General features: G+C 38.9%; 2 protein-coding genes across 4 annotated transcripts; both read right to left on the bottom strand.

The window, feature by feature from the left end:
* Positions 1-13,537: 13,537 nt before the first annotated feature.
* On the bottom strand, positions 13,538-35,276 carry ALDH8A1 (aldehyde dehydrogenase 8 family member A1). The gene is made up of 7 exons (XM_036097446.2): positions 35,075-35,276; positions 30,830-30,977; positions 29,366-29,521; positions 27,654-27,803; positions 23,279-23,535; positions 19,672-19,833; positions 13,538-14,603 (listed from the first exon to the last, which is right to left on the bottom strand). Exons 1-7 carry the CDS (start codon positions 35,210-35,212, stop codon positions 14,151-14,153), a joined length of 1,464 nt encoding a protein of 487 aa, XP_035953339.2. The 5' UTR covers positions 35,213-35,276; the 3' UTR covers positions 13,538-14,150.
* Positions 35,277-45,341: 10,065 nt separating this feature from the next.
* On the bottom strand, positions 45,342-130,894 carry HBS1L (HBS1 like translational GTPase). 3 transcript variants are annotated; one of them, XM_036097443.2, is made up of 18 exons: positions 130,682-130,883; positions 126,718-126,783; positions 118,569-118,697; positions 117,869-118,063; positions 80,931-81,039; positions 76,186-76,445; positions 75,561-75,726; positions 72,535-72,652; positions 67,943-68,089; positions 65,987-66,061; positions 65,313-65,430; positions 64,611-64,679; positions 61,723-61,827; positions 57,439-57,529; positions 56,911-57,019; positions 49,904-50,004; positions 47,127-47,271; positions 45,342-46,035 (listed from the first exon to the last, which is right to left on the bottom strand). In XM_036097443.2, exons 1-18 carry the CDS (start codon positions 130,722-130,724, stop codon positions 46,024-46,026), a joined length of 2,058 nt encoding a protein of 685 aa, XP_035953336.1. In that variant the 5' UTR covers positions 130,725-130,883; the 3' UTR covers positions 45,342-46,023. The 3 variants fall into 3 exon arrangements, with proteins under 3 accessions (XP_035953336.1, XP_077910819.1, XP_077910820.1); XM_078054693.1 differs by lacking the exon at positions 61,723-61,827 and having other exon boundaries at positions 130,682-130,884; XM_078054694.1 differs by lacking the exons at positions 45,342-46,035; positions 47,127-47,271; positions 49,904-50,004; ... (9 more) ...; positions 76,186-76,445; positions 80,931-81,039 and adding an exon at positions 112,077-116,635 and having other exon boundaries at positions 130,682-130,894.
* Positions 130,895-144,179: the final 13,285 nt, after the last annotated feature.

Here is a 144,179-nt window from a genome sequence, read left to right as displayed (position 1 = left end):
TTTTTTCCTACCTCCCTGTTGGGAATCAGAGGCCTTCTTGGGAATTCCAGGAGGCCCTCTCTGTCTATAACAACATGCCCTGAGGCCACTCCCTGCTCGCCAGAGTTTGGGAACTTCTACTCTGCATTTCCAAAGATAACAGGTGAGCCCAGGTGGGACAGGTGCCTTTCGGCTTCCAGGTGCTTGCAGTGACTTCCCCCTGGTGGTCATTGCCACACCGTGCTCTCACTTCCTGGCCCAGTGGTCCTGGGAATCTGGCCCTTCAGCACTAGCCCCACTCCTTTTGGGGACATGCAGTGCAGGGTCCTGGCTCTCTCTAGTCTCCTGCAGTTAACCAGGCCATGCCCCAGTCATACCAGACCGCAGACTGAACCACAGCTGGGCCACCACCCCGCCCTCTAATCCAGAGCTCTTCATACTCCATCCACATCCTATAACTAGTAAATAAAACTATCTATGTTAACTTGGACTTGTGAACTCTGACTCATATGTAAAAACTAACCTGTGATTAGACAAGGATTTTCTTTTCATTACTTGCGGAGCACTGTTATCATCACTATGCATTTCCTTGGCTGGTCAAGAAGCATTTGTAACGACGCCATCTTTAGCCTGTCATTCACACTGTCTACAGACTGACGGAGACCATGAGCCATAAACCAAGAGGCCAGGATCCATGATGATTAGATCAGTGTGTACAAACAGATCCCAAATCGCGCGCACGCACGTCCCCTCCCTGAGGTGGGGCCAGGATTCCAGTGGGGAAGGTTATAGATTGCTGTAGTTCTTCACTCAGCACTCAGGGCACGGGTCTCCTGCCCCGGGCTCTCCCACCCCAGGACACTCAAGGCGGCAGGGAGGGAAACAGCATCAAGTCTTCCCAGCACGGAGCAGCCCTGTGGAAGGAAAACCCTAGCTCACAAGGAGCTCCTATTTCCACCCTGCCCCCCATTTTAGCAATCCTTGTTCCCAGAGAGCACGTCAGTGTGTGTTAGCTCATACACAGGGTTGACACTAAGGATGACTAGCCAAGCTGGACTTTTCCCCTGTCCCTGCTCCCTGGCACAACTTGAAGAGGAGATGAGTGTTTCCTAGCATGTCCCCCTTCCCTGCCACCTGACCAGAACAACCATTTCCTTGAAAACTGCACAGGTTGCAGGGAGGCCAAGCTCTGAAAATGCGCCTGGGAACATTAACCGTCACCCCACCTCGCATGATGTCTCAGAATCTGTAACCTAATACACATCCCCATAATCTTAACACTTCATCTTGCTTAGCAATCCTCGGTGACAGAGATGCCTGCACAGATCGCCAGGGAGCCCATGATAGGAGCTCTGAGGACAGGCTGCTCTGACCGTATCTGAGAAACACCTAAGGATGGGGGAGGTGGAGGGAGGTGAGGTGGGGAATGTTTGATGATGCAGATATATTAAAAAAAAAAAAAAAATCCAGAGTTAGCACATTAATAAAACATACCCAAAAATAAAAAGAAGGAGGGGGAAGGATAAGGAGGAAGAGGAGGCGAGAAAGGAATGCCAATGAGACCAAAGGAGGAGCCCCCTCCTCCACCCTCCGGGGTGAAGGGCTCACGTGGGCCTTACACTCACCATGACAGTTGTCATTGCAAGTCCTCAACCTGGTTCCACAGAGTTTAATAATGTTTTCTTTTTAAATGATCAACCCCCATCTGCTCCACTTTGGCCAGCAGATGTCACCAGGATGGGCAAAGCTCCGGACACAAATAAAGATGGGAGCTGTGGTCCTGGTTCCCCCCACGGAGACCGAATGCATTTCATGAATGTCATTCTGACTGGGGAGGATTGGGGGCTGGGGATAGCTAGTCTAAATTCCGGTTTCCCTTTAGCTTAAAGCTGCTTGCCTGTTGCTTCAGCAGTGCCCAGACCTTGGTGAAGGGCTCCCTCTGAGCCACCGAGGGTGCCATCAGTCTCTCCAAGGCAGCATTTCCATCCACCAGAAGGCACACAGCACTGACAGCCCAGTGTGTCTGCAAAGGCCCAAATAGGATCAAACAGGATTTAGGCACCGTGTGCCCCCAGATCTGGCCGGTTCAAATATGTGCAGCGTTTCAGCACTCAAACAGTGGGCGGTAGCTTTAGAAATATTTGCACTTTGAAATTCCAGGCTGACATTTTTAAGGTAAACCCTGCTGGAGAAATGTAACAGTTTGCCAAGTAGGCTCTAAAGGATTGAAGACATTGTTAAAAGAAAGGAAGTGTTTCTTACAAAACATTTGCTTTCAGGGATGTGATTATTTAATCCAGGAAAGCTATGCTCCATTAAAGTCAAGCCAAGAATACATACCTGAATGGGGAAACTCCATGCTATAAAATAAAAATCTAAGACGGCAACCAAAGGTTAACAGGAGATCAGAAATTCCTGGAAGAAAGAAAGTAAAGCTGTGAAATTCATCGTGAACCATAGCTCCACCGAAGAGAGTGAGTGATACCAAATTAAACAGAGATTAGCAGGACCAGGATGCATTGCTTCTGTTATCCTCCCTAATGCACTTGGCTTCTTTAACGCACTGGACGCGGCTCACTCACAACAACCTCATGCTCCACAGAGACACAAGATGTATCCATTTAGAAGCAATTCTCTTTTGTAAGTGCTAGAAAGCTCACCTATGCCTGAAGAATGGAGTCATCCTCCAGAAAAGGGCAACATCATCACAATAATGTTTTATTAAAAGTGTCTCCATGCTCAAAAATACATTTCCTTTCCTAGATTCCAGTCTGCCTCTTTCCCACCAGTCAATGGAACTCTGTGCTCTTTCGGACCGACATTTTCCCACGAGGAAAATACCAACTCGTGATAATTTCCACCTTGCGTTATATGTTATTTATTTATCTGAGTTTGTGTTATGTAATTTTCCTTCCATTCTTCAGTTGTTCTTCTCTCATGCTCCCTCACTTGGAAGCTCTGGGAAGGGACACGCTAAGAATCTGCTTTTCTTTTGTGCTCCATTGTATTATCCTACAAATATTATGGGCATTTGAAATACTCATTGGATATTCTACGTATCACACATTAAAAATGAAATGCTTTAGGAAATCTTTGCTCTGAGTTATTATTGAGCAGATTCCTTTCAGATACAATACTTTGAGGAAAATACAAAAAATGTCCATTTCCATTCTACACTCATGACCTGAACTTCCTGTCCACTTTATCATGACAGACTAATAAGAGTTGGTAGAGTCCTGGTGGGTTAGTGCCATCCTTCTCTATAGACCTTCTTAATATGATAACACCACCCACTGGAACTCGCCTTTTTCATTTCTTCTCTAGAATAAGCCTGGAACCCCAAAGTGGGGAATTTATCCTAGCACTTCCATTTATCCCCATTCATACACTGCTCTGTGAGTACATAGAGTCTTGAGGATCCTCCTGGGGCTTAGAAACCCCAGTTACCCACAGTATCTCATCACTTTTCCTCCAACTGGGCATGTTTTTCTCCCCAATTTTTTCTCACTCAAGCACAACATCCAAATACTCACTTAGACTGTCATGGTTATTTTTTTCTTTCTTTAAGAGGTGGGAAACATATGAAATAAAGGGGATCAGGATATGCCACCCTCCTGCCATAGTCACAGGCGTGTGTAGATTCAAGGAAGGAAGCATAGACTTCGAGGTGGGCAGGATTCTGAGATGATCCCACTTAGTCAATCAAACATGAACCTAGGTACTGCCATGAAGGGACTTTGGAGAAGTAATTAAGGTTTCTAATGTGTTGACCTTAAGATAGGGAGATTATGATTATGGTGGACCTGACATAATCACATAAGCTCTTTAAAAGCAGTTTTTTCGGGCTGGTCATAGAGGAGGAAGTCAGAGATCTGAAGCACAAGAAGATTTTGACATGCCATTGCGGCTTGAAGATGAGGGGCATGTGGCCAGGACTGTCAGTGGCCACTAGGAGACGAGAGCCACCAAGAAAAAGGGGACCTCTGTCCTCCAGCTGCAAAGAAGTGAATTTTTCCAAGAACAAAGAAAAAAAAATGTAAACAGATTCCCCCCAGAGTCTCCAGATTAGAAGTCAGCTGGCTGACACCTTGATCTCAGCCTTTCGAGACACTTCCTAGAGACCCCAGTCACACGTGCAGAGCTGTGAGCTAATAAAGGGGTGCTGTTTTAAGCTTCAAAAAACAAAAAATACCACTTTGGTATAATGATTATTTTGGACTGAATGCACTTGAGAAAAAGCAGACACAGGAAGTGTTCTCTGCCCTCCTCCTATCCACCTAAAAGCGGACCATAAATTCCCCTTTTGAAGGTGTCCCCTGCCCTTGCCCATCCCAGGAAGACAAGAGCAATCCTTATCACTGGAAACGGACACAGGACCTAGGCAAGTCTCCATAAATGAACTTTACTAAATACCCCTCATCTGACATTAGTTTTCCCCGTTTGTTTACCTTCCCACAATTTATCACCCCTTGAAGCCCAAACCCCCTTTCCTGCATTTAGTCTCTTCTTCACAAGGTGTTACCCTTTATTTGAATGGTATATAATTCCCCAACCCCAAGTCTAACAGCTATTTTGGGTTTTCATTTGGGGGGGCAGGGGAGCCCCCATGCATGTAAAATTAAAAATAAAATCTGTAGGGGCGCCTGGGTGGCTCAGTCATTAAGCATCTGCCTTCGGCTCAGGTCATGGTCCCAGGGTCCTGGGATCGAGCCCCGCATCGGGCTCCCTGCTCTGCGGGGAGTCTGCTTCTCCCTCTCCCACTCCCCCTTCTTGTGTTCCCGCTCTCGCTACGTCTCTCTGTCAAATAAATAAACAAAATCTTTAAAAAATAAATAAATAAAATCTGTATGCTTTTTGTCTTGTTAATCTGTCCTTTGTAAGTTTAATTTACAGGCCACAGGGACAGAACATAAAAAGGTAGAGGAAATATTTTCCTGCCTTACAGAAATAAGATGAAAAACATGTTCACCTAATTTTTGTTTCTTGGGAGTGGATCAAATTCAAAACTTTATACCTGCCATAATAACAGAACTACCGCAGGAATAAAATTAAAAAAGGGGGGGATGGCTTCAGGGTTTTTAAGAACTAAAGGTAGAAGTTGTAGATGACATGTCCAAGCAGTGGCCCCAGAGACTTTTCTGGCCTATCATGTCATCTCCTCGTTAAATGGCCAAATCATCCTACTAGAAGGCTTCATTTTATAAGATATGAACTCATTGCTTTAGTGAGTTTAATCCAAAACACTCAAGTCAGTACATTTCTGATTTTAAATTCCTATAAAAATGTTCGTTCTTGTTCCCACCTGACTTTTTTCTTATTAGATTGATTTATTGGCACCTACTGTACTCTCAAGTTTTCAACTGTGTTTTCTACTCTTTCAGATCCCAGGCACACACTTTGGAGAGCATTTAGAAAAGTCTAGAATTTATTCCAGAAGTTATAAGGCAGCAACACAGCATTGCCTTCCAGTCATACTTGTAGCCTAGATTTCTGGGGAGTGGTGCTCAAGGGGTCACATTTAATGACCTCTGAATACACCAGAACAGTGGACTGGGCCAGGCCACACCTGTCCAGTGGTACCTGAGGGCCCCGGTTCCATTCCTCACCGCCTGAGCCACAGCCCTCAGCCAAGAAACAAGAACCCAGCATCAGAGTCTGTGCTGTCTGATGAGCCAGGACACCTGGCTTTTGTACTCTTTCTTTTTTTTTTCATTTTTAAGTTTTTATTTAAATTCCAGTGAACATACGATGTAATATTAAATTCAGGTGCATATTGTATTTTTGTTTGTGGGATGAATGTGCTACTCAGAAATCAGTAAAGACTAGCATGATTTTTACCACTTGGCTTCAGCCTCATCATAAACAAGTGTGTTATTTCCCTAGGACGCAAGACAGTTCAAATTAAGATTGGTACAGCAAACGCGTATTCACTCTCCACTCTGTCTAAGGCACCGATCTGCCATAGGGATCAAAGAAATCTTGGCATGACTAATATGAGAATCCAACCCCTGATTTCCAGGAGCTGGCACTTTCTGGAGAATGGAAGAGGGTTGGAACTTATTTTCAGAGCACTTTATGTGAAACATGGAGATGATGTTTATATCGGTTTCAAAATATGTCAATCACTAAAAAAGAAAAAGAAGACTGGGCCACCCAAAGCCCTTCAGAGCTTAAAAATTAGATGTTGCTCACTGTGTGATTGACCTCAATCAAAATAGGATGTAAAAAGCTATCTATTGCTGCCAAGATTTAAATCACTTTTCCAAAATGGGTTTGCCAAAACAAAAGGAGGTGTTTTCTACAGCAATGTGCTGAACAATCCCAAGTAATCATGGTATTTTTTTTTTTTTTTTAGGTCTCTGCAGCTATCTGCTTCTCTGCTTATGATAGCAAAGCATAATGAACAGTCCAAAGGCAGAAATAGCAACACTCACCTTATCATGCCAAGGGATGTCATATTCTTTCTATAAACAATACGGTGCAAAGGTTCAGGAAGAGTGCGAAATCTGACCTGCAGCGATTTTTCCACGACTCATCATTTTGGATAGTTACAAGAAATCAAGAGAAGGGATTTTCTTGCCTAATTATTTCTAACCTTAAGTTCAGGGATTTAGTCTTTCTCAAGATTAGAAGGCACGAAACACATCCTGAGGAAAGGGTGCAGTACATTTTCTGCGAATACTGTCCAGGCGCTGTGAACTCTCTCCCTTTATTTAGGATATCAGAGGAAGGAGCAGGACAGGGGAGGAGGCTCAGTCCGCTCAGCTCAGAGTAGGTGCTTCCAAAAGCACTTTTATGTCGCTGCCGTGGGGACCAGTACGATAGCCATTCCGATGATGGAGCTCAGTCTGACTGCAGACCACAAACAGCCCAAGTCTCAGCCAGTGGCCTCGGGATCCCAGAGAGTTATAAATAATCCCTCAGAACTGCTTTCTGGTGATTTATTACTACAAACTGAGAGAGTGCCTTTCCCCGAAGACCGAAAATTAATGCAAAAAGGACACGAGAAGTGTGTATTTTGGTGCACTTCACACATCAGAGAAATAGTTCCAAAACCTCCAGAAGGGATAAATAGGCTGATCGTCAAGTTTTTACCTATGAAAATCTGATTTCTCCTATTTAGGATTTTGTGCACTCTGGGAGCTTATTTCCCAGCGGCAGAGCCTGTGATCTGATATGTGGACACCTTGATGAGATGCCCGCCCAGAGATCGGCTCCCACTCAGACAGGTGGCACGTGGCACAGGAGAGCCCCCAACAAAAGTGACACAGAATCAGTGCTCCCCCACCCCTCACCCCGCACCGCCTCGCAGGGGCACCACCTGTGCTTGGAGTCCTCCGGCAAAGGGGTTTCCACCCTCTCCCACCATCCACTACTTCTGAGCTTGAAACGTTAAAATAAAGTACTTCTAATTTTATGTATAAACTCAAATGGTAATTAAGGCCCTTTTCTCCCCTGTATCTTGTCCTCAGTGGATATAGAGGCCAGCTGCTTACTATCTGTGGGAGGGAAGTCCAAAATAGTTACTAGAATTTGCAATTATCTTTCATTGTCCTCAGAATACCCCTCTCTCTCTGATGCTTGTCTATTTCTGTACTTCCAGTTCCCCTCGGAGGGAGTGTTTGCTGTAAGATCTTTGGCAATCCATTTAACCTCTTTGTGCCTCAGTGGTCCATCAGGAAATGGGGAGTTGCACAGGGTGATCTCAGGATCCCTGGTAATGCTACCTTGCTATGATTCAGTGACCTCACCGGTCCTTCATATTCTGAGGAGTATTTTTCAGTGCATTATTGGAAATCGTTGAGTCACACTGGAATGGCAATTACAAGATGAAGTTGGAGTATGATGATACCTCCTGAAAAAAGATTGGTCTGAGGGCGCCTGGGTGGCTCAGTTGGTTAAGCGACTGCCTTCGGCTCAGGTCATGATCCTGGAGTCCCGGGATCGAGTCCCGCATCGGGCTCCCTGCTCGGCAGGGAGTCTGCTTCTCCCTCTGACCCTCCTCCCTCTCATGCTCTCTGTCTCTCATTCTCTCTCTCAAATAAATAAATAAAATCTTTAAAAAAAAAAAAAAAAAAAAAAAAAAAAAAGATTGGTCTGAGGAATGTGGATGAGGAATGCAATGAGGTGTGGGAAGGGAAAGTGTAATCCGAATGAGGACATGACATATCCTTTGCTAACGGGCAACATTAGGCAAATTCCCGATGCTTGATGAATGTCCGCGTGCAATCAGAAATAGGACTCTTCCCAGAAAAGGCTGCCTATCATATCTTTGGCAGAAGCCTCAGAATAGTGAGTGTGATGCTTTGCACAGGCCCTGGGGTGAGTCAGCACTGATTGGGGTCCTGACAAGCATGGCAGCCGAGATTGATGACGTGAATGCTTGGACCTGTTAGGCTAATGACCACGAGGACACATTCCAGAAGGCTTGCTTTAGACACCCATGAACAAAATGTCTTCCTAAAGCTACACCCTGAAACCCTCATTGGAAAAGCCTGAAGTGAGGGTCTTGTCCGTGCAACATCCTAGGGGTGGGTCCCCCCACCCTTAATGTAGGTCACAGGAGCCGCAGTCGTTGCCGGGAAAAGGACACAGGCAATTCCCAGCAGATAAGCAAATCCAAAGCAAAAAAGGACTACAGCCTTTGACATTTTCTTTTAAAAGTCTCAGCTTAGGCTTAGGGGAAATACAGTATGGATGGCCTGAGGCAGGTGAATTATCCTGGACTGCCCCTCACCCTCCATGCACAAGCAATGGGAAGGAGGTTCTCCTGGGGTCTGCCTCTCTGGAATGCCCTGCTGAGCAGACTGGCCACACCAGGGGCACGGGAGGAGTCTTATTCCCTTGACCTGACCTGGGGCAGGTTTCCCAGGTTCTCCGCAATCAGGCTGAGCCTCCAGGACACCAGGGGAATCTCAGATCTCTCAAGGCAACCAGGGCTCAGGGGGGCTCAGAGGGCCAGGGGCTTAGAATACCCTGGACAGTGTAGAGCACATTCTCCCAATTCCCACATGTATAAAAAAGCATCACTCGCTAGAAGAGCTTTTAAATATATATGCTATTATTTACAAAAGGCTGTTCATAACATGTTAAAAAAAAAAACCCTAAAGGTCCCTCGTGATTTAAATGAAACTCTCTCGTTATGCTAAATACCCCTTTGCCTGGCCATAGTTCTACTTCTCAGAAGCAACCTTTTTTTTTTTTTTTTTAGGTCAGAGAGAGAGCACAAGCAGGGGGAGGGGCAGAGGGAGAAGCAGACTCCCCGCTGAGCAGGGAGCCCAATGCGGGACTCAATCCCAGCACCCTGGGTCATGACCTGAGCTGAAAGCAGACACTTAACCGACTGAGCCACCCAGTTGTTCCAGAAGCAACCATTTTTAAACAGTTTTGGTTTGAGGTCTTCTATACCACAGAACTAATCCGTATGTGTGTGCCTGTGTTTCTGGTCTTATCAACATCAAATAATACATATCCGCTTCCTATGAGGAAAGGTGTGTGCATTTAACACACTTTATACTCTGAGCTCACCTGCATTTCACCTGTTAATGTCACTAATTTTTGTTAGTGACATTAACATTTTGAGATCTTGAATGGGTACATGCATCACTTTAAATAATCTGCCTCAATCCTTGCTTCTTGATTCATTGCCTTCTGGCATCATGGACCCACTCCCGTGCTGTAAGATGAGGAAAGTAGATCCCCGCAGGGTAGCCTCTGGCTCACCCTTTCCTCTTCCTGACTTGTCAGCTGATTAATATCATCATCTGGGCTTGAACCTCTGTACTGTTCTGTCCTTTTAAGTTAGTTTTCTGTACTTTGTAGCTCAACTTTAAAAACTGAAAGCCAGTGAGAGACATTCATAATATTAAGATTATATAAATACTAATTGCAGAACCAAGTAGCATGGGGATGCCTGGGTGGCTCAGTGGGTTAAGCATCTGCCTTAGGCTCAGGTCATGATCCCAGAGTCCTGGGATCAAGTCCCACATTGGCCTCCTTGCTCAGAGGGGAGCCTGCTTCTCCCTCTGCCTGCCACTCCCCCATCTTGTGTGCTCTCTCTCTCTCTCTGGCAAATCAATCAATAATTTTTTTTTTTTTTAAAGAACCAAGTGGTATGTAAGGCCCATAAAGATAGAAATGTGACTTTATGTCACCAAAAATATCCATCCAAAAAATAATGGAAAAATGCATTCCCTTTATTTACACCCTTTCTCTTTTTCCAAGTCATGTCACACTTCAGTTCATTTCATCTTATCAACACTTCTGAATAGTTTTAGTTCCCTTTATTCAAATGGAGAGGATAAACATAGGTGGACCTTTTGACAGATTGAAGATCTTCCAGACTGTTACACATTTTATTAATCAGTGTTCATCCATCACCACCCCCTGTCTACTGTGTTCTACTTTGGGCCAACTGCTTTCTAGGTCCATTTGCTGCTGATAATTTGAAATTTCTTTTCATTTTGTTCCTCAGCAGTTCTGCTGTTTGTTGGATTCGTTTTTCCTTCTCCTGAGGTATATCCCAAGTCACCCAGGGAAGAGTAAACAGGAGAAACTTCCTGAGTCATTGGCTCATTTTGCCTGGATCCTTGAGTAACAGGCTAGCTGGTTATAACATTTAGGTTCAAAATAATGTTTCCTGAGAACTTTGAAATCTTGCTCTCCTGTCTTCCAAAATCAGTATTATTAATGGAAAATGTATGATGACAACCTTAGGCTCGTATTTGTGGTTTTTGGGGGGTTGGGGGGCGGAGCTTGCAGGTATCCTGGTAATTCTCTCTGCAAGCTTTATGTTAGGAATTTTTAAATTTCAGCAGAATAGTTCCAGGCACATGGTGAGTGTTTTTCATCGGAAAGTTTTTTAGTTCAGAGATACTCATTTTTATCATTTATTTGCTTCTCTACCTCTGTTCTCTCATCTCAGATGAATTACATTATCATCAGCTTTCTGGATCTATCCTCCATCTCGACTTCTTTCTTATATTTTCCCTTTCTGTCATTCTCTGCATCCTGAGCTACTCTCTCAACTTGACCTTCCAGATTAGTACGTTAGCTGTCAGCCAAACCAATGATTCAATTCTTTTGATTTTTCATTTTATTTGGGGAGCCAATGTTTAATTTTCAAGGCCTCTCTCATGTCCCTGGCTCCTTCCTTCTGCATAGCCGCGCGCTGTGGTGACTAACATGCTGGGCGCTCAAATCTCTGGGACGAATTCAATGTTCAACATCTTCTTTTATCTTTTTCTCCCCGGGTGAGTTGCTCTTTCACCAAATTGTTCATGATCCTTGATTGACCAGTAATAATGTTGAATAAAAAGCGTACTGGTTGATTATTATAGGTAGTCGGCAAAGTTATTTTCTGTGGTTTGGAAGAGCAGTTTACCTGTACCACCCCTCCCTGGATGGGGGGCTAACCCTACATTTCCGTGTGGGCAGGTCAGAGACAGGCTTCTTTTGAGGCAGCGTGCACGGCTCAGTGTGCACCCTCCCAAGGAGCAATGGAAGGAGGACTTTCTTTACCTGAGCGGCGAAATGCTTTAGGGGATGTCTCTCCTGGGCGGAGCTGCCTTTCCTTCTACCTCCTCCGAGCTGCAAGTGAGGGTCTTCTAATTCCTTGACACTCCAAGTACCAGCAGGCCCGCCCAGACCTACTGGATCTCAATCTGCATGTGAACCAGAGACCTCGGGGACTGCGCAGCACCGCTAGGCACGCTCCGAAGCTCGGCTCCCCGAAGTCCCCGAAGTCGCCAAAGTCCCCGAAGTCCCCGTCCCCGCCCCCTCAGCGCCGGCTCTCGCTCGGGGGGCCCCCTACGCGCTCTCAGCTTCTCCCGCGCGGGCGCCAGGCTGTCCGTCACTACGAGCCACTTTCCCTTCTTGGTAGGTAGTTCCTACGCGTGAAAGACCATAGCAAACACCCGAGCGCCCATCACCCAGCTCAGAAATAAAACTCAACAGATATGATTGAAGCCGTCGTGCATCCCCTCTGAGTGTTTTCCTGAGCAGCCCTGAGTCCGGCAGGCAGGGGACCCGGGGCCTTGCAGCCACCCAGGCCCTGCTCTGCGGGACCCTGTCGTCGCGCCGGCACAGACCCACAGGGCACCCTAAGCTGACGCGGGGCCTGAGACCGTGTGGGACGGCCTGGGAGGGGAAGGTCTTGGAACTAACCCCCCCACCCCCAAGCCGGGTAGACTAGAACAAAAAAAAAAAGGCCCCGTGGGGTGCTAAGACGTCAAAGCCGCTGGTGTTCACAACTGAGAACTGGGCCGGTGTTGGCGTGAGGAAGAACGGCATCTGGTCAAACAGACGTTAATGAGACTGCCTCATGTGCCCGGGAGAAGCTTCTGAAGATCCAAAGAGGCACAGACGGGGGAAATGGCATCCAGAATGTCTGTCTGTCAGTAGGAAGCAGTCCCCTCCACAGACAGGATCCAGAGCCCAGACAAGAAGGGACAGGAGCAGGGCCAGCTCCATGTCCTAGAGAACAGTCTTGGAGGCAGAACACAAGGCGGGGGGGGGGGGGGGGGGGGGGGGGGGGGGGCTCGAGGGGGGTATTGAGGCACAGGGAGCAAAGACCTTCAGTCACCAGAATGTGGAATCAAGACGTGGCTTAGGTCTCAGAAATAAGGATGAGCTTGGGCTAGACCACGTACAAGAACAAAGATGTGGGTTCTTAGACACTAGGAGCTGCTCAAATTCCTCCTACTGACTCTTGGAATTGATCCTAGATTTAACGAATGAAGACTCCAGGACCTGAGCTGAAGAACAGGGCAGGTGAGAAAAGGAGAGGGGAGGGGAGGGAGAAGCTAAGAACCAGATACGATCCAATACCATTGCTTGACCTCAAAAGGGCTTATGTTTTTCAGCATTTGTGAACAAGCCAACATATCCAAAAACCTACACAAACGGTGAAGACTATTTTGTCCCCCCTCCGACCCAACCCCTGTCCCCATACACCATGCTACAAATACCCCAGAGCACCGGGAAGACTTCATTCCATTCCTGGAAATTGTTTTGCGCACCTTCTGTGTGCCAGGCACTGTGCTGGGAATGGAGACTTTGGGGGGATTAGCACCTGCCTGGGCCTTCAGGCAATTCCTGTCCAGCTGGGCAGTCAGCCATGCAAACAGATGGTTTCAGCTGGTGTAGGAAGGGCTGTGCCTGAGGAGTTCCTGGCTTGCATGGATGAGTGGGGCAGGGGAGAGGGGGAGAGGGAGGGAGACATGGAGAGGAGACCCAACACGATGTGTTCCATGAACCAGAAGTATGTGGCTGCTTCTGGAGCAGAACCCAAGGCAAGTGTGCGGTAGTCAGAGATCGTGGTTTTGGGTACTGAGAGCCAGCCCTGGGTTCAAATCCTTCCTCTGCCCCATACCATTCGTGTGACCTTGAGCATGCTACTTTAATCTCTGTAAACCTCGCTTTTCTCCTCTGATCATTAGGGGGATCCAGAAAAAAGCCATGAGAAATACCTTTATTACTTTGCATAAAGTCCATACCCCTAAGAGGATAGGGATAAAGAGGAATAAAGGATAATTGAAGAAGAAGACATATGTCATACTGGCTACTAAAATTGCTTAACATTTATTCTTTTAGGATTAGTGGGTTGTAAGCCTCATGAGAGACAGACACGAAGAATTGGAATTGATTAGACTCCAAAGTAGAAATGGATCAAACTATTCCCACTTCTTGTTTCAAGTTTCCTCCAAAAGTAGTCATTATTTTAATTTTCTTTGTCCTTGTACAGATGTATTTAGTGGGACCTACCATATAGGCCTGCTTTGACAAATTCCATGTATATTTATCATTTACATTCATATATATATATATATATATATATTTAAAAATGAAAAAAAAATGATTATCTGTAAATTCCCAAGAATTCAATCAAAATGATGAAAAAATCTAGAGTGAAGACAACAACAGAGAAGGAGCCTTACAATTATTTGGCTTCCTTTTTGTGCCTTCCTGCTCAGAAGTCTCTTCTTTGACTTCACAGTGAAAATAGACATCCTCTCTGACAATGAATAAAAGTACGAACTACTGAGGATAAGGTAGAGAAAACCCGCGGAGCCAAGATATGGCTGGATTTTATGCCGGCACATCTGCTCACTGCATTGGACTGATTCTCTGCAGCCAGGAATGGACCATAACAGCTTCTCCACCGGCCAAGGTCAGTGTTTAATGGTGATGGTTTTGATTTCAGTGAAAAATTCATAAGAGTCCTTGGCTCCTTCTCGACCTACCCCAGAACTCTTCATCCCCCCAAAAGGCAGGTTGAGCTCTCTGATGAGCCAGCAGTTGGTCCAGACCAAGCCTGACTGCAACTTCTTAGCCACCCGGTGGATACGGCCCACGTTGCTGGACCACACTGTGGCTGCCAGTCCGTATTTAACGCTGTTGGCTCTTTGAATCACTTCCTCTTCACTATCAAAGGGGACAACACATGTCACTGGCCCAAATATCTCTTCCTTCATGCAGCAAGATTCATCCTTAATGTCTGTTATCACTGTGGGAAGCATAAAGTATCCTGCTTGATTCCTGCGGGGGAGGCTCAATGTGTCCACCCCCTCACCACACAGAATCTGGGCCCCTTCCATCCGGGCTTTTTTGATGTAACTTCTGACCTGGGTGGGTGAAAACCATGATTAGCAACATCTTACCATTTGACTTGACACAAAGCAGCAGAAAATTCAATATTTTTGAATCATCTAGGAAATATGTAGAAAGCCTTTGTGAAGAAATCTAAAGTTGATTATCTTATTGCTCAACTGCTAAGCCTGAGGGCAGAAGTGCTCTGACCATCATTTGGGCATCCAGCCCTCATACGGAAGAGGAGAGTAATTTCTTTACTATCTAAGTTCCAGGCACATAGATAAATGCTTTTCATACATTCTCATTTAATTCTCTCAAAACTGTATTAGCTACATATTATTATCCCCTATTTGCTGATGATAAAATTGAGCCTCAAGGGGCGCCTGGGTGGCTCAGTCGTTAAGCGTCTGCCTTCGGCTCAGGTCATGATTCCAGGTCCTGGGATCGAGCCCCGCATCGGGCTCCCTGCTCAGCGGGAGGCCTGCTTCTCCCTCTCCCACTCCCCCTGCTTGTATTCCCTCTCTCGCTGTGTCTCTCTCTGTCAAATAAATAAATAAAATCTTTAAAAAAAAAAAAATTGAGCCTCAAAAAGGGTAGATGGTTCATACAATGAATAAACAGGAAAGCTAGAATTCACACTCAGGTATATTCAGTGGTTAAATACACAAAAGAATAGTTCCTCACTTTTGGGGGGGCTCTGTCCCTTGCAGAACATGGGAAGTTGAATGGTGCATAAGATTTCATGAAAGGCCAAGATGCCCTTCAATAGCTAGGCTTTCAGAACAAATCATTTCTAACTTCTAGTCTCATTACTGATTATGTTCTGAAAATACATCTAGTTAATATAGAATAGCTAACTATAATGGGAAATAAATTATGTAAAAAGTAAACCCAGTAACTCGGAGACAGTGACAGATGTTTATTAACAATGGTTGTAGAAATGACCTATTATAAAATGATACGTACGTTTATATATGGAAATTTTGTTGCAGTCACAATGATACCTTATCCTACCCCTGAGGGGTATTATAAGTATAGGAGAAGTAGAAAAGTCATCCCAAAAATTAAAAGTATAGAACAACAGTTAAGCAGTACATCAAAGGCAGGGTAAATTTTGAAGTCATACTTTGGATCCCTGCTTATCAAATATTTATCTGAGCATTCTGCCCCAGGATTAGATAAGTACTCCATTGTAGAACTATATTCAATGTAGAGCTATGTGTTTTCCATGTAAAAATAAAAAAGTAATGTCGTTTTATTATTGATTTTGCGCTAATTTATAGAACACTTAATAAGCCATGAAGTCAAAGACTTCTAAAAAATATATTATTTGGAACAGCTTCGTATTCTGCTCTGTTATACATTTTCCCCCAACATGCCCAATGATCTCAAAGCTCTCCCAGAAAAGCCCGAGTCTAGTTTGTGGGTAGAGACTAAATTAGGTCTGGACTTCTCTTTCCCCTATGCTCTTACTCCTCTTGAAACAACCCACTCAGATTAATTAAAAGATGCCAAAGGCAGCATAGCACGTGAACAGGGCAAGTCGAGGCAAAGATCTCCAGGGGCGCCTGCTGAACACAGGACCAGAACTTTTTTCCATGATTCAAACACGGAGTGGCTTTAGATGATCTCATCTATATGGAATCTCATGATTATCTCTTAGAGACTCTTGGATAATAAAATATGAAGGAAGTGTCAGTTTTCAAATTGTGAACTTTTCAAAATTTTTAACGTATAAGATGACTCACACTAAACTAAATTTATTTTCTGGATGATAGAATGATATCTATACTAGCAGCTCAGGAACTGAGATTTTCAGGAAAATATGGAAAAAAGAAAATGTTATGACTGGTAATATGCCCTAAAATGTAATAAATTATTACTACAGAACTTTCTCTGAGAGCCGAGAGCAGTTAGTACTTCATAGCTTTGCCCATAAAATCTGAGCACAGAGGACAGATGGGCGGGCGGGGGAGCCCGAGTGTTCAAATCCCAGAGCCTCCACTTGCTCACTGAGGGATTTTCGATGCTCAGTTTCCCCTCTGAAAAATGGGATTAACATTCCCACCTATTCATAAGCTTAGATAAAATGTATGTAAAATATTTAGCGTAATGCCTGGCTTGCAGTAAGTCTTTTGAATGCCAGTCACCAACTGGTGCTGTTGATGAAGAAGGTGATGGTGTAACACACCATCTGACGCTTACGAGCTGGGAGACTTCAGAGATGAGCCCACCCGACAAAAGAAGATGGCAACCTGCCAAAGCGGACCTTTGCTAATGGCCTGCAGCCTGCCCCATTGGGGATGCACCTGTGAACGTGCCCTGCGCTCTGCCAGCCTCACTGTAAACACTCAGAATTCCATCTCCGATTTCCTGCATCTTGGGACAGGCTGGCATCTAGCCCGAGCTCTGGACAGCCACGTGGAAAAGCATCCGAGGAGGTAAGAAGAAGAACTAAAGCAAAGACAAAAAGCAACCTGTGAAACAGGCAGAGAGCCTTTTCTCACTCCTTGAGGACAGAGTCACCTGTATCACTGGGAGGCGGGCGAGTCTCTCTCCCCCACGTAGGAGCAAGCTGCGTCTCTGCGAGGTTCTGCGCCCTTCGCCATGACGGAACAGCTTCTACATATTCTAACTGGACTCTTCTGGCACTGCCTCGCCATCTATCGTGACAACCACACAGTAGTAAGATGGACACAAAGACCCCAGACTCTGCAGGGCTAGTTTGCTTCAAAGAAGACACAGACAAACTGCAGAGGAGAAGTGGAATACAAAGATGGCCGCCAGGCCTCCTTGGACGCAGCTTTCTGAGAGGCGAGGAAAGATGACTACCAGTGGAACGTGTCCACTCCCTCCTTGATCTCCGAAGCATCACAGCAAACTGAAAAGAGTCCCACTGGAAAGGCCACACTTATAGGGCCCTAGCTGCTTCCATTAGCTCTCTCTCTCTCAAGGGCCGAGATACCCAGGGCCTCCCCACAAGAATGGATCTGCAAGCCACCCATCGTGGGTCCACTTGGTGGGAGACTCAGAGGGGGAAGCCGTGACTCCCTGCATCTGGGCACTCATGCTCAGGGTGGAACAGTGAGGATGGCAGATGTTGAGGAACCCTCGGAGCCTCAGCAGGACAGCCCTGGGGCTTCACATGGGGGAGGCAATGTAAGCCCACCTGAGGGGCGCTCTACTCTAGCGGGGAGAGATCCAGTCTGTAGGACCACAAAACAAGAGAGCTGCATTGATCGCAGCAAGTTTATACGTGGTGGAGTAATGGGAATACATCTTTAGTGTTCTTCCCTAGAAAAAGAAAAAGAAAATACATTGGCCAATGATAAACTATTTTGAAAATTTTAACTGTGTGTACAAAATCTTTCTCCTTAAAAGCAGTGGAGCCATGGAGCTTTGTGAGATGAGTACAGAGTAATTAATTGTACTTTATTTTAATAAGCAAGTGGCTGAAAAATTATTTTCTATAAGGATCAAGAAGAAAGTCAAGAGAAGTTGATTGAAAAGTCTGCAGTTTGGCTCATAGTCATGTGCTACCGTTGGTTTCTTAGTGCGGACAATTGTATCCTGGACACAGAAGATGTTAGTAAAAGGGAAAGCTGCGTGAGTGGATATAGAAACTCTCTGCCTTATCTTTGAGATTTTTCTATAAATCTTAAGTTATTCCAAAATAGAAAGTTTATTTCTTTTCTTAGTTATCTGACCGAGATGGAAAACATATGATGGTAAAAATACATGGGAGTTTTAAAAAAACTTCTGTTTGAAAGATAAATCTGGGCTTATGTTTGAATGTGGTCAGAAAAAAAACCTGCTAACTGTAAGCATCACCATTTTCAGAGTTATTCATGGCACGTAAGTATACTACATTGAAATGACAGTAAGCAAACAAAATCCAACCAACATGTGAAATAAACGCTTGTCTTTCCAGCATAATTTGGTTTCATAAAAGATGGCATTTCTGGGCTAAGATATGTGAGGGAGAGGATGACACCAGGCCTAAAACCTTGTCAATGTTTCAAGTCTTAAAAAAAATCCAATATAATTTGTGGTTTAGATCTATTAGGATTCTTGGCTTTTTTTTTTTTTTAATATTTTATTTATTTGAGAGAGAGAGAGCATGAGGGGGGGAGGGTCAAAAGGAGAAGCAGACTCCCCGCTGAGCAGGGAGCCCAGACACGGGACTCGATCCCAGGACCCCAGGATCATGACCTGAGCTGAAGTCAGTGACTTAACCAACTGAGCCACCAGGCACCCAGGATTCTTGGCTTTTGTCCACAGCCTGCAGGAGTGTTTCACACCCTCTCCTCCCTACTGAACCCTCCGCACCTTCTCCCCTCCTCACCCTGCTTCCTAGTTCACTGAGAAAACAGAAGAAATAGACCCCCAAAAAAGTGTTAAAGTTAAAATGTAGTAAATCTCCCAAATCTGTGCAGTGTCAAAGATTTCTACAGACTTAAGTAAAGGCTCTGTCCCTCACTGGCCAACTGATGGGGGCATATTTTCCATGGTGGGTCTCAGTTACCATGGCTAAAAACAAGGTCCTCCAGCTCCAACATTCTATGACTTATCTTAGGAGTCACATCAGGTAATCCATTAAGATGACCTTAAAGGCCTAATTCCATAAACCAGCCAGAGGCCATCAATGGCTTCTCCCACGTAGACCACCACTAACCCTACCCACTAAGGACCATGTAATTGGATCGTGCCTGTTGGCACGTCCAGAATTCCATCTGCTCTAAGCCACAGGCAGAAAACCCTTTCCACTGGGAACTTTTATCAATGGAAATCCCTGCTGCCCTTGGTCCACATCATTCTTATCAGCTGACCCTTATGTTTTGAAATTTGTCTTCCTCGCTCTTGATGGGATCTCCATGCTGACTTCTCACATTCATTCATTCCATGTAGATGCTGCTTTAACCTGGGTTACATTTGTGTATTCATATCTAACATTTGTAGACTCTGTATCCAGAGGCCATTTCCTACAGGTCGGAATTTTTTTAAGAATAGGGTAGTAATTAACAACATTTCAAAGCATGACTGTGTGCTATGCTCTACACTGAGCTTCTCCCCAAACTTCCTTCGCGGAGATTTACTTACTTTCTCCAAATGAGCTTTACTTATTAGAGCTCCCATGCTGGCCGACGGATCCGAGGGAATGCCAACTTTCCACATTCTGGTAGCTTCTACGAACTTCTCCAGAAATTCACTATAGATGCTCTTCTGGACAAAGATTCTGCTGGTACAGAGGCAGATTTCACCCTGCCAAGAATGACGCGTGAGGACAACGACAAGACACACTCCTTCATGGGCAGGTCACCCTGCATTTCTGAGCACCTACCTGCCCGTAGCATGGGTCTCAGCCATGGGAGACACTGATCAACAAAACAAAGTCCCACCACGGGGAACACACAGTCTTGTGGGGAAGTCAGACAACAGCACAAGTAAATGTGCTCAATCAATAATATAATTTCAGGTCATGAGCAAAGTGATACAAGAAAATTAAGCAGAGGATGGGAATAGAAATCAATGGAAAAGTGCCACTTTTAGTCCCTTTTAGTAGAGGGAGTTCCAGAAGGCCCTTGTGAAGAGGGGGTATTTGAATTGACACTCGATTGATGGGGAGGGGCTAGCTGAGCTCCAGGCGACACGGAGGGAGGCAATGCTCAGCAGGCGGGTAGAGCGGCTTCTTGGAGCATGCTTGCTGTGGTGCGGTGTGTGAGGCGAGGCAAGAAGGCGAGCAGGGCTGAGGCCAGGAGTGGAGGCAGGAATGCGGGTAGGGAGGGTAGGAAAGGAGGGCAGGAGGTGAGGAGCAAAGCCACACCACGCCGAGTCCCACAGGCTCACAAGGAGTTTGCATCTTGCTCCCAGTATCATGAAAAGTCCACGGAAGGCTTTAAGCTGCAGCATGATATGATCAGATTTCCATTGTTAAATGATCGTTCCGGCAGCTGTGTGGAGAATAGAATGGAAGGGAACGAGAGTGGGATCTACAAGAGTAGAGTTCAGAGAGTATTCCAGAAGTCCAGGTAAGTGGAGGTAGCTTGGACCAGGGCGGGACCAGCGGAGATGAGCAAAGTGATAGGTGTCCACCGACGTCACCAGATTCGTAAAGGGACTCGGGAGCCCAAGGTGCAAGAAGACTGGTATCAATGCTCTCGGAAGTGAGGGGTTCCAGGATATATTAGAATAATTGAGCCAACAAGATGGGTTGATGGATTAGTGAGACAGAAGGTTGGGGTAAGAACAAGGTTGAGTCCCAGGTTTTTGATGGAGCCGCAGAGCAGATGGTAGTGCTCTGCCCCCGAAAAGCAAGCCCAAGGGAGAGGAGTGGTATTGCAGGGAAAGGAGAGAGAGGGAAATCAACAGTTCTGCTTTGCACAGGTTAAGGTTCCGATGCCTAATAGACATCCGAATAGAGATACTGTAGGTTCTGGGCAGAGGTGCTAACAGGAGCCTGAGTGAAAAATGATCCTTACTATCGTTTAATATAACATGCGATCATTTACAAACCACAGTCTAGACATCTCAAAGCATTATGTATGTATGGTAAGTATATATCTACGTAAATAACAGTTTTCACCACATTTATATTTGATCTTCACAACCATCCTAAGGATGGAATATTTCTAATTATTTTGACAGTTGGGCAAAAGTGTATTGTCCAAATTAAATCATCATTGTTTTGAAACAAAAAATTCTCTTTGCAACCCAAGATCACTGTAAGAACCATCTGCATATCTGGCTTGGGAAATCTCTAGACATAAGTGCCCTCTGCCGTGTGGGAAGGGAGGGTGTGGTAAAGAGAGTTGAGGGGTTACCCAGTCAGGGTTTTCCGGATTACTTGGTGCCAGGAAAGCATAGGTAATGCTAGGGTCTCTAGTGGCATGACTTTCAAGGAAATGAGAAAAGGGAAATTATTTATTGCGTGCCAGGCACCGTGCAGGGTGCTCTTCTCATAATAATTCTGTGGTCCAGTAGTTTTCCCAGCTTACAATGAGGAAATGGAGCTTTGAACAAACACAAGCCCAAGGCCACCGGGCACAGGAAGTTTCAGCTTCAGTCTGAGTGATGTGCAAGTCCACATTCATCTCTTCTGTGTCCCACAGCGTGTCGGAGTGTGAGTGTGCCCCCAGCCAAAGGAGACTACGCGTGACAGAGATGTTTCAAAGTGGCCCATTATGTTCAACTGAGGAAGAAGTGTTCACCACATGGGACTCATCTCTCGGTTAAGGAAAAAGAAACGAGCCCCTCTAGTTTGCCTAAAGTCTGTTTGTTGTCTTGAATTAGTAGTTGGGTTCCTGTCCTCTTCCCCACTGACATTTAAAATACCCCCAAGAGGAAGGTTCTTTCAGCAATTTCAAGTTCTGGCACAGTCCTGGTAGCCAAGAAGCTATAGCCCATCTCCACGCTCAGAGTGCGTTTTCTCTCATGCAGAGTTCACCCGGTGTCCTCTCAGCTGATTCTCAGTCCACAGCTTGTCCCCACTCCCCATGCTGTCACTATAAGCCGCCCAAATGCTTGACTTAACTGTTCATTTTGATACTTGATACTTGTTTATTTTGATGATTAAAATAGCTGTATCATAAAATTACAAATCTATTTTCTAAAATCTAAAATTTAAGTCTATTGATCCAGAAAAACTCTCTTTATAGATACAGACATACCTGTATATAGAGATGTAGAGAGAGGTACAGAGCAAAGCCGCTTTCTCTAAGAATTACTGCGAGAGAAATAATTACAATTATAATGATCACGAAAATAACCACTGTCAGGAATGGTTTTCATTCTACAGCTCACAAAATCGCTAATGGAAAGCATCATTATTACTTTCATGATTTCACAGGTAAAGAAATGAAGGTTCAAAAGGTTATGGCAACTTGGGCAAGTTAAAGATATATCTCATTTCACTCATCTTTCTTTCTATGGTGGTTCTAACTCTTTAGTTAATTCTTTTTTCGCTGCTAAAATTTTTAAAAAGCAGACCCTTTGGAGAAAATCATTCAGTATTTGTGCACACCTGCTCTACCCTAAGCCTGATCCTGGGCATTGAAGATCAAATGCGGCCCCAAGGCAGACACAGGTACCCTTTTTGTGAGGCTTACAGTTTGGTCTGTCTGGGTCAGTGTTCCTAACCCTTTGGGGTACCGTGGCCTCAAAGAATCCGCTGAGAACTGAGGCCTCCAGAAAAACACCTGTCACATAATTTCAGGAGATGCAAAGTTGCCCGTGACTCCGTGACATCCATGACTCCAACATCAGAAACGTTCTCTAGACTGGTTTAGGCATTTATTTCTAAATGTGTGCTGCATTTGGGATGCTTTTGGGGGAGCACAAGGTTTACTGGAGATAGGACATTTAGACAGCAAGAAGAGAATGGGGGTGACTCTATGAATAAAGGGATGAAAAAGCTTGGAGAAGCAAACAATCAATCATTTTGCCCATGGCTGGTACCTGATAAAGCTCAAGAACTGGAGCTTGCCCAACAGAAGCTATGATTCTACAAGAACCACAGGTGGACACTGAGACAAAACAGAGTCAGTGGAATAACACAATGTCACAATCTCCTTTCCCTGAAATAGCACCAGATTAACCCACTCACTCCTGGCTTGGCACTGTGATGAAACAGATCCAGCCTAACTGGGTCACAGAGTTTAAAAACAAACAAACAAACTCAAAACAAAACAAACCAATACAGAGGACACACCTGGTTGGCGAAGCTGGACTTGACAGTCGTTGGAATGCACTCTTCCAGGTTGGCGTCCTCAAAGATGATAGCGGGATTCTTGCCCCCCAGCTCCAGGGAGAGCTTCTTGCAGTGGGGAGCACTCAGCTGTGTGATCCGCTCGGCTGTGGGCTGGCTCCCCGTGAAGGAAATGAGGGGTACCTCCGGATGGGACACCAGGGCCTCGCCGACCCTGGGCCCTGTCCCAAACACAATATTTACCACACCTGGTGGGACACCTGGACAGGAAACAGAACGGTCTCCAGGTCTGTATCCGGATGGGATACAGACACAGTAACAGAAATTACAACAGTAATTCTTCTCAGTATGTTGAGAACTTTGGGTGACATTGAGGTTTTCCTTGAAAGTGCAGTAGCTTGAATGGGGGGGAGTAGACTTTTATGGCTGCCTCTAGTTTAATAACGAAGCAAAGACTATGGCGCCACGTCCACCTCCAGGGCACCCTACGTGGGATTTCTCCAGGTGCTTTGCCTTAGAAAAATGAAGAGTGGAACATTCTAATTAATTCATTCCATAATATTAACTAGGCATCAGAGGCTGAGAGCATAGAGATATCCTCAGGCAGGTCAAGCCCTGTAAGGTAGGAGAGCCCTGCTCCAAGTTGGCATTCAGGAGTCACAATTCAGTGTGAAAATGTGAAGTGGAGGGAAGAAGAGATTGACTGTCTGGGCCCAGGGAAGGGAGGGAGGGCTCCTCCGGGAAGGTGAGCATTGAGTTAAAGGTCCCTGTGTCCCATGATATGGACATACACTCTAGGACTGACTTAAAGTGCCAAGTACACCCTAAAACAGGTGCCCCCATCTTTCTAGCATGAGACCCTACTGCCTTACGTTTGCGTGTATTTTTTTATGTGTTTATGGCTTTACTTGTTTATTACCTAGCCAACACTGGCAGGTGTGCGATCCAAGGGCAAAAATGGTGTCTGTGTTCTGCTCCTCACAGTCCCCACTGTGCCTTGGCCCTAGTTTGCCAGATAGATCAATACCAGTAAATGCTCACATTCACTGTAGGCCAATCATTCCTGGAAGCGATTTAGATCTCCCAGCAACTGGATGAGGTAGGGAGGATTAATATCCTCACCTTATCCAAACTGAGGCAAAGTGAAGTCAAGTAGCAGCCACTAGGAGGCAAAACCCAGTGTAGATGGTTAACAAATAATTAAGTGAATGAATGAATAAAGGCTTCGTGTACATTATCCAAATCAGAAATGGTCCTTGACTCTGGAAAGCTTTACATGTCCAGAAAGAAAATCTGCGTGCCATTGTGTTGTGTCCAGGAAGCTCTTAGGGTTTGTCTGGAGGTTAGCTGAGTTTATTCCCCATATTTCTTCAGCCTCGAAGTACAGCAAATGCAGAAAACCTCCAACGTGTAAGGTTTTTGAACTACCTTCCCTGCTCCCGCTATCTTTCCCTGTCCAGGTTGGACATTCTGTCCTGAATAGAAACACACTCTGTTGGATTAAAACCATCTCTTCCAGAATATGCTTTTAAAGTATAAATAACAAGTTCTCATTGATGATCCACTATCATCCAGAACACCTTCCCATTGAGCCAGAACCTTAGCCTGATCACTTGAGGGGACAAACGAGGCCCTCTTCAGCTGAGCCTTGGAGACAGGTGTGGAGATCAGTGACTCATGGTGGTATCTGGCAGAGCTTCACCTCCAATGGCCCCGCCTTTACACACATGTGCAGACTTCTTAAAATCTAGCTTGGGTCAGTCCTGTATCACAGGTCACTGCCATGGAGGGGAGGTCCAAGGCCAGGCACCATGTGACAGCAGCTGAGCCCTGCATTGGGGCAAAGAGGAGGCTCAGGAGAGGGGTCCTCACAGTGGTCGATGGGGGAGAAACAAGGACAAGTTTCCCACCATTTGCAGGGTGGGGTCCTGCATCTCCATCAGACAGTGGGCATGTGAATATTTGCCCGATATTTTCTGATTGGGGTTTGGGGGCAAGAGAAGGTGGACTATTGGGCTTTATAAATCCTGAAGGCAAAAATGGATCAAATCGCTTCTAATGTATATAACAGCATTTTAACAAAGAGTGAAGAAAACTTAGAAACACCACAAAAGTATCACCCCGGGAAAATGAGTTCATTTCAGCAGGCCAATTGCCTTCTACACAATGACATTAATGCTTTACATTTCCTTGAACTTCGGTGTTAATATGTTAAGAGCTACCTACTGGCCATTATTTCTCAGTACCACTTTGCCATTTGATGGAGACAGTAATGAAATTTTTCTAGAGACATCTGCCCTCTGCCCTTAAGATATGCCAGTTATCAGAGAAAGAAGGCACTACCTTGGCAAATAACAATTTGGTAAAACTCAGAGTAAATGGCTAACAGACATCACAGGGCATAAAGTCCCTCCACCAGCGACAAAGATGTGCAGAGTGGCAGCAAGCTTCCATTGGGCAAAACAAAACTAGGAAGGGCCAGAAATCTGCTTTCAGTGGACACTTCAGGAATGAGGCATACATATGGTACCCCCAAGAAGAAATGAATACTCTAGAATTATAAAAGAGGTACTCACTGTATACTTTTTTAAATGATTTTACTACACAGGAAGGTCATCTGTCAAGTCTGTTTGAATGCTCAGGACTCAAGGATTGGCTCTTTAAATATCAAGAATGCACCAGCAGGTCATGTTAGCTTTCTTTTTCTTACACTATTAAACGTTTCGCGTACAGATTCTCAATCCAAATGGAGAAACTGAGGGCTTAAGACAGGTGCAATTTGAGCCTTACACTCTCCGTGGTGGCCAGAGGAAGAAAGTTTAGCAAAGCCAGCAGCAGCAGGGAAGGAGGGAAGAACTGTCTTGGTATAACAAGCTTATTCATTCACAAGAAATAAGATCAATGCTGTGTAAATACATGGAAATGTAAAACTCTTGTGTACACCAGGTGCTGGGTGTATGGAAGGGGAGAGTGCTTAGGGAAGAGGAATCATCATAGATCAAGATGTGGTTGACTTCAAGAGAGAGTGGTTCTGGGAACACAGCTCTGTGGCACCACCCCACCTGCATGGCTGCCCTCCCCAACATAGATCACAGCAGAGCATTGGCCCCACTTCTGTCCACTCCAGGGAATCTATAGTCAACAGACAGGGAAGAAAGGTCTTGCACCTCTGTAGACACTAGCCACTTAATTTTGCAAAGAATGGCATTAGAATGTGATCCCTCATGTAAAGAAGGAATGACACCTGTGGGACATGGGAGAGGTAGGCACATTTCTATCATAACCCTCCAGAAGCCTAGGGCATCCATAAATGTCACCCAAAGGCTGAAGCTGGGAGGCCTCATTCCTCTGTACAATACAAGGGAAATGGGAAGCTAGACTAGGGTCATAAGGCCACACAGTTCAACCTGCCATCTAAATCCTAGAGTAAAGAACTGGCCCAACTTTCTTGGAAGCCAAAATGTATGTTTTTGCTTAGAGAGATAAGGTATCCAGAAGAGGGAGATATGGGTTCTTTCCAACCACCTACCTTATGGATTGGGTGAGCCCAGTACTACCTTTTCTGTGGGCTTTAAGGAAGTACAAACAGCAGAGACTGACAGACAGAAAGACAGCCACCCATCATCCCAACCCAGGGTGTGTATGGAGACCTGAGCTCAGGGACCTAATAGCAAGGGGCTTTCTTGTGGGTTGCAAGTTAGGGTCCCCTGACACCCTCCAACCCTGGTGCGGTGTCTGTGCCCATGCTGAGTTATACCCTAGAACATACCCAGGAACATACCTTGAATGTGGCCATGACACTGTTGACATAAAGAGGACATGGAGCCATATTGTATCAGCTTCCACACATTGGCTCCAAATGCAGGGAAAACTGAGGGAGGTGTATTCAAATCTCTTGAAAATGGCTATTTCTAGCAGGTATCGTATAACCATACAAACCAGAGAAGTCCCTAACAGTAGTCTTATTTGCATCAAGATTAACATGTGGTTCAAATATAAGATTTAAATTGACCACTGAAGACAATCCCAGGAGCAGACTGGTATCTGAGTTGACTGAGTTCTTTAAGCCTGCTGTCACTTCACAGTTGTGCAATCACATCACTGCCTGCCAACCCCCCTGCTGGGGGAACTATTCCTGCAGTGGCACAGACAGGGGTGAAGAGAGGAAGCAGTGTGATCCAACCCTGTGCATGAAGGGGATTTCTCAGAAAAGGATCAGAGAGAGGAAAACCAAAGATGTCGATGGAATCAATTTTGCTCTGAGCAGATTTCTATCCAAAACAACTTCTCAAATGTCAGGATGCTGAGGTGGCTGAAGCCCATAAAATGTGCAGCCCCAAAGCCAATCCTGTGCCTCTCCAGACCCAACGCTCATTACCTGCTCTCTCCAGGAGTTTGCACATCATCCACGCAGTCACGGAAGTCAGCTCGCTGGGCTTGGCTATCACAGTATTGCCAGCAGCAATGGCTGGTGCCACCTTCCAAGTCAGCAAGTAGAGTGGCAAATTCCAGGGGCTGATCAGACCGGCTACAAGAGGAGAACAGAAACACTGCCACCAATGGCAGGCCCCTCAAACTAGACTGGCCAAACTGGGTTTATTAACGTGGAACTCCTTCACCCTGCATAAAGCTTTGGCTTACTTGTAGCCAACTTCGGGGAAATAACTCTAAAATGTATTACAAGCAACTGTGCCTTTGAAAACTATAAATCAATACAATTTACTCTTTTCTTGACGATGTACCAATTGTATTTATGAACAAGGGCAATGTAAGCTCCAGGGCCAAGAGGCTGTCACCTGTTACTAAACAGTTTCTGAATGTGATGAGTTTTGAGATTTATAGACCGACCTTCACATTTTTTTTTTAAACTTCTCTCTCCTTCTTCATCATCAAATTGTCTAGCTACTATTTCTTTTAAGTTTTTCCATCACTGTTTCTAACCTGTTGTGGATTAAGACATAAAATCTCAAGCTTTTTAGAATTATTGGTAAAATAAGAGCAAATGGGTTCTGAGTCTGTCCTGTGGAAGCCTTCCGATTAGTAAAGCCAATGAATTTTGATGCATAGACTATGAGATCCATTTTGGTTAGCCAGAGGACTTTTTAATAAAAAATTCTCTCTAGATTCTCACCTCTTTCATGACCAGATAGGATTGCTAAATAAGTAACAGAACCAGCATCTAGAACGTGTCCCCATGCAATATTCTGAAACCAACCAGGTTTCCAACCATAAAGCATGCCAAAAAAAAAAAAAAAATCTACCTTATGAATTTGTAAATGGATTCATCTTATTTTATACTCCTCCCTTAAAATCTATGCTGTGAAAGTAAACATATATTCTATATGATTATATTTCTCGTTAGAAAATCTTTTCTTTAGAGGATAACAGAATATTTTTTCAGCATTATTCATTCAAGAGGGAGGTTTGAGCTTTTACAATTCCTTCAAAATATGATTTCCAAAGGGTTCAAATAACCAAAGTGGTAATATGTCCCATTTTCGTTCCTTTTAATTTATTTATCCTGTCATAAAAATGTAACTAATAAATACGGGTATTTGGTGGTTGGAGGAACAGTGACCTCTAGTGGATATTTTGAGTCATTGCTCATGTTTACATGTCCTCCAAAAGAAAGCAGGAAGCAGCTAATTTCAGAGTGCCCTACACTTACTAATTTATTTAATTCTCACTAAAATATATAAATATAAAATTAAACTATGCTCCCAGTTTTTCAGATAAGAATCCTGAAGTATACAAATATTATGAAACTGGCCCTGCACATATCCAAAATCTCTGGAAATAAACTTTTTTTTTTTTTAATTGTGGGGGGCGGGGGAATCTTCGCATGTGAATCTCCTCCCAGCATTATTCTTTTCCTGGTAATTTCCTGAGAACAATGTTCTAGGAATATGCAGGTAATGTGACAAAAGGAAAATAAACCAGAAATCGATTTTTGAGGCCCATTAATTTTCGGTCAAAGCAGAAGTCCGCTCTTTCCTTTCTCTTGGTCTGTTCCTTTGGATGAGCTCTACAGAATTGAGGGAGCATCCCTACGCACCCCCGCAGACCAGGCTTTCCCTGAGCAGCACCTACCGATCCCCACAGGGGCCCGCACCGTGTAGTGCAGACAGCCCACGTGGTCCATCTGCGTGCACTCGGATGTGTGGTGCAGGATGGAGGAGGCGAAGAACCGGAAGTTCTGCACAGACCGGGGAATGTCCATGGTTCTTGCCAGTGTTATGGTTTTCCCTGTAAGAAGTCAACAACAGAAAGCACGGTCGGCATACTTCACCAGGGACAGTGGAGACACGATCTCGCGTGTATCCCAGTTCACGCTCACGGAGCCTTGGTTCTTTCCAGCCTGAGACTTCATTCCCTGACGACACAGACAGCTGATTGTGGTTTCACAGAACCATGAAATAATTAGGTGTGACGTTATCAGATAAAATCGAGTGAAATAATCTATGCTTTATGGGCTGAACAGTTCAGGGCTATCATGAATCCACCAGATGCTACCACTCTGCTCACATCAGCTCTTTCAATTCAAAATCACCAAGCTTTGTACATGCTACAAAGGGGTTGGAGTAATGGGTGTTAAGACAGCGGGATCTGCATGACACAATAAAACCACTTTGACAAACAGATGATGATTACTAAATGTCTCCCCAACACATGGTGGAGTCCTTAAGATGGGCACGTGGCAGAACGGCTGAGGGGACCCCGAGGACGCTGTGTGGCACTCGCTTACTCACCACGTGCCCCATGCACGCCCTAGCTCCTGGATTGAACAAAAGGAGAAACATAGCTTTTCTGGATTGTTCCTTAGTTGTCTTTGGTGATTCAGGGGGACTCCCAGTGTCAGCAGCACCAACAGGAAACATCTTCTTCTTAAGGGTTTGGACTCAGGCTGCTTCCTAACTTTAAGCTGATTTATAGCATGTATATGACTTTAAAAGATCTCGGGTTTTCCTAACAGATATTACTGCAAGGATTTATGGACATTTACTACATTACCCATGCCTCTGGGAAGGAGATAAAAATTGGGAAGCTGTGTGAGGACTGCAGTACTGACATATCCAATTCTTTCTAAATAACGTGACTGTAATGGCTCTTCAATTGCTTTTGCTTTGAAACGATCTGCCTAGAATTGGTGGAGAATTGCACGATCGGCCCTCCTCTTCCTCTCTCCCCACATCCACGCCCTTTGCCAAAAACCTTGGCAATGCCTTCCACCAAGTGGACAAAGTGTATTTATGTCCTTGACCCTGGAACTTGGACTCAACTGTGACCTGCTTGGACCATCAGAGTGCGGGAGTCGGCCAGATGCAAGCCTCCTGGGTGGTTTTTCTTTCCAACTCCACCTCTGCCATGAGAATCTCAGGCGCGGGCCAGCCTGATGGGGCCGGGGGGGGGGGGGGGGGGGCGCTAATATGGAGGAAGTACCCGAGTCCCAGCCATTGTGGTTAAGAGGCAAGAGGTCTGCAAGAGGTCACCTGACCAGCTGGAAGGAGGGTACGTCTCCCTGGCGCTGCACTTTGCATTGAGCCCCGCACTCACCTTGGTCCCTGGATTCCGCCTGCGCCAATTCCTCCAGGGACTGCTCCAGCAGATCGGCCAGCCGGTGCAGCACCTGCGAGCGCTCCTGCGGGCTCCGGGCCGCCCAGCCGGGGAACGCTGCCCTGGCCGCCTCCACCGCGGCGTCAATCTTTGAGGACCAAGAGGAGGAGGGTCACCTTAAGACTATTGCTCCTGGGGCGCCTGGGTGGCTTAGTCATTGAGTGTCTGCCTTCGGCTCAGGTCATGATCCCAGGGTCCTGGGATCGAGCCCCGCATCGGGCTCCCTGCTCGGCGGGAAGCCTGCTCCTCCCTCTCCCACTCCCCCTGCTTGTGTTCCCTCTCTCGCTGTGTCTCTCTCTGTCAAATAAATAAATAAAATCTTAAAAAAAAAAAAAAAAAAAAGACTATTGCTCCTGAGGTTGGATGAATCCAGAATCCACAGGTCCACCCACACTTAATTTTTTTCTGACTGGTTTCAAATATTCAATACTTCCTCCTGCCAAGTTACCTGCAAAATCAGTGAATCAGGGGCCCCACAAAAACAAAGAAGAATGCTCCATTTCGACCAGGGTATTCAGATGTGGCCATCAGAAAGAAGCTATTTGAATTTTAATAGACGCACATTTTCAATCATGTCAAAATACAAAAATTTTTTTGAATAGCCTAAGAGAGCTCACTTCATGTAGATGTGTAGAATCTCTCAGCTTTTAATCCAGATCCAACATATCTGATAAAGTCTAAATTTTTTTTTTTAAGATTTTATTTATTTGACAGAGAGACACAGTGAGAGCAGGAACACAAGCAGGGGGAGTGGGAGAGGGAGAAGCAGGCTTCCCACAGAGCAGGGAGCCCAACTCAGGGCTGGATCCCAGGACCCTGGGATCATGACCCGAGCTGAAGGCAGACGCTTAATGACTGAGCCACCCAGGTGCCCCAAGTCTAAAATTTTGTTTGAAATCGTATCCTCAGATTGTCATTTCCACTCAGAATGACTAATCATAATAGTCATTGACTAATTTTTGTATATAAAGGAATATGCTAAACACACAAATTATGTCATTGAACCTGTTTTAAAATTCTGTACCATGACTTTGCTATGCCCATTTTGCGGATGAGGAAACTGAGGCACGGAGAACTCAAGTAACCTGGCAGAGGTCACACAGCTAGTAAGTGGCAGCATCAGGATTCAAGCCCGGCTCTCTGTGGCTCCAAGACCACAGCTGGCCTGCTACGGCAGAGCCACGGTCCCCGTGCCCCGCCTGGCTCTGCCCAGTGACAGAGGCCTCTGTGGGGATGGAGGCCATCTGTGTCGGAACAGATAGCTTGCAGACCTGGTTTTGGAGCAAATCCAAAAGGAAACAATATATGGAAAGGTTCGGGCAAGGCCAATTCCTGCAAGACAAAATGGGTCTTCGGATCTTCAGCAAAGTCGAAGCAATGTCTTTCCCAGAGATAACAAATCCCTAGCCTGTGTCTCAGCCCTCTCCCCTCACACGCATGACAAGACTTTATAATCACTCACAGCTTTCAGCCCCCTCCCCTCACCCCGGGCCCAGGCCCAGCCTCAGAATCCTTTTCCACAGGCTTTAGGCAACCACGAGCATCTTTCTCGCCATCGTGGGACCTGATAATTCAGCCGCCTCTCCCCCAAAATCTGATCCACACTCCTCCTCTGTTTTCTTTATAAACAGAGTCACTTCCAGCTGAGCTGAATAAAGGATGAAACGATTCTCATCTTAATTATAAATTTCTGGAAAGGTGGTGTTTTCGGTTGGAAAGCCGAATCTCCACTGTGGACCCACAGACAGGATGAAGGAAGAGCGTGGGCTGTGGTGTTCTCCACCAGAAGTTGCAGCCTCCCCGAGGCCTGGCGGCCAGCCAACAAGAGAAGGGCTCCTTCCTCCCGTGCTCAGAATAAAATCTCATCTTCCTGAGGTTGTCGATGTAAAATCTAAGCTTTTTGCTATGCAGAAAACTCAAGTCCAGTCATCCTAAGTTGGCTTATGTCTGTGTAATATAGAATACGTATTAATGTATATGAGCAAAAGCTAATACCTAGAAAGCTTTTACTATATGCCAAACACTAAAGGCTTCACATCTATCAGTCTGTTTCATCCTCAGAACCACACTAGAAGACAGGTATTACTGTTATTCCCATTTGATAGGTAAGGAGACTGAGGCACAAGGAAGTTCAGCTCTAAGTCAAGACAGTAGATACTAAGGGATGCAGCTGGTCTTTGAAGACAGGCGATCTGACTCTGGTCTGTGCTTATGGACTGCAAAGCTACCATGTAAATGCCACCACAAATGTGTGTGTGTGTGTGTGTGTGTGTGGCCAATGATCTAGGCATCAGAGATGAGAATGTTAGCTCACTGTCGTCTGTGGAATAAGGATGATGAGAGAGTCTTATTTGTAGGTTGTTATGACTCACATTGGGGGTAATTTGTGTTAGACGGCTTAGTGAACGCAGAGCACAGAGCAAAACCTGTTAGCAGCACCAGCAACACTTTCTGTAAGAGACTTTCTGCAAAATTGGGCATGCAGCTTGTATGTTGACGATATTTTTCAAGCCAGCAAAAACTGGGACTTGTGGGATCAGAGAGCATATTTGCAATTTAAATTGCTGGGAAATACAAAATATTTATTTCTCTACTAGCAGATGCAGCCATACCAAATTCTATCTTCTGAAAAGGCATGAGCCATTAGCCACAGAACTAAATTTGTCATATTTGTCATTTTTTACTGCACTTTGGGAAAACACTTCGAGACCAGGAGGATTGGATAACACAAAGCTGGATTTCCCACATCTGTCCCAGGTCATTTGAAACAAACAAAATTGTGGGTTACAGTTTAACCAACAGATTAGCCAATGTTTGCAAATTTTTGTGCACAAGTCTAAAGGTTTTTTTAATGCAAGACAGGTTTAAAATATAGTTAACAAAAGAGAATAGCTTAGTATATATGAAGGCTTATTTACATATACTTATTTGTATATGAAGGCTACAGTTATCTTTTAAATAATCTAGTTCTTTGTGCCTTAAAAAATAAAATCCATTAGGCTTTAGATGAGCATACATACATCAGCCACATTCATCACCCCAGACACATTTACATTGTCAATGCAATAAACTGATAACTAATTAAATATATCTCCAACATCTTATAGAACTTCTCAAATAAAATTCTAATGTTTGTGCCATTAAGCACTTTGAGTAAGAAAAAGGATGGTCTTAAATCTCATTGCAAAAATATATGGGAATTTGATTTTGCATTTCATCATTCAAGTGATCAGTTTTACTTCACTAGATATTTTAAAGACATAAGGCATTTTTAGAGGATAATATAAAATAAATCCCTGGGTTTTTCACTTTTGCTCGTTTTAGTGGAGTAACAAGTTGGTTTTTTTTTTAGAAATCCATGAATATACTGGCAAAGTTAGGCAGCACTTGGTAAAGAAAAGGAAACAGAAACACTGATCATTCTTAACAAATAATACTTTTTACTAGACACCTAATAAGGAATGGCTGAGAAATGCAGCTGTGTGTTAAGTTGCCTGATTAATTGCTTGCTTCTGCACAAAGTCATGGGCTTTGTTCCAGGCATAGGTATCCCCTTTTGAAAGTTCACAGGAGGTCACTTCGCTTTTATATTAGCACCTGTTTTCGCTAACCGCAAGAAATACGAAGAGGATTTTCACTTCTGTGAAAAAAAGCCATTTCCAGACTTAGTATTTCTTTCCCAAATGCAAAGTGGCATAATGTGAACTTTCTGAAAATGGGGGATACCCTTCACTTTATGCCATTTCAAAAGATGTCCTAACAACACTCTCCTTTTGGATAGCGGGGGAATCCTGCATCCTAAAAGTCCCATTACAAAGCAAACCTTCCCAGAACTCAAATCTTCCTCCTGCCAGCATTTAACAATTCTACACCTTTTCCCCAACTCCCTTTGCTCCTAGAAAAGTAAGTGACATGAAATCCATCAACACAGGAAGTACATTTCCATCTTCCCTAGGTGAATATACTCACCTCTTCTTTTTTTTTTTTTTTTAAGATTTATTTATTTATTTGAGAGAAAGAAAGGGAGGGGGAGGCGCCGAGGGGAAGGGAGAAAGAGCCTTTAAGCAGACTCCGCACCGAGCACAAGCCCAGTGCGGGGCTCGATTCCATGCCCCTGAGATCAGCAGGACCTGAGCGAAACCAAGGGATGCTCAACGCGCTGCCCCAGCCAGGCGCACCACTCACCTCTTCTTTTCCACTGTCTGGCACTCTGCAGTATACAGCCCCCGTAGACGGATCATGAGAATCGATATAGGAGTCACAAGGTACAAACTTTCCATTAATGAAGTTTTCCAGTGTCAGAAGTGCCTTTGTTCCAGCCATGGTGGAGACAGCTTCTGCCTTTCTCCTTTCGGTTCCCCCACACAGTTCCCTACCCTGAGTGAGCCCTGTCCTCACCTCCAGCCCCAAAGTCCTCATTTGCCAATCAGTGGAAGTGGGAGGTGGCCTGACACTCAGGACTATGTTCCAGTCTCCAAACTCTGAGCAAAGAGTATTCGGGAGTATTTCACAGACTTCCAGTACATTATGAGAAAGGGATAATAAGATGGTAAGCTAACATCAGCTTGCGTCCATGGCCCTTTGAAATGTCAGAAGGCACCTGTGTGTCTCCTTTTATTGGGTTCACACTATAAACTGTTTACTGCTCAAACATGGAGGGCCAGACCCTGAAGCAAGTCCTTGACATGAATTTGCTCATTTATTCCACACAACAATCCTATATAAAGTGAATGTCATTAAATCCCCTGTACAGTACAAGGAACTGAGCCTCAAGAAGTTAATTTGTCCAAAATCGCAGTTAGTAAGGAATGAACTTTAATCCGTTTATCTCCAAATCATGTGATTTCCCTCAACACATCACAGCCCTCACCCCACAGAGGTGATTGAAGACAGACTCCCTCTTTCCATCTCTCGTCTGTTTCTCTTGACCGTGGCTGCCTTCTCCGTGAACAGTCCCTCCATCCCGAAACCAGCAGCTCACATTCTCCCAGCTGTGCCACTCCAGTAAGGACACAAGCCAGTCTACGCATGGATATAGGAAACACACGGGGACGCATAGCCACGATGCATGTGAGAACTTCTATAAATTGGTAAGGGAAATGGACAATCCAATTGAAAAAAAATAAGCAAAGGCTATAAAAAAAGCAATTCATAGCAAAAGAGATGCAATTGGCTAATGAAGGCATGAGGGGTACTCCGCCTCATTGTTAATCAAGGGAACGTGAAATACAAAGAGGTGCCCTGATTCCCCAAACTAGAAAACATTTTAAACGATCTCTACTCTCTGCTCTGTGTGCAGATGTGGAAAAGCAAGTGCTCTCCTACTCCGCTGACGGTAGGCTTCACAGAACCCGGCTTAGGGCAGTCTGGCCGTGTCAGCATTTTAAATGTGCCCACGTTGAGGCTAGTAATTCTTCTTCTCAGAACCTCTCCCACTGAATTTCTTGCTCCAGTGCAAGTAGGTAAGTCACAAGGCACCGCTTTTTATGGTAATTTCAAAATCGGAAACAAGAGAAATGCATACCAACTGACAATTATTATAATGAGTCGTGATACCCAGAATAAGGAATGTTATTTAGCCATTGGAAGGATGTACTGTTAAGTGAAAAAAGAAAGTTAGTGGATAACATACACAACAGGATCTCCTTGGACGCCTGCTTGAGGGGGATGGAAGGGGGGAAATGAGGGTTTCTTCCTTTTTTTACTCCATGTGGTTTTAAATTTCTTGAATACGATATGGTGATCCTATATCAATATGTAACTTTTGTAGTTAAAATTTAGTCAAATGTGAGATATCGATATTCTAAATTCATTGGTCATTTGGGACACTTGCTGGTTGCCCACGTCCTCAGGCCCTCCCCACTCCCGCCTTAATTGGTATCTCTCTAAAGAATCTCCAAAATTCTTGCAGATCACCGATGCAAAGCAAGAGACTCTCTGTTGCCCGAGCAATGAAGCTTCAGGCCTCTCTGCAAATCTAAAACTGACCTATGATGGCCTGCTGAACAAAGGACCAACCCCCCTGGTCTTTTCTCCTCTGCAACTCAAAGCCTCTGCAGAAACTTTGGCATTAGAACTCATTTTATTTAACAGGGCCAAATTCTTGAGGCTCCTTCTCCCTACCCAGTAAGAAGCAGGGAAGAAGTTTAAAGACGAAAATTTTTTTCTCAGCCTAAAATTCTTAAGCTTTCCTTTTCCAGGTGACTTTTCTTTTTCCTTTCTCTTGTGTTAGTGATTTGGGGTCATTTGGATGTGCCTCTGTTAAATACCTGGTTACACATAAATAAAAAGATACATACATGGACAAATACAACACTGCACACAGCTAAGGGTCTGTTCCAGAACACAGAAACTATGTGGGTGTTTCAGAGTCTCATAGGAGGAAATGGTTACATTGGGTTAGAAGGCTGAGAGAGGGGCGGGTCCAGCTGAGGGACCCAGGCAACAGTAACACCTAGTAAGAGGGAGGAGAGGCCTCCATGTCTGAGACGGGGCGGGCGCACAGAGGAGCGGTGGGTAACAGCAGCTCCGGCAGGCCTGTGCAGATGCCGCTACTGGCAGGGCGGGGAAGGGGTGGGGGGCTGCCGCAGGAGCTATCCGCTGTGGCTGCACAGATGCTGACAGGGACTGGAGACAGAAGGTAGCCTCTCCACCCCCCACCCCCAGGCTCTTCCTAGTGCCTCCCATTGGCAGAAAGCCCGCTCACAAGAGATGTGAGCAATACGGTTTGCAGACCCCAGCCCTGGCTCCACAGAACAAAGTAGCGGGCAGCCTAGAGCAGAGAGATCTCGGGGAAATACCCAGCCCAGACAGACAGACTTTCCCCAGCTTGTGTCCCTGGTTCTCTCACTCTCAGCTTCTAGTGTCTTCTTTGCTCCTTCTGAATCTCCCAGAAGCCCGCTCTTATCCCAAGCACCCATGCTCAGAGATAAGCATCACCCTCTCTTCCCCTCACCCACTTCACTGAGATTTCTCTCACCCAAGCTATTGAGAAAGAAAATCTGATTATGTGACAGAAGCAACTGAGACTAATGCGGGTTGATTAATCAGATTTCTTTGTCTTTTTGTATAGTTCATAATAATCCAAAAGATTCCAAGTAGAGGAGTCCCTAAGGGAGAGTTTTTTAAAGAAAGGGACTTTCTAAGGACACCATGGCGGTGGAGTTCTCTGCCACATAATAGCAGAATAGTGTGAGAAACTGGACCAAGTACTTTTTTTTTTTTAAAGGTTTTATTTATTTGAAAGAGAGAAAGACAGCCAGAGAGAGAACACAAGCAGGGGGAGTGGGAGAGGGAGAAGCAGGTTTCCTGCTGAGCAGGGAGCCTGATGCGGGGCTCGATCCCAGGACCCTGGGATCATGACCTGAGCCGAAGGCAGACGCTTAACGACTGAGCCACCCAAGCGCCCCTGGACCTAGTACTTCTAAAAAGTGTTTCGTGCTTCTCAAAACTTCCCCACACAGGAATAGGCCCAGCCTCTGAGCTGACATGGGTATTAGTCATAGTTGCATCTTTGTGCCACTTGCCGTTCAAGCTTGACCTGGTCCATTTTGGCGTAATTCAATGGCCCTTCACCTTCCTTCTCCCTCTGTCCTCCCAGGCCTTTTCTGTCCATACTGCAACCACTGACCCCCGCATGCAGGCCAACCACAGATCTTACTCTGGAACCAGAGCTCAAATGAAGTGGGAGACACTTCCTGAGGACATAGCATCCAGCCTCACTTTGACCTGAGCCCTAACCTGCCTTCACGCCCTTCCCTCGAAACGTGGGACCAGTCATCTCTTGCCTTGTTTCCCTTAAGGAGACATAAAATCCTATATCCAGGCCTCAGAATAGAGACCCTACTCCCTTGTGGTTCCACCTGCCTCACTGTACCTTTGGATGAATTCTCTGGACTGGTTCACCTGCTCTCCAGGGCGTGTTCCGCCGAGCACTGATCTCTTCTTGTCATGCCCCTGGAGTAGCATTTAAGTGTGTTTCCATTAGCAGCAACCACATCTGCCCCCACCACACATACACCCCAGTGGATGGATTAGTGCCAGTCCTGCACAGTGAGAATAGAGGACTCAAGACTGTAAGCTCAACTGACAAAAATTATAAACATGATAAACGGAGCATACTCATATTCTGAAGAACTAATAGTTCTGGAATATTTCGGAAGAGGATAGGGTGTTTTCACCTCATTGACAAAAATTATTCCTTTTGGAAGGGGTAGCATTCGCTGATTTAGAGATCTCTCACGTGTTTTTGGAGCTCTGAACTACCCAGGGCAGCTGCAGTACCAGGAAGCACAGGGTGTTTGTCACGTGAGCACCTGCCATATGCCAGAAGCCACAGCCAAACATAGAGGCACTCGATGCCAGGAGAAGTCACCTTCAACTCAGGGAGACAGCGCGCTAAACAAGCCACAGTGTAGTAGCCTGTGGGCACCCCGGGGGTGTGCACTATGCTCAGCAGAAACCCAAGAGAGGGAATGGAGAGCTCCGCCCGAGTTCACTGAAGGAATCAGAGGATGGAACTTGGGAGATGGATAAGGAAGGATGGGAGGAAGTTACCAGGCAGACAAGAAGTGGGTAATTCCAGGCAGAGAGAATACCTATTCAGGACCCCACCTCCCTTCTGTCTCCACAAGAACCTTGACCAGCAGACTATCTCCTACCTGACCCTTTGTCCTCCACTCTCCTGGTTCTGCAGCCTTTCAATGAGCCCGTCTGTCCACCGTAATATCGGATCATGTGACCAGTGTGGAGGAAAGCAGAAGCCTGGCAGTGAAGGCGTGTACCTTCTCCAACAGGAGAACATTGCTCCGACAATCACAAAATTAAACCCAGTTAATGGGGTGCTGAATTGATATTAGAAAGGCCACAAGCTATTTTGTGTCCCCATATATAGGTATGATTTAATTGACCTATTTATGTTGTTTAACACTATTATTTCTACCTATTTAAGTGATTTCTGTGTGAGAAAAAGTTGCTTCTGAGAGCTAGAAGCTGGCCTGGCCCTCACAGGCAGGCCACGGTGTTCTTCTATCAAACATTAACAATTCCTAAGTCTCTGACATCAGACCAGGTCGCGCTCTGTGATCCCGATGAAGTGGGATCCTATAATCACACCTGAATGAAAACCCAAGTACTGTGTAAACCTTAAAAATGATGAAACTACCCCCTCTTGTGGCTAACTTGGGTGACTGCCACCACTCTGCCTTGTTCCATTGCCCCCTACCTCTTAAACGTGGGTCCCCCAGCTGCAGAATTACTCCCTGAGAGCACCCAATCTGGAAGAAACCCTTGCTCACTTGAGCCCTTCTCAAAATTACTTCCCTCCACATGCCAAATCCTTGAACAAGCTCTCCTTACACCTTCTTACTGAGCACCGAGTCCTCTATGGTGTGTGGTCTCTCTTGCTGCAGCAAGCGTCAATAGAAATATGTGCCCTGGTGGTCTTTGATGACATCCACAAATGATGGGCACCAACATATGCTTGCTGCAGAATATTCTACCATGACTTCCCTAATCTTAAAGGTTTGAACTACTTCCATGATCTGAGCATTTTGTATCCTGCCTCCCCACTTCCTTACCCCTCTCCCACGAGGACATCTTACCCTCACCTGTGAACAACACACAGCTGAATAATGAGTTCATGGGTTGCAATCCCTCTTAAAGTTTTATATATTTAGCTCCTGTGTCCCCGTCTTTTAAAATTCAGTGCTGCAGGGAAGCCTGGGTGGCTCAGTCAGTGAGCGTCAGCCTTCAGCTCAGGTCATGATCCCAGGGTCCTGGGATCGAGTCCCGCATTGGACTCCTTTCTCAGCGGGAAGTCTGCTTCTCCCTCTGCCTGCCACTCCCCCCACCCCGATAAACGAGTAAATAAAATCTATAAATAATAAAGAAAATAAAATTTAGTTCTGCAGAAAAGACTGGGGTTCATTTTTTGTTTGAAGATGACTTTTTGGGGAACTTTGTTTTGTTCCCAAGATTTGTTTTAATCTTAGAATGTAAAAGCTTTAACAGAAAAAATGTCGTTGTAATCCCTCTGTAATGTGTTGCATAAAAACGTTATACTCTCTTCATGTGCAATCTTGGGGTCTGTTTATCATTTTCATCTATCTGTACTCTAGGAGTGGAGTCCAAGCACAACTTCCAGATCATCAATTCACTGTCTGCAATTAGTATCTATTTTTACAGGCTTCGGTGAGCATGTGGATGTTGCTATTATGATTTGGGTTCCCGTGCCATCTCGTCTAACCTATCCTGATTCTCTTCTCAACCCAGCCAATCTCCTATATCTCACAGATACCATGCGCAGTTAAAGAAAACTTCTGTTACCTACAACGCACAGGGAAGAAAGGTTTTTGCCTCCACCTGCTCAGAACCCTACGTGTACTTCCGATTTTTCCACAGGTCTGTTACCACGTTTCATAGTCACTTTAAAAGAATTCTGTGTAAGCCCAGTGCCGGCGAGCAAGAATGCATCAAGTTCCCTCGGCCATCTCACAGCCACATGGGTGCTGCTAGAATCCCTGGCAGCCAGGTGATTTCTTGCCCCGATTCTGAAATGTAAGCACCTCTGAATCATGAGGCTCACAAGGCTTGCCCCAGCTCAGGAAAGACTCCAAAGTGGGGCTGTAGTTTCACAGACAAGAGGACAGACAGAAGCAGTGCTAAAGTTTGCTTCCCTAAGTTTTCTTTTTCCTTCACTATATAAACAGCCCCTGCACATACAGCATTAGAATACAAATAAAAACTTGTAATTTTCGGACAATGCAGGCATCGGGAAATTAAAATCATTCATATTGCTACCACCAGCATTAATTTTTTCACTCATTGAACAATCGTTATGTGCTAGGGACTAATACCGATAATGAAATAATAAACACAAAAGGTCTCTTCCCTCATGGGGCCTACATTTCAGTAGGAGAAAATAGTGAATTGTACAAATAAATGTGAAATTGCAGGCCTGAAAGTGTTCCAGGGAGAGGAAAGGGGTTCTCTGAAAGCACACGGTAACCCATCCTCTGTGACTGCGAGCAGAGCCCAGGGGCTCCCTGGGAAAGTGAGGAAGAACTGGTACACAAGAGCTGAGCCTCACGCTTCACCTGGTATTCCAATTAATCCTTATATGCAGTTATATGCTTCATCTCATCCCCAGGGTTTTCTAAAATCTTGAATAGCTTTGGCATTTTCAAAGAACCAGACTGTAAATTATTCAGCCATTCTACTTCTTCTAAGAACTCTGATATAGAAGGGCTTTCGACAGCTCAAACAAGGGTTACCGTTGGGCTCACCTTGCCACTTGGACCCATCCCTCATGTCAGCGGGACGCTGCTGGCTTGTGTCAGCTCTGGTCCTACTGCGAAGCTTCTCATTCGTGTGCCTCTTCTTCCTGGAGGCGGGTGGCTTCTTAAGAATGGTTCTCACTGTTGGTGGGATTTTAAATGTTGCTAGTTTGGAGGCCTTTAAAAGCTGCCCTCTTGGATGATTTTGCCAAAGCAAAACCTGCCTCCCCTCTTCCCCCACTAATTTCTAAATGAGCAGGAGGGAGACTGTGATTTACAGGCTGAATTACTTTGACTCAAGAGAATTTTTTATGGGAAGTAAAATTTTACTTGAGCACTAATGGCTCTCCCTCCTCATCTAGACTCCTCTGCGTTGTCCTTAGGGTACATTCTTGCTGGATGCCTTCATAGTAAAATTTTACTTGAGCACTAATGGCTCTCTCCCTCCTCATCTAGACTCCTCTGCGTTGTCCTTAGGGTACATTCTTGCTGGATGCTTTCTTATCATTAATTGTCCTTCGTAGTTTATGGTACTGAGAACCCCACCCCCACCCCCGGCTGGGATGTCAGCCCAATGAAGCTCCCTTCTGTGCCTAAGAACATGGCAAGCTCATGTTGAGGAAGGAAGAAATGTTTTTCCATTAATATATCTCTGTGGATATTTTAGAGGAAAACTAGAAAGTGACGACCCAGTAATTTTTATTGGGTCTTCTTCTGGAAGGGGTTGTGTGTGTGTGTGTATGTGTGTGTTTCAGCTGTATGATCTTGATGAACTCCTATAGATCAGGAATGTGCTAGGGACATTCAAATAATTTCGTATTTTAACATCATTTTTTAAAAGCTACTAATATTTTTTTGAAAAATCTTGTTACGTTACAAAATAAAAAGATCACAGAGGGGCCCAAATACTGTATAAATAATGAACATGTGGAAAAAAAATACTAACAAGAAAAAACATGGATCTATGTTTTTTAAGCCCAGTTACTCTAGAGGCAACTGAGCAGTAGAGACTTACAAAGACTTGAAATCAGAGAACAGAGCCACTCGTGTGAACAAACAGTAACACCACACATAGGAAGAAGAAACACAGTATGGGCAGCAAAGTAACCCCAAATGGACGCACTATTATTAGTATGGGTGGAAGTTTCAAGGGGAGGATTTCCACCAAAGCCAACCCTGGGCATGCTTGCTGTATGTCTTGTCCCTTAACCCCAATCTCCCACTGCCAGCACACCTGTCTCACAGGTGGTCCCCTTAATGTCACCACCCCCTTCAGCAACAACCAGTTGTAAACATAACGTAAATAAAAAGACCGCACTTTATCACAATTTAAGAAGGAAGAAATAAACTCATTTCTACTACTGCTACTACCATTTGTTTTATGCTATATTCTTTTTTTTTTTTTAAAGATTTTATTTATTTATTTGACAGAGACAGACACAGCGAGAGAGGGAACACAAGCAGGGGGAGTTGGAGAGGGAGAAGCAGGCTTCCCGCGGAGCAGGGAGCCCGATGCGGGGCTCGATCTCAGGACCCTGGGATCATGACCTGAGCCGAAGGCAGACGCTTAACGACTGAGCCACCCAGGCGCCCCTGTTTTATGCTATATTCTTATTTAAAGTTAATTCTATCATGACCTTGTACACACGGTGGAGGTTTCTTGTTCTTGCCCCCAGCCCTACCAGGTCTCAATCCATTTCCCCTTCCTAAAAACACCCTGAATTTCCTTCCCAGGAATCTCAGCTATGTGCTGTGGGTGATTCACTTCACACTCAACTACAAGGATGCCCCAAGCAAAGAAATTAAACTCAATTATAGTCAATGATAAGATGTTTCTAAAACTTCTCGAAAACACATGTTCTTTAAACCTGCCCTTGACCCTTGATGAAGGCTCTGAAGATCTAGGTGTGGAACTGCAGGGGGTTTTATACGGAGTCTGAGGGGCGAAACCAACACCGGGGAAGGCAAAGTAGAGATGAGTCTTTGCTCACACTGTGAGCTGCTCAATCTAGGCAGAGTCAAAGCAAGTCTACTGCTAGTCTTTCTTTTTTGCTTAAGTCACTTTAAGTTTTGTCAGACTTACCAGTTAAATTCCTGATTAACATAATACATAAATAAAACACCTTCTTACCTTAGCAAGTTTACTCTGAAGTAACAACTACTCAAATACTTTTCAGTAAAGAAATGTATTATAGGGGTGTGTTCCCTTTGTGATCATTCACCAAGCAGCACATTTACGCTCTGTGTGTTTTAGCATATGGATGTATATTGTTCCACAGAATAATAAAAGAAATGCTGTTGTATATGGTAAGTCATCAACATACAAATCACACCATTTCCCAACAAAAAAAAGCTTATCATACAGTCTATCAGATCAGAGTCCCAGGCTCAGCTGAGCACGAATTCTACTCTAAAGCAACTTGTACTCAGGAGGCAGCTCAACGAGTACCTGTTAACTAAGCACACCTTGGAGTTTGCTGTTGAAACTTCAAAGAAAAACATGACTTTTACTCACAGGGGACTTGCAGTCCATAAGGTATGCAAGATGAAGTCATCCCACATGTAACAGGAGGGGCGCCTGACTGGCTCAGTCGGTTAAGCGTCCGACTCTTGACTTCGACTCAGATCATCATCTCAGGCTGATGAGATCGAGCCCTGTGCTGGGCTCCATGCTGGCCATGGAGTCTGCTTAAGATTCTCTCTCCCTCCGCCCTTCCCCTCCTCTAAATAAATAAATAAATAAGAGAATAAGAGAAATAAAATTATGATTAGAAATGGAGGAGATGGGGTCGCCTGGGTGGCTCAGTTGTTAAGCGTCTGCCCTCGGCTCAGGTCATGATGCCAGGGTCCTGGGATCGAGCCCCGCATCGGGCTCCCTGCTCAGCGGGGAGTCTGCTTCTCCCTCTCCCACACCCCTGCTTGTGTTCCTGCTCTCGCTGTCTCTCTCTCTCTGTCAAATAAATAAATAAAAAATCTTAAAAAAAAAAAAGAAAGAAATGGAGGAGGTGAAATTTGATCTGCTACTAGGGGAAAAAAAAAAAAAAAAAAACAAGAATTCATGTGAAAGAGCCGAGAAACTTAGGTGAAACAGATCCCATAAAATCCCCAAGTCATTCTTAGCAATAGTGGTAGAGAATCTCATAAACAGAATCTAAGAAACAAAACACAGTCTGCTGTTATGCTCAAACTAAGGCATTTTATTAGCTGGCTTTACACACCTTAAATAATATCTTGGTTACCAAAAGGACAGTTTCCACTAATTCCAAATTAAGTTTTCAAAAGTTCATTTGTTGGAGGAAGAATATTCTTATGCTCAACACAAAATACTTTTCCTATAACCTTCAGGAAATCTTTTTTTTTTTTTTTTTTTTTTTCAGGAAATCTTTTCTTAGTTAACTAAAAAAAAAAAAATTGCTCAGGTTAAATATTAACTGCCTCAACAACCCAATTTAGTTACTTTTCCTTAAAATGTGTGCAGTAGAGTTGAACACTGTAAACATTTTGTGGTTTGGCTGGAAGTAGAGTTCATTTCATGATGACCGAATGTCTTCTAATACATATTTCTGATAGTTTCCATAAACCTCAGCAAAGTAAATCCATTCACTAACATTTCAAAGGGAAAGCCGGTTTTTTAAATGAAAGTGTAATATTAGCCTTTCTTTGCCATTTGGCAACTTGAAATTTTTGCAGGAGTGATGATTAATACTTCTTTGCAGCTGATTATATCGTTTTAAGTTTCTCTCTCATTTAAAAAAATAACCAATTGCACATTGTTCCTTTAACTGAACAACTGGATTCTTTAAAAACAGAGGTTAGCTATTTCATTGCATTTGGAAACATGGTAGAAATTCTGACTCATCATTCTTTTATCTGTAAAAGAAAAAAAAGAAAAGGTGCTATAACTTAATCTGTCACATTTTAAGAAAAACAAAAAGGAAAATGACAGCGATATAATCATTATGTCAAGATGAAACTTTTCTTTTTTCCCGTTACTTTTCCCCTTCCCCAGCCATGCCATTTCTGAGATTTACTACAATCTCTCCATTATTTTCCACAAGAAACTCTATCTTATTTCTAGAATGCTCTTTCAGAAAGAATGCCTTGGCAGACTGTGATGTTGATGACAGTGCATTAGGTAACAGTCACTGAATGCCAATTACTGTGCCAAGTGCTTTGTGAGAGCCTTTCACTTCACAACTATGGGAGGGAGGTTCTATTACCCTGTTTTTACAGGCGAATGAACTGAATGTACTTGTGCTGCTAGGAATCAGTGGGTAGCTGAGCGCCACAGCCTTTTGGCAGGATGCACGCATAACTGAATTTTGATGCAACATAAAGCTCTACATTCAAAGTAGACATCCCATTAAATGAACTGAATAATTTGTATGCAGAAAACAATCATATGAAGTATTCATTAAAAATATAATATTTCTAAGATTTATATTAATAGTGATTATGTGGAAGAACATTTAAATTACTGAAGTTTGCTGGTTTGCCTCTGGCTATTTTCGCCAAACTCAACTGCACCTTCCATTATACAACAGGTCCCTTTCAGAAACATTAATTGAACTTTCTGAGTGGATCACTTCAAATGCACGGAGAACCAGTTATTTAAAAAAAAAAAAAAAAAAAAAAAGTAAGGCGGGCTCTTCTAGTAAATGGAATCACCTCCCCCAATTGTTTGACTCTTAAAGACTGTGTTCGCATAATGTGGGTTGCTTACTTACAAACCTATTTTTCAACGAGCTTACTTTAATTCTGAGAAACATTTTTCGTGGAGAGGACAGTTCAGAAGTCTCACTATGAAAAGTTATAAAACCAAATATTTTCTTGCCATCATTTAAAAGAAATGGTTCGAATCCCGTAACTGTGCTCCCCTTAAGGCATAAGCCCTCAGGAATTACTCCTACGCAGCAGTACAGACAGACACGTGGACACACGAGCGACGCCCTTCACGGTACCTCCGTGACCACGCCCCCCGCGATCGTGCAGCCCGCGTAGCGCAGCATGAACCTCCCCAGCTCTTTGAAGTCCCTGTACAGCTCCAGAGCCACCGGGCGCTGTGTCTGCAGCTCCACCAAGGCGCTCTGGCCTTTAGTCAGCAGTCTAGCAAACGAAAGGTGGGCGGGGAACAGGGACAGCCCAGACAGGTGAATAAACGCAGTAACAGACGGAAAAGTAAATACTTCACATTCGATCAACAAATCAACCTTCAAAAACTTAAAAAGAAAAAAAAAAAAGTTTTTTAAAATGAAAATATATGCCTTTGTATTTTTCTGGGTTAGCTGAAAGAAATGAGAGGAATGATTCTAGATAGAAGAAATATTAACTGGTTCATTTTATATATATGTATGTATGTATGTATATATGTATTCTTTAAACCAATCTTCCAAATACAACTCTTGAAGGACCTTATAACCTAAAATGTTCAAGGACCCTCCACCAAAGCCTTCCCTTTTTTCCTCATGCAGTTGAGAGGTTCAATTAATAAGGAAAGTAAAGAATTTTCATTTTAAAAGAGGGATACAATGTAAAATTCTAACTGGTGGATTATGTGTTAGAAGTTATCTAGGACAATCTCCTAGTGCCAAAAGACTACTCTAAATTTCTCTTTCCCTCCCTCCTCTCTCTCACACACAGGAATAGTGATTCTCTAACAGGGGTTCAGAATAAAATCACGTAAGATTTTTCCACAATATGATGTTTGTAGGAAATGAAGGTGGGGGGACTGGGGACATGAGCCTGACTGTAAGCAGTTTCATACAAATACATAAAAATCCTTGTGCGTGGGCTCATCTAAACTTACTGAAAGACTAGAACCCAAAAGGGGGCACTTTGAAAAGGTTCTCTAACTTAATTTTGATGTGCTCTAGAGGGATAGAAGATAGAATTATAGACTCTCCTGAGAAATTAGTTCAGGGACAGACAGGAAAGAATAAGCCAAACAAGTTTCTAAAAAAGTATTCCAAAATTTCCAAATACTGGTTTTGGACAATTTCAGTCCAAAGTCCCATTCCTAAGAAAGGAGAGCATCTAATATATTCATTATTTGCACTTAATTTTGTTTTTAGAAAGCTCGATTCCATTCCACATAAAACAACTGAATCTACAATATACCTGAAGTGGAAATGAAGGAGAGAGACCAAATGGTGTTGGTGCAAAATAAGAGAAAAGCTACAAATAAGGGGCCAGGGAAAATTAATATGAGAATATATTAAAACCTAGCATCATTGAGCAAGGACTTTGTAGCAGAAGCAGGGAGGGGAAAATTCAAGATTAGACATGATGAGTCAATTCTAGATTGAGAATTCTCCAAATCACTTGTGTGGGTCCAATAACCTGGGTCCTGCCAAAAATAATAAATAATGTATGTGAACCAACGGACTAGGTTAAAATCCTGACTGCCCCTTGCTAGCTCCGTGAACCTGAACATGTTATATAACCTCTCTACACCTGTTTCCTTATCTGAAAAATGGGGACAAGAGTACATGCTTCATAGGGTTGCTGAGAATATAAATCATGCGGAAGCAGTCTAGGAAATGGTGCTCCTCAAGAAATGTTAGCCATTAGTTACAGTTCTCAGAACATGATGCCACACTCACGCCAGAAGCTAAAGACTCAGGTTAAAAATGAAGAACTATCAGTGACTACACTGAAAAATGCACAGAACTGTTGAGTCACTATGCTGCACACCTGAAATTAATAGAACATTGTATGTCAACCATAGTTCAGTAAGTTCTTAAAACTTATCTTAAAAAATAAAATAAAAAGAACTATTAAAGAACTATCTTTCAGAGAGATTAAGTAGCCCTTTCTTCCTAACTAATGGAGAAACAGGCATGGGTTCAGAGAAGTGTGAAGACCCTCTCTCCTACTCGCAGCCGACCTATTAATCCACTAACCAACTTTGGCCTCTTACACAGGTGCAAATGAAGAGGAACACCCAAAGACTGAAAAAAGGGGATTTTGGGTGGGATTCCCCATAGGGTTGAAGTGAGGAAAACCCCAAAGCTGAAGCAGCCGAGCCAAACTGTGGTCAGCCTTTATTGAAGTAGGGTAAGAAACTTAAGTTTCTCAGGAAGCACTTCCTTCTGAAAAATCCCAACCTTGTCCCAACCAAAGGAAACTGTCCACATTTAAGCCTGGATATTAATGGTAATCAGAGGGAAACAACATGGTGGTGATCACCTCAGCTTAAAGCTCCAAGTGGATTCTGAGCAGAAAGAAAATAATTTCTAGAAGCTACACAGTACTATGTAATTCACTTTCTTCCTGGAGTGTTCTTAGCATAAAGAATGATTCTCATTAAGGGGGTGACAAGATAGTTAAGAGGACCACTCAGCTGGAATTTGGAACTAGTGGCTAGGCATAATTCAAATTCATTCTTTAAAATGTAGAACTGATTTTTTTTAAGTGTCCTTTATTTTTACATCATCAGCATCTAGGGCTTGATATCTATATCTATTATCTATATCTATATATACTTACATTTTTATATACAGTTCACACCCTACTGCCCCCACCCACAACAGAAATTATATCTAGCATTCATACCTAGACAGGAGCTGAAACATGTGTTTTGTGTTTCTTTTAATCTAGTTTTTGAAAAAAAAGATTTCTGGCCCAAGTAAAAAATAGACTTTACTTATCACAAACAGAAATATTACAAAAATGAATTAATCAGTAAAAAAATCTACTAAATTGCTTGTATTCACTATTTGTGCATTAAAACACTCACTTTGGCTTCTTCTTTGTGACTTCACCTGTGCTTTTGTTTAAGACACTAATCAGTCGTTTAATAACGGCAGGTTCACTGACAGTCTGGTAGTGTAACAGCACCTAAAACAAAAAATTGTCATGTCAAAAAATATTTTACCGTACATCTGTGGCCTTTTATTCTGACAGTCACATCTCATCACATTTTGACAGCCAGCACTCCCGCCTGGACCTTCCAGGGTCTCCAGCTGCTTCCTCTAAGTCCCACACTCTGATCAGGGTGTTCTCTAATTTACTAAGGGAAAAAGGTCATGGAGCCAGTTCAAGTTTCTCCTCCACCACCTTACTGTGTGAACCTTAGTAGATCACACAACCTTCCTTACAGGACTGTGAAGAGAACTGAACAGGATCAGAGACACTGCCCGGGAGACGAGATGCTCAACAGATGTGAATTGCTCCATCATAAAAATGAGGGAAGGTGGATCATGTCATATTCAGCAGTACTTAATGTATTCATTGTTGGATAATGAGAATAAGAGATTATGTGACAGTGTAGACAGGCTTTGAAGCCAGGCCTGACTCTACACTTTCCAGGTGTATGATTTGGGGCAAGTCCTTGAAAAGCCCTTTACCCCCAACACCTCCAGCCTCAGGTTCCTTACCACTGAGGAAAATCAGATGATGTTATTTTGAAGTGGTGCCTAGCACAGATAAATATTCAGTTAATTGATGACCTTGGATATTTGCTATTACTGTTCATGTTTTATGTGTAAGGAAGTTTAATATCAAAAAGACTAAGTAAGGGGTGCCTGGGTGGCTCAGTCGTTAAGCGTCTGCCTTCGGCTCAGGTCATGATCCCAGGGTCCTGGGATCGAGGCCTGCATCAGGTTCCCTGCTCGGTGGGGGGGGCCTGCTTCTCCCTCTCCCACTCCCCCTGCTTGTGTACTCTCTCTGTCAAATAAATAAATAAAATCTTAAAAAAAAAAAAATCTAAGTAACTTAATGTGGCCATGGTGACATATTTCAGAGGTGAATTTTATGCTGAGGTCAACTGGAGTCTGAGTCAGACTGGCTATTCTCATGCAAATAATAAGCACCAAGTGTGCAACATGTCTACGGTAGGGTATAGTGGGAAGACCAAATACTAAGGAAGTGGCAAAGCTAAAGTATAACTCGTTTGAAATACCATTTTATGCTCTTTGCTTGAAGAAAAACATTGACACTTCTACTATGAAATTTCCTGGCTGAAACAATTTGCACGTTCAGAAAATAGAAATACCAGGGGGACTTGTGGATGCACAATCCTGGACTCTGTAACTTTCTAAAAACCAAGTCTTTCAATCAGCACTTGGTTAATTCTGTCTACTTCTCTCTCCAGAACAATGCTGTCCTCAGTCCAGGACCATCCTCTCTTATCCGAGTTAAAATGCAGGCTCCTTCCTGATCTCTCTGCCACCACTCTTGTCCCCTCCCACCCATTCTTCCTATGCCTACCCGACTGATTTTCTAAAAGACAGATTTAATGGTATATCCTTGCTTTTTAAAACCACAGAAACTTTAATTCCACTACAAGGCACCAAGGCTCTTCTCAACCTGTCACTTACTTCCCCAGCCTCATCTCTCTCCATCCCTCTCGCATTCTCTGCTCCAGACACACAGAGCTTCCACTCCCTACATGAACCAAGTCCTTTCTAACTTTTAGGCTTTTACACATCTTATGCTTCTGGCCAGAACACACCAGCTGCATTTGGCTAATTCTTACTCATCCTACTCTACCTCTCTTAGAGTAAAGCATCACTTCTTACAAGAAGCTTGAACCCCTAGTCTGAGCTAGATCCCTTCCTTTGTGTTCTGTAATCCCACACTATAACATCTCACCTTTATTGTAACTGCTATTTTAAGTGTCTGTCATCCCATATAAATATAAACTTTGTAAGACCGGTGCCAGATATTTAATCAACGCTCAGTAAATACTTGTGAAATAAATAAAAGAATCAATGAATAAGAACACCTAAAACATATGGAGGAAATCAGTCAGATGGTGTTCCTTTGTTTTTTTAAGGCACAACTGAACCTCCATTACTCTGAAAAGGCAAATTAGTTTTGGGTTTTTGGTTTTTGGGTTTTGTTTTTTGTTTTTGTTTTATATTGTTTTTGTTGTCTTTATCAATGGCATTTAACCATTATAAACTGGAAACATTCCAGAAAAATTTAACAACCAACTCCTAGGGGAAAAAAACCTTCCATAATGCATGGTAAAGTCACATTTGTGCATCCAAAGGATTCAGGGGTCAAATAGCACCAATGTATAACATAAATGTAGGTCTACATATCTAAGAAACATTTCTTTTGCAACGAACAGGTAAGTAAGCAGAAGTCCCGTACTTGGCTCGGGTGTAACTAAGAAGTCGGTACTGGTCTCCATCCATGGCTTGCCAAATTTGAAAGAATAGAGGCACATGAACCTAGTTAAGTTTCCTACCCTATTTGTGCGCTATGTGTAGGTTCCATCCAATGAAGTGGATGAAGAATGGGTTGTGCCAGTATGGAGTAAGTTTTGTTTTTTATCTCTACACCATCTTACAGGTAGTAGCTCAAAAACAAAAAACAAAAAACCCTTGTGGAACACACGAGTGAAAAAAATCTACATACAAATAAGTGGAAAGTAATTATATATTATCTTAACATTTAATTCATATTACATATAACCAAAGTCACCTATAATTCAAAGCAGTCTACAGCATAACGTAAAAGGAAAAGAAAGTACTCGATTTCAAAGTGGAAAGTACTGAGTATGAGTCGTGGCTTAATCACTTCTTGTCCAGATAGCCACCACCCCCAAGTCTCCTATTCCTCATCCTTAAGTGCAGACAACACTAACACAAGTACACAATCTTATCTGCAATTCCAAAATCCTAAAGACTGAAAACCTAAGTTTTCAGAACCTAATTCTGCTATAAACCTATTTAAGTAGTAAAACAGCACTTGAAGTAAGGCAATTTACAGTCCTTATTTTTTTCACTTAGCATTAGTATTAATAAGCTGTGGTACAGAATGATTAGTATGTTTGATTACAGGGTGTTGCCCCACTCTCTGTCAGGGGTTTTACATAACATACATGCACCACATCACCTTTCTATTACCTGAATATTTCTGCATTCTGAAACACACCAGCTTGAAGAGTTTCACATAAGGGTTGGGACTCTACTTCATGTGCAGTTGTGAAAATAAAATTATAAACTGTAATGAGCTACATAATCTGTTAGGTGGCAAAATAAGCCAAATTATTATTTTCCTTACACCTCCAGGTAACCCTTATTATAAAATTATTAAGGCATATACAGTCAATTAGTTTACAACAAGGATGCCAAGACCACTCAATAGAGAAAGGACAGTCTTTACAACAAATGGTGCTGGGAAAACTGGATATCCACATGCAAAAGAATGAAGATGAAGCCTTACTTTACCCATGTACAAAAATTTGACTCAAAATGGATCAAAGACCCAAACAAAAGAACTAAAACTATGAAACTCATAGAAGAAAACAGAGGGGGAAGTGTCCTTGATGTTGAATCTGGCAATGATGAGAGGACCTCATCAAAATTAAAAACTTCTGTACATCAAACAGCACTATTAAACGATCAAGAAGACAACCCATAGAATGAAGAAAATATCTGCAAATCATGTATCCGACAAGGGATTAATACCCAAAATACATAAAGAAGTGAAAAGATGCTCAACATCACTAGCTATTAGGGAAGTGCAAATCAAAAGCACAACGAGATACCATTTCACGCTGAGTTTGCCTATTACAAACAAACAAACAACAAAAATCACCCCCCCCAACACTAACAAGTGTTGATGAGGAAGTGGAGAAATCAGAACAGCTGTGCAGTGCTGGCAGGAACATAAACTGGCACAGCTACTGTAGAAAACAGTTTGGTGGTTCCACAAAAAGTTCAACACGGAATGACCATATGATCCAACAATTCCATTCCTAGGTATACACCCAAAAGAATGGAACTTGGGGGCTCAAATAGATACTTGTATGCCAATGTTCAACTGCCCAAAGATGGAAACAAACCAAATGTCCATCAACAGATGAATGGATAAACAGGTGGCGTATACATACAAAGGAATAGCATTCAACCTTAAAAAGAAATGAAATTCTGATACATGCTACAACACTGATGAACTCTGACAACATTACGCTATGCTAAGTGAAGTAAGTCAGACCCAAAAGGGCAAAATTGTATGATTCCACTTATAGGAGGCACCTGGAATACGCAAACTCATAGAGAAAACAAAATAGTGGTTACCAGGGGAAAAGGAGAAGGGATAATAGGGAGCTATTATTGTTTAATGGGTACAGAGCTTCAGTAGGGGATGAGGAAAAAGCTCTGGAGATGGATGGTGTTGATGGCCCCACAATGTGAGTGTACTTAATGCCACTGACCTGGACACTTAAAAATCATTAAAATAGTAAATTTTATGTTACAAAATATTTTACCACAATAAAAAACACATGAATTTAAAGTCTAACCCATTCTTCTATTTTTTTCTTCTTAAATCGAGTTTACCATATAAACCAAGAGACACATATTTCTGTAGTGTTAAGAAATTAGTCCCTTGGGGCGCCTGGGTGGCTCGGTTGTTAAGCGTCTGCCTTTGGCTCCGGTCATGATCCCAGGGTCCTGGGATGGAGCTCCCTGCTCAGTGGGAAGCCTGCTTCTCCCTCTCCCACTCCCCCTGCCTGTGTTCCCTGTCTCACTGTCTCTCTCTCTGTCAAATAAATAAATAAAATCTTTAAAAAAAAAAAAATAGTCCCTAAATAGTACATTTTAATTGCTTAGGGAGCCTTTTCTTGGTTTAAAAACAAAACAAACAAAAACTGAAGGTTTCTTCCCACAAGAGGTAGATTAAATGACAAAACACAACTGTTTTTTCTGAAACAAATTTCATCCAGGTATTCGTGAATCAATATACGCAGGTGGAATCGCATAAAAGCAGCACTGACAAACTTTCAATTCATACATATTTTTAAGAAACTACAGTACACAGGAAGACAGTATTACTATTGAAAGTAACTACTGACTTCTTGACCTCTCTGCCTCTCCAATGGCAAAAAAATTATTGCTGCATGAGTAAAAACACGCAGTAACCAACCTCTCCGGCTTCTCCCCATTGGACATACTGCTTTCTAAGAACGAGGGCCATTCATTCATAGCAAATTAGCTGTAGTTTCTTGCTTATCAAACATGAATTCTAGATATTTAAAAATTAAATATTTTCAACTATAACCATTGTTTTGGGAGAGAAACTTATACTCCTTTTTTAGCATGTGGGGTAAATGGAAATGGATTATAAAACTAAAATACTTCAACAGTATCTTACAATTTTTATTTGATCAAATTTACATAGAAATAATTATAAAGGATTATAATCAAAGCACATGGTTATCTCAAATAAAGGTGTATAAGTATAAAATGAATTTAAATGAGCTAAATAAATTTATTCCCAACCTCTAAAACATTATCACTAACTAAATTAAGTTTAAAGGTCAATTACTATTATTGTCTTATTTTTTATTGCAATAATGCATCAAATGATGAAAACAACCTGTTTGTATTTTCAAAGGCAAGCTATTTAATTCCACTGAAACATTTTTTGTCATGCAAATCTGTACTATATAGGCTGATCAAGAAAAGAAAAGCCTAATGGGGAAAACGTCATCTGTTAAGCGGCAAAAACAAAGTATTAAACTATAAGCAGAGTATGGCCCCCAAACATCTGGAAAAAAATTACACATAAGAGAAGGAATTCATGCAATTCACAAGTAGTATGTCTTCTGGCTAAGTAACATTACAGTATAAAATCCCCCTCCTTCCCATAAATGTGTATGTTCAAATGATGCTGGGAAATAATAATCTACCAAACTAACCTCACAGCTTGCAGGGTTTGAATGTATTGCTTCAGCCCAATTAAAGTTAATTCTATGGCAAGCATCCCTAGAATATACTCATAAATACCGAACATGCACACGTAAAAAATCACTAAAATGTAAAGTGTAGAGATAGTTATGTATTATGTAATTATAGAATATTCTTATCTTTTATTTGTGTGTTTCCAAAGTTTTATATAATAATGTATTACTTTTATGATAGGAAAGCACTATAAATAAGCATATTAAAGCAAGAACAGAAAGACACAATCTGCGATTAGTCAGATACCCTCTAGAACACAATAAAAAAAGTATCTACCATTTTCCCTAGATGAGTTTGACTATTATTACCATTAGTTTGTATCCTATTGATTATTTCTTCTTAATGCCTCTTTGAGAAAAATCCCCAGGCCCAATGACCAAAATAAAAAAATAAAAATGACTTTCAAAGTCTAATGTCATGTTTTTCTGGATTAGAATATTAAGGATTTTTTTTGTTTTTTTTATTATGTTATGTTAATCACCATACATTACATCATTAGTTTTTGATGTAGTGTTCCATGATTCAGTGTTTGCGTATAACACCCAGTGCTCCATGCAGTACGTGCCCTCTTTAATACCCATCACCAGGCTAACCCATCCCCCCACCTCCCTCCCCTCTAGAACCCTCAGTTTGTTTCTCAGAGTCCACAGTCTCTCATGGTTCGTCTCCCCCTCTGATTTCACCCTCTTCATTTTTCCCTTCCTACTATCTTCTTTTTATTTTTTTAACATATAATGTATTATTTGTTTCAGAGGTACAGGTCTGTGATTCAACAGTCTTACACAGTTCACAGCACTCACCATAGCACATACCCTCCCCAGTGTCTGTCACCCAGCCACCCCATCCCTCCCACCCCCACCACTCCAGCAACCCTCAGTTTGTTCCCTGAGATTAAGAATTCCTCGTATCAGTGAGATCAGAATATTAAGATGTTAGTTGAAAATAACTACAGCATTCTCACTTGTAAAGTAAGTTACTACTTTTTAGGATGAAGTTACTTTGAAGTTTACTTTGAAGTGACAATAACAAACATTTCAAAACTTACAGGAAATCCTTTAGTGATAGGAATTTCAATATTAAAGATGAGGATTCGAGCTCTGAAACGAGTGCAAGCTTTAATGGGTTCTTTAGGGCCACAAAATATGCAGCCAACACTGCAACAAAACAAAACAAAAGAGAGAGAGAGAGAAGGTAGTTGGAGGAAAGATAAACATACATTCAATAGCAGTACCTCCAAAACCGTTTACAAAGAAACAATCAAGTAAACTGGGGAGTTTTTCTAAATACTCCCTTTTGGGTTAAAGCATAGCTTTATACCACTATTAACCTTACACCATTTTTAACATTATAGCTTTCGTTCAAAGGACGTGTCAAGTACACGTGCTGATATGTATTAATTTCAGTTTTAAATAGGTTTTGCTCATCATTCTTATGCTTCTACAAGTGCCTATTTTTGGCGAAATGAAATTCGAAATTATACTCATTCTTTCAGTTTAGCGAGTGAACAGCAAAATCTATGTTTTGAGGTCCTATATCTAAAACAATGGTCACTTAAACTCATTTTCTCACTCACTTGATCTTGATGATATCCATCCCAACCAACGTAAGACTAACATGATCACCTGCTGCCGCCCAGTCGACGGGTTCATCGTGCAGAGTGATTCCTGGAAATGAGTAAGAACCAAAGCATACAGTGAAACACCTCACTATCAAACCATAACAACCAAGAGAGTTTGGCTTATTTATGCCTCATCAGTCACTACTCATCATTTTCAATATGAATGGATTGAGAATGAGAAGTGTAACTGTGAGCGTTGAGGAAAACACACTTCCTCTAAACTTGACTCTTCTAGAACACCACCCTAAACATAAAGTAACTCCTATTATTCCAAAAAAGGCCAATTTCAGCTTAATTAATCAAAATTTTAAAACTCATTTATACAATCAGTATATTCATTAAACACACCCCATTCAAATAGTTCACTTATATTAATAGCTGCACGTATAACAATGCAGTTCAAATGACTTGATAACATAAAATATGGGACTAAGGAAGGTGTCCAGTAGTATTTTATTCTCTTGAACTTTGTTTTTAATTAGACAACCACCTAAACAGTCACCTGAGTTCTCTGAGTAACCCTCAGGGCATCAGTGCTCAGTCAGATGGGCTCTTCACAGGGCCCTTCACTACTCCTGGCTCAAAAGAAATGCTTCCCAGAGAGATGAACAATGATAACTAATTACATGAAAAGTGTAGGAAATTTAATTTAAAAATGGTCCCAGGTGTTGCTATATACCTTTATTACCTAGGGATAATCCTGAAGAACAATTACAAAGGGCATTACGCAGCTCCCTTATTCAAAAGCTTTTAAAAGGTATCTCATATTTTCTGATATTTTCTGATTCTAAGGGGCAATTAATGGGGCAAGTTCCTTCCCACTAGAACTTTGATGAAGACAGCACACAGGCCGACCACTGTGAAACAGTTCTGGATTGAGACGTTTTTAGTAAATTATAACTCATCCATATCTTTCTCAAAATACTTTTCCCGGGCGCCTGGGTGGCTCAGTTGGTTAAGCAACTGCCTTCGGCTCAGGTCATGATCCTGGAGTCCCGGGATCGAGTCCCGCATCGGGCTCCCTGCTCGGCAGGGAGTCTGCTTCTCCCTCTGACCCTCCTCCCTCTCATGCTCTCTGTCTCTCATTCTCTCTCTCTCAAATAAATAAATAAAATCTTTAAAAAAAAAAAAAAAATACTTTTCCCATGTAGCATACTCTTAACAAACTTTTTTTTTTTTGAAGATTTTATTTATTTATTTGACAGAGAGAGACACAGTGAGAGAGGAAACAAAGCAGGGGGAGTGGGAGAGGGAGAAGCAGGCTTCCCGCTGAGCAGGGAGCCTGATGCGGGGCTCGATCCCAGGACCCTGAGACCATGACCTGAGCTGAAGGCAGACGCCTAACGACTGAGCCACCCAGGCGCCCCACTCTTAGGAAACTCTTAAGCAAGTTTCTTCTAGACTTTTTATGAGTTCAAGGAAAACTTTAAGAGCTCTGAGACAACCTACAGTTTTATTTAAAATTTTATGTATGTACACATCTGCATTAATCTAAAAGGGGCCATAACTTTCACCAAGGCATCAGAGAGGTTCCTGACTCCAAAAAATGTAACAATTATGATATTAAGAAATGTTTGTTAAATTTTCAACTAATTAAATTTAGTTTTAAAATGTAAACTTAAAGTGACCATATCTGATTTTTGCTCTGAAATGTGGAACATTGTCTGAAGCCAGGGGCTAGCTACTTACATACAACAGAGACTGCCTTTAGCTTAAGATTCTCAAGAGCTTTCATACTAGGAGTTCAATTAGCAATATAAAATTTTTTAGAGGCAATCTATCATCTGATTTTCTCCCTCCAAACATGTTACAATGTCCTATATATGATATTCATCTTCTTAAGGACCTTCTTCATTGGACAGACATCACACAAAGAAGTTCTTTTATAACAATCCATGAACCTGATATGTTAATAAAATGAAAACTTAATTTAGAATTTCCATTTGTTGGTAGATTTAGTTACTTCTCTCTTTTAGGATACTACTGGTTAGTGACAGAATTGTTGAGATAGAAAGGTGCACTGAAAAATCAAGTAAATCAAGCAGAAGCAAGAGTTAGAAATTGAGGACTGAGAACCTCCAAGTTGGGTTACAAGAGTGGCTGTCAAGGAGTTGGGTATGATCTCAGGTGCTTCTGATACAGCTTCCCCTTAAGATTAAAGACAAATGGTTAGAGTTTTTCTGGTGGGGAAGGGACAGGACTGAGAGAGGAAAACAATGTAGTACTTCCAGAGGTAAATTATGATTTTGGAGGTTACAAAAGAGCCAATCTGTAAGGTCCATGATAATTTTAGGATCATGGTTTTAATTCATGTCTATTGATTATTTTAAAAATTCCTATTCTCGGGGTGCCTGGGGGGCTCAGTCGTTAAGCGTCTGCCTTCGGCTCAGGTCATGATCTCAGGGTCCTGGGATTGAGCCCCACATCGGGCTCCCTGCTCGGCGGGAAGCCTGCTTCTCCCTCTCCCACTCCCCCTGCTTGTGTTCCCTCTCTCGCTGTGCCTCTCTCGTCAAATAAATAAATAAAATCTTTTAAAAAAAAATAAAAATAAAAAAAAGTCCTATTCTCAAGAAAGCTCATTAACATACAAATAAATTAGTATTTCAAAAGTGTTGTAGCTCTTGATCACTTTAAAAAACAAAAACAGAGATCTGAACTTGCAAACAATAGGTCAATGGAAAATGATTCTTTTATAAAAAGCACACATTACTGGGGCGCCTGGGTGCCTCAGTCAGCTGAGCGTCCAACTCTTGGTTTCGACTCAGGTCATAATCTCACGGTTGTGAGATCAAGCCTCCTGTGGGGCTACGCACTCAGTGAGGAGTCTGCTTGAGATTCTCTCTCCCTCTGCCACTCCCCCTGCTCATGCTCTCGTGCTCTCTCTAAAATAAATAAATCTTAGAAAAAAAAAAACAAAAAAACACATGCATTGCTTTTTATCTAAACAGAATTTTCATGATCCCTAGGCTGGCAAGAAAGAAAAAAGTTAAAGTGGAAGTAACTTTGGCTTTCATTCCCTTATTCATCTTTAAATTTAGTTTAAACTCTGTTACCTAAACAGATATTCATTAATTTCTTATAATCTTTAAGAAATCATCTTTTAAAGTAAGCAAATTAATTCAAACAAAATGTACATTCAAACTTATAAACCAGTCAGGTACCAACTCTGGATATAAACTATAAATAAGAGTAACAGAGGAAGGGCGCCTGGGTGGCTCAGTCGGTTAAGCACCTGACTCTTGGTTTCAGCTCAGGTTGTGATCTCAGGGTCGTGAGATCGAGACCTGCACTGGGCTCCATGCTCAGCAGGGAGTCAGCTTGGTATTCTCTTTCCCTTTCCGTCTGCCACTCCCACTCATTCTCTCTCTCTCTCTCTCAAAATAAATAAATATTTAAAAAAAAAGAGTTACAGAGGAAAAGTACTGACATCTTAAACTTAACATTCTCGGTATACTTTAGCTTAAAATTGTTATAAATTATTACTCTATAGTATAAAATAGATCATCAATTTTATGTTGAAGTTGGAGGCTTAGTTGGAAGCTAGATTAAGATAAGTACAGAATTACAAACTTTTAAGCAGAATTAGGAAAGAATAACGCATATACTTGCAAGGTCAAAGGATTCGAAGAGAGAAATAGTTATTGGTCATTATGAAAGGCCATATATTACAGGTGGGAAAGCAGTAATTGTGGCACATTAGCTCAATTTCTCTTTTCAACATTAGGATTCTCTGCATTTGCATCTTATTTTCTTAGGTCTTTGTGCAAAAAAACTTTTTTGGTATAAACACGATCAAAGCTGTTAACTTGGAGTAATTCTGAAATACACATTTCAAAACAACACGGTGCAGCAAGCAGTCTGCTTTGTTATTGCCTGTTTAGTGCCAGGATGGGGCCAGATTTAATTTCTGCTACTGCATACTATTTTAAATGTATCTGTCAGGTGTCTATACATCTGGTTAAATCCTAACCAAGCTTTTAGAATCAGTGTCAGAAAAAATAAAAAGAAGAAATGCTACCACAGTTAGAATGTTCTATGTACATTTATATACACACAGTCACAACAGAAAAAATCGTTTAATGTTTTCACATTTTTATCTTCAACAGTTAGTATCACTTTGACAGTCAGTTACAATTTCACTAAGAGGTTATTTACTCAGGAGTTAATAACTAAACTACTTTTAAAAATCTGCTGTCTCAACTTAAAGGTTTTTAGCAAAAGAATCTTGCAGAGGAATACCTTTTGCAGTACAAGTTTCATTGGGAGGCATTGCGAGTAGTCGGTCACCGGTCTGGATATAACCAGCTTCAATTTTACCAGTTACACAAAATCCAGATCCTTGATCTGCAAAACATGCCCAAACCTTACAACTCATATAGCCATGTTATCTGAGGACCGCTGCTGTCAGCTACAGTCAGTTCCCTAGGAGTTACACAAAGCTGGTAGTGCAATGCACATTAAGCAGTGATCATTTCATAACTTTTAACATATCTACTAAATATAGCGTACCACATTCCACTCTAGACTTTCTTATAAATAAAAATATTCATGTTATAAAAAGTGAAATTCATTCCTTTTTCAAATATTTAGAGTGCTTACTAAGTACCAAGTCATGTGCTAACCTCTAGGGATAAAAAGATGAAATATAAGCCCCTACCCGTAAAGGGGTTTACTCCAGTGAAGAGAAAGACAAAAACAATTATACTGTCCAGAGACAAATATTATTTAGAGTGTACAATGAAAATAGAAAAAGGTACACCAAAGAATCCATGATGAGGGGGAATGACTACACTTTAGCTGGGCACTCAGAAGGAGAAAGAACAGGGGTTTACCAGGTACTTGTGTATATGGGTAGTGGGAAGAAGGAAAACACTGCTGACCCAGGATACTGTTTGTGCAAAGGCACAGAGTCATAACTGCATGTGAGATGTGCTAAGACCAACGTGTCATTTATATGACATGTTTATGGGACCACATGGAGTAAGGAGGAAAAGGCAAGACATGAGGCAACAGGGATAGGAAGGGACAAATGATAAAGGGGCCTCATAAATCATGGTCAGAGCTGGAATTTCATCCTCAGTTAAAGGACAGGAAGCCAGTAAAGAATAGTGAACAGAGAAGTGACATGATGGTATCTCTGTGTCAGAGAGGAGGGGAGGTGGACTGAAATGCACACACTGCAGACAGGAAGTAAACTCAAGAATTTGGGAATAAAGTAGATATTTGGGTGATCAGGCAGATGACAGATAATGGCAAAAAGGGAGAAGTCTAAGATGATGGTGCATTAAATGTGAGATAGGAAATTAAGGAACAAGAGCCGTGCAGGCTTGGTGAATGTGAAGTGTCCACAAGACATACAGGTGGGAGAAGATGCATTCCAGGGGACACCAATCACATCAAATTCCATGAGAATGGGACCCCGGGAGCACACTCCCTGTGGAGATGTCCAGCAGTAGTTAGCACGTATATCCAGAGAGTGAGAACAGGCCTGAGCTGGAGATACAGACTTGGGAAGCATCAGGACGCAGGAGGTAGATGAGCCATGGATGTCTGTCTGAAAACAGCATGTAGATTGAGAAAAAGACTGAAGCAACAGAACACCAGTTAGGAGACAGAAAAAGAGGAGCCCGCAAAGAAGACACAGAGAAGCCAGAGAAATAGGATAGCAGGAGATGGTGGGTCACAGAAACCAAGGGAGAAAAGTTTCAAGGTGGATATGGCTATCAGTCTCAGAAGCAATGCCAAATTCAAGTAGGGTGCAAGTAAGACAGAACTGAAAAATGTGTATTGACTTTGGCAACCAAAGGGTCATTTGGTAACCTGAGTTACCAACTTTGGTTGCCAAAGTCAATGCTGACAGGGAGGAGTGTAAGCAGAAGCCAGGAAGCAGCCGAGGAGAGAGAGAACAGAAGGTGAAAAAGCAGAGTCAGCAAATATTGTTAATCAAAGCATTATTTTTTTATTTTGTATTTTAAATAGGTAACAGGCATTTTAAAAAGCATTACCATATTTCTTCTACTACTAGAATTGGGAAGCTAATAATAGTGATGATTCATTTCAATTTCATTGAATGATTTTTTGGGAAGCATCTTCATTCATCCATTTATTAAACATTTATTAAGCATGTACTACATGCCAGGCACTGAGCTAGGTCCCGCAGATAAAGACAGAAGAGACAGTACTCGCCCTTAAGGACTTCACAATCTAAGTTAAATAAAGGGTACAGAAACAATTATAATGCCACACAACCAATGCAATGACAGAGGATACAGAGAACACAGAGGGGCACCGTAGGGTACGTGCATGGGTGAGCCCATCAGGTACCAATTTATTGCTGCTCCGTTCTGAACCCACTCTGCACTGATCGCTCAGTGATAATGGAGATTTGGGAGACCACGGACATCTATACTGTACTGATTATTCCAACATATATGCTATACCCTTTTATTTATTAAGATCTTTATTCCATTTCTATTTTATAGTTTTCTAAAGAGGGTCCTGTACACATTAAATTGGATGTACCCTTAGGGATTTAATACAACACCTTCTCCAGCACGGCCTCCTAAGTTTTTCTTTCTTTGCATACAGTTTGCCCTCCGGTACCAGACAGAGTTTCCTTTCATCTTACAGTCACTCTTTTATCATATTCATATTTCTTTATATTAAACTTCTCTTTTTACCAATGTATGGTATCTATCTCTTGATTGGACCCAGACCGCTACAGATGGGTAGGAGATGGACAAGTGAAGAAAAAGAAGAGCAGAATACTGGGTAGCCAGAGTGGCAACAAAGACTCCATGTGGTTAAGAAATAGTTAACAATCCAGTTTGGCTGAAGGATATAGAAACTAAAGAGATCCGATGAGAGGAAAAAACACAGGAGGCTAGGAAGAGAAAGGATAAGGGGCTCCACACCTGGAGGAGGAGCATGAGCTGGGGAAATGACATAAACTGAAGCAAACTGAAGAGTTTCCTGGGCAGGGGAGCTAAAGAACTAGAACTATGCACTTCAAGATTAATTTGGCAACGATCCTTACACTGGCACATGAAGACAGTGTAGTAATTTCATCTAAGGAGAAAATGAAAAACAAGGGCCAGAATGAACAGCACCGTAGAAGGAGCACTTACCTTTGAAAACATCAGCCACACATAATCTAAAAGGCTTATCAATAGATCTCTGAGGAGGCTTGAAGGAATCTGGAAAAAATGGCAAAAAAAAAAACAAGGTTTAATTTAAAAGTAATTTTTGACTCAGGTCCAATCGGCCCATTATAGTCCCAACTCTCCTAGAAAATAATTTTCTTTTATAATTACTAATAGCAAATTGACTCTCATTCATATAAGACTTGGTAGTTTATAAAATGTTTTCATACATGTTATCTCATTTAAGATCAACAATAGTCTGTGGGTTAGGTAGGACAGGCACAAGCCTCATTAATTAAATAAAGAAAATTGACTATTATTTTAAATACTGTAGGTGATTTCAAAACTACTACACTACCTCTTCTGATTATAAATCCTATGCTTTTTCACACACATCACTGTCTCCCATCAAGAACTCTAAATAAGGGGGCGCCTGGGTGGCTCAGTCGTTAGGCATCTGCCTTCAGCTCAGGTCATGATCCCAGGGTCCTGGGATCGAGCCCCTCATCGGGCTCCCTGCTCAGTGGGGAGTCTGCTTGTCCCTCTCCCACTCCCCCTGCCTGTGTTCCCTCTCTCACTGTGTCTCTCTCTGTCAAAATAAATAAATAAAATTAAAAAAAAAAAAAAAGGAACTCTAAATAACATCAAGCTTACAATGCATCAAAATTAGTATGGCAGTATACTTACCAATTTGTTCTAATAAACATAGTCCTTTATACCATTTTGTGAGTTCACTTGATTGAGATCTTGTGATTAGATTTTCACCACTGAGACCACTTGTAGGGATAAAAGCTACATCACTTTCCTATTAAAAAGGATTGAATATATGAAACTTAATACAACGCTGCTTTCAAAAAGTTAAAAGGCTCACTATTATCATGCTGCACCAAGTGTGCAAATGCGACAATGTACTTTTTTAAAAGCAGTAGAAATCATAGAACCAACAGTTTTCAACTGTTTTGATTTTGTGGGAAACTTACAAATTTGTTCCAAAACACTCAAGCATTTTTACCTGGTAACATAGGCATATTTCATTTACATTTTGCTAGAGAAATTCCTCTCCACTAGTTTCCACTGCAGTGGAAGTGTAGTTTCCATTCCTCTATAACCTCCCTAAACTTATCCACATAATTTAATAGCTGCAGAAAAGTCTTTTATTTTTGTTAAATCCAAGCCAATTTATAAAATATGCCATTTTCTTATGGTGAAGTAACCCAAAGAACCTAAGATATACATGATACCAAGCAGAAATAAAAACAAACGAAATTAAACATACTTAAGACAAGAACACCAAAGTATTAGGTTTTTCTCCCATATCAGTAAGATGAGACTTAAGATAACTAAATTTAAAATTATCTTACCTTAAAACCTGCTTGCTTAAGAAAATGCCCAAGCTTTCCAGTAATCTCTTGAAACCTTTCTTGTTGCCAGTTAACCTGATAAAGATTCAATTTTTAAAACTATGCTTCAGACCATGCTATATATAAAATTTAAATTTCTGCAATAAAATATAAAAAAATCAAGACTATAAAATATAAATATAAAATCTATTCAATATGAAATCTATTAAAATTTAAACTCAGAATATGAAACCTTACTATTAATATGATCTAAAAATAACTTTTCCTACAATAGAAAGCCTAGAAACAAACTCCAATATAGATAGAACTTTTTGTATATGCTATAAGTGATTTCAAATGTAAGGAGACGGGGGTAAATAATTTATTAAACTGCACTCAGACCAACTACTGTAAGTAAAATAAAATTATTGATACACCCCCCCCCAAGCCAAATAGATTAAAAATGTGTATGTGATATGAACTCTGCATGCTGTAGTATTCAGGGGTAAGTGTAACAACGTGTAACTTACTTGGAAATTCTTGTCAAAATAAGATGAATTAATGGATGGACACAGGGTAGACAGAAAAAGATGCAATCAAGTACGTAGGAGAATCTTAAGTAGTGGGTATAATATGGTATTTTTTGTAAAATTCTTTCTACTATTCTTTTCTTTTTTCTATTCTCTGTATTTTAATTTTTTCATACTGAAATACTAGGGAAAAATAAAAGGTAGGTGTAATAATGATACTGTAAAAGAACTATGTAGAAAAATGTAGGTGAATAAGTATCTGATCTCAGGGTAAGCAAATACCTAAGCATAAAAAAACAATCAAAAGGAAATATTTATAAATTTGAATATATGTCAAAAACACACAAAATGAAAAGTAAACAAAATGAAAAGCAAAATAACAAATTGGGAAAAATATATAAGACAAGGTAAAGGATTAATATCTTTAATAAATAAATTATACTTAAAAATTGGTAAGAAAAGTTTTGAAAATGAGCAAATTATATAAATAATTTCAAAATTAAAAACAAATGATTAATAAATATACAAAGTATAAAAAAAATACAAAGTATATTTAAATATTATTAAGATTTGTTGAAAAGTTAACAAAAAAAGAAACATGTTTTGCATATCAAATTGGAAAATAATCATTTAATAACAGCAGTGTTGATAAGTGTTTGGGAAAATGCATATACTCTATGTGCTCAGAGTAAATAACTAGAACTTTTCTTGAAGGCATTTTGACCATATATATAGCAAGTCTTAAAAATGCATATGCCCTTAGGCCCAGAAATTTCCAAAGAATAAGCTATTTCTAAATACACACACACACACACACACACACACACACACACACATACCCCTGGAAATATTCACAAATAGGGGATTATTTGAATAAGTCACATATATCTTTAAAACAGACTAGAAAAAAGCTGTAAAAACAACCTGTTCATACAAAAGTTAATTACTTGGAAACATGCACAAGAACATTATCATTTTTTTAAAAAGGAGATAACAAATTATAACACACCGTTATGAAGAAAAATATTTTCACCTATAAAAATAAACAGGATGGATGCACAAAACGAAAAGTTAAGATTTCGGGGGAAAAAGGGGAGTTGGAAATATAAGTTATTTCAGATTTCTTTATACTAAATCAAATTGTGTATTATTTTATAACTAAAAGATTTTTTCTTTTTTTCTATTTAAATCCAATCAGCCAACATATAGTAAGTACATCATTAGTTTTTGGGTAAGATTTTTAAAATTAATGTTGAAAGTGAGAGAAGACATCTTTTTTGCTTAAAAATTACTTGTATCTCATTTAATATGAGGATCACGAATTAATTCTTTTAAATATGGTCACCAGACTAATAAGATGTACACTAGTCACCTCTGAGGTCATCGATATGGCAGGATAACATCTTAACATCTGAAATGAAATGAATGCTCATTTGCCTTCAAATACCTGATCCATCTTATTGACCGCAACCGCAAGCTGTGTGACTCCAAGAGAACGAACCAAAAGGCCATGTTCCCGTGTTTGTCCCCCAGTCTCAAATCCAGCTTCAAACTCTCCCCTGCTGGCGTCTACAACTAAAACGGCTACATCCGCCTAAGAAAGAAGAAATAATCAAAACTAGGAATAACATCACAGCATTTTAATTCAAAGAACAGATTAGTCGATGAATTGTGGTCAGATTTTAAAGGCAGACTCTAACCTGAACACCAAACCCCAAAGCAAATCAAACAAAAGACTTACACAGATGGATTAAATTTAAATATAAAAAAAATACTAGCATGTGGCCAAAAATAATGACATAAAGAATAAAAAAATTCCCATATTTGATTACATAACAAAATATCTAGGCAAAGGAGGAAATACATAAACACAGTTAAAACATAAGTAAACAGGGACAGGTATTTGTAAAAGTTATAATCTTAATATGAATTTTACTAAAACAGGGAAAAAAGACACAGCTCTGTAGAAAAATAGTTAAGGGGTACAAGCAAACAATTTGCTAAAGAAATACAAATGGCCGAGAACCATGAAAAAATTCAAATTCACTAGAAACCAAAAAAAAAAAAAAAAGGCATTAAAAGCACATGAACATATTCTTTCCTTCTCCCACTTTTAGAGATCACATAAGCCAGACTTAAAAGACAGAATGATTTACTACAGGCAAGAGCGTAGTGAGACCGGCATTCTTCCGCACCGCCTGTTTAAGGGAGGAAGCTTTCTGGAGGGCATTTTCACAGTAAGTATCAAGAGCCTTAAAATTATACTTATATTTTGCTTTCCATCACTTCGACTTCCTGGAATTTATCCTCGAGAATTATAAATCAACAAAGATGTTTACCAGAGTACTATTTATAACGAAGAAAAACTGTGAATAAATGAGTTATGCAAAAAGAGCACATTCACCCTTTATGGCAGAGAAAAAGAATCTTGACTTAACAAGGGTTTCTAACCTTTCTGGAGCATTTTGAGAATCAGGTGAAAGACATTTTTCCTCTCACACTCCATTTATACACAAAAAAGGGAAGGAAAAAAGCTAACCTTAGCCTTGGGTCCTTTTCCTCTTTAGCCTTATTGACACTAGTTTTACGGGTTCCCACTATTCTTTTGTGTTGATGCTTTTTTTTTTTTTTTTTAATTTTATTTGTTTGTTTGAAAGAGAGAGAGAGAGAGCAGAAGCAGGGGGTAGCAGCAGGCAGAGGGAGAAGCAGGCTTCCCGCTGAGCAGGGAGCCCAATGTGGGACTCGATCCCAGGACCCCGAGATCATGACCTGAGCCGAAAGGCAGACACTTAATCGCTTAACTGACTGAACCACCCAAGCGCCCGTGTTGATACTTCTTTATGTGACTCCACTTGCATCATGTGGATGCAGTCTTTGAAAATTTGCAGAGAATGGTTTGTGCACTTTCATCCTCATCGACTATTTCTGTTGATGCACTGTCAGGACGTTCTTGAAAGGAGCACTCTTGCATTTTCCCCTTTTGCAGTTCTTGCCTCGCAGGCCTACCTGTTTTTACAGAAATTTGTTTTTCTCTAATCCAGGATGTAATAATGAACTCCAGCAGTCCCCTCCTGAGCTAGCTCAGACTGGTACTGGATAATCGCTCTCTGGAGGGTCCTCTTACATTCCACCCACAGGAAGCGCTCTGGCCTTGTGGTCTGAACAGAGTCCATAATAGCTTTCCTCTTCCTTGTTTCCTCAATGACATTTTAAATTTGTGCTATCCAGTCTTTAAAGAATTTCACATACTTTGCCATATAATGTTTACCATAATGAGAAATAAAATGGTCATAAAGTAAGTAAAGAATTTATTAGATACTTTGCTCTGAACAGAACTTTACATTAGAAGTATCAACCACATACTTTGGTGGGGCAATTTACACTATGATTTCTGTTCTTTTCTCCTTTTATTCTTACCCAAATATTCCTGCCTTTCTTCTCGTCTTAAGAGCTCAGCATTCATTTCCAATCCTTCATGACTTGAAACGTTGAACCCTAACTTCTTCAATGAGATCCAGTTCTTTGAACAAGAATTCTTGGTTAAGAGCACAAATTGGAGCAATCCATTTGAAAACTGACTCTGTTTCACTCATGTGTACTCACTAACAGGCCTTACACCTCACCTCAGGCAAATTGCTTAATCTTGCTGGGTATCATTTTACTTGTAAGTAAGTGCTGAATCACTAAATTGTATACCTGAAACTAATATTACACTGTATGTTAACTAACTAGAATTTAAATAAAAACTTTAAAAAGAAAAAGAGTGCACTTGGTTGTGAGGAGCGCTGGGTGTTTTATGGAAGTGTGGGATGACAATACTGTAGACCTGAAAATAATATTACACTGTATCTTAACTAACTAGAATTTAAATGAAAACTTAAAAGAAGAAAAAAAATTTGCTCACTTCACAGAAACAATGAAGAGTAAGTGTAGTTTATATAAAGCACCCAGCCCTGACCTTCCAAATCCTAGACTCAATAACTATAAATCTCCTTCTAATCAGGTTTTGCTGATAACTGTCAAATTATATTTATTTTCTTAGGTTAAAATTTGAAATTCATTGGGATGCCTGGGTGGCTCAATCGGTTAAGCATCTGCCTTCGGCTCAGGTCATGATCCCAGGGTCCTGGGGTCGAGTTCCGCATCGGGCTCCCTGCTCAGCAGAGAGCCTGCTTCTTGCTCTCCCTCTGCTGCTCCCCCGTTTGTGCTCTCTCTCTGTCATATAAACAAAATCTAAAATAAAAAAAAATTTTTTTGAAATTCACTGAATTGACATTAAGATATCGAAGGCAGTAAGTATTCTTCCTAATTCTCTTTCCTATTATCATCTCCAAAAAATTCCGGGGCAATTTCTCTATTTTTTCATGCAGCAGCTTGTCTTTGGGAGCTCAAATGCCTACACATTTTTAAGGAAGCCTCTTCGGCACTACAAAGAGATCTTTCCTTATCACATATACTGTGTATATTCTTCTTGTAGTACATTTGTGTTAGCCTTTCGTCTTTACATGTTTTACCTTCCTACGTGATTTCCTTGAGGAGAAGCAGCATACCCCACATTTTTCTTTGTATCCCTAAAAGCCTACCCCAGTATTTTGCAGGCTAAGTTCCCTAATATGTTGAGCCCATTTCTTCATTTGTCATATAGAATTCAATTGATAATTTCTGAAATCCTTTCCTATGCTAATTCCATTAGGAGTTTGGAAAAAACGATCTTTATGATTATTCTAGATTCTAGGATTCAAAGACATTTTACTATAACTGCTTGATGTTTGCCTCTCCCATTAAACTACCAAAATGTGCTTCTTAGTTCATATCCCTATACTGCCTACCACAGTGCTTGGCACACAGCAGACCTTCAGCAAGTATTCATCGAATGAAAACAAACACACACACACACACACACACACAATGAAACAAAGGGAAAAATATATTGTATCCTTTGGTAAATGCAATGAGAAGTACATTAATTTAAAAAAGGGACGGGGCACCTGGATGGCTCAGTTGGTAGAACATGCAACTCTTGGTCTCGGGGTTGTGGGTTCGAGCCCCACCGTGGGTGGAGAGATTACTTAAAAATAAAATCTTAAAAAAAAGTAAAATAAAACAGGAATAATATGCACCTTCATTATAAGGATTAAACTAAATGTATACAAAACACCTCATACAGTGTCTAGCCCATATCTGGTACTCAGTCAAGAGTGATAATTATTTTTCAATCTTCAATATCTTGTTCAGTCCATGGATCTTAAATTAATATTCTGAAATTATGTATCAACTTCCTAAAATAGAATATTTTCTCATTTATCTTTAAATATATTCTAATTTATTTATATAACATCCTTTTTAGGTTGACGAATGCTCATATTAACATTCCCTTTAAATAGATGTTAAGAACTCAGAAAATGGCCAATTGCTTAAGTCACACTTTTTGCCAGACACAGGCAAACTTTTGAACTCTTTATATTTTCCAATAATCATCTTTTATTAAAAAAAATCCATGTCCTCTATATGCAGTGCTCTTTTCATTGTTTTAATTATTTAAAGTTATTGTCTTTGATTTTTTTCCATATCCTTAAGAACCATGTAATTCTACAAATTGCAACTATTTTTTAATTCTACAGAGAAAGTAAATAAACCACAGGGGCAAAACTCCCAAGCTTCACTGTTTCTGCATAAATCAGTGCTTTTAAAAGATATAGGCCCTGAATATAAATACAGCAAAAAGGCAGATATTGAAATATTCACTCCAACTTATTGATTAATATAATATAAAGCTGTATCTCATCCAGTACTTTACCATTATTTTTACTATAATAAATTCATAGCTTTTATACATTTGCTTCTATATAATAATTAGAAAAACTTTTATATGGTACCAATAAGATCATAAAAATACAATCTTTATTTTTTCAAAACTTTTCAAAAGTTAAAATTTTTAATTTCAAAATATTTTAAAAGTTACAATCCTAGAATTATAAGCTCAGCATCAGGAAATTTTATGTACAATCACTGTAGTATAATTCAGGAAATATCTGGTACCTGGGCTGCTCCTGTAATCATATTTGGAATGAAATCCTTATGGCCTGGAGCATCCATTAATGTAATAACTTTGGTAGTGGTCTCAAACTTTGTCATACCAACGTCCATTGTTACTCCCCTTAAAGAAAACATAAAATGGTTAGAACGCACTATAGAAATAATCAGTGCTATGGACTAAATTACTTAATAATATAGGCTAAATGACAGTCTAAATTCTTAAGAAATAATGGGAATTTTATTACACTGTCTACTATTTTGACAAATTAAGCTATCAATTGGGGCTAGAATCTCTGCTGTAACAAAATTTCACATGTACGGCTTTAAAATAAGGCTGTGGATGCAGCAAGAGCTTAATCAAAATGCTGGATATTTCCCATTTCTCTCTTTTTTTTTTTCCTTTTGGTAAAAGGCTAGGTAGACTGTGAGCAAAGAAAGATAACATGGGGACACCTCTGGAGGAGGAAACAGTAAATACTGCACATGAGAAGGTAACGTGGAGCGTGACCACTATCGGGAGGAAGTTTTCCTCATCTTCATATGTAGATGCTTCATTAATTATAAAAATAAACATAAAACTTTCATTTGCAAGGTAGGTCAGTACGTTACACATTTAGAAAAAAAGAAATATCAAAGGAGAGAGCAAATTTTTTAAAAACTGCGAGAGATAAACAGTAGTTTGTTTCCCATCCTGTTTTGTCCTTCTTGGAGACCAACACAGTGCCTCTTCTTAGCCACAAAAATGTAGGTTCGGCTTGTAAGAAAGCCCAGGGAGAGTCTACAAAGGTACTGAGTGTTTCCAGAAATCAGGAAAGGGAAATCGGGTGGGCAATAAACTGGGTAATCATTCATCCTGATTTGCCCCAAACAGTCCAGAATAAGGAATGAGCACTCCCTTTTACTATCAAGTGTTCTGACAATGAGAATAATTTATGTGTCTCCCCTAGCAGAGCGAGCGGTAAGGTAACTGTGGGTCTCCTTGATCCAGTCATTCTAGCTTAAACAATGGGCCATTTGACTTGGTGAAAATGATGCTTAATTCTCTCTAATAATCTTCAAAAAATTGCCTAGAATACTGATGAACCAAGACTCATTCTGAGCTCCTAAGACTGCTTTGACCAGAATACACTCTTGAGCCAGCTCTGGTCTGCATTTGTAACCCTAAGGATATATAAATGTCACTCATTTTACTAATTTCTGTTCAACATCTGAGAATAGACGATTTATAAATATTTAACGTGGTGGGATAAGTAACACACTGTATTTTTGAAATGCTATTAAGGAACATACAGTGGTGAGTTAAAACTCTCCTTATGTATCTAGAAGTATCTGCTATCTACAGAACCAAAGAATATTCTAAATTTGCATCATGCTGAGCAACAGAAAACTACCAGCAGCAAAAATGTAACAGCCAACCAGTAGATGTATTATCAAAAATAAAAAATAAAAATAAAAACCCCACTAAAATTATTGACTATTCTAGGAATTAGATAATTAGCTCACTTGCCAGCTCAACTCACATATTAAGTAAATTCAAACAAGTTATTCTAACTTAAATTTTACTGTTCTCAATCTCTTTACCTACTTAGCAGATGACACAAATATAATTAAAGAGCCATATATTTTAATAATCTGCTTGGTAAGCTGGTAGATGGAAATTATTTAGTCTTCTAACACTGACATCATACAAAAATTCTACTGTTTTCCAATATTCATTTTCCAAAAATTTGCAACCAATTAATTTTCCTCACGAGGTTGGAAAACAAGCTTATGATGCGATATAGAATAAAAAAGACCACCTACAAGAAAAAAAAAAAAAAAAACCCACGATATAAAATTCTGTTTATCAGAAGAGCTAAGGAATATTGTGACCCTTTATTGAGAACTACCTTATGTATTATAATGTAGACTATTCAAGACTCCCCAAGAAAATAAATACACACTTTTTATAAAGTATGAAAATCCAAATATATTCTCTAATCATACTCAGAAGGAAGATAGGGAACGTGGGATAATTTCTTGGTTGATTTAGGACTTTCAGAGGACTTCGGAGTCTTTAGTCATTATTTTGACACAGTTGATATACCTGCCATTTCACCTATTAGCTGTCCCCTTCCTTTCCTGACAAAGGTGCCAGTGGCCCCCCCGCCCGGACAGTTCTGACATGATACATACCAACACTCTAAAAAGACCTCAAAAGAAATACTTTGGCGGCTCCTGGGTGGCTCAGTCGTTGAGCGTCTGCCTTAGGCTCAGGTCATAATCCCAGGGTCCTGGGATCGAGCCCCGCAGGAAGCCTGCTTCTCCCTCCCCCACACCCCCTGCTTGTGTTCCCTCTCTTGCTGTGTCTCTCTCTGTCAAATAAATAAAATCTTAAAAAAAGAAAAGAAAAGAAATACTTTGGCCAGAGGTATATGAGTAGCTGTTCTCTCCTGCAGAGTTAGCACCGGGCACAGCAATAGACTAGATTAAATTTCTACAGTAGGAAGTAGGTTTAATTACTAGTTTGTTGACTCTATCTCATATAAAAACATACTACAGAAAGTATAAAGATGAATTAAGTCTGATAATTTAAATTTACTGGTCATTTTAATTCCAGACAGAAGACAGTTTACTACAAAAAGTTACCTGTCCTTAAAGTTACCTTATATAAAATTTAGTCTTATTCATAATTTTAATTCAAAATCAAGTCAATTTGACATATACTTAGGGAAGGGACAACTGAAACTTCTCCCACAGAATAAGTAACTAAGGTTTTTTACTGCCTTTTTCTGTGTGTGGTTTTTATTTGTTTGTTTGTTTATAAACATTCTTTTTAACTATTCTCATAGAATTTGGAAGAGTAGAAAATGTATATAGATATAATGGAAACTATAATAAAAATATTCCCCTGATAATTAAAAGTTTTCTCTAAAAGAAGTTTCTAGAATATTTCATGGCATGTTTCATACATATTCAACACATACTACATACTTATTTAAAAGATTATATATCATTTCAAACTGAAAATTTTGAAATATAGTGACTACCTTTCCCTTTCTTCGCCAGTCTCATCCAAGACCCATGCATATGCAAACGAAGCTTTGCCAGCCTTTTTAGACTCTTGTTCATACTTATGCATAGTTCTTTTGTTTACATTACCCAGAAGATAAAGCATATGGCCCATCAGAGTACTTTTCCCAGCATCAACATGACCTAAGGAAAATTGATTCAGGATTAATACTCGGTACATTTTCAGACGCTGTTCACATTGAGGCATTGCATGAATATGTAATCCAATAGTTCATGTCAGTGTTTAGAGTAATAAATACCAATGTTTATCAAATGACAAAGTAAGTGGAGAAAAAAAGAGTGTCTCTTTAGAGAGGGGGGAAATTTCCTTGACTTTTGGACATTCAAATTGTCAATAAGACATGGCATTTTGGAAACATTCACAAAATGAAAATGCCACAAGCAAGTCTAATGACCTCCTTGGTAACTTGGCATTATTTCCCCCAGGGTGACCAGAAAGCATTATGATGCGATGCCTCCTTGCTTGTGTCCATTTACACCCAGACAGAAACTCAGAGCGGGAACGAGTGTCCGTGCTGCCACCAGGAAGTGGCCAGGCTAAGGCAGAGGCGACCGGGCACCCAGAGGAACAAAGGACATTACCGATGACCACCAAGTTGAGGAGCTGCTTCCCGCCCTGCCGCTTCTCCAGTTCCGCTTTGACATCTATTTGCTGCCTCAGCTTGCCAGACTTTTTCACCAGCGTTGGTGCTGAACTCTGCTCTTCTGATGTTTGAATGGTGTGGGATGGAAGAACTGATTTAGAAACAGTGTCAAGAACATCAGAAGCAGCAATGCCGGTTCCTTCACTAAGATGTCCTTTTTGAGGTGTGTGGAAACTGTGACCATTTTCTTCAGTTACTCTACAGAAAACAGAGATAGGAAAAAAAGTGTTTAAACCAACTCAACCGACATCCTATAAGATCAGAAGGGCAGAGGAATTGTCTCTTCTTATTCCTTACACTTGCAGACCAAAAATGATCTCTGCTAAGTGGCTAGTCTATTAAGGTGGAAATGATAAGTTAGCTAGACCCAAACCACGTAAATACAGACGTGGTGGAGCCCAGGAGAAAAACAGTCCAGCAAACACTAAGATAAGAAGAAAATATCCTGTAAAATAACAGAATTCAGGGCCATAGCCTTAGCCATACAGTCCTATCAAAACAGATGGCATAATGGAGATATTTTGTAAAACCTGGAACTAAATGTGTTCCTAAAGATAAAGTAGTATTTTAAAAAAATAGTTTCATCCCTAACTCATTCTTCCAACAGGACAGAGACTTAACAATCTTTTTTGCTCAAACACTATCCTTAAGGGAGATAACTCTGTCTACATTTTCTTAATACTTTCAGCAAAGAAGTTTTTAATTCATTAATTCAACTAATACTTGATTTTCTAAAAACTACAACTTCTACTAGGCATTGATGCTGAGAAGAAAAGATGGAGATGAGAAATTTATCTACTAATCCCAAAAGCTTACAATCTAGTGAGGGACTCAAATATATAAAGTAGAAACCAGGCCATCTAGTGTAACTTACTTGCTCTTTGATAATGATGATGCCCCCAAAAGTAAACACTGACCTTAGTGCATTAGCTCTTTGACCAATATCTACAGAAACTGTATCAGTGCTATCTAACCCATGGACAGCTATCAGCAATGTGATCGAATCAACCAGCCTACGATATACTTTACATTCCTTTCAGTGACACAGACAAATAGAAACAGGACAAAGAACAGGTTAAACTGCAAGTTATTAAGAATGAAACCAATCCTATTCAATTCAATTTGGAACTGGCAAAGAATTACATACAAAAAGCAGTTTCTGTGAGAATAGTACATTATTTTCTTCTTGTCCACTGTACAAAAAACAGACTCATTTTTCCCTCTCAGGGCACTTTTATGTGCTGAACACTGACCCTTCATCCTAGTCCTCAGGAAAGAGTCCCATTAGTTATATTTGCAACTGCATTAAAAACCTCATACCCACTCCCCTTTTCTCTTGCTTTTGTAAATCTCTACTAACAATTTTGGTGTTCTTTGTTAACACCACATAGGCAGATTGGCTTCATCTAGATCCACAGGGAAAAAAATTTAAGTATGTGGAAACAGTCCAGTTCTTTTAAAGGATTCCAACAGGTTAAATTAAGTGAAATCTTAGACTCTAATTTGCAAACATTTGAATGACCACAGCTAGTTCTAAAACCAAAACATGACAACTCTGCATTTAGACAAGTTGAAAAAACCCCTACAAATTATAACAAAAGTGTTCAACCAAAATAACTAGACATGGGCTCTGGTTCTGCTCAGACCTGGGAGAAATCACAATTTCTGGTTTCAAATCTCTGTTTTTAGTTACAGAAGCTTTTCTTCAAAGGAAAGTTAAGTCCAGTGCAGAGAAGAGAGCCAAGCAGAATGGCTATGGCTGACAGCAGGTAGGGCCCTGAAGCTCAGCTGGCCCAGCAGTTGAAGGGATTCACAAAGCATGGCTCTGACTTGATCGTTTCATTTACAACTCAGTAAAATGAAAGGTTTGCTTTTCTCTTGGTTTCATGAAAACATTCAAATAAATTCTAGGTAAAATACAAATTAGTTCACTAAATTGTACAGTGTTAGAACGAAGTGACCGAAGTAATTAGAAAAGCATCCTAAGTAAGTTTGTGCTTATTAAAAACTTCTACATATTACGAGGTGAAATTCAGTATTTTAAGGTTTTGAAAAATCTCTAAGATGAGACCTAAAAAGGCTGTAACTACTAACTGATATGAAAAAAAGAGTAAGTTGTTTGAATTTTTTTCAAGTGCTTTCTGATACAATTTTGTAAACTTATCTATTATTATAAAATGATTACTCTGGTGTTTTTCCTAAACCATCTTTCCAAAAGTAGGAATATTTCTACATGAATCTACAGGCTTAACTTTTCTTCTTCATTTATTTAAATGAGACTGGGAAGCTAATTTAAATTTAAGAGTTTTTGTTCTCTATGCAAGGTTCTAACCATTTATACTTTTTCTAGAGAGGTATTTACCATCTTTAATATTAGTGAAGAAAAAGTTTGCTGTTTTAGTTTCTTCTAAGCAATGCATCAACCCTTTTTCATGAGCTGCCATTGGGAATCACACTATGTAGGTATTTATGATGCTGAAATCTTGACTCAGAAGTGTTTCATTAATCAAATCAGAATAACAGCTTAAGTATTATCCTTAGTATAAACTTCCTAAAAAATCCTATATAAGTATTTGACACAAATATAGCTTGGTCCTTAAGCAATATTATGCATTTCTGAGTATCCTGATCTGTACCTACAGACCTCTCATGTTCTGATGATGACTTCTCTCCTAGAGCTGTAACAAAATATTGACTCACAGGCTGTTTTTTACCTTTACATTTTTCCAAGTTGGTTTGTTTGTTTTAAGATTTTATTTATGTATTTGACAGAGAGAGCCAGAGAGCACAAGCAGAGTAAACAACAGAAGGAGCGGGAGAAGAAGCTCCCTGCTGAGCAGGGAGCCCCATGACTCATCCCATGACCCTGAGACCATGACCTGAGCCAAAGCAGACACTTAACCAACTGAGCCACCCAGGCGCCCCTCCAAGTTTATTTTTAAAATAAAATGTATTTCCCCAAGGACTCTGATCAATAAATAAACTATTCTATGAGAAGAAATATGATGATGAACATTAATGGTCCCTGTCCTCATGAAGCATATAGTCTTGTAAGGTTCTGAAAGGCTTGCATTACACTTGTGAAGTACAACAGAGTTAGGTTGTCAAGAATTATTTACTTGTACTTATTATTTTTTTCTTTATCATTTATTATCCATTATTTTTTATAATTATTTCCACAGATAACTATGCACTTACATCTAATATGATACATTAATTTGGGCTTATTTGCCCTAAAATTTCCAAAACCTTTTGCAGTAAGATTATAAAATTCTTAGAATAAGGAATTGCGCATTCTATTTTTTTTTTTTTCTCTCAATGGAAATAATCCCATTATAGGATTAAATGGTTCCCAAGACATAAGAATAATAAAGAAATTTATGATTCTGACTAACCCAACCCCAACTCAGAGAGAAAAGACATATATTAAGCTTTTGGTAATTAAATGAGGACTGAAAATTATTGTAATGGGATACATTTACCCAAATTAAAATGTCATTCATTTTAATTCATTAAATGTCACTCATTAAAATTTCATTCATCCATTCAACATACACTGAACACTTACTCTGTCCTGGATATGGAGTTCCTTCCTTCACTGAATTGGAATCTAAACAAAGTATTGCTTTTATAAAATAAAAAAAATTGAACTAAGTGATCATGAAGATTCTTCACAACCAAGACTCATGAAACTTCCATTAATTTAGATAGAAGAATGTTGTAAGGGAGAAAAAAATAAGGCTGCTTAGTTTTTATTTCTTGAAATTTAAAAAAATCCTCTATTTTTTGTTTATATTTGATAGCAGTGATTCTTATCTATCTAAATGACAGACAAAATATATGTAATTTATAAGTAATGGATTTAAGTTAACTGTGCTGTTAAGCCTCAAGCAACTGACTTCCCTTGCCTACAAAACTCTTGGGAGGATCCTCGAGATTATAAGAACAAGTAAGTGCTACTAATGTAGCATCTATGATTTCTCACCAGATTTGAAATTCTAGGTATGTTTCATTTTATATTTTGTGTCTTTGTTCTAGTGATCCATTTAATTCAACCTGAAAATCTAAAAGAGTTTAAAGATTACAGTTATTGGGCGCCTGGATGGCTCAGTTGTTAAGTGTCTGCCTTCAGCTCAGATCATGATCCCAAACGCCTGGGATCCAGCCCCGCAGCGGGCTCCCTGCTCAGCGGGAAGCCTGCTTCCCCCCTCTCCCACTCCCCCTGCTTGTATTCCCTATCTCACTGTCTCTCTCTCTGTCAAATAAATAAATAAAATCTTAAAAAAAAAGTAAAGATCACAGTTAGAAAAAAATTTTTAATTAATGATTACATGATTCGCCAACCACATTTAATTCCCACACACTGCTTACTTATGCCATCTAGTGGTAGAAGGATTCCCTAGCTCAGAGTGCTAGAGTTCACAAAATAGAGGGTTTTTGCTAAAAATTATTTAATTAATATGAGGAAACTGACAATGTATTAGATTAAGTAACATGCATATTTAGTATCAAGCCTAATTTCTCATCCCCTTCTTTGTACCATGTCACACTGAGGACCCATGATACTTCAACCTTACTGACACATCATGCAAAATTTATTAAAATAGATTCTCTTTCTTACAGTCCAGTGGAAGACAGTACCAATTTCCAAAAAAAAAGATGGGGAAGGGCTTAAGAACTTACCCAGGCACTTCGAATCCCATAGTTTGCTTCTTTCCAGACACAGTCATTTTAGCAACTTTTGGCACAATTTCAGATTCACTTCGAGATGACTGGGAGTCTACTGATTTTCCTAATTAGAGAGTAAAATGTAAAAGGCTAATTAATTAAGGCTGATTTCTAAAAAATTTGTTACACATTATATATTACATAAATATATAACATGATAATTAAGTTTTATAGAATTTATATCTTTATACATATTCTTTTCTCTAAAAAAACTTAAGTGAAAATTAAAATGTTGAAATTCTTTTGTCACCCTATATTCTGGGAAATCCCCTACTATTGGGACTCTGCTATGCTTAACCTCCACCAAATCTCTTCCTAATTTTGAACTGACTCTTAAGTTTCAGTATTAAGAGGCCACAAGGTGGTTTCTGCACTGAGCCTTGCTCTGACAGAATACCTAGGCCCTAGGTCCCTGTCTCCTACCACGCCCTTTCACACTACTAAAATTGTTTGGTCAGTTAGCAGATGGCTAAGCTATTTTTAATCCCGTGATACCTATAAACTGATGAGCAAGTTAAGAGGCTGCTGAATTGTGCTGGACACTATATATTTTACTTGCGCACAATACTAGGCTTAGTAAGATATTTGATATCTAACAAGAATATGGGGGAAGAGGTCAATACAGAAAGAGTGAATTAAGAACAAGATCAATTATGAGGGGCTCCTGGGTGGCTCAGTCATTAAGCATCTGCCTTCGGCTCAGGTCATGATCCCAGGGTCCTGGGATCAAGCCCCGCATTGGGCTCCCTGCTCGGCAGGAAGCCTACTTCTCCCTCTCCCACTCCCCCTGCTTGTGTTCCCTCTCTCGCTGTGTCTCTCTCTGTCAAATAAATAAATAAAATCTTAAAAAAAAAGAACAAGATCAATTATGAGCTAGATCAAAGACTTTTATGCATCTGATCCTTTAAAAAATATACCTGTGATTCATGGAATTCTTTAGAATGTATCTTTATAATTTTCAGTAATATTACCAGTCCACTTAAAAGTGGAAACTGCACGTTACACTGGTAAATATATATAAATTACTTTTTAAATTGGAAAAGATAAATTAATGTATATAATGCATACAAAATGTTTACTATTTGCCTTCTATATATATGGAAATATACATAAATTACTTTTTAAATCAGAAAAGATAAATTAATGTGTATAATGCATACAAAATGTTTACTATTTGCCTTCTATATATATATGGAAATATGCATTACTTTTTAAATCAGAAAAGATAAATTAATGTATATAATGCATACAAAATGTTTACTATTGCCTTCTATATGCCAAGCACTATGCTGGAAATATAATGGTAAACAAAAGCATACATAATCTCTGTGCTTAGAGAGCTTACATCTAATGGAGAAAGTGCACTAACTGACCAAAAATAAAACTGTTATTAGTGTCAGAATGTGTACATGGTGTCAAAAGGTTTGGTGATAGGGCACACAAATTAGAGAGCTTCCTCAGGAAAGTTGAGAGTTGAGCAATGATGCAAAAATGAGTAGGAATGACCTACAAAGAAAGGAAGAGTACTGTGAACAGAGAGAGTAGTTTGCACAGCGACTGTACTGTGGGAGGCAGCACGGGACCTCAGAGGAAGTAAAAGCAGAAGGGAAAGGGAACATAGCTCACTAACTGAGGCTAAAGCTGGGGCAGTGGTCAGGCCATGCCACACAGATCCTAACACTTGTTCTAACAAAATCGGAAGCCACCAAAACGATATAAGCAAGTGACAGGAAGAAGAAAGAGGGGAGAAGACAGAGTCAAGCTCAAGGAGAGGTGCGAGCTGGAGCATCTATCTGTGATTCATCAGCACATAATTAGTAGTTGAAGGCACAGACCTAAGTGAGATCACAGAGCGAGTGAATATAGAGAAAGAACAGAAGTAGTCCTAGGACAGGGCCTTGAAAGAAATCCAGCCTTTAATCACAAGATAGAGGACACTGAGCCTGCAAAAGGGTGACTGAGGAGGGTGGGCGGGGGTGCCAAGGAAACCAGGGGAAGAGTGTTTGATGGAGCTGGCACCACCCGAGTCTGGGGAAACATTCACTAGTGACATGATCGCTTCAAATAAAGGTCATTGGTAGAGTTAGCAAGAGCCATCTGAGAGAAGTGAGAGAAGGAAAAGCAAGAATGGGTTAAAAAAAAAAAAAAATGAAGATGAGAAAACAGAGGAAGTACCTGGCCACAATCTCTTATTTGTAATTCCAAAACCCGAAAGCTCTGGAAAATTAAGGTTTTTGTTTTAATTTGGAAGCAAAACCTGACCTGGACTGACATGAAGGCTATTTGTAGCCCTTATTTATCCCACTTAGAGTGAAAAACCATACATTTCAAGGTCAGAAATCATCATGTGATGATCACAGGGTGCTGCCCCCCATCCCACTGAGGTTATCATACCATAGGTAGTACGTACATGGTAATGCTTTCCTAAATCTCAAAACTTCTGATTTCTGAGTTAAATATGGTCCCAAGGGCTTTAGATGAGAGATTATAGATATGTGCAAATGACTCACTTAAAAAGTTTGACTGGGAGGGCTATGGTAGAATGGTAGGAAAAGAGTCAGCTGATAGGATAGAACTGAGAGGGACTGGTTGAAAAAATTAGGAAGAGAAAAGCTCACATTAGATATTTTAGAATTCCTGAAGGCAGAAAGGGATGGGATGTGAAGCACAGGCCGAGTCTAAACTAAGATAGGCGAAGGGCTCTTTTGACTGTAATAGGAAGTAGGTTTGTGTGTTGAGGAGGTGGAAGATGAAAATTCCTAATGGTTAGCTTCTATTTTCACTGTAACAAGGAGCCAGTTACCTAGTGAGACTGAGGGTGAACAAGGAAAGTAAAAAGACCAGTGAAGCAAATAGTTTTCAATAATTGTTGCACAAAGGGGAATTGCTGGACAGTACTGAAGGCCCACTTAAGATCTATGATAACACCTAAAACTAATGTAACATTTGGGTCAACTAAAATAAAAACATCTTTTAAAAAGATCTATGATAATACATTTATAAGGGAATCAATCTGCCTTTCTTTGTGACCTGATCTCGTCTAGCAATTTAGGAACAGGCACAGAGAAGACATTAAGTGCTTCATTCAGGGTTACCCAACAGGTGCAAGGAGAAAGCAAAGAAATAAGGCAGTTAAAGGTATTGGCAAAATGGGAGGAAAAGTTATTGAGATTTTTTTTTTTTCCGATATGGACCTCAGTTTTCCCAGAGTAAAGTAGGTAGAATTATACCTACTCTGCACGGTTGTTATGAAGGCAAAAGAGTATGTAAGCACCTAACAGGAGAGCATGCGAGAGTGCCCATAGCAGGGCCAGATTGGCTTTCTAGAATGCAGATCTCTAAACATTAGGAGGTGGCTGGTATTAAGTGCAAGTAATAGAGAGTAAACTGAGGTTATTGTCCAAAGAAGAGATCGAAGATAACTTGCAAAAGCAATAGAGATCATCTCATGTCTTCAAAATGTAAACTCTTAGGGGTTAATCATTAATCACGAATCCGAAGTGGGATTAAACAAATAAAATGACAAAGGAAGAGTACTAATGCACTGGGATAAACAGAAGAGGTCCATAGGTCAAGAAAAGTGGTCGTGGTCAGAACAGGAGTATGAATTCGCAATTCTGGAGGAGGGGAATTAGAGTGAATTGCTGAGGAGGTGAAGGTCACTGGAAATCAAGTGGTCAAGGAACTCAAAGTCCAGGTGTAGCATTTGTTGGTGTTTTTCCACATCGATGCACAAGTAAGCTATGATCATCAAGAGCTGAGGGTGAGAAGAAAACTGTAAGCCAGCTGCCAGTATTCAATGAATAAAGAGGACATGAGGTTGCTCAGTAAATGATAGCAGTGAGAGGACTAACGAACAGATGATTTTGGCAAAAGACGGGAATTTCAAAGGAGCAAAAACTTCAGGGAAAAAAAAAAAGGATGGAGGAATAATGGGATGGAAAAGGCGAAAAGAACAAAGTTGACGTTCCAGACCCTGAGGTTTGAGAGAATATAAGTGAAGTAAGGCAAGGAGTGGAAAAACCACTCAGAAAACAGATTGAGAATTACAGGTGGGTTTGATTTTTATGAAAAAAGCAGTTCCAGAGTTATAGCAAAAGTAGAGAGGAGTCACAGATGAGACAGGGATAAAAAAGGAGGACACACAGCACTGATGATGATGGTGGTGGTGGTGGTGGTGTGTGTAGGTAGGGAGGACATCCTAAGACAAGGAAAAGAGGCATGGTGGATTTTGGCCTCTGTCAAAAGAATAGGGAGAAAAAACCCATAAAGCACAGAATGTCTCAATCCAGGCTAGCCAGGACTAATTCTCACTTCCTACACATTTAGTACATTGAAAAACTATAATTTTGACTTAAAAAAAAAAACAACTAAAATTAAAATTACAAAGAAGGTCTTAAAAGTACAAAAATCACAATATGATCCTATAATATTTCTGGGGATACAATAAATATATATTATTTTCATTTCTAGTGATTATCTATAAGACATCAAACACAAGATGCAGTATTTCAAAAATTCAATTAAATGAAAGTCTTTTTTTTCTCAGAGTAAAATAAGTCTAGTATTATAGATCTGAATTATCACCCATTAAAGCAGTAGTTCTGAAATCTTTTTATTTAGGTCACACACACCCCCCTTTGAAAAAGCTCACAAAAACAATGGGACACGCTTGCCAGAAAAATGTACCAAACACATAAAATTTTGCATGCCATTTCAAGGGGTTCAATAATTCCAACTCTAGAACCCTCCCTTTGAGAGATAAACTTGACTTGGGCTATTTTGGAAATATGTTAATTTCAATTTGGTGTTATCCACAAAGAAAAAAGATACATTCAGTAAATTTTCCACTGAGCTGTTGTCAACAGCAATGTGATACACTTCCACTTATCCAACCACATTACAAAGTTCCTCTCATAATCACCATCACACTGATGCCAGGCAAAATCTACAAATAGGTCAGAAGTGAACTAATAACTAAAATAACCAGTCACGGATCACTAAGAGATACATATGAGTATTTGAATCCTCCATCACATAAAAATATGAAATGTTTACTGTGTTCTCCAATCTTCCCCAACCAACTAGAAATTCATTCACTGCGTAACAACCGCAAAAAACTGAGCATTAAATGTTCAGGAAGCCCCCAAAAATGTCAGTATGGAATGAATACTTGCAGAGAAAAAAGGGGGGGATTCTGGTTCCTGCTCTGCCACTAGTTAGCTACTACTCCCTTACACCTTAAGCAGTTCCCTTAATTTCGCTAGCTTCAGTTTTCTCATCTACAGATCTTCCTCAACCTACAGTGGGCTCAAGTCCCAATAAAGCCATCATAAGCTGAAAGTATCATAAGCTGAAAATGCATTTAATACACCTAACCTACAGAACTTCACAGCTTAGCCTAGCCTACTTTAAATATGCTCAGAACATTTACATTGGCCTACAGTTGGGAAAACTCATCTAAATGCAAAGCCTGCTTTTTAGTAAAGTGTTGAATACTGTACTGAAAGTGAAAAACAGAATGGCTGTGTGGGTACAGAATGGCTGTAAGCATATTGGCTGTTGACCCCCGTGATCAGGTGACTGATTGGAAGCTGCAGCTCACAGCCACTGCCCAGCATCATGAGGGAAGATGGCATCACATTAAAACCTGCGTAAAGATCAAAACTCAAAAATTCAAGGTATGGTTGCTACTGAATGCGTATGACGCCAGCACCACTGTAAAGTCAAAACATCTAAGTAGAACCACTGTAAGTGGGGGACCGCCTGTTACAATGAAATAAATGATTTCTAGTCCAGTATATGTCTCTGACTCCCAAACCACTAAAATGATTTTCAAATTAAATAGCCCGTTAGGAGGTAAAAGTAAAATGTGCCATTCCAAAGGATAATAATCAATGTCCTCCCTCAAGTCATGTAAAACCCAATCACAAAAAGATATGCATTCTGAAGATTCACATATTAGCGACTAGTGTTCAGTCTCTAGGAGGACGGAGAGAATCGATCATCATTTTGATTTTTCATTCGGATGGAAAAAAACAGCTTATCCAGTTGATCAAGCCTAACCTGCTTATTTTATAGATCAAAAAATGACACAAGGAAATTAAGTGACTTCACAGTAAGTGGTAAGACCCGCACTTAATCATCTCACCCTACCTGTCCAATTCATCATTCTCATACTCCAGTTATCTCTAAAGCAAAGCCTTCTTTTGTCCCTGTAGTTATTCCTTGATGGGCTGCTTCCTCCAGGGCTCCACTGCTTCGTTTCCAGACTTGAGATCTAAAGAGCAGTGTCTAAGTTTTCTCTTAAATACAAAATTATCTAGGCCCAGATCTTTTTCAATGTGTATGCCTTTGTAAAGGATACAGAGCTCAATTTCCCCAGCACCACACAACTGTCATACTCTTCCTGAATTTACTGAAAACGTAAGCTTGCATATCCAAAAGATCTACCTGCCTCTGATTTACTCCTTTGGTCTTAAAGCACACTCAATATTAGACGACCAGCTCTTGGGAGGGTAGAAACTGTCTTATACATATGTTCACATAGTCCACAGCACATGACAACAGTGTTCTGCCCACAACAAACATTCAATAGAGTTTAATGATTAACCCCTAAGAGTTTACATTTTGAAGACATGAAATGATCTCTATTGCTTTTGCAAGTTATCTTCGATCTCTTCTTTGGACAATAACCTCAGTTTACTCTCTATTACTTGCACTTAATACCAGCCACTTCCTAATGTTTAGAGATCTGCATTCTAGAAAGCCAATCTGGCCCTGCTATGGGCACTCTCGCATGCTCTCCTGTTAGGTGCTTACATACTCTTTTGCCTTCATAACAACCATGCAGAGTAGGTATAATTCTACCTACTTTAAGAAAACTGAGGTCCATATCGGTTGATCTGACAAAGGCTATACAACCTTGGCCTGTGATATAACTGGGTTTAAAAAAAGATATGAATCGCACGGTGGCTATTCACAAAGGGCTTATACACTACCCTGAGAGTTAATTATAAAAGTGGTAGAGATGAGTTAAAGAAACAATAAGCAAGAGAATTCAAAGTATGCACCTAATTAGGAAAGTCTCAACAAATGAAATCCGACATGACCCTGAAAAAGAAAGAGGAGGCAAAACTAATTTGAGAAAAAGCCTATTTAAGGGTCAACCAGGTAAAAAAAACTGAAAAAGATTGGGCTTTGTCATAGACCAACAGTAACACAAAAGTGTACTTTACCTTTAGATTGAGCCCAGGTTTTTGGTTCTTTTGTTTTTTGTTTTTTTTGTTGTTTTTTTTAAATTTGCTTAAGTGTCATGCAAGTTTCAAGAGTACATAACAAAAACAACAACAACAAAAAGAATGATCCAGTAGTACAAAATCCAAAGGGATTATTTTGGGAAGAAACAAGCCAAGTTGATGCTGAAGTTCATCTGGAAGAGTAAATGTGAGAGAATGACCAATAAAATTTTTAAATTAAGAATAATAATAGGGGACTTGAACTACCAGATATCAAGACCTTCTCCTATAAAGCTGGAGTAAATTAAAATGGGGCATAAGAATAGCTTGATGAGGGCGCCTGGGTGGCTCAGTTGGTTAAGCGACTGCCTTCGGCTCAGGTCATGATCCTGGAGTCCCAGGATCGAGTCCCGCATCAGGCTCCCTGCTCGGCAGGGAGTCTGCTTCTCCCTCTGACCCTCCCCCGTCTCATGCTCTCTCTCTCTCTCTCTATCTCATTCTCTCTCTCAAATAAATAAATAAAATCTTAAAAAAAAAAAAAAAAAAAAGAATAGCTTGATGAATGAGAACAGAGCATCTGCAAATGTACCAATAGGAATATATTTATATTTACTATACATAAGAATAGCATTTGAGTATATAGAAAAATATGTAAGAATATATGGAGAGTTACAAATAGAAATTCAGAATATGCAAAGTGATATTTCAAATCAGTGGGAAAAAGATGGGTTAGTCCATGTTGTTGGGAATATTGGCCATTCATTTGAAAGAAATGTTCTATCATATGTCTATGGTGTATCATATATAAATTCTTTGTTGATCAAAGATATGAATATAAAGAAGAAAAATATAAAAACACATTTATAGGGGCACCTAGGTGGCTCAGTCAGTTAAGCATCTATCTTCAGGTCAGGTCATGATCCCACGGTCCTGGGATAGAGCCCCACAACCACAACAGGCTCCCTGCTCAGCAGGAAGCCTGTTTCTCCCTTCCTCTCTGCCCCTCCCCCCTGCTTGTCGCGCTCTCTCTCTCTCTCTCAAATAAAATCTTTTAAAAATGTATTTCCTTTAAAAATATGTATTTATAACATTTAAGTAAGACTAACAAGTTTTATATAAAAATTTTAAAATTTCTCCATGATTAAAGATACCACAAGGAAACATAAAGTATGTAGGGAAATATATACAAGGGGTTAAGATATATAATAAAAGAGCTCCTACAAACCAACAAGAGAAAACAACTCAGAAAGAAAAAAGTGAACAATAAAAGAACCAGGTCAAGATACACAAGTCAAAGAAAGGTATAGCAGAGGAAAGGGGAGACACGAATGGGAGGGGGACTGAGGGAGAGGACTAAAAAGAGGAGGTGGTGGAAGAGGGAGGACAGAGGGGGAGAGAGGGCAGAAGAAAAAGTAGAAATATTTCTACTTTTTAATTAGCATCTAGAGTTGCCAAGGGAAAGAGGAAGAAGAGTGCTATCTGACACTGTTGGCAAGAGCACAGCCTGGTATACTTTTGGCAGAGAAAAGTGTGATAAAATAAAAAATTTTACTATGTACATTATACTTCTGGCAGTGTGTTCTACAGAAATAACTAACAGGACTGTGCAACAATGTATGAACAAGATTGTTTACTGTGGTGCTGTCTGTAATGGCAAAAAAAGGTGGGTGTACATCAATAAGGGAGTGGTTAAACAAATTACAATGCATCTGAACAATTCAGATATAAAAGTGTAAACCTATACTCATGAAAAGGAAACCATGACACACTGTGGAAAAAGTAACTGCAATATTAAATAGCAAAGATGCTATATCACTATATTCTTGGCATTAAAAAGTCCACAAGAATGGAAGTGAACTTTTAAAAGTGATTATGTCTAGAGAGTGATACTAAAAAGGAAATAACTTTCATTTCTAAAATTTATATACTTCTGTGATACAACTATATTATTTTATAATTAAAAATGTTTAAGGGAAGGGGCACCTGGGTGGCTCAGTCCCTTAAGCATCTAATTTCAGCTCAGGTCACAATCTCAGAGTCCCAGGATCCAGCCTGCGTAGGGCTCCGTACTCAGCAGGGAGTCTGCTGCCCCACCCCCAGTTTGTGCTCTCTCTAATAAAATTTTTTTTAAAATGTTGAAGTGAAAAGCATACAAATTAAAACAAATACTTCAAAACACTAAAAACTTCTTTCTACAGTATTCTTCAGAGATGCTCTTGATTTTTCTTAAAAGTTAATAAAGTAAAATCCTCCTTGACAGTAACACGTAGAATCAGCATACCACAACCCAAGCCCTTTCCATCAATGATCCTGAAGGCCACACTACTGAAAAGTCTGTGTTTGGAAACAAAAGTGCAAAGTTCATCTAGTCAGCCATTCAATGGCAACTATATATTCAGAATGCGCTACCAAGCTGAAAGAAATGCTCTCAACAGTTTTGCCTTTTGTGTTAGGCAAACCCCTTGTTTCCACTCTGAAGCTCCTTGACTGAAGCTCCTGCAAATTTTGTATTTCTCTATTTCTCCAACCTAAATATTTGATACTTTGTATATCATTTATACCTGTTTGCTGGTGGCTGAACTGAACAAACAGAATCATTTCCTGGCAGCTCTTTCTATGCTCTGACAAATTTCTAAAGGAGGAAGGGTGAAAACTAAAAGGGGATTATCAACGTGACTTCTCTGAAAGATATCATGGTAAAAATCTACCCCGCATGCCTCAGGTGCTCTAGAGCAGAATTTCCCAGCCGTGGTACTCCCGATAGTTGGGGCAGGAAATTTCTCTGCTGGGAGAGCTGACGCCCCCGCCGCAGGATGTTTAGCAGCATCCAAAGTGTCTACAGACATAGCCAAGTGTCCCCTTGTGGTCCAAAATCACCCCCCGTTGAGTACTACTCTAGTTATTAGAAAAAGCATTAAATACATATTTTATACCCTATAAGCACCATCTCAAATGCATAGATCATCTCCTAACTCATCCTCTTGCCCAGAAAATGATCAACTGCTTTATCCTGGTCCAATCAAGCTTGAAACCCCACAGTTGATTTCTGATTCCCCCTTTTCTCAAAACCTCTATATACAATTAATACTAACTCTATTTACTTTTTCCTCATCAACATGTCTCAAATTTCTCCTTTTCTTTCCTTTGCCATCTACGTAGGTCAGGCCCTTAGGATCTCATGGCCGATTTACCTTTCAAGACTCATCTCTTCCCTACTACTCCCGTAAGCGGACTCGAATTTTCTGGCACAAATACACTCTTGTTTTCTCACATCCATGGCCATGGCCCAAGCTATTTCCATGTTCATGCAAATGCCATTATTTTCATGAAAATTATTAATACAAGGAAGCCAAGGCTTCTTGATAATGCAGGAATCCCAGAAGCCAACTTTAGCACTGACGATCAAAGACTCTCAGATTCATCCTACAAAGATTTACTGACAGCCTATGAGGTAGAAACACCGGTGTCCTCTGTGTAACTGGCAACAGAATAAAGTAGCTGTAGATACATTTGCACACTTTCATGTTCCCACAGGAGAACCCCTATAACCACTCCGTGTCAAAATCCTCCAATTTACCATTCAGAGTTTGGTAAAGTAGGTAAGACATGGACTCTGCTGCAAGACAGCCTAGGTGCAATCCAGGCTCTGCTACTAACAATGTGACTTCCAGTGAGTTACTGAACTTCTTTCTGTGCCTAGGTTCCTTACCTACAAAATAACAATAATAGAATCTTCCTGATAGGGATGTTACGAGATTTAAATAAGTCAATACACGTAAAGTGCTTAGAGCAACGCCTGACATATATTAAGTATTCAGTGCTGCAGAGTAACGCCCTAAAGCAGCATAATCTGTGAGTCTCTGATATCACCAAAATATCAACTTCCTTTTCCTCATTTGATACCAGGGAATCCACAGACACTATTACTCTGGCAATCACAAATTAATTAATGATGGGGAGAAGAAATATGCCAACTGTGTGACACTGTGCTAGGTACTAGGATAAACAGATGAAATAATAATAATGACCTAATTCCTATCCTCAAGAAACAAAAGTCTACTAGAGGTAACACACATATTACCACGTGAACTGCGACAATGCAGGCACAATGAGTGTATAGGAAACGTGCTGAACTACCCACACTGAAAGAATTAGGCAAGGTTTCCTTTAAAATATTCCTAATGAACCTTGGAGGACAAAATAAGGAAAAGGGGATTGGGAAATAAGACACAATGCCTGAAACATATATGACTGCTGGCAGATCAGCATGGCTGAGACATAGGGAAAGAGGTTAAGTGGGTAAGACGTAAGAAAAGCAGGAAACACATTTAGGGCCATGTATAACATTTAGGAATTTAACTTGATTTTGAAATATAAGAAGACCCACTAACAGAATTAAAGTATTGGAGTAAAATATCAGAGCTTTTAAAAAACCTACTCTGACCACAGCATGGAAAATGGATTGTGAAGTCAAGACTGGAGAGAGAACAGAAGACTTGTCCCAATACGTGTAAGAAATTTTATGCACTGACCAAGATCAGAATGATGGAGACAATGAAAGGGATATCCAAACTATTACAGGGTAAAATCAGAACTACTTGATGCCTGGATGTATGTAAGCAGGTGAGACAAGTAACAGTCCCCAAATTTTCCAGCAAGGAAGAAAGAGCAGATGGTTATGTCATTACCAAACAGAAAACACATTCCCGAGAACTAAGAGAAATCTGCTATCAGGGTCTTGCTTCTCTTGATTGGTCCTTTCATCAAGTCAAAATTACAACAGTCCATACATAGAGAAACTGCTTCCTCCTAAATACACGGGGATTGCCACCAAATTATTTTTTTAAACACTGCTTAGATACTATCTCGAGTCTTTAGAGTTTTGCAAGTTAAATTATAACATGTTCTTGGCACTGGCGACACAAAGATGAGTAACAGTCTCTGTTTTCAGGTAACTTTCATTCTAAATGTGATGAACATGTAGACAGACAAGACTGAAAGAAAATACAAAGAAATTAAAGAGAATTTTGCAGGAGACAAGTGCTATGACTACAGCTGAGCAAGTACCATAGCACAGGGAGCGAGTAAGAGGAAACAGGCAGGAGAGGAAAATACATCCATACATCGTGATGATGAATTAAATGTCAGGGAGGCAAAAAATCGAGATCTTAATCCCTAGGACTCTAAATTAGATATGAATATAGAACACACTGTGTCTGAGATTCTTTCAAGGCAAAGAGAAATTGGGTAGAAACCTGGATAAACACAGGAAGCAAGTTACGACCTGGGAACTGATGAGGTAGCTTACAGAAAGGGAAGGCTGAAAAGGCAGGCAGGCAGGCAATGGAGGAACTCAGACTAATAAAGGGGCAGGCAGAAAATAAGCATTCGCATTTCTTGTAGAATCCTTACATGGAATCTAGATTCATGGAGTCAGGTAATTTTGTGGGCTGTATTTTTAGAAGTCATGTGGTCTAGTCCCTCATTTTACAGATGAAAAATTTAAGTAGATTTCTAAAGATCACATGCCTATATTAATGGAAATTTTGCTTCTTTTCTCTGGGCTGCTTCCAAGGCATGTTCCCCTTTCCCCTGTTTCTGGATGCACCTCCTCCAAACTTCATGAGCTTGATTTTCCCAAGATTACTGAACCAGGTTTATTCTGAAGTTAAATGTATACAAAAACTGCTCAGTCAAGTGTCTCTATAAATTGTTAATGCTTTGTCAAGATCATGATTTTGTGATTTTAGTGAGGTTAATCATTAGTATCTTCTCAAATGCTTCAGATAAGTTGTTAAAATCAGTAATTCTGATTTCCTTTAATGTTTGCATTTCAAAATCCCCAAAGAATCTATTTGGTTAGAGCCTAGTAGTTAAATCATTCTCTGCTTACCAAAGAAGTTTCTGTTTGATACAATTTTAAATTCCAATGGGAAACTGGAAGGGTAGGCTAGTCTTCCCCTAATAACAAACACATGCATACTTAGTCTTCCCCTAATAACAAACACATGCATACTAACTCCTTAACCTTTTGCTGATGCTGATTTTAGGAGGGGAAAGTGACATTTAGGCTCTAAAGCATACCTCATGGCATAAGGCGATCAATTTTAGGTCATACATGATACTCCCAAATTCTTAGCAATGATAACTCCAGACCAAAATGATATGACTTGAAGTCAAAAACCTTTATTGTATATCCTCATATAGCATATGTTGTTTTCTGACTATACTGTAAAATATCAATATATATGTGCCTTACCTCTCCAACTAACCTATGAGCTCCAGAAGGGTACTTTTTGATGTTTTCCACAACATCCAGTCCACTGCCTGGTACATACATACTAGGCACTCAAATATTTAATAAGATTACATAATTTTATAGATGGAAAAAAGTAACATATTCTCTAAGCCAGTGATTCTCAGCTTGGGAGGAGAAGGTGGATGGAAAGAACAAGACCATCCTTGACCCTCTTCCTTTGAAAATCCTTGTCAGGGCGCCTGGTGGCTCAGTTGGTTAAGCGATTGCCTTCGGCTCAGGTCATGATCCTGGAGTCCCGGGATCGAGTCCCGCATCTGGCTCCCTGCTCGGCAGGGAGTCTGCTTCTCCCTCTGACCCTCCCCCCTCTCATGTGCTCACTCTCTCTCATTCTCTCTCTCTCAAATAAATAAATAAAATCTTTAAAAAAAAAAAAAGAAAGAAAATCCTTGTCACTGGAAGATACTGATGCTGACAAAGTGCTGTATCTCTCAGATGTCCTGAGACAGAAAAATAACTAAGAAAAAAAAAAAAAAAAGACGACGATAGCAGGGGGGGAAGAATGAAGGGGGGTAATCGGAGGGGGAGACGAACCATGAGAGACTATGGACTCTGAAAAACAAACTGAGGGTTCTAGAGGGGAGGGGGGTGGGAGGATGGTTAGCCTGGTGATGGGTATTTAAGAGGGCACATTCTGCATGGAGCACTGGGTGTTATGCACAAACAATGAATCATGGAACACTACATCAAAAACTAATGATGTAATGTATGGTGATTAACATAACAATAAAAAATTAAAAAATAAATAAGTTTAAAAAAAATTTTATCTGGTATAAAAATAATTTTATAAATGAAGAAGTGAGGTTCGTTAAGTTAAACAATTTGACCAACCCAGATTAACATTCTTTGCAAATTATAACCACCTACCTCTTGTTGACTGGTTTCAGGTTCATAACTAAAAAGATGTTTGAAGATCTGCCTCAAGTCAGGAAATTAGTTCAGATGACCTTCTAAGGTTCCTGCCCTCATAATCTTATTTTTAAAATTAACTAGTTAGCCTATTCAGTGAGAATCTCTCCCACATATATATATAATTCATCTCTAAATAATATCAACTGTAAAAGTTTTTAACATTTTAATACTATCAGGCACATCAAATAGGGTACTAGTTAATGAAAACTGTTATCTAGGAAATAATACTCTTAAACCCAATTAAAAATAACCAAGGTGTGTTTGTTTTTTCCCCATGAAAAATCCGTAACTAAACATGAGAAATATTACAAGGGACACGTTCAAAATGTAGGCTTGTTTACCTGATAGCATTAATTTCAAATCTGAATAGTACCTATAAAGATGTAAAAACTCTATTTTTTGTTTTAAATTAAAAATGCTTTTCACGATTTTTTAATCAATGTTTTTCAAGTATTCTCTGAATCAAACTGGGATATAAAAATTGATTCTACATTTAAAAATGTGTGCACAAACAGGGGCGCCTGGATGGCTCAGTCGTTAAGTGTCTGCCTTCAGCTCAGGTCATGATCCCAGGGGCATCGGCTCCCTGCTCAGCGGGCAGCCTGCTTCTCCCTCTCCCACTTCCCCTGCTTGTGGTTCCTTCCCTCTCTCGCTGTCTCTCTCTCTCTCTCTGTCAAATAAATAAATAAATAAATAATCTTTAAAAAAAAAAATGTGTGCACAGATATAAAATGTAAAGAAGGAAAATATCGGATACAAAATTGTGTTTAATAATTGTATATAAAAACCTTAATAAGATAAAGAATAAATATGCATAGGAAAAAATTGAAAAAAAATATGGCAAAACACAAAAGTATTGTCTTTGGGTAAGAAAATCATGAGTGACTTCTCCCCTTTTTCTAATTAAGGATATACTACTTTGATACTGAGAAAAATAGGAGATGAATAGGTGATTTGAAAGATTTCAAAAGGAGAAATTCCTTGTATTTAGAAGGTTAAGATAGAAACATTCAAAATAAATCTATAACAGACTCTTAATGTAAGAAAAATTTACAATTTAAAGTCATTCAGATCAAAACACCTTGAGTTTAAAAAACATTTAAGATTACTTAGAAAGAAAAGGGTGGTGGGTGGGGTGGGGGGGGGGGGGAGTTCCAGGTAAGTATACTTTTTGCTATCAGTCATTATTGTTCCAAAAAATGTTTCAAATACACCAGTACATATACGTACACTCACACACGAAAATAAGATTTTTCAAAAATTTCAAAGAAACCAATGTTAAATTTTCAATGAAAAACTACTTCAGATATGAAATCATTTCAGTGAATCTGACTACACACTTAAATTCTAGTTACCAGATGTACATTCAAAAAGTACATCAACTAGGTTACAGAGAATAAACCACTTCCTTCAATATTACAGCTGCACTGACTGTGATTTATTCAGTATGAATTATTTTTTCACTTTAAAATTGCTTTTATATAGCAAAATTTGCCTCATCAAATCCACCATGGACCACCACCTGCTATCACATGGAAGAAAATGTTTTACCCCAAAATATTCATTGGGATCAGATTTCAACATAAATATTGCTGAGCCAGCAATCTTTAAAAATTAAAAAACTTTAGATGAATAGATTTCAACCTGTATATTACTTTAGATTATATACCTTCAAGTAGCATCCACAAAATTTAAAATCTAATATATGTAATGAATTTAAATTATGGAATTTATGGAATTAATCATTCCATAGCAATAAAATTCTTGCTACTTCAAGAGTTAAGGAATAAAGACAATACTATATTACTAATAATTTTCCTTTTAACAAAGCCATTTACATTTTGTTAATATTGCTGTGATAAAAATTTTGTTAGACCAGAATTAGGAACAAAGCCTTTTTATTTTATAGAATAAAATTGTATATTTCAAAAAACATATCAATATCCCTAACCATTCTTTCCTAGACCTCTCACTTATTCTAAACTCTCCCTGAGAAACCTCATCTATATTCCTATCCCTGGGATTATCTACCCTTGAGACTCTCCCTAACAAATCTTAATACTTTGAAGTACGTCTTAAATTTAGGCATGAATGTGTATTTGAGAAACACTTCTTCAACAATGCAGAATAACTAAATTTAATGAGTTCCTACTATGTGCCAAGACATGCTATAATGGCTTAATATATGACTTCATTTAACATCGTAACTACCCTAAAAAATAAGAACTATTATTATCCTAATTTTGCAAATGAGAAATTTATGACATACAAGGTTAAGTAATTTGCTGAAGGCATACAGCTAATAAGTGGTTCAAATGGAATATAAATCCAAGCAATCTACACAAGTACCTGTGCTCTTCTCCAAATTACTGTGGAAACTAAGAGTGACAACCAACTTTCAGTCACAAAATCAGAAAAACACTAAACATTTGGACAGAGGAAAAGGCACAGAGGAAAAGTCTCATAGTACGGATATGAGCTGAAATAAGGAAAAAAAGTTTACAAGAACCTTGTTGAAAACTTCAAGAAAGAGGTCCAACTTAAAAAGAGATGATAAGTAAAAATTAAACAGTATTAATCAAATTTGAAAGGCATTAAATTTCATTAATATTCTCATTATCTAGGTGTTGTTCACACTGTTTTATTTTAATGACTGTAAAATACACACATATGCACACATACCCCGGCCTACATAGGTTCAACTTAATCCTTATTTCCACCTAGTCTTCAATTTCTTTCCTAAATTCTACCTTTGGGATCTTCCAAGAACATGGTCTTAAAGACAGGAAGAGGCTACTGCACTGAATAATCCTAAAAAAAAAAAAAAAAAAAATGAAGTTTTAAAAGGATATACAAAAGGTCATATACTAACTGCTGACATCATCATGAATTCATATGTGGGACCAAGAATCATTCCCAAATGATTTAAGAAGACCTGGTAATATCGAACATTACCCATATCCAGAAATAACTCCCTGATAACAAATGTAATGAATTTTAAAGCAATTAGTAAAAGGAAGAAGAAAAAGGAAACCAGCACTGTTTTAAGAGACTATTATATGGCAGAAGCTGGATTAAATAAATCATAATATATTTGAAGTAGATAACATTATGGCCATTTTAAAGAAAGTCTCAGAAAAATCCAGTCAACCAAAGCATGCAGATAACAAATGACAGAGCTAGTTTGCAAAACAATACTGATCTAATCTGAGAGCTACTATCCCCTCTTACTATACCACACACTACTGATCAGAGCATAAAAGCTGATGCATTGAAAATCTGGAAGAAAATAAAGTTTGACCCTTCTTTACACACCACACAAAAATAAATTTTATAAGAATTAGAAGTCAAACATAAAAAAATTCATATAATTCTCTCAAAAGAAAATTTAGAATGTTTATAACCTAGAGTTTTTTGAGGGGGTGATGGTTTAAATCCAAGACTGGAACCTACTAAGTTAAAAAGACAGAGTGACATAAAGTTTTTAAATTTTTCTATAGAAAAAGAGATGATAAAGAAAATAAAGACTGGGAAAATTATTTACAATGCATAGGACTAAAAAAATTTCTCTCTCAGACACTGGCCTTAGCCACATATTTATGGATATGTCTCCTTAGGCAAGGGAAACAAAAACAAAAATAAACTATTAGGACTACACCAAAGTAACAGTGAAGGAAACCATAAACAAAATGAAAAAGAAACCTACTGAATGGGAGAAGATATTTGCAAACGATGATATCCAGTAAGGGGTTAATATCCAAAATATATAAAGAACTCACATAACACCAAAAAACAATCTGATTAAAAAACAGGCAGAAGACATGAATAGACATTTTTCCAAAGACGACATGCAAATGGCCAACAGACACATGAAAAGATGCTCAACATCATTCATGATCAGGGAAATGCAAATCAAAACCACAACGAAGCATCACTTCACACCTGTCAGAATGGCCAGTATCCAAAAGATAAGACATATCAAGTGTTGGCAAGGATACGGAGAAAAGGGAACCCTTGTGCACAGGGAATGCAAACTGGTACAACCACTGTGGAGAACAGTATGGAGGCTCCTCAAAAAATTAAAAATAGAAATACCGTACGATACAAAACAAACACATTAATTTGAAAAGATTTATGCACCACGATGTTTATTGCAGCATTATTTACAATAGCCAAGATATAAAAACAACCCAAGTGTTCATCAATCGATGAATGGATAAAGATGTGATACACACAACACACACACACACACACACACACACACACACACATATACGTACAGAGGAATATTACTCAACCATAATAAATGAATGAAATCTTGCTATTTGCAACAACATGGATAGACCTAGAGAAAGTTATGCTAAGTGAACTAAGTCAGAGAAAAGATAAATACCACATGATTTCAACTTATATGTGGAATCTAAAAAACAAATGAATAAAAAAAACCTCTCAGATACAAAGGTTGCCAGAGGGGAGGTGGGTGGGGAAGAAAGGTGAAGGAAATTAAGAGGTACAATCTTCCAGTTATAAAATAAATAGTCATGGAGATGAAAAGTACAGCATAGGGAATAAAGTCAATAATAATGTCAGATGGTGACAGATGTAATGATTACACTTATCATAGTGAGCACTGAGTAATGCATAGAATTGTTGAATCATTATGTTGTACACTTGAAACTAATACAACATTGTATGTCAACTATACTTCAGTAATTTTTTCAAAAATTAGTATCTGTAATATAAAGACTTCAAATTAATAAGGAAAAGACAACCTAATTAAAAATGGGCAAAGGATACAATTAGCAATCCACAGAACAAGTTCAAATGGCAAATGAATATATGAACATACTTGACTTCATTAATGATCATAAAAATGCAAAATAAAGGAACAATGAATATATTAACTTCTCACTTGTCAGACTGTCCAAAATCAAGAAAAGTACTAATACCTACTGCTGGAAAAGGGATGAACTTCATAAAGCAATGGCCATACCTATTTAAAACAAACAATACACCTTTCAATATAGCAATCCCGCTACAGGAGATCTATCTCATAACATCAAAAGCCCTGGTTTGTAAAGATATGTTTGCAGATGTTCTATAAACAGCACTGTTCATAGAAACAAAAATTGGAAATAAAATGAATGTCCTTCAATACGGCAAATTTTTAATAAATTGTAGCATAGCCACATCATGGAATATCATAAAATCACCAAAAAGAGTAAGTTGGAAATATCCTAGCTGACAATGTATTATAAGGAAAATGAAATTATAGTATTTTAATAAAACATTAATGAAAAATCCCTGTATGTGTGTCTGTTTTTACATATTATGTGAAAATAAAGAAATACAAAGAAGAATCTCTATCAGGCTGTTAAAAATGGCTAAGTAGCGAGACGAGCCAAAGTGGCTTATGTGAAAACATCATGAAGGATGAAAAAAAAGCCTAAAAAAGTCAGCAGCTGGAGGGCACTTGTTGTAATGAGCACTGGGTACTATATGCAACTGATGAATCACTGAACTCTACCACTGAAAATAATGATACACTATGTTAACTGATTTTTAAAAAAAAAAGTCAGAAGTCATTTAAGCACCCCAATGCATTAGACTTTACTATAATCACCTTTTAGCTGCACTCGTTCCTTAGTTGGTAGTGAAAGAGCACTTCATTTCTTTGAACTAAGACAGTCAACACTTGGTGAGAATTTTCTATGTGCCATACACTGTGCCAACAGCACACCATGGACTATTTTACTTATCATAGAAACTTCTAAGTTAGGTACTGTTTTCTCAAGAATAAGTGGTATTTTATACAATGCCAACCTACATAACAGCATGCACAATGCAGCACAGATAAAACTTTCAGGAACACATAGGTGACCATCATCACAGCAAGCCTCCCAAAAATGGCATAAGAAAGTCACCATCTTTGACTCTTATCCACTCTATTAATGAAAGAAAGCTTTAATACAAATATATAATCCATCAGTGAAATATAATTATCCTTTATAAAATAACATTAGAAATGTTATTATGATTAAAAATTAAATGTTAAGTATTAGTACAACCTTTCTAAAGGGTAACTTCATAATATGTAGCAAAAGCATTAAAAATGCCCATACCTTTTTAACCAGCTACTCTAGCCACTACTACTCTATAAGTATCTTTTATAACAGAATTGAAAAAACACACAAATGTACAAAATGTTTGCTGAAGCACTTTTTGTAATAATAAATTGAAAACTTAAGTTCCTAGAGTAAGTGATGAAATAACAGAATACTATGAAAACCTAAATTTGCTGGCATACAAAAAAAAGTCTATGGATGGTTGCTAGAGGCAAGGGGAGGGGAAAATGAAGAGTACAGAGTTTCAGTTTTGCAAGACGAAAAAGTTCTGGAGATTGGTTTCAAAATACTGTGAATATATTTAACATTACTGAACTGTACACTTAAAAATGGTTAACCTGGTTGCCTCCATGCCTTGACTATTGTGAATAAGGCTGCAATAAACATGGGAGTGCATTAAAAAAATGGTTAATATGGTAAACTTTATGTTATGTGTATTTTACCCTAATTAAAAAAAATTGAAATTTTTTAAAAATTGAACAAAAATTTAAAAATTTTAACATATATATAGCACATGATTAAGTTAAAATGTGTTTAAAAAGTGATGTGTGGTCTCAAAAAAAAAAAAAGACATATTCTCTACATACAGAAACAGGTACACAAACAATGTGTAAAACAGAGAAAGACATTGGCATTACCATGTACTAGTTTTGTGGCCTAGAGCAAGATGTTTAGTCATTTTTGAGCTTCAGATCCTCCGGGTGTAAAACTAGGATAAAAATAATCCCTATATGGGGCACCTGGGTGGCTCAGTTGGTTGAGCGTCTACCTTCGGCTCAGGTCATGATCCCAGGGTCCTGGGATCCTGCCCTGTGCCAGGCTCCCTGCTCAGTGGAGAGCCTGCTTCTCCCTCCCCCTCTCCCCCCAACCATGTGCTCTCTCTCTCTCTCTCAAATAAATAAAATCTAAAAAAAAAAAAATACCTACTCTATATGATTATTGTGAACATTAAAGGAGACAACAGAGATAAAAAGTACAATATTCGGCATATAAGTGTTCATTAATATTGTCTACTGTTATTGCTTAAATGCATCAATATGCTAATAACTCAATTCTGGATAATGGGGGGTCCTGGGATTGAGTCCCACATCTGGCTCCTTCCTCAGCGGGGAGCCTGCTTCTCCCTCTCCCTGCTACTCCACCTGCATGTGCGCTCTCTGTCAAATAAATAAATACTCTTAAAAAAAAAAAAAGATTTTAAATCAAACAGAATTGGTGTTCAAGAAATGGAAGACCACAAATGATTTAAAATTAAGTAAATGAGAAAAAGGCTTTACTTCTTAGGACTGCTCGTTTGCAAGGATTTGGAAATGGATACCAATTCTCTATACATGAATGCCACGTCTCTTAGTTAAGTCATACTGGCAGAAAAAATACTTGAAAGTAATTTTTGAATACCTCACTGATGATAAAGCTGATTTCCTTAACAAGGGATTTAATTTTATCCTTAAGGTACTTATCAACAAACACCAAACAAGGTTAAATTATTGTAATATAAAACTTTGTTGCAAGTACCACATAACCATGAAAAAAGCACTGGAGTTCAAAAGAACTCAGTTTGAGTTACAATTTGCCTCTCAATACTCATGTGAAATTAAGTCAAATTATTTATTTTATTTAGGCCTCAGTTTCTTCCACCTAACTCACAGATTCTCCTGATGACCAAGAGAATACCAGAACTACTATAAAGCTTCACGGGAAAGTCTGTGACCTAGATCTATGTCTCCAATGGCTACCACATGCTTTTCTGACAAAAATGAATATGAAAATTAAATACTGGCTAAAATGAATTTTGTCTTTTGCCTCCACTCTACTCCTTGTTGAAGTACTTAGCAATGCTTAGTATGTACGTACATTAGGCACTCAAAAACATACTAAAAGAATTGCCTAGGAATGACACATGAAAGTATACACCTGTAATCAGATTATTATTTCTATGGTTTAAAAAAAAAGTAATTAGGCCTAAGAGAAAACTCCGTATTTAGCATTCATGCAGTTCTTATATGGTCCTGGCTCTATCAAGAAGATAAGCTGTTTTGAGAGTTTAAAGCAAATTATTTTTAAATTAAGCAATTAGTGTTGAAGTTTTTCCAGTGTAGGTGTACATACAAAGAGAATCTTAAGACCTATCTGAAAACATTCTGAACCAGATGAGTTTCTCAGTGAAATAAACCACTTCCTTTCAAAAGCCCACGTAATTTTAAAGCAGAAAGTCAATTACTTCTGAAGTTTTCTGTACAAGTATAAAATTCTTCTAATTGCTTGAATAAAATTACTTAGTGATAAACTAGTGAAAAAGTTTTTCAAAGAAAAAGATATTTTAAAGGGACATCAAAAATACTGTAGTTTAAATTAAATACGCCTATTTTAAACTCCTTACAACAAAGGATTAAAGTAAAATGAAATTTTTTTTTTTTTTTTAAAGATTTTATTTATTTATTTGACACAGAGAGAGAGACGGCGAGAGAGGGAACACAAGCAGGGGGAGTGGGAGAGGGAGAAGCAGGCTTCCCGTCGAGCAGAGAGCCCGATGCGGGGCTCCATCCCAGGACCCTGGGATCATGACCTGAGCTGAAGGCAGACGCTTAACAACTGAGCCACCCAGGCGCCCTGAAGTATGTATTTTAAGCACACTACTAAAAGTTCATATAAAAGCGTTAACATCTCATACTAATAAGTCTTCTTTGTAATACAGACTTTTCAAATTTAAACTGGGCTTTGTTTTCAGGACAAGGATAAAACACCACAATATGCTCTACCTGAGAAGAAAGAGGAGGCTGCATCTCCTAAAAATCTAATGTCACTTTCTCTTCCATTTAGTCAGGTAATGTTGAAAAGACAAATACAGCACAATAAAGAAGTAGAAAAAAAACGATCCTGTTGCAGGCGCGTTTACAAGTCTGCTTTTATCTTTTTTTAATTCCTTGTACCTTCTCTAGTGAACAACCTACCATTAAGACTCAACCATACAAAAATCAGAGTATAGTTAGAAATAATATTTTACAGACATTCAAACAGGAGAATACAGATATACTATACGAAGACTGTTTAATAGAGTATTAATACTATAAAACTAGCAAAGCGATGCTAGAAAATACAACCTCACTATGTAAAATTAGAGTTTATTTTCCCAATGAAGGGCAAACAAGATGATATTCAAAGGGAAAGGAAAATGAATATAGATTTCTAAACAGTATGGGCAAGCCAGTATTACTTAAGACAAACTGTACCAAAAACAGTAGCCCAACTGTAAAGTACACTATTGAAATATATTTATCCAAAGCCTCCAACACTTTTAAACAATCAGTTCTTTGAATGATCTAATTAATTTAAATAATTACTGCCCACTTTATTTGTAAGGCAATGGAAATATCAATTTTAAGAACTGTAAAAACTGTTAAATTTAAATTACGTACGATTCCTTTACCAGATTTGCAGACCAACTATTTTTCTTAATGCTTACTTTTTTTTAGGCCAACTAGTTTTCTAAAAAAAAAACAAATCGAATGTTAGAAAAAGCCCCAACAGCCATTAAAGAGTTAAACCTCACCTCACACAAGAATATCCATTGTGTGAAAAGCTATTTTTCTTCCAAGTTAGGTTGACTAATTATACAATTCTAAAGATAAATATTAAGATTTTTCTGCCAAGAACTTTCCTTTCAAACACTACTATATGTATTTCAATTTGGATGTTTTTGTAACAACAAAAAAAAGAGTCTGTGTTACTCAGTTTTAGAGAGTTTTCTCTCTTGGTAGATTTAAGGTAGCAAGGAAAATACCATCAGAAAACTAAAAGATTGTCCCAGGATTTTACTCCCTAAATATATGCTCTTTTAGCAGTCCACTCATATTAATGTATAACAAAATTAGACAATAACCCATTTGAAGGTCATTTATATTTGCTATTGGTGATTTTCCATATTACACGTTAACAAAATGAACTAGAATGTTATCCGAATTAAGGAGACACATCAACATTTAATGCATTATTTTAGACATCAGAGTTTTAATTCATTACACCATAATAAAAGGCTAATTTTCACACAAGTATTAAGTTCTCATTCCAAAATTCTAAAAGTACAAAAACTTAAAAAATTCTCTAAATGAGAAACAGATTTCCTTCTATGCTGTTCAGCGGTATGTCATGATCAAGTCAAGTTGATATGGATAGTGGAATAATTATACCTAAGCATTTAAATCTTTGATACAATGTCTGCCTTATTCATGAGTCTCTCAAATCAGTCTAGTTTTACAGTTGAAAAGGGAGTGTTTAATTTGATCAAGTGCTTTAAGGAAAAAATACCTAGTTTCTATCCCATTTTTCTCCCAAAACATACACACACACACACACACACACACACACACACACACACACACCTACATATGGTGGGGGGGGAGGGGTTAGGAGAGAGAAAGAGAACACTAAGGATAAAAGAGAAGATGATAAAAACACCAGGAGAAAAAGTTGGAAAACAAGCCTGCAGAACTCAGAAATACAGAGGGGGGGGAAAAATACTAGAGAAATAAAGACCAAACTAAAAGCAACAGAATGAGACTAGCTAGCAACATACAACACTAGAAAATGGTACAGCAATGTCTGCAAAGCCCTCCACAAAAGGAAGAGGGACCCAAAACCATTATTTGTCAATCTGTCATGCAAATATAGGCCACATAATCACTTTCATATATTCGAAAATTTGGGAAGTTATTTCACACATGAATATTTTGCAAGGAGGGGAAGGTGATCTGTCAAACCAGATGTCAAAGTCAAATTATACAAATAGAAGTCTAATCATGAGAAATCTATTTTAAAATAACTACAGTTGGTTTGAAATTAAGGAAACTTTGAATACAGAATAAAATAAAAATGCTATAAATCTTGCCAATAAATAATATGACTAAAAATATAGGACAAAAAGAGAGAGGGGGCAAGTATGAGAAAGTGTAACTTTGCTGAGCTCAACTTTTAAATCCAGGACTCCTTAAATAACTGTTTAAAGTTAATAATTCAGTTAGTAGAAGTTTAAACATATTATAAAAGGTATAAATAAGAACTTAAAATATAAACAAAAATTAAGAGAAACAGAGTGGAGGTGAAGTATAAATTAATTTCTTCATCTTTCATAATGAGATCAACACATACCTTTTAGGGTTGGCAAATTTAAAAAGTTGAAGTATGTTACTATGTTACAAAGATAGTACAAATCTCCAAGTTATCAAAGAGTATATACCAAATCAAAATATAGACCACACACCACAGAAAGCATTCTATCTATCCTATCATTCCCATAAATGAGAAAAACTCCCCTATTACAAGTCTCTGACAAACGCAATTATACACATCTACAGGAGGCACAACTAAACCAAACTGATTCAAAACACTGAAAGCAAAAGTATGAAGAAACAGAACTTAGAGAAAGCAGCAATCATGACATTAAGCAAATTGAATTTAAGTCAAAAAGCATAAAACAAATCATAGAGGAACTTTACATTAATGAAAACTTCGAATCCACAGGAAGATCACGTATCTCTATCTATCAAAAATAGGGTAAAACCTGTAAGTAGTAAGATAATATAAAATGCAAGGGTCTTATTATATTTTAACTTACCTCTCTCAGCTTATAACCACCAATTAAGAAAACCGAATTTAAGTAAGAATACTGAACCCTGTAACAATTTTAAAAGCAATTAACAAGGGGCACCTGGGTAGCTCAGTCAGTTAAGCCTCTGTCTTTGGCTCAGGTCATGATCGCAGGGCCTGGGGATGGAGCCCCCCGTAGGCTCCCTGCTCAGTGGGGTGTCTGCTTCTCCCTCTTTTTCTCCCTCTGCCCCTCCCTGTCACTCCTGCTCTCTCTCAAATAAATAAATAAAATCTTTTAAAAAATAAAAAAAAAAACTAACCAAAAAAAGTAACGGAAATGCATCATATTTTGTATTCTTCAGACAGAATTCATACTCTTGATAAGTGCCTATGAAACCATTCTAAAACTACATTGGGCCTCAAAGAAAAACCTCAATATACTTCAATAAGTAAAGGGCACAGACCACATTCTCTGGTAAAAGTACAATGAAACCAGTAGTCATTACAAAAACAAATACAAAACTCCCACAACCTGGAAATTTTAAAATTCTTTCAGGTTCTTGGCTTAAAAAGGAAATCAAAATCAAAACTGTGAATTATCCAGGAACAGTAACTCTAAAAGAACCCAGAAAATAACAATGATTCTAAAGGAATCCATGAGCCACAGCAAATGCAGTATCCCTAGGAAAAATATAACTTCAGAGACCTAAGTAAATGAGACAGAATGTGAACAATGCATATCTACTACAAGGTAGTGGGGAGGAATAAGGAAAGGATGGAGCTAGGACTCCAATCTAACAATTTATTTCTTAGAGAGAGATCTGAAACTAAATGATGGGTCCACAAGTGATTGCTACATTATTTTCTGAATTTTTCTGTCTTTGCAATCTCATAAATTAAAATTAACTTTTAAGGTAAAGAATTAAAAATGCATTTAAGTTAAATGTTCCACTCACAAAGGCAGGAAAAAAAAGGAAAACAAATTTGGTAATAAACAAATAAACTCACAATTTAATGAAAAAAATACCAGTACAGCTAATTATTAATCCAGGAGCCAATCTTCAAGGAATAAAACAAAGGTAATTTAAAAAAAAAAAAAAGACAAAAAAAAACAGGTAGAGGGGAAGAGTAAAGTAGAGGGGAGGAATAGCGACTGGGGTGCCTGCCTGTATGCAACTCTTGATGTCGGGGACCTAAGTTTGAGCCCCATGTGGGGTGTAGAGATTACTTAAATAAATAAACCTACCAAAAATAATTAAATAAAATAAGAATGGAGATTTAACTGCATATAAGAATCTAAAAAAAAAAAAATAAGACAATGTTTGCTATAATGGTAAACAAATATATTTGTCAACCCGGATGAAGATGGTTTTCTAAGAAAAACAAAACATTCAAACTGACCCTAGAATATTGAGAAAGATAAATCCTATGATGAAAGGAATAATTTCAATGCTCTTTGAAACTCTATAAAACCATCACAAAGAGAAACCAAAACCCAAACACATACATATACACATACATACACACACAACTGCAAATTAAATTTATGAATAGATGGAATAATCTTGAATAAAATATTAGCAAATAAAATCCATCATATTAAAAGTACAATCTACCATGAACAACTAGGATCGTTCCAATATTACAAGTCTACTAGAAAATCTATTAAATAAAGCTTAATGTTTAATAATGTAATGTCAAAAGCCTTTTGCCATCTATAAAGACAGTATATTTTCTCCACAAAGCTTCTGGTAACATTAACTATCTCAATAACAATTATAACTGGATTTTTTTCAGAAAATTGGACAAGCTGTTTCCAAGTGAGATAATCAAGTGAGCTAACTCACGGAAACTATGAAAAAGGAAAGAAGAAACAAGATAGCCTACAAAACGTAATCAAAATTGTGTAATAATTGCTACAGTAATTAAAATTTGGTACTGGCATAAAACAAGACAAAGAAATGGAATGGCAGAGTCCCAAAATAGAGAAGAACTTAGTGCATGTCAAAGATGGCAGTTGAAATAAGGTTAAGAAAGAAAAGGGATATGTAATTCAACAAAAGATACCATTACAAATCCAGCTGTTGGAAAGATAAAAGATGCTGGTGAAGAAACTGGATTCCTATCTCACTCCCTAATGGCAGTTGAATCAAAGATTCAAAGGTGTTTAAAAAAAAAGTAGAAGAATCTGTCAAATGTCAAATGTATTAGAAAAAATGAATAATGTTTTAAAAAATTATCTTGTAGTGGAACAGAACTTTCAAACAAAAACCTTTAAGATCGATGCATTTGAATGTATTAAAATTAAAATTCTGTTATAAAAACGACAAGCTGGGAATCAGAAAGAGTATTTTCCATGCATATAACAAAGGACTAATTTCTTTAACATTTAAATACATGTGGTATGTATGCATGTGTGTATACAATACATGCATTGTATGTATACACACACACACTAAAAGTCATTATGAAAGATAATAAGCAGAAAAATGGGCAAAGATTAAGAATAGACAGTTCCAAGAAAAAGAAATACAAATAGATTTAAATATACAATAAAGCAGTTACCTTTACTCTATTAAAGATATATAAATAAATGAAAAAATATTTTCTAATTATCAGGTTGGTATAATACCAAAAAGAGTAATAACCATATCTGTGAGAATCTGAAGAGAAACACTGACAAACTTGTGAGAAGGAAATCAGTACAACCTCTGTTAAAGACAATTAGGTAGTAGCTATCAAAAATGTAAAGTATATATTTTTTGGCTTAGAAATTCAACTTCTAAAATCATGGGATGTTCATTTTGGAGTCATTAGCAATAGCATCTGAAAACACTTAAAAAGGAGTATCGACAAGGGCTGTTTAATGTACAACCCTATTATGGAACTCTACACCAGCTTTTGAAAAGAATGAGATTGATCTCTATATAAATGGTAAGGAAAGATCTGCAAAATGCTTTGGTAAATGGTACATTTATAGAAATGTTACATATCTTCCCATTTGTCTGAAGATACATATGTAGGTCCATATAAGTGAAATGCAAATAAAGTTTCTAGAAGAGTAATAAAAAAGAAGTGATTTTTTTACAGATTCATTTACAGTTTCCTGTAGGGAACAAGAACGTGGGACTGTATTAAGAGTGACACTCCCTTTTTACTTTAAACCCTTTCCTATATTTATGAGCCAGACATATTCTAAGCTGAGGAGACAGCAATGAACACGTAAAATCCCTGCACCCATAGCAACTGCATGGGGGGCATGGGGATCAGTAGCGAGACAGACAGTAAAACAATAACTGTGTACACACACACACACACACAATGTCAGATGATATTTAAGTGCTGTGAGGAACAATAAAGCAGGGTTACAAGGGAAAGGGACTATATGTATTGGGGAGGGAGGTTGTAATTTTACATGGAATGGTAATAAAAGGAATACAGTGAACTAGGATGCATATGAAGGTTCTCCTACCCCAGGATTGGGAGTAAAGTGATATATAAACTACAACCTGAAGGATGATTAGCCAGGGGGAGAAAAGGAGGCGGTGGCAGGGGCAAAGCACTATACAGAAGCAGAAAAAACTCAGGTGGGTTTGTTCTTGGGTGGGTTGGGGGGAGGGCTACACATGAACAGAACCCAGTTCCTAAAAGGTCTTATAAAACAATTTAAAACATTTATACAGAGGACAGAAAATTAGAGCTAAATTTGGAAAAGTTACTCTGGCTGTAATGTGTAACGTGTTTTGGTCGAAATAACCCAAGAAGTAAAGAAACCAGACAAATGTTTCAGTAATTCTGCCCCAAACTAATGGCCTTTAAAAGGTAAAGTAGCGGGGCACCTGGGTGGCTCAGTCGTTAAGTGTCTGCCTTCGGCTCAGGTCATGATCCCAGGGTGCTGGGACTGAGTCCCCCATCAGGCTCCCTGCTCAGCGGAAAGCCTGCTTCTCCCTCTGCCTGCCGCTCCCCCTGCTTGTGCTCTCCCTCTCTCTCTCCCTCTGTGTCAAATAAATAAATAAAATCTTAAAAAAAAAAAAAAAAGGTAAAGTAGCAACAAGGATGGAGAATAGTGGGTCAAAAAATGTACAATCCATCCCTATTACTCACAGTTTCCATATCTGCAAATTCACCTATTCACTAAAATGTAGTAGTAACCCCAAAATCACTGTGTGGCACTTTTGCAATCATGCCCAGACAAGTGCAGGGAAGCAAAAACTTTGAACCCCCCAATATGCACAGTCCCAGCTGAGGTCAAAAGGTGATAAGATACTCTGCCTTCTTATTTCAGCTCTCACACCATAAATAACACCCTTTTCTATCTAGTGTCACATTTTTCACATTATGATTTTAGTTGGTTATTTCGCTGTTTAAAATGGTCCCCATGAGCATGGTATGTTAAGTCCCCCAAGGTAAACATATATAAAATTCTACCTTCTGGAAAGCAAGAATTCTAAGTGACAAATATTTTAGAAGAAATTCTTTACAACCAGGTAGTTTCTTTTTTTTTTTTTAATTTGTTTACAGGAACATAAAAGCAGGTACCTTCAGCATAAATTATTGAAATTCCGTTCTGAAGGATCAAGCTTATCTAAAAAATCCCTATGGATAAACTGTGATGTTTTCTTATTTAAGAGAATCTCAGAATTATCATTTATTTCAATGTAGCTTTTACAAAAATGTATATATACACTCAAAATGACAAGTCTCTTACACCCTAAAAATTAAAAATACAATGTACAACTGCATACACTGAGCCTTATATAATTTTAAAAGAAAACTAGTAAAGAAATTACTATCAACCCTTCCTTGTCTGGTCAACATTCTCTTTGTTTATATAAGTAACAAAAAACTGTTTAGTCTACTACAAAAATGACTCTATAACCAATATACACTTGTAGGAACACAAAACAAAAAACTTGTTGATACATAGTTCTTCCTCAACGTGTAACTGTGTACTTGTTTATTTGTAACGGTCCACATATAAATTCAGGGTCAATTTAAAAGGTAAATAATCACATAAGAACTCATTACTTCTAACTGTGTTTATCTTAACAGTGCTTCCTTTCACATACAAAGAAAAGCGCTGTACTAGTTTTATCTCTGGTGTGATGTCAGTTGCATGACCTGCCACTTGAATACTAAACATGAAATATAACACACTGGGAATATTTATTGCTACTTATATGAGAAGAAAAAAGGGCAAAAGAAAAGTTCAAGAAAGAAGGATTCAAAGCCGAAAAGAGGTTAGAATGCCAATTATTAAACTCGAAATAGGAAAAAGGTAAAACAAAAAAGAAAGAAAAGTTAAACAAAGTGTTATGTACACAAGTGAAACCCTAGTTCTTGGCAATTAATGGAAAGAAGAACCATAACCAAAAGAGCCAAAGACTTTAGAATGCAAAAGGACAAAACAGCCATGAATTATTTAAATTATTTAAATCATTTAGATCATTTAAAGACCAAAAAAAGTGAGCAAAAATAGTAATTTTAAATGTCTTTTGTATTTTATATCACTTAGAATATAATTACAGTATCATTTACATTCCTAAAGAAAAATATTAATGCACTTGATCATAATGCAAATAAAAATGGCTTTGCATCACAAAACTGATATTGGAATTAGAAAATAAACCAAAACTCTTAGCATACCTGAGCTACCAAGACAGCAGTCAGTCTACAACCAGCAGTTGGTGCAGAATATGCACTTAGTGCAAGCAATGATTGTCACTGGGAATGGTATCCATAAACAGGCACTGATCTCTTTATCAATGGCCAAAAGCCAAGGGTGGAAGGGGCAAGGGGCCTTCTTGGTTCCACTCTCTGAATCTCAGAGACTGTGACACTTCCTTAGTCAACAAGGCCATATCATGCATGTGCTTGACGGACCAGTAGCCATGACAAGGGAAAGAGAGAGACCTATTTAAAAATTGTTGCCTTCCCTATCATTCTGCAACATAGTTTTTCCCCCTAAATAATCTTTTAAGTGGTAGTTACAATCCTAATCAGTCAATAAAAGTAGACCTAGTTCACTCTACAAGATCTACTATATGGCTTAAAAGTATTGTATTTCCGCTCGAAAATCTGTTGTAAAAGAAGGTAAAATAATAGTACCACTGTTCAATTTCAGTATGGGTTAAGTAAGTATTATTTGTGGATTCATGTGCAAAGTGGACCACTTGCATAACACTTAATCTATCTGGAATTATTGTCAGTTCCAAAGAGACTCATAGAATACAACTCAATTCTAAGTGGGAGACTAACCCATATATAAATCTAGTTGATGAGTCATATACTAATTTTGTAAAATTACTAAAATGTTTCATCAAGGTTTAAGAGTAGGAAAACAAAATCAGCAGTTGAGATAATCCAAACTTTAAAATCGGCCATAAAACATAATGTGATTTATATGATCTCCTAAACATCAGCATGATGTGCACTGAAATATGCAATTAAAAACAAAACCTGAAGACATCATGAAAAAGTGGTCAAGAACAATGAAGACATAATTCTGGCTTAAGTTTTCCCACCAAAACACTGGATATAAAAACATTATACACAGCTAAAAATATTGGAATGTCATTCTGAAAATAAACTGAAACAAGAAATACAAAAAAAAAATAATTATCAAAAGCATAGTGAAGTAGCTGCCAGAGAAAAGTATTTCTTTACTGGGAAAAGGCCAGCTACTTCATTTTCATTAAGAAATAACATTTTAGACACTATTTTTTCCTGCAAGAAATATTAATAATACACTATCAGCAAACTCTTAATGTAAAAGACTATAATTCCTAATTCATAATTTTCCTTGGTACTCCTGATTACTAGCAACTATGAAGTGTAAATTCACATTGGTCAGATGTTATTCTTAGCATTAGTAATTCCTCTCATACTACTGATTTCTTCCCCTAAGGCAGTGGTTCTCAAGTAAAAGTAACACATCAAAATCACCTAGGGACTATTTTGAAAATACACATTCCCAAATGCCATCCCTCAAAGACTGACCATGTCTAGAGTGAAGCCACAGTATCTGTGTTTTGAAAAAATTCCCCCAGTGATTCTGATTGTTAGCTAAGGACCACTGCTTTAAGGTATGAATTACATACTTGCTCTAGCAATTAGAAGAGCTCTTATTCGGTCTACCATTGCTGAAACTTTGTCAGTGGAGTATACACAGCTGTCAGTATCAAAGAGGAAAACTCGACATTTCATTACTTACGGTAAAAAAAAAAAAAAAAAAAGGTAAGAGATCTGATAAAACTATCTGCTCAAACAACATGCAACCATACCTGAAAACACTTTCTATGTATTTATTTTAAAGTGTGCATTTAGGACAAATGGTTTTGAAAATGTATAAAAATAACTTATGTATTAATCCAACTTCAGTATATACATGGTCCCTTAAAGGATTTTCATTTTATTATCATCAAAAAATGTATTTCAACAACCTCCACAGTATATTCTTAAAAGTCAGGAATTTTAAAATTTAATAGAAAAATTTTAAATATTCACCTACAGAAAAATAATGAATGGGAATGATATCACTAATATTTTAAAATATAATTACATCTCACCTACGCTATGCCACGTATCGTAAGAAAAATCTTTTATCACTAAACTTTAGTAATCCCAAGTGGCATTTTCATTTAAGAACGAAGCACAAAAATACTTTATAAAAGAAAATGTCTCATTGTAAAAACTTATAAAGTTGAATGCCTCAAACAAAAATATCTGAGAGGTTTGATTTCACAATATCAAGTTTCCAAATGCACTTTGTAAACATATACCCATTTTAGGCTATCAACTTAAATAAAGCCAGTTATCACTAAAAGAAGATATAATAAAAAAAAAAAAAAATTTTCAGTGCAAAAATCGTATCAACTAAAGCTATCAACTGACTTAAGACAATTTTAATATAAAAATCACAACTTGAATCCCATAATATAAAGTAATTCTATAAAGACTTTAAATTAATTTAAAACAAAAGCTCTACAACAGTTATCAAGTTTTCCTTTTGTTACTATTCTCTAGTGAAAGCTTTCTTTTGATTAGCTTTTACAATGTCATCAGGAGATGCTGATTTGAAGTCAAATGGTGTTATTGCTATAAGAGGACTTATTTCTTTGTCCTTTATGTCTTGAACTTGTCTACTATAAAGAAAAGTCTTATACAGGTCAAGGGTGCGTCGCTTGCAGCTTTTCAGTGGGTAACGAAGACACAGTGTTGAAGCAAAAGCTGAAGGTCTAGCAGCAAGGGCCTTGGTCCACGAGAGAGAAAAAGGTGGTTTCCTAGTCAAAGGGCCTTTATTGGTTTTCTTATTATCCTTAGCAGAATTGAAGCTTTTCCCTAACTTTGAACTTAAAACTTTTGTTTCTGATGTTGGAGCAACTGATTGGTCTACCGCATGTTTTGGAACAAAATCAGGGGTTTTTATAAGGACACTAAGATCAATATTTGAATCTATTCCAGGTGACCTCATTTCAGATAAACTGAGCTTAAAAGAATCCTTCTTAATCTGAGAGTTGTCTATATCAATTGTTTCTGCAATCAAATCAGAAAGTGACAAATTCTCAAGGTCTCTTGTAGGAGAAGCTTTACAAAATGCCAAAGATGACAGAGATCCTGTTAATTCTGATATTCCAGTCGAAGATGGATACCGATTTGCTAGCTGTGACAGGGGAAAGGATCCCAAACTTAGATCTGTGAAACTGGAAGATGACTGGTTACAAAGATCAGATAAAGTAAAGCACTGGCTCGGATTGTTTTCTTTGTGCTCCTGCAATAGTTCAGCTAGGGATGGACTTTCACACTGGGAAAACTGCAAACTGTCATTTTTTAAAATGTAATTCTTGGCACTTTGTTCAACTGAAGAAACACTTTCAACGTCAGTCATTTTACTAGCATTTAAATTATCATGAGCCGTAATTTCCAATGAGCTAGTTAAGAGCGAATGATCATTTAAATTTCCTATGCTGTTTTCTACTGGAATGTTTTGCAAATCAGGTAGCGAATTATTTTGAGTACATAAAGAGTTATTAGGTGTTATGTTCTTTATCATTAAGGATTTTAAATCTGGTATTTCTTTGAATGAAGAATCATCTTTGGAAACACATTCAGATTCATGAGGTCTTAACATATCAGCACCTAGATTCTTTGAAAATAGACTTTCCAGACTATCTGTGGTTGCTAATCTGACTGATGGCTGACTTTTACAAGAATCTCTTGGCATATCATCAATTAGGTCAGCTGGTGACAGCTCTTTTGTTAACTTACATGATTCTAGTTTCTTTTCACTTTTAGGTCTGTCAAGTTTCTTTTTTTTATGGAGTAAATAGTGACTTGGTACAACTGAGGAATTAGGATATAATCCAGATTTTGCTACTGGGCCAGAAAAATCAAAGGATTTGCTACTATGATCCAAGTGGTTTGTGGATTGAGGACAAGAGCTTTGAACATTATCAGCTGAAACTTCAGAGGAAGATAATAAGACTCCTTACCTTACAAAAGCCATTAATTTTCAGATGAATAGGTTGACATATGCAGAAGACAGTCACAGCAACCAAAAGGAAACATGAAATGAGGCATTTAATTACTAAATGTTTCTTTTGATTATAACATGAATAAAGTGATCAAATATTTGATCATTATTTAATAAAAAGTGAACACTCTAAAAAAACAATAATAAAGGAATTTTACCTTCCTTTAACCATCTAAAGTGACCTTCTTACTTTGTTCACTGATATATACAAATATAAGTACCAAGTTAATCAATATTCTAAGTTTCACAAATTTTATAATGTGAGGATTTAACATATTTAAAGTATCGTCAGAATTGTCAAATTCAAAATGTCTAAAAGACCAATGAAAGGAACGAGGTTCATCTTCTCCTATATTTTTAATGTATTAAAAACAAGCAAACAAATAACATTCTGTAATTTCTGGAAAAAACTATTAATAAAGATAAAATATTATAGATTCATTTTCATATGGTCAGTTACAAGTGCCTCCCCATCAAAATTCTTTAAAATTTAAATAGAAAATAAAAAACCACCCTTACTTCATGGTAACAGACTGCATACAACTTTGTTATGGTAAAAATCTAGGCCTCACAATACAGGAAATATCAACCCAGTTAATAAATAACCATGCTCCTACTGGCAGATACCGTACCAATTATTATAAAGATACCTCAGTTCCCTTCTTATGCCAATTAAATTCGAGAAATAACCCCAAATTTTATAAATTTAAAATTAAAGATCTGGCTTTGAAATGCAAGAACAGTATAATTATGATACTTATAATATTTAAATAAGACTAATACACTTACAAATGCTATAAACATAAAGGCATTTTTATAATTAATTGTCTGGCTATTAATTTCCATTTCCTGAGCCATCAGAGTTAAAAAAAACAACAATCAAAAAACTTTCTAAGCTACTGACAAGAAGCAACAAGTGTCTTGTCTTGTTTTTATCGGATTTTATTTCCCCTATATCTTGAAAGTTAAAAAAGCAGGGAAATAATTAAAAAAACAAGCTTTAACAGAGGGAAGAAAACAAAGCACTCAGCTTAAAAATTCACAAATGGGAAAATCAACTGATGATCATCAGGATTCCTGTAACATGCACAATTTTCTGCCCATTTTTCTAAACAGCTAAAGCAAATCAAAGCCTCTTTTAAAGCATTAACTGTAAAACAACTAAAAGAGAACAAGTAAAAGCATACCTTTTGCTATCTTCCCTGTAGATATTGCTCCCTCACTCTTGACCTTCCAATTCTGCATTTTATCTTGTTCCAGAATCACTGCCAAAGCCTTCTGCACATCAAACTTGTTCTTCAGAACTGCTTCAATCAAAGTGTCATCTGGCACAGCATCTCCAAGTACCTCTCTCATGTGATCAAGGCATGAATGAAGACGAGCTAGAACAGAAAATAATTAAAAGTCTGAAATGATGCCATGAAAGAACCCTCAATCTTCAAAACAAAACAAAAAAAGGATTTGAAACTATATTAGATGTCCAACTCTCCTCTTTCCCTGGCAAAAATTATTTGTAATGATTATATTTTTATCCACAATATACCTATCTTTCCCTATTAGAGCTCATGAAACAATAAAAAATAAATATTGCTAAAAGAAAACAAATTACTGAAGTTTCTCTCCTAAGGAAATGAAGATCTCAGTCAAAAATTCCAGTTACTAAATAAGAGCCACACAACCAATTTTTCAACCACAGAGTTAACCATACACTCCTCGCAAAATATACTTAATAAAATGTATATTTCCCTTGAAGATACCAGGGACATTTGTACCATTCTTACCCAGAATCACTATTAGGAACAATCACAATAAACCTGATAAATTCTGGTATATTGATCATCAATCATTTTCACACATGAAGCACAGATAAACTACTTTTTACTATACCTTGATCAATTCCACTCAGCTGATGGTTCAAAAGAGAATTGGAGGACTCTTTCAGATCTTCATAATCGTATTCTTCTAGAGGCTCAACAGGTGAAGGTTTGTCACGCCGTGAGTAAATAAATTGAGCAGCTAGAACAGAAAATGATGGAAGAATGCTGTAGCACAGCCACTTCCCAGTCAGTCTTTTTTTTTTTTTCCACCGAAGTTAAAATAGAAATTAAAGATTCTGACCTACCACCTATGGCCATTTACCCACATTCTATAATAATGGATAATGACAAAAACGAACGAAGACAAAACATACCATACGCTGCGCAGACGTCCTTAGTAACTACTCACTGGCCTCTTGCAATCATCCTCCTTCTTTCTTCCTATCTCCAACACCTTCACCAAGCTGACTTTCGCCACAGTTTCCAAACACTACCTTTCCTAACACCTCATCCCTGCCTACTATTCCATCTTCCATGCAAAACGTTCTCTTCTTTGGAACAAATATTTCAAACCACGTACCAAACTTGCTTATTTTCATAATTAAGAAAGTACTAAAAACAAGTTCATTTTCACTTTCCCAGAATTGCTAATTTGGCCTGAACCCAACAGCTGACCAAAATCATAGGCCTTAACTTTTGAACAACTTCTACTTTCAGTCCAACACTCTCTACACTGTATGCTAGTGTCACATACCTACCTGACTTTCAGGCTGTGCACTCTACAGCCGTGTCATCACTCAATATATAGCTGGTATTATAGATTTCATTAAAAGGAAGAAAGAAAATATATGCCTGAGTATCATAAATAAAATACAAGTGAGCAAAGGAGAAAATCATCACACACGCCCAAAGTGCTGACTATTCCACGTCAGCTGGGTGCCCACTGAACTCAGTTCCTAGAGACTGTGCTCAGTTGTGAAGAAATAAAATTAAAGAATAAGAAAGATCGAAATTTTAATATAGTATTCTACAGGCAAGGTGTTACTAGGGATTTTATATTATTTAGCTTTCTGGAAGAGCACATAACACTCAAGTCTACTGCTTAGTGTTCCTGCATTTAACTTTTGTTCATGTTTTCAAGAAGGCACTATCTGTGAAAGAAAGGGAAACTACATCCAAAGTTTATAGCTACTACATATAAATAATATACAAACAGACATTAGATAATACTATGGCTTACACAGAAGGCTGTAGCATAAGGGCTACCTATGCACAGAACAAATCAACGATGGCCTTACAGATGAGTAGGAAAGGCAAAGAAGAAAAACGTAATGATGTATTTTAAAAGCCAAAAGGGGGTGCCTGGGTGGCTCAGTCGTTAAGCATCTGCCTTTGGCTCAGGTCACTTTCCCACATCAGGCTCCCTGCTCGGCGGGAAGCCTGCTTCTCCCTCTCCCACTCCCCCTGCTCGTGTTCCCTCTCTCGCTGTGTCTCTCTCTGTCAAATAAATAAAATCTTTAGATAAATAAATAAATAAATAAAAGCCAAAAGAGTAGTATAGATAACAAGTGCCACAGAAGCACAGAAGATTAAGTAATCACTGAAGATTGACACAGTTCTAAAAAATGAGGTAAAAGCATCAGAAAAACTGAGAAAGAGGTAGAAGACATCTTGGACAAGGAGAACAAATAAGAGAGCTACAGAACAGCTGAGAGAATTCAATCTATTCTGCTATAAGGCATGTTACCTTCACACCAAATAGTAAAGAGGAGAATGATGAGGGTATAACATTCAAGTGCTTTGGTTTATGAGATTTCTGTTCCCTCAACACTTCAATGTTTAGTATCATCACCTTATAGCAGCAGGTACAAAGTAACACCCACCTTAGAATATGACACTGTAACTATAATGGTACTGCAATGCCAGAGAGACCCACAGCCTTCCTCTCGGCTCAGTTCGGAGGACTTGTGTCTTGCTATGTGCATGCATACTGCTTGGCTCTCCAAGATCTGTGATCATTTGCCTTTGCAACATTACTCATTAGTTCAACTCTTTCTCACATTTCTACTAAGCTTTTTACCTTTTTTCAAACTCTTTTTAAACTCCTATATTTACTGGAATATTTCTTTATCAGGAAGTTAAGGTATCTTTTCAAATGTGCAAGCATTTTTATTAAGATTACTGTTTTTGCTAGTACTTTACAGGCTGACTGATCTGTCATGATCCTATTTTTTCCCAGATATTCTGTTATTTTCAGTATACAGTTTTGAAGACCGTAAGGTTTTTCAAGAATACACATATTACGCTGTATATATTTCTCCCTATTTAGCCCCCTCTAGTACAAGGAGAATAGAACACTATTATAAATTCAGCATGGCTAAACGGAAGAGACTCTCTAAGATGACCACTATTTTCATGTTAAAATCTCAGAATGAGGATGTGTCTTACAGTCAAATGGCATCTCAACATTATGTAATACTTAGACTGACAGGAGATTTACTTTAAGTGGTACATAAAATTACAATATGCCTTACATTCTGTGGCATCTTAGATTTAATAAAATGTGGTAGTACTAAAAAAAGTAAACTGGGTCACTTTGTGCCTGGTGATTTACAAATTATTTTCCTAGCTATAATAAACTACTCAGTTTAGCCTAAAAGTAACAAATATACTTTCCCCAACTTCCTCTGATAGCTTTCACCTGTGAGAAAAACCCCAAGAAAAATCAAAAATTAAGTGAGGAAAAAATCAGATTATTTCCCTCAACAATTTTCACTTAGGAAATTTGGACAGGAAAAAGAAGTTGTCAATATCCAGGCTGCAACTCAACCTCAGAGGAGCTATTTTTTTTCCAGAGGGGGTGGAGGGTTCCTTACCCCCGATCCACACACAAATCCAACTCAGAAACCTATACTTTGGCCACTGTTTTGGAAGCAGTGTTGGCTAGATTTGCTGGCAAGTGGGGAGGGAAGGAGGGTAGACAAATTCCCCAGAGAAAATAACTACTAGGGGCGCCTGGGTGGCTCAGTCTTTAAGCGTCTGCCTTCCGCTCAGGTCATGATCCCAGGGTCCTGGGATCGAGCCCCACATCGGGCTTCCTGCTCGGCGGGAAGCCTGCTTCTCCCTCTCCTACTCCCCCTGCTGGTGTTCCCTCTCTCGCTGTGTCTCTCTCTGTCAAATAAATAAATAAAATCTTTAAAAAAAAAAAGAAAGAAAAAAAGAAAATAACTACTAGTGGGGAAAAACAGTCCAAATCTTTGAAGTTGAAATGAAAGCCCAAAAGGCAACAAATACAATAAAAGAGTAAGAAAAAAAGCAATGGAGAGAAAAGTAAATATAAAATGCTATTCGTTTCTAAATTTAAATCACAAACTTTGATGGAAATGCTTTTTGAAAAACTGGGACACCCGCGGTGACTTTTAAAACTTAAGGCAGTTTAACAAACATAAAAGTTCAAAGAATTCAAAACCTGACTCCTACAACTGCTCCAAATTGTTTCCTTAACACCTTAAAATAAAAATCATGTAAGAGGCACTCATTAATGACACAGCTGTCTGGACTTCTTGCCCTGGAGGTTCTGATTCAGTGATGCTGGAAATGAGGCAGGGAATCTGTATTTTTAAAATGTCTCCTAGCTGACTGATATCATCAGCGAAGATTAGGAAACACTGGCTGACAAGTCCCCCCGTAGTCCACTCTGTACAATCATCAATTCCCTTCCAAAAATACGGCCCCCTCACTCAAAACCCTTCAGTAAGCTGACATGACACACCTACAATTAAACACTGCCTTCCACAGCTTGCCTCCTACTTCCTTTCCTAGTCCTCTCTCCTGCTGCAACTACATTAATCGTGTGAGTGTTCTCAAATAAGCCTCACATAGAGGCCACTCCTCAAGCACTATTTTCTTCCGCTGAAGAAAGCCATTCGTCCTCCCAAATTTACCAGTCCAATCTCCCCTCCTTCCCAGACTCCTTCATGCAGGACTATGGCTTCACCCACCAGATTCACCCACAAACCACTGTGGCATGTTTGAAGAGGACTTTTAACATGCTACCTACCTAGAATAGGGTTTTTCTTACACGTTAACTTATGCTCAATAAAGATTTTGAGTCAGAATGGACTGAATTAAGGATCACTATTGTTTAAGTAACCACTGGAGGCCTTTTGACTGAGGTGGCTCCAATGCCTTGATGACAAACAGAACACGAAGCCAAAGTCAATTACTGTAAATGCCTCAGGAACAACCAATCACGAAAGCCAACTAGGCTTTCCCAAATAATGCAACCCTTAAGCTACAGCCAATCAAATAATTTCTTTGCTTTGTTTCCGTCTTCCCTATAAAAACCTTGCCCCTAGCTCTGTTCCAGTAGAGCACTCCTAACTCCTCTAACTCCAAAGTTCCAGTTTGGAGCTACCTGATTCAAACTGATGTTTGCTCAAATAAATTCTTAAAAATTTCAATATGCTTCAGTTTATCTTTTAACACTTCTAATTTCAGTAGGCAAAACAAAACCCATAACTGTTCAAATAAAGTTATATATATAGGTTATTTTTGCCATCCCCAATTCCTTGACATATGTTCAATATTCAATATGAAAAGTCAATCTTTCCAAAGGAAAAAAAGCTGTAACATTTAGAAATCACCTTTCCATCACGGAAACTGGGCTTAGCAGAGTTAAAAAAATACAAGTGCTGATGAATTTTTTAAAAATTCCAATAACTGATAAAATCACTCAATTATCAAAATTCATTAAGACCATGAATATGATCATCTCTTCAATGACACTGGCTGTTTAAAAACAGAGAGGATCCTTCTAAAACTATTCATTTTTTTACTGAAAATCACTTGGAAAATATACCACTAAAGAGGAGAAGTTTCTGATCTAATATCACTGTTTTGAAAAATTAAAAAATCCAAAACCACGTTTTTTGTTAAAAATACAGTTTGTCACAGAAAAAAACTCAAAACCATTTAACTGTATCTCCTGCTTCAATAATGTCATTGACGGGGCGCCTGGGTGGCTCAGTCGTCAGGCGTCTGTCTTCAGCTCAGGTCATGGGCCCAGGGTCCTGGGATCGAGCCCCAAATCGGGCTCCCTGCTCAGCGGGAAACCTGCTTCTCCCTCTCCCACTCCCCCTGTTTGTGTTCCCTCTCTCGCTGTGTCTCTCTCTGTCAAATAAATAAAATCTTTAAAAATAATAATAATAATAATGTCACTGACGTCCTGGAGTGTACAAAAGTAACTCAAAGAGCAAAACTGTCCTAAATATGAACCACACACAAGACACACATGAAGAGCTATGAGAGACACAAGGATAAACTGACCTCAAGAAAGCTAGACCATGAGTGCAAATCTCAGAAAAACACGCTCAGAATGTCTGACCTGGTGTACCATCAGTTCGTAACACAAAATTAAGCATGATTTATCCAGATAAGCCCAGATAAATCAATGTGTTAACCTGCAAGATTAAGATGTCTTTCAGTAGTTCTTCCCTCTGTAAAGGTTCCCACCCTTGTGCAATTTCTAAATCCTGTAGACCTTAACTCCCATAATTATCTCTTGAATCTATCTCCAAATCTAATGCTACCACCCTTGTCCTAAACAAATGATTCACAAAGCAAGCATCAACATACCATGGAGGGCTTGTTAAAACAGTAGCTGTGCACCACTCTTGAGTTTCTGACTGGAACGGGGCCAAGAATTACTTTTCTAATAAATTCTCAAGTGATGTTAATGGCACATGGACCACATTTTGAGAACACTGTCGTCAAATATCCCCATCTCTAGATTAGTATAATAACCTCCAAACTAATCTATGAATATCCATTCATGTACCACCTTCAATCCAGTCTCTACTATGTAGAAGGGATTTTTTAAAAATTCCAATCTAATTATCAAACCCACATCATCTTCTCATTTCATGAGCATGTCATGCTCTCTATTCCACTTACAATATGAGTGATGAAGTTAATGCTACCAGCTATCACTGTATCACCTCGTCAACTGTGACAGTATTATTACAGGAGCCCACAAGGGTTAAAAATGGCAAGTGTCGGGGCGCCTGGGTGGCTCAGTCGTTAAGCGTCTGCCTTCGGCTCAGGTCATGATCCCGGAGTCCTGGGATCGAGTCCCGCATGGGGCTCCCTGCTCTGCGGGGAGTCTGCTTCTCCCTCTGCCTGCCGCTCCCCCTGCTTGTGTTCCCTCTCTCGCTGTGTCTCTCTCTCTGTCAAATAAATAAATAAAATCTTTAAAAATAAGTAAATAAATATAAATAAAAATAAAAATGGCAAGTGTCTGGGAGGTTCCTTGGACAAAATGAAATTTCTTTTATTCCTCATCCCTACAAAATGTGGCCTTGTACCCCTGCATAAAGAGCTCTTAAGGAATGCTGATGAAGCCATCTCTCAGCTTCAAACCCAGCCTTCTTTATTCTGCTTTGTGATGCTGGGGTTGCAGTCTCTAGGAAGTTCATTTCTTCGACAGCTGACTCCATTTTAGGATCAGCCAACAGAGGAGATGCTAAAGGGAGACTGAAGGCCAGGGGAGGAAAACACAAGCTCCTTTCCTTTTTGCTTCTTGTGCAGCCCCCTTTGCCCCAGCAACACTGCATGCTGCAGTAACAGCAATTAGTACCAGTGAGCAGTTTGCCCAAAACTCCCAGAACCAGCTTCCATGTGTCCCCATCCACATCCCTCAGACACCATGACCAGAAAATTCCCTCTTCAAAAGGCTGAATCCCAGCTTCACAGGGTCCTTTTGCCAACACGAGTACCAGCCATGCAGTATCCCCCTCCTCAGAGGGCTGAGTCCCCATTCCATAGCCCTTCCTCTGAATTTCAGAGGCAAAGCAGAACCCTCTTCTCACAGGTCTAAGCCCCAACTCCAAGGAGGACCTCTACAAGCTTCTAAAAGGTTGGGCCTGACCTCACCCATTTGCTCCTATAGAACTAGGTAAATGCTTCCTGAAGTCACCACCTCCTTGATATTTTGCTTGCCTTTCTTGCATTTTTTTGTTCTTTAAAACCTGGTTAACAACTTCTTGTATTAAATTCTCTCTGACAAAATAACCAGTGCAATTTCCATCTCCTAACAGGACCCTGACTGGTAACAGTGTAACACTAGAGCAAGAGAGGAAAGGCCTTGATTAGTAAGCCTAAATGAGAAAAGTACAAATAAAGAGCTAGATGCATTTCAGAGGAACAAGTAACAGGATAAGAGATGGCAGGAAGAGGAGAGGTGCTAAGACAACTTGTGGAACATCTATGCTTTATACAAAAAAAGGAATTCTAAAAAGTCAGAAGGCACATATTTGGTCTTCAGAGACTAAAAGTGTGATTAAAGCAGGCACAGGGGTACAGGACAGCTCCATAGACTATATGGTATTAAAGATAAAGTGGATTTTGATACAAATGTTAATTGTGTTAAGCCTTTAAACTCGTAGAAAATGAGTTTTGTGAATTACATTTATGTTGTACCTAACTGTATTTAATTTTACCCTTTTGTGGCATAGTAAAATTCAGCAGGGCATTTTAACCAACTATTTATAGAGTAGGCTGAAATTCAAAGACAAATATATTGTTAGGGAAATTAGGAGAAAAGGTCTGGTTGAAGACTATGTCTTTACTGAAAAGAACGTATGAAATGTTTCGTGTTTTCTTTATATGGTGGCAAAGAAGAACTCTTTCAGTGGGTAAGACAGGAGATGCAGCTCTGATGTGGAGTCCTACAGGAATGTGAACTCTAAATCACTCTGGCTCCAGGAGGACTAACCTATATATTTTTGGTTTATTTAACAAACTGTTTAATGGTAGATAAACTGAAGTACTGTATGAAGGGAAGTCTATGTGTAACACCTCAATGTTTCTAAGATTTAAGAGATTCCTGAGTATATAAAATTAATTGTTACCCACCTTCAGAAGTTCTAGATTTTCATTATGGACTAAATTACCATTTCGGTACAATTCAGATTAATTGCAAGTTACAAAAAATATTGGAAAAAACATAGTTTTCAAAGTTTTCTTCAAATGTTTAAAACTTAGATTCTATTCATGGGTAAAGAAATGATTTTATACATATTTAAAAGTTAAAGACATCATCTTTTTAAATGTTACATAATATTATAGTCTTATGGAACACTCTAATCCTAGAATGACAATAATACTTAACATTTTTTAACACCCAAATAATGGAAATCAAATTATTTTTTAAAAGTCACCTGTTGATGGTGAAATACAATAATCATCCTCTACAGACTGGCCATAGAGATCATCATCTTCAAAATCTAAAATAAAAACACAAGAGATAAATTTTTCACAAGTTCTTTTTATATTCTTAGTTATTAACAAGGAAGCATCTGAATTCTCTCCAAACTAAACTCTCCCTCAAAATTAAAGGAGCTTAGAATGTCTACTCTTCCAAAAAATTCTAAAAATTTTACCCACAAAGTAAATACTTACTTTCTATATTCATAGACATACATAATAGTTCTGCAGCTTTTAAGCTAATTGAATTTTATTAAAAATTTTCCAAGTTTTCACTGCATGTGATCAAAAAATGATAGTACCAGAGACCACAAACCTGAATCGTCTCTCCAGTGTTAGAATCTGTAATAAGTCATCCATTCATTTTTTTCACCAAGTGCCCTTCTATGACCAAAGCATTTATTTCCCATACAACTGACGAGCACAGGGTATACAATCAGACCATGAAAACAGTTTTTCTTCATGTTGAGCTAGTTAATTTCTATAAAAACCATCTTATCCTAAATTCCCTTATGCTCTCAGTTCATGCTAATTAGACTTTTTTCCTACTGACTAAAATAAGCACTTTGCCCAGATTTTCCTAAGGCTGTTTCTTTGTCCTCGTTAAGGTTCCAGCTAAAACTTCACCTATTTGCATACATCTTCCCTGACCACTCTGGTAAAGCGGCAAGCCCCGCTGCCACTTTCACTCTCTCGCACACTCCTCCAATTGATTGTCTTCAAAGCACTATATCTGTTTCATTCCATGAAACTCTAAGCTCCTTCAGGGAAAGGCTCTGTCTTAGCCAACTACCTGGCACATGACTGGAAGTAAATTAGTTTTCCTTTTATTATAAATTAATGAATCAAACAATTTAAAACTAAAACCCGCAAAAAAAAGGTAAATATAGGGCGCCTGGGTGGGTGGCTCAGTCGGTTAAGCATCTGCCTTTGGCTCGGGTCATGATCCTGGAATCCCAAGATCGAGTCCCACATTGGGCTCCCTGCTCGGCAGGGAGTCTGCTTCTCCCTCTGCCCCTCACCCCGCTTGTGCTCTCGCTCTCTCTCTCAAATAAATTAAATTAAGAAAAAAAATTTGTTTAAAAAGATAAATATATTTACATAAATGCATTTATTCATTTGATAAACAGATTATGCCAAGGACTATTAGACGTATCTGAGGGACAACAGTGAGTGACAGGTACATTCCCAGAGCTCTATGAACCTAAAATCTAACAGGAAACACAGACACAAAAGCAGGCAATTGCAAAATTATATGACAAATGTTTGAGACTTGAGAAATATAGAGTGAACTGGGATCACACATATGAACAACAAAAACAGAACTGGGAGTGGGGTGGCTAGGGAAAGATCCCCCAGAATATAATATTTAAACAAATTCCAAAGGATAGTTAGCTAGTTTCTGAGGGTATTCATATAGCAGGAGCAGCATGTTCAAGGGTTTAGACCAAATATTTACGGCAAAGAAAAATCAGATAAATGCTACTATTGGATAAAAATATGTAACAGTCTGGAGTGCCTGGGTAGCTCAGTCGGTTAAGTGTCTGCCTTCAGCACAGGTCATGATCCCAGGGTCCTGTGACTAAGCCCCACATTGGGCTCCCTGCTCAGCAGAGAGCCTGCTTCTCCCTCTCTCTCTCTACTGTTCCCCCTGCTTGTGCGTGCTCTCTCTCTCTCTCTGTCAAATAATAAAATCTTTTAAAAAATATGTGACAGTCAATAAATTATTAGATCACAATCCCAAGGAAACAATCTATTAGCAAATAATGAGCCATTTACAAAATATTATTTTTAGATATGAATGACAATAAACTTTACTAGGTCAGTTTTTCAACTGAAATTGACCCTAACAGTGCCACAATATAAAAAGATGAAGAGAATTCTTTCCTGATATTTTTGTAAAGTGGTTCCTTTCCTCAACAAAATTCTGTAATATTTACCGCACATAAAGCATTGTTCCACCTACTGGAGTAAATGTAACAATAAAGTAAATATAACAATAAGGTATGGACTATGCCCTCCTGACACTTTTAAATTAGTAGCTAACTTAGCATTAGCTAAAGGCCGTCATTTAAGTACTATCCAAATTACAGAGAAGAACAAAGTGAAAGTTAAATAGAGGAACCAATAGGTTTAAAGCACATACTCTCTCTAATAACATCATATTACTTTCGAGAATTTTCAAATTATTATTTGAAAATAATACAAAGGGGAAACTTTGAGAAAAAAAGAGAAATAAACTGAATCCTTAAAATGAGTAGAACTTTTATAAGCAGGAAATGGGGATGAACCTCCTATGCTATAGGAACAGATTGTTTATGATGTCATCAATTGTTCCAAAGAAACATGAAAAAGGACAACCTGAACTGGGGTTGCCCAGGTGAGAAGATATTTAGCACTCACTCCCACAGGCCAAACACCTCTCCTCCAGGAGAAATCCTAGAAATCCTGCTTAAACTCCTCCAACCCACCCTGAATAAGGTGATCTCACTTACATAGCTCCCACAGCACCTTGGGAGTACTTTTTGTAGCATGACATACTAGAATCATCTGTTACTTGTATATTTCCCCCTTTAGATTCCCTCAAGCATCTTATTATCAGTCCCCAAAGCTTAGAGCAGTACTCTAAGCACTCAATTAATGAAGAATAAGCACTCAATTAATGTTGGTTGAAGAAATTATAAATACTTATTTAAGAAATGAGTAAGTTGCTTATTCATATTTTTTATATCATAACCTCAAAAATATCTCTCAGGCTAAAGTCATCTCTCAGGTAGCAGTGATTACATCCACTGCAACACTTAAAACGGCCTCCAATCTAAAGTGAACACCAGGAACCTAACATGTGACAGGCTGACTAGGTGACAGTCTCCAAATGTAGCACAGGGTGTTAGCTACACTGTGGTTAGGGCAATACTGATGTTCTAGAATAATCGTCCAGCAGTGCCAATAACAGCCACCAACATATTAAGCACACTTACATAATCTGCACTTTAAAAAGCAATAGGTCTTTACTCCTTTTTTGCACTCCTTCATATTTTTTATAATTTTAGTTGGCATGATGCTTGGTGATGCCTATAATTATCCACTGCATAGAGATATACACCTACCCTAAACTAATTCTAAGTCCTTTTAAACTCCTAGAGAACATACGCACATTTTTTTTTCATTTTTTTTAAATCAAGAAGTATGTTCCAGAGCCCCCTTGCTTCTAGTATTGCTTTTTTTTTTTTCCTCCCATTCCAAAATACATTTAAATTCAGCATTATCAACCAAGAACTGGGTATACACCTCAAGATCATCTGATCCACTTATTCACTGGGCCTTTTTGATATCTCTTTTTTATCGACTCCTAAGTTTCCAATTTAAATTGAAACTCATAGAAAATAAGTTATCTGCTCAAGCCAGGTTCTGTACTAAGTATGTATAAACAAACACAAATAATTTATCACGTACATCTAAGTTACAGCCGAACAGTTGAATGTAAGCATGAAGTCAATCTATCTTTTACAAATAAGCACAGTTTCATGGGCATTTTGGAAGGGGGGTCCGAAGACACTAACTAGAAGTAGACGACTGTCTACCCGACCTGGGAGGAGACAATGGGAGGGAGAGATGATAATGCTTACGTGCACAAATATCACCATATCCCAACCTTCCCAAATGTCCTTCCCATACGACTGCGTGCAGCAACCTCCCCCTCCCTAAATAAAATCAATCCCAGAGGGCAGAAATCACGACTTAAAACAATGCCATTCGCTGGCACTCACATGTATTGTTATTTTCTCCAACTGAGGCTATTCTGAATTCCAGCCTGGCACCACTAACGAGAAACTCACAGATCGAAGTGGAAGCCAACGGGCTGCGATCCCAGCTGGAACCGCGAAAATGACGTCCCGGCATGACCCTGCCACCTACCTTCATCGTAGTTATAGCCTCGGACATTCCGATGCCGGGCCATGGCGGCGGAGAGGGCGTTCGCCACAGCCCCTTACAAAACACACGGTTTAGATACTGATAAAGCGCCAACTGCGGCCTGTCCAACACATACGCGCCATCTTGACTTCCGGCAAGCCTCTTCGCTGAGCGCCTGCGCACGCGCGACGTCTTATCTGAGCATTGAACGACGGCAACCTCTCAGGGTCACCCGCCTCCCTGGGGCGCATGCGCAGACGTGCGCACGGAAGCTGTCTTTTAGTATAGCCCCGCCCACAGACAGGTTGACTGACAGAGGGCTCAAAGGGGCGGGATCCCAGTGCCTGGTATTTGTGGATTTGTACCAAAAACTTGGAGCCTGAGTCCTTGACCTACATCGGCGTTCCAGATTATTTCCCAAATCTGTTTTGTGATAATGAAGCTGACTGTGTGCTCAGTAGAAGCAGGAAACTTATGTAACTTTCATCTTTGAGGCCTAGTTAGGCACGTAATAGGCACTCACAAACTTGTACAAGTTTGGTTTTAGAATTAGTCCAAGATTTAGAGGGGGGTAAAAGGACTCTGTTTAAATGGGTATATACGGTTTAACTGAGAACCTGGCTACAATAGGTCACCACGCCTTCGTGTATGTAATTTATGGTTTCACGTATATGCTCCATCCTGCGTTAACATCTAGTAAACAGCTGTCTGTCCTTAGCGATGCAGACACTTAACATCAGCATCATAAAGAATTCTTTGAGCATTCATTGAACACATAATCATGTGTAACATGCTACGGGTATTAAATACAGCTTTTTAGACATAGCACTGGCCTTAGGTACCCTCATTTTTGGGGACACAAAGCGGAAACAAAAACACAAAGTGAATGATGCCATGTAAAAGACCAACATCATTATCATACTGAACAAATTACATTTCTGTTTTAGTCTGTGTTTTCAAAATGGGGATACTTTACATCAAATTCTAGAAATGAAAACTTACTCAACTTTATTATACATAATAAAAGGATAATGATGCAAATGCAGTTCATATTTGTAAGTGGCTTGAAATATAATTTATACATGCATTTGACCGTGTATGACTACCAAGTGTTTGTTCTTAACTATCACTGATGTTTAATGTAGCTCCAAGACAAAATTATACACAAAAATAGTTGCTAATTTTATAAGGCCTAAGGGTTTTACTTTACACTTTTAGATAATTTTTATGTTGCAGCCTGTTTCTTTATAAAATGGAGAAAGTAATAGTATCTAACTCACAGAGTGGTGAATAATTATCCTTTTAAGATGATTTCACACAGATCTCAGATGCTTTAAAATATTAGGCATTATTAAAATACAAATAGCAGCTTCTAGCCTGGTATAATTGTCAATTATGAGCTTCGGTATAACTCACTGAGGTATGAAGTGGATGAGTTATAAATTGACCACATAAACCATACTACAAAGCAATGAAGAAGAAAATATTACTACTGCCTGAGGAATAGTATATAATTTGCCTCTGGTTCATCAATAATGCACTCTTTTAACATTCTAAACACTTTTTAGAGCCTTGACTGCATCTCAAGCAATAGAGCTTCTTCAGTAGTAAAACCTTCACTGACTTCCTCAGAAAGTGTTAGGGATTTTATTCTCTGCCCCCAGAACTCTTTAGTTGTGATTTTTGTATTGTGGTTTGATGGAAAGTACCATAACTTTGGAGTCAGATAAACCTGGATTTCAGTGCCAGTTCTGCCACTTTCTGTTAACTTTTTTGGGCTCAATTTATTCATCTGTAAAATGGGTATAAAAAGATACGTCTTCAGTTTTGTGAAAAGTAAATGAAGTGATGGATGTAAAAACAGCTGTTACATAAGTTCTGTAAGAGAAGAAAAAATCTCTGCCTTCTTTAGGTCTCTGACTCTAAGAATTAAGCTGGCATAAGAGAGATTAACAGGAGAAAAGCATAAAAGTTTAAATTTTTACACATACATGGGAGCCTTCACAAGAGGATGAAGATCCAAAGAAGTGACCAGAGCAGGAAGTTTTTATACCTTTTAAACAAAGAAACAATCAACTTGTCAAGAATTGTTAAGACAAAGGGATATGGGCTACAGGTAGTAAATTGTGGGGAAGTAACTAGGAAATGTATGGTCGGGGCAAGGGGGTGCAAAACAAGTGGAAGATATTCAGTAAATTTGTACAGATCCATTTCAGCATCAGTTCCCAGTCTCTGATGATAAGGATGCTTTCTCATCCTGGTATAGGGAGGGTAACTTTCTCATGGGAAATTTGATGGCCTGTTTTATATAGAAAAGAATAGGTTTGCTATTTCTGAGGTTCCTTCAGCTCAAAACAATCAAAGTGGCATATTTTGGAATGAAAGGCTCTGGACTCCTTTAATACTCAATAAATACTAGTTCTCTACCCAACTAATTGGATAGCTTTATCTTTGTTTCTCCAGCACTTAGAATGTTTGCTGAATGAACTAATGAATTAAAAAAAAATAGAGCCTCGAGAAAGACAAATACCACATGATTTCATTCATAAATGGAATCTAAAAAACAGATGAATAAACAAACAAATGAAAAGCAGAATCAGACCTGTAAATAGGGACAACAAACTGATAGTTGCCGGGGTGGGGGGGAGAGATGGGCAAATGGGTGAAGGGGAGTGGGACATCAGGCTTCCAGTTATGGAACAAAAAGGTCACAAGAATAAATGGCACGCATAGGGAATATGGTCAGTGATATTGTAATAGTATTGTATGGTGACATATGGTAGCTACACTTGTTGGGAGCGCAGCATAATGTATAGAGCAGTTGAATCACTGTGTTGGACACCTGAAACTAATATAACATTGTGTGTCAGCTGTACTCAAAATAATTTAAAAAAAATGATACAGTCTCTGGGTATATTTAACAAATATCATAAACAACTATACAAATAATTATTTTTACATAGTGGTAAAAAAAGTTAAAAATGAAAATAGCATAAATAGATTACTGAAAAGTTTTTAATACCTTTCTTGAGGAATCCTTAATAAACAATAAACTACACATATTTAAAGTATACAATTTGATACATTTTGACATATGTATTTACCAGTGAACCCATTAACCCAAACAAGATAATGAACATGTCCATATTCCCAAAAGTTTCCTCATGGACCTTTATAATCTCTCTCCTGCCACCCACCACCCCCCGCCCCGCCAACAGACACACACCTCTTCACCCTGGTCCCATGCAGCAACTGATCTCTCGGTCACTATAGATTAGTTTGTATTTTCTAAAATGTTACATAGAAGAAATCATATAATACGTATTCTTTTTTATAGGTCTTCATTCGCTCAGCATAATAATTCTGAGATTCATTAGTATAAGTGCTTTAATCAATAGTTCATTCCTTTTTATTGCAGAGGTGAATTCCATTGTATGGATGGATATACCACAATTTGTTTTTCCATTCACCTATTGATAGCTATTTGGGTCATTTTCAATTTTGGCTACTATAAATAGGACTACTGTGATTATCCATGTACAATTCTTTGTGTGGACATAAACTGATTTCTCCTAGGTAAGTACCTAGGAGTGGAGTGGCTGGATGATATGACAGGTTATCTCTAGCTTTTTAAGAAACTGCCAAACTTTTCCCAAGTGGTTGTAACATTTTATGCTCCCATCACCTGCAAAGTTCCATTTTCTCCACATCCTAGCCATCACTGGTTATGGTCTAAAGATGTTGTGCTTATTTGACATTTCTATACCCTCTTTGGTGAAGTGTCTGTTTGAATCTTTTTGTCTATTTTTAATGAGGTGTCTGTTTTCTTATTTTTTACTTTAGAGAGTTGTTTTTATATTCTGGATACAGCTACTTTATCTGATATAATTTGTAAATATTTCTCCCAGTGTGTAACTGGTCTTTTCATTCTCTTAACGGTGTCTTTTGAATAGCAGAAGTTTTTAGGTTTGATGAAGTTCAATTCATCATTTTTTTTAAATAATGGATTATTTTAAAATATGGATACTGTATCTAAGAAATCTTTGCCTAACCCAAAGTCACAAAAATTTTCTCTTAATTTTTTAAAAAGTTTAACAGTGTGGGGTTCTACATTTAGATTTTTTAAAATCTATTTTTGATTTTTGTATATGATATAATGTTTGGATCAAAATTCACTTTTACATATATATATACATATATATATATATATGCAATTGTTCCAGCACAATTATTGAAAAGAAGGTCCTTTTCCCACTTAATTTCATGTGCATCTTTATCAAAAATCAGTTGTCCATATATGTGTGATCTATTTCTAGGTTCTACATTCTATTGATCTAGCTTGACACCAATACCATGTTGTCATGATTACTGTATCTTCAAAATTCTTAAAATTAGGTAATGTTAATCCTCCAACTTTCTTCTTTTTCAGAGTCTTCTTAGTTAATCTAGGTCCTTGGCATTTCTGTATCAATTTTTATTTTTTAAAAGATTTTATTTAATTATTTATTTATTTGAGAGATTGAGAGAGAGGGAAAACACAGAGGGAGAGCGAGAGGGAGAAGCAGATGCCCCACTGAGTGGGGAGCCCTATGCAGGGCTCAATCCCAGGATCCTGGGAACATGACCTGAGCCAAAGGCAGACCCTTAACCGACTGAGCCACCCAGGAGCCCCTCTATATGAATTTTTAAATAAGGTGATCAATTACTATAAATATTCCTGTTGAGAGTTTGACTGGTATTTTACTGAATCTATAGATCAGTTTGGGGAAAATTGATATTTTAACATTGCTACAAATATGCACTCTTTTTTTTTTTTAAAGATTTTATTTATTTATTTATTTGACAGAGAGAGAGACAGTGAGAGAGGGAACACAAGCAGGGGGAGCAGGAGAGGGAGAAGCAGGCTTCCCGCCGAGCAGGAAGCCTGATGTGGGGCTGGATCCCAGGACCCTGGGATCATGACCCGAGCCAAAGGCAGACACTTAACGACTGAGCCACCCAGGTGCCCCAAATATGCACTCTTTTAACACATGACATCATATGTCTCTCCATTTATATAGATGTTTAATTTCCCCCCAGTAATGCTTGCCAGTTTGCAGTGACTAGTCTTACACAACTTTTGATAATTTAACTCTAATTATTCGATGTATTTTTATTCTATTATAGATAATAATTTTTAAAATTTCAAGGTAAAGGTACATAATTACACTATTAAAATTAGTAAGTTAATTAGTGCCATAGATACTCCAAAAAGTATACTTATATATGATAGGAACAAATTAGAAAAATAAAAATTAAAAATTAATTACATTAGCATAGAAAATATCATCAAATACCATAATAATTATAAAGAAATATGAATAAGGCCTAAACTAAAACTAGAAAATATTGCTCAGAATAATAAAGAAAATCGCATTAAATGGAGAAATATACAATGTCATTTTAACTGGAAGGGGTATCAAAAGCTCCCAAATGAATTTATATTTAATATTATCCTGCTTAGATCCTAGCAGTTCTTTGGTGGAAATTGACAATCAGAGTCTGTAATTTAAGCAGAGCTGCAGTGATTCTGAAATAGTCAAGACAATCTCAAAAAAGAATGTCTTTCTCGGGGCGCCTGGGTGACACTGTCAGTTAAGCGGCTGACTCTTGGTTCCAGCTCAAGTCATAATCTCAGGGTTGTGAGATCTGAGCTCCAGGTTGGGCTCCACACTCAGCATGGAGTCTGCATGAGATTCTCTTTCCCTCTCCCCCTGCCCCTCCAGCTCATGCTCTCTCTCTCTCTCAAATAAATAAATCTTAAAAAAAAAAAAAAATGTCCTCCTCAAGTTGAAGGACGTACACCATCATTAAGACTTGCTTTAATGGTAACAGTAAGGAAGACAGTGTGATATTGGTACAAGGATAGACAAATAGACCACGGAAACATACAGACAATCCAGAAATAGGTTCACACATGTGTGATCATCCAATTTACAACTAAGTCACCACTGTAGCTCAGGAGGAGAGAGGATGGTCTTGTCAATAACAGTTTGATCACAATTCTAGAAAAAAAAATAGGAAAATATCTATATGACCATGAGATGGGCAAAGATTTTTAATCAGGGTACAGAAAACACTAACCTAGTCATAAATTCAACTTTATTAAAATTAAGAACTTCTGTTCATCAAAAGACATTAAGAAAGTAAGAAGGCAGGTTGCAGTCTAGGAGGAAATATACTACAGCATATGTATCTCACAAAGAACTCATATCTAGAACATAAAGGGAAACCTATGCACTCTTCCAAAATATTTACTCCTGCCCCAAATTAAAAACGTGTAAAAGTCCCAAATAGGCACTTTACAAAAAAGAATAACCATATGGGCATTGAGCATTTGAAAAGTTCCCCAACACCATTAATCATCAAAAATAAAATGCAAGTAAAATCATAATGGGCATATCCCTACCAGAATGACTAAACTTAATAGTAAGGTTGGCAAGGATGTGGAGCAACTGGAGGCCTCATAAGTAATTAGTACGTATGCAAATTGGTACAACCACTTTGAAAACCTTTTGACAGTATCACTAAATACTAAACACATATATGCCCTGTAACCCAGAAATGCTACTCCTAAGTAGAGACTCAACAAAAATTAGTACTTGTGTTCAAGAATGTTTATAGTAATTATATTCATAATAGTCCAGAAATGAAAAAAATAGTTCAAAAATGTAAACAAACCAAATATTTATGAACAGTGGAATAGATTAATCAATTGTGATATATCCATTTAATAGGAAACTATACAACATTGAAAAACAGCAAAGGAGGTTTTATACATATGTAAACGTTTTATGCTGTGTATTTAAGATTTATGCAGCTTGCAGTACATAAGTTATACCTCGATAAAAACAAATGAAAAGAAAAATGGGGGGAAATCCATGGAATTTTCAAGATTACCTTTCTTTAAATAAAGATTTGTTTATTTATTTGAGAGAGAGAGAGTGCATGCACATGGAGGGAGAGGGAGAGGGAGAAGCAGACTGCCCGCTGAGCAGGGACCTGGATGTGAGGCTCGATCCCAGGACCCTGGGATCATGACCTGAGCCGAAGGCTGATCCTTAACCTACTGAGCCACCCAGGCGCCCCTGTCGTCCATAATTCTTAAAAAGAAATGAAGGAATTGGTCATAATCATTAAGAAAGCAAAGGGGGCGGGGGAATAGTTGTAACTGTGACATTAGACACAGCATATAAGAAAAGTTCTGGAATTTTCTAATTAAATGCCTAGGAAAATGTGGCCTATACTACAAACTATAAAATGACATTGATATCTAGAAGGATCACTTTGGGGTCCTTTGCAGTTCTGTGGTTGTGATTATACACTAATAACATAAATCTATTCACATTGGTTATTCTTACCAAATATCTGTAAAATCAATAAAGAGATGATTTGATTATCCTCCTGACCTTCTAAATTAGTTCTAGAACCTTCTGTCTGACCTAATGATATTCTTACCCTCCTTTATGGAGTTTCCCCTGATTTCCCTCACATATTATCTTTTTTCTTTTCTTCTTTTATTTTTAAGGCATAAATTTAGTTGAGTGAAAATTGGCAAGATCCAGTGAACAGGTACTTCATCAGGACAAAGCTTTGCCCCCAAAGGGCTTGAGGCCATCCAGGGATTCCATGTTTGACAGAAGCATTCACAGCATAACTAAACAAACAAGAAGGTATTCAGAGAAGCTGAAAGAGATCTTCAAAGAAGAGTCAGTGGTTGATTTTTAATTTCTGTGTGGTATTATGGAGCTTAGTGCAGAACATATCAAAACCTTGGAAAGGTAATGGTGGGGTCATGAACTTCATAAGGCAGAATAATTCCTGACAAGAACAAAATAGAAGTCAAAGAACTCTATATTTAGATATGAACTACTAAAGGGGGAATACCAGCAAAACAGTAATGCCTGGGGAAAACCTCCTTCTTCCAGAGGTAGGTTCTTTCAACCACCAATCCTGGGCTATCTGGCTGTCAAGCACTTTATCATGAAACATAATAATAAATGCAGTTCAGGAGTTCTTTATAAAATTCACTTTTTCCAAAGTTCATGTTGTTTTAAATGTTCTAGTAATAATTAATCCTCCAGTTTAAAAATCTTGGACTTGAAAATCAATGGAGCCACATTCCTTGCAAAATAGGTCCAGATCCTTAGAAAAATATAGAAGTCCATTGTGATTTCACTGCTGCCTGGTCTCCCACCTCACCTGCCACCACTCCACCCCCTTATCTGAAGTACTTGAGGGCACAGCTCTTACTGTTAGGGTTTGGAGTCCAACCATGCTTTTCCTGCTCTAGGACATTTGCACATTGTATTCCTTCTGCCTAGAATGCCCTTCTGTTTTCATGCCCTTGCATGTTGTTCACAGGGATCCTCAACAGCATCACACATTCTGTGACGCCTTCCTTGGCTCTAACAGAATAAGCACCCCTACTCTGTGCCTTTTGTTTGTCTCGGCTATAAAACATTAATAATATTCTAATTGTCTATGTTTGCTTCTAACCTTCTCCACCTCCCTAACCGGATTATAAATTCCTTAAAGCAGGACACTCTTTAGTTTATCTTGTATCTTCAGCATGCAAAATAGTGGCTAGCACAAAGCTGAAATAAATAAAATATATTTTGTTGAGTGACTGTTGAATAAATCTATAACATGTAAAACATATTTGTAAGATAGAAGAATGTCATGACTTTGGTAGACCTCAGTATCAACAGGATTCTGAAGAAACTGCAAGGAATGAGAGAGTGGGTAATATGGAAAGAGAGGCTGTGAGTAGAAATTCCGAGACTATAAAGGCCTCTTATATAACTGCAAAGAAATGAAACATGTTCACACAAACTTTTGTACACAAATGTTCATAGCAGCATTATTCAGGACAGTCAAAAGTAGGGCCAACTGAAATGTCCATTACCTGATAAATGGATATATAAAATGTGCTATACCCATAAAGTAGAATATGATTGACAATAAAAAGGAATGAAGTACTGATAATATGCTATGACATGGATGAATCTTGAAAATATTACATTAACTAAAACAGGCCAGTCACCAAAAAACAAAACAAAACAAAACAAAACCAAAACCATGTATTGCGTGACTCCATTTATATGAAATGCCAGCTTGGCAAATCTATAGAGATAGAAAGGAGATTAGCAGTTGCCTAGGGCTAAGGAAGCAGGGGGCAGGTGAGGAGTGACTGCTAATGGGCAGAGGGGTTCTTTTGGGGGTGACGGAAATGTTCTAAATTCATGTAGTAATGGTTACACAACTCTGAAAATATACGAAAACCACTTTTTAAATTATACACTTTAAATTTGTGAATTGTATATGTTAATTATATATCAATAAAAGTGTTATTTAAAAAAAACAAGAGTCTCTTTTAGTGAAATTCAATCTATTTTTTTTTAAAGGTTTTATTTATTTAGTTGACAGAGAGAGAGACAGCAAGAGCAGGAACACCAGCAGGGGGAGTGGGAGAAGGAGAAGCAGGCTGCCCACTGAGCAGGGAGCCTGATGCAGGGCTGGATCCCAGGACCCTGGGATCATGACCTGAGCCGAAGGCAGACGCTTAACCATCTGAGCCACCCAGGCCCCCCTCGATCTATTTTAGATAAATATTCAATCATCCTCCTGTGAAACAGGGTGCAGTGAGAAGTTTCTGTACCTTTGCAGCTTACTATAGTGATTAGGAGCCACCTGGGCAAAACAAAAAGCCTTGTTCTACCATTTACCAACTCTGCAATCGTGGGCCAATTGCTCATTTTCAGATGCCTTAGTTACCATGCTGCAAAACAGTGAATAAAAACTGAACTGCCTTGAACAGTAGCAAGGATTTGAGCGTCTCGATTCCACGAAGCACCTAAAACAGCTCCTGGCACATAGAAAGCGCTCCAGCAATACTCCTTGGGCCCCACTAACTAACCCTAAAGTGGGACAGAACCCATCTGGCCCTTGAATGCTGTGTTGGTCCCCACCGAGATGGGAGATGGGGGCTGTCTGGTTTTGTGCCTTGGTGCTGACATCCACCACTGATGCTCTGGAACTTTACCACTGCCTCCAATGGTAAGGCCCCCACGAGGCCTTCCCATCTTTATTTCAGGTGTTTTGGTCCATCAGAACTTTTAGCACTTTCTGGTTCCTTGGCAGGAACCGGATGTTTTCAAATGTTTTCTCAGCTCTGTGCTGCAGCAAGTGAGATTCAGTAAGTCTGTCCTCAGTCAGAGGTCTCAGCCCCTGTCAAGGTAATACTGCACCATCCCCTACCCAACCTTCACCATTGGATTCTGCACCATATCTAGGAGGCTTTCTTGAGGGGCTTTCAGTCTCTCTCAATTATCTTTAAAAAAATCAAAGCACAGCTCTAATATTCCTGAATTTATCCAATGCATCTGGAAATCTCTAATATAACAGCTCCCACACAGGTTGAAGAGAACAATCCTTTTTGAACATAGATTTCTGGTTTTAAATTGTGTTACATTCATTGTTCTCCCAAACTTGTTGTCATATGAAAAATTTAGTGAAGATTACTATAATAATGTTTAAATTATCTATGTGTATGGGCAGAGCTTGAAAGGACACATGAGAACATAAAGTTAGAAAGTTGGAGGTATTCTAGAGGATATTCCCAATTAAATGTGTTTTTGTTATGTGATAGAATTATTATTTTAATCATCACTGAAATAAAGATAGCTAACATTTATTTAGCACCTGCCATATTTTAGGCATTGTAATATGTGCTTTAAAGGCACTGTTTACCTAAAATAAAACATAGTCATTAAGCTCCTTGACATCAGCCTTGGTGATGATTTTGGATTTGATACCAAAAGGAAAGGCGGCATAAGCAAAAATTTTAAAAGTGAGACTACATCAAACTGAAAAGTTTCTGCACAGCAAAGGAAACCATCAACAAAATGAAAAGGCAACCTACCAAATGGGAGAAAATATTTGCAAATTATATACCGCTTTCCTCCGCTATCCAAAAGTAAAAAGTGTTCCTATGAAAGCTTTCATAAACCAAAATGGCACTAATTTATACAGAAAAACTTTTGAAAATTTTCAGACCCAAAAAACCTCTCTTAGGCTTTTCTGATACCTTAGGACACACCTTGCTAATGAATGCACTACAGAAAATAAGATAAAGCACAGATGTTCACATAGTTCAAAGCTATGGCGGCTTGGTGCTAAGATGCTGAGTGTGGTTCCTGGGGAAGGAGCTTGGTGGTGTCACTCTCGCTGGGGGTACGCTCGGCCTCTCTATTGGCTTGCTGCAAAACAAATGCTGAACACCATTTTCACTTTTCACCTTTTTTCATGAAAACGAAAATTCTCTTCTGATTTCTTTCAGTTAATGAAACAGGTACTAATGCAGGTCTTTCATAAGAAAAGTGGCATGAGAACTTCCAAAAAGTGGGGGTACCTGTATCTGATAGTGGATTAATATCCAAAATATATAAAGAACTCATATAACTAAATAGCAAAAAAAAAAAAAAAAAAAAGATTAAAAATTTCTCCAAACAAGACCTGCAGGTGGTACATGAAAGGCCACTCACCATCACTCATCAGCAGAGAAATGCAGATCAACAGCACAGTGAGCTATCACCTCACACCTATTAGAATGGCTATTACCAAAAAGACAAGACATAATGAGTGTTGTTGAGAATGTTGCACTGTTGGCAAGAAGGTAAATTGGAAAACAGCATGGAGGTTCCTCAAAATGTAAAATGGAACTACTATATGATCCAGCAATTCCACTTCTGGGTATTTACCCAAAGAAATGAAAATACTAACTGAAATAGATATATGCAATCCCATGTTCATTGCAGCATTATTTACAATAGCGAAGACATGGAAGCAACCTAAGTGTGCATCAATGGATGAATGGTTTAAAAATTTGGTATATCTATACAACGGAATATTATTCAGCCACAAAAAAGAATGAAATCTTGCCATTTGTGACAACATGGATGGACTTTGAGGGCATTAGGCTAAGTGAAATAAGTCAGAGAGAGACAAATACTGTATGATCTCACATGTACAATCATTAAAATAAAAACAAAAATAAAAAACAATCAAGTTCATGGACACAGAGAACAGACTGGTGGTTGTAGAGTGAAGGAAGGGTAGAATGAATGAAGGTGGTCAAAATGTACAAACTTCCAGTTATAAAATAAATAAGTCCTGGGGATAGAATGTAGCATGGTGACTAGAGTTAAAGCTACTGTATAGCATATTTGAAAGTCGCTAAGAGAATTGATATTAAAATTTGCCATCACAAGAAAAAAAATTTGTTAACTATGTCTGGTGGCAGATGTTAACTAGACTTATTGTGGTGATCATTTCACAATATACACAAATAATGAATAATTATTGTAACCTGAAAATAATATACAGTTGACAGTTGACCCTTGAACAACACAAGTTTGAACTGCACCAGTCCACTTAAATGTGGATTTTTTTCAATAAATACAGTACAGCACTATATTTGTCTTATGATTTTTTAATAACATTTTCTTTTCTTTAGCTTACTTTATGGTAAGCATACAGTATATAATAATACATATAAACATACGAAAGTGTTAACCGACTGTTTATGTTATTGGCAAGGCTTCCAGCCAACAATAGGCTATCAGTAGTTGAGTTTTGGTGGAATCAAAAGTTATACATGGGGGCGCCTGGGTGGCTCAGTTGGTTGGGCGACTGCCTTCGGCTCAGGTCATGATCCTGGAGTCCCGGGATCGAGTCCCGCATCGGGCTCCCTGCTTGGCGGGGAGTCTGCTTCTCCCTCTGACCCTCCTCCCTCTCATGCTCTCTGTCTCTCATTCTCTCTCTCTCAAATAAATAAATAAAATCTTTAAAAAAAAAAAAAAAGTTATACATGGATTTTCAGCTGCATGGGGTGTCAGCACCCCTAGCCCCCACATTGTTCAAGGGTCAACTGTGATGTTGTATGTCAACTAACTATACCTCAAAAAAATGGTTCCTTTACCTGTCTTCCATCCACTGGTTTTCTATATAATCAACGTCATTGGTTTAGCTAGTGCTCAGATTTAATAAACCTCATTAGAGACACTTAAAAACACATGGTAACACACTACCGCTGGAAGCTGTTCATTCTCTAGTAGTGATAGCCTCTTGAGCAAGTAACTTGATTTCTGAGGACCCCAATTTCCTAAATGTATAATAAAGGGCCTTGAGAAACTTACCTCTGTAGTATTTTCTTTGTTTCTTTATTTCCCATCATTCTCATTATTTTCTTTATTCCATGCCTCTCACTTCCTTTAGGACAACTCCAAGACCCTTTTCCTATATAAATTCGTTCCACAATGATCATGCGCTTAGTATTTAAACACATTTTATACAAAATTATTTTGTATTATTTGTATTATTTCAATATTTTCAAGATTTTCAAGATTTTCAATATTCAACTGGCTTATGACAGGGGTGATGCTTTTAATTAGACCTGTAG

Source organism: Halichoerus grypus, chromosome 9, assembly GCF_964656455.1.
Source record: "Halichoerus grypus chromosome 9, mHalGry1.hap1.1, whole genome shotgun sequence".
Lineage (NCBI taxonomy): Eukaryota > Metazoa > Chordata > Mammalia > Carnivora > Phocidae > Halichoerus > Halichoerus grypus.
This window is presented reverse-complemented; position numbering and strand designations above follow the sequence as displayed.

Bases quoted from the DNA above. Each gene is read 5' to 3' on its own strand.
- ALDH8A1 (XM_036097446.2), bottom strand. From the start codon at position 35,212: ATGGCTGGAACAAAGGCACTTCTGACACTGGAAAACTTCATTAATGGA. The intron at 27,804-29,365 runs GTAGGTGCTGCT...CTCCTCTTGTAG, and splicing joins GCGGGCCCCTGTGGGGATCG to CCGGTCTGATCAGCCCCTGG. The intron at 19,834-23,278 runs GTGTGTCCTCTG...CATTCTTGGCAG, and splicing joins AGTCCAGCTTCGCCAACCAG to GGTGAAATCTGCCTCTGTAC.
- HBS1L (XM_036097443.2), bottom strand. From the start codon at position 130,724: ATGGCCCGGCATCGGAATGTCCGAGGCTATAACTACGATGAAG. The intron at 126,784-130,681 runs GTAGGTGGCAGG...TTTTTATTTTAG, and splicing joins AGGCTATAACTACGATGAAG to ATTTTGAAGATGATGATCTC. The intron at 65,431-65,986 runs GTAAGATAATTT...CCTTTTTAATAG, and splicing joins TTAAGCAAGCAGGTTTTAAG to GAAAGTGATGTAGCTTTTAT.